The sequence below is a fragment of the Enhydra lutris genome, unplaced genomic scaffold (genome assembly GCF_002288905.1).
Source record: "Enhydra lutris kenyoni isolate GAN:26980312 unplaced genomic scaffold, ASM228890v2 scaffoldscaffold18, whole genome shotgun sequence".
Lineage (NCBI taxonomy): Eukaryota > Metazoa > Chordata > Mammalia > Carnivora > Mustelidae > Enhydra > Enhydra lutris.
Window position 1 is genome coordinate 33907925 of NW_019154102.1, and position 135690 is coordinate 34043614.

The 135690-nt window shown below is 50.7% G+C and overlaps 2 protein-coding genes across 2 annotated transcripts; both read left to right on the forward strand.

The window, feature by feature from the left end:
- Positions 1-16074: 16074 nt before the first annotated feature.
- On the forward strand, positions 16075-19620 carry LOC111147942 (granulysin). Its single transcript, XM_022504200.1, has 5 exons — positions 16075-16126; positions 16733-16836; positions 17301-17384; positions 18462-18639; positions 19538-19620. The coding sequence occupies exons 1-5, from the start codon at positions 16075-16077 to the stop codon at positions 19618-19620; spliced, it is 501 nt and encodes a 166-aa protein (XP_022359908.1).
- A 48649-nt stretch (positions 19621-68269) lies between these two features.
- Positions 68270-99096, forward strand: LOC111148104 (atonal bHLH transcription factor 8). The gene is made up of 3 exons (XM_022504509.1): positions 68270-69070; positions 77459-77650; positions 97467-99096. The coding sequence occupies exons 1-3, from the start codon at positions 68297-68299 to the stop codon at positions 97470-97472; spliced, it is 972 nt and encodes a 323-aa protein (XP_022360217.1). The 5' UTR covers positions 68270-68296; the 3' UTR covers positions 97473-99096.
- The last annotated feature ends 36594 nt before the right edge of the window (positions 99097-135690 follow it).

The window sequence follows — 135690 nt, forward strand, 5'->3', positions numbered from 1 at the left end:
GCCAGTTTACTCTTCCTGAGCCTATTCTGTTCTGCTTATACAATTTCTAGTCAGATATTTTCTTGTGTGCAGCCCACATCATCTTAACCAAAGACAGAAGGAAGGGAAGAGAGACCTAGGGAGGAAGCAAGGGACAAAGAAAGTCAGGGGATTCTTTCCATTCTTTCCATGCAGATTAAATTCCATCTCCTCCAAGGATGTCTCCCAGTTTGCCCCCACTGGAGTCCATCTCCCTTCTTCTTGCCCCCCGGGCCCTCTGTCCTTCGTGACATCTCTCAGCACTGGTAGACTTGCATGAACTCTGGCTCGGAGGCCACAGCTGGAGCCTCAAAGTGACCCCTTCTGGGGTCCACACACAGTGTGTTCTGCCCGTGTCCTGGAATGGTAGCCCTGGGATGGACAGAAGCAGGGGGTACTGGGGGAGCCTCTCGGGAGAACTCTCTCCCTAAGGGACACAGGAGTCATCTGGCCAGACTTATCCCTCTGACAAAGTCTCAGACACCTGAAGAGAGGCAGGGACCTGAGCTTCTCATGGCTTCAGTCACTCTCCAGCCCAAGCCCTGCCCACTCAACTAAGGCCTGGGTTCTAGGAGAGGAGAGAGTAGAGACATGTCACACTAACACCTTTGGGAGAGGCTAAGATGTAAGGCAGTTAGGTAAAGCATAGCCCCAAGAAAAGCAGAAACAGGAATTTCCCAGAATATTGATGCCAGGATGGTCCCTGCGATGCCCAGAAATGCTTGGGAACGGAGGAAACAGTAGGAGATGGGATTCTTGCCATGGCTGGAAGGGAGGGACCCTACAAGTTCCAGTTTTTACTTTGGCAATGACTCCATTAAAAAAAAACAAACAAACTTATTTATTTATTTGGGGTGGGGGAGAAGGAGAGGGAGAGAATCCCTAAGCAGACTTCCCGCTGAGCACAGAGACTGAAGCAAAGCTCGATTTTAAGAAACTTCGGATCCTGACCTGAACCCAAACCAAGAGTCAATTGCTTAATGACTAAGTCACCCAGGCGCCCCACACTGAATCCGTTTTTAAGCTCACATCTAAGCTTGTGTTCCCTGCAGATACAGTGAACCAACCTGCTAATACCCTGGCCCTCCGGGGGCTTCCCTCCCACTGGGTGCTGTTATAGGGGTGGATGTCCTCTCCTCCACTCTGTGGGCCCCAGGGTCAGGCATCGGTTTAATTACTATGTGTGGCTTTCAAGCCACCCTGATGGTGCAGTACCTGGTGGCTGTGCAAACCTATTTCCTGACTGGAGTGGTGCTGCTGGATTAACCCCGCTCAGGGCGGTGTAGCTCTCCCTGCACAGCCCCTTTGTGTTATATCCAGGACGTAGAAATACCGGGTCAGAGGATGAACTAAAGTCAACATTCAGGCTTTCTTAACGTTAGCAGGAGAAAGTTTGACTTTGTGGACCATTTCTGTGATTTTTGCATTCATCAATGAATTTCTGTTTTCAAAAATATGTGTATCGGGAACTTCTTTGTTACAAACAAGAGTGAAATTGATTCAAACGACTTCTACCAGAAAGGAAAGTCCAGACATAGATCTAGTGGTTGTAGGCAAAGCTTGGTCTGTAGGCTCCCATGCTGTCACCAAGACCTGGCTTCTCTGTGCCTGTCCTCTGCTTTCTGCGGGGTTGTCCTGCAGCTTTCTCTCTCTCCCCTCATGGAATGAAATGTGGTGGCCATTGCAGATGTCCCAGCTTCCCCCCAGCCCCGCCCTGAGCTGTTGGGGCAGGAGGGGTGCCCCTCTGGTAGTCCCGCCAATGGTCAGAGGGAACCTTTCTTTCCTGAAGCCACAGTACATAGCTCGCATCTCGCTGGTCAGATTGGGGCGTGGACCCAACCCTGAGCCCTTGTTTGTGCCATGATGGTGGGGAGTGGGGAGCAGGAGGAAAGGGGCAGGGAAGGGGGAATGGGGAGCGGGAGGAAACACAAGAACTGTGTGCTGTGGCCACTGCGGGATATCTGTGAGCAGTGGGCAAGCGAGCAAGAAGGGGAAAGCCCGCTGGGACCCGAATTTCAGAGCGGCTCTGCTAACTTGGGAGTGGCTTCTGCTCAGCCTCTGGAGGAGAGTCCAGGCTGGCCCACACCTTGATTTTTGGCCTTGTGAACCACCCAGGCTTCTGGCCTCTGGAACCCTGAGGTCCTAATGTGGTGTTGTTTCCAGCCAGTGAGGGTGTGATCTGGTTCGCAGCACTGGCATGCTAATGAAATCGGGTGCTGTTCTTTTCCTAAAAAGAATGTCCTGTGCCTGCTGTTAACTGGTTCCCCAGTTCATTCATCTTGAACATCTTAAAGTTCAAGAACGGAGCTTTCTCTCTTTTCCCTGCCCACATAGTGTTTCATTTTATGAACTCTGCCATAGCCTATGTACTCATTCTCCCAGGGATAGATTATTTTCAGGGGTTGGGGATTAGGGACAATGTCTCAAAGACTCCCCTTCACAAGTGTGTTTGTGGGCTTGTTGGAGAGTTTTCAGCTTGGCTGAATCTAAGACTGGCTAGAAGGCCGGCATCTTCACACTTTACTGAGCTTCGCCTGAGCTTCGCCAATAGCCCTTCAAAGATGTCCCGTTGACCTTTGCCCCCATGGGGTAGGAGGTGACTTTCTTCTCCCTCTAACTGTGTATCTTTATTTCCGAATTGTAAAATGCACCCAAGAGAGCTCCCATCGTGACCATTCCTAAGCGCATAGTTCAGGGGTATTAAGTGCAATCACACTGTTGTGCAATCAGGTTGTTGGTCTTGCGAAATGAAGTCTGTACTCAAGAAAAATAAATACCTCCCTTGAAACCAATTTTACCATATAAGTTGGCTAAGTAGCATTTAAGTGAAAACTTCTATTCATTAAAAAAAAAAGAAAAAAAAAATAACAACAACCAAATAACTCCCTACTGTCCCAGCCCTAGGCAACTATCTTTGCACATGCCGTCTCTATGACGCTTCTCCATGCCTCCTGTGAGTGGAGTCACGTGGTATTTGTTGCTTTGTGTCTGGAGGAGTTCATGGGCATCGTGTGTCCTCAAGGTTCATCCGTGCTGTAGCATGTGCCAGGATTTCCTCATTCTCAAGTAATAAAGGAATCATGTTCCATTGTCTAGAGATACCACATTTTTAGAAATGGGATTACGAATCTTTTAAATGTCCCCAAGATGGCACCTGTATGGTGTGGCTGCCATTGGTTTGGAGGGAACTTCTGTCCTCGGTTGGTGAGGTTCTTTTCTGCTTTTGTGGCCCAGCCTCCAGTTGCTCATGTGTAAGGAGGGAAGAGTCCTGAGAGGCCTCTCAGAAGTGTCTGGGTCTCCTTTGTGGAGGCAGGGGTGTCCCAGGGGTGCCAGGATGGCTATGCCTGGAACCTGTGCGAAGTAGCGTAGGAAAATGTGGAGGCTGAGGTTGGAATCTTGAGGAAGGAGGCAAGTCTGGGGAAGTAGCCGATGAAGCAGCTGGAGGAGGAGAGAAGGCCCAGGGAGCCTTGCTGTTTGAATGGCCTCAGGACAGGGCAAGGGTGGTGGCAGCTTCAGCAGAGGGAAGAGAAGCTGATTCTTACTGGAAGGGTGCCAGCTGCCATTTCTTTTTTTTTTTTTTAAAGACTTTATTTATTTATTTGACAGACAGAGATCACAAGCAGGCAGAGAGAGAGGAGGAAGCAGGCTCCTTGCTGAGCAGAGATCCCGATGCGGGGCTCGATCCCAGGACCCTGAGATCATGACCTGAGCCGAAGGCAGTGGCTTAACCCACTGAGCCACCCAGGCGCCCCCCAGCTGCCATTTCTATGGGACAGGTGGCTTTCTTGAAAAGCTCAGGTCAAGGCACTGTAGCAGGGCAGTGGGTGAGGCAAGGGTCAGGTATCAGGGTACCCAGTGGCAAATGCCAACGTCTAAGTGAGGCCACAGGGGAAGTGGGACTCATTGGGGGTGATTCTGGGATGCAGCTGGCGGGGAGGTGGACAGGGAGCAGGACAGGGCTCAGAGGGGGTGTAAAAAGCCCTAATTTTAAAGGTCTTTGGATCCAAGGTCTCATCAACCCTAGAAGCCAGAGATGGAAGTTGCCTGTGACTTTGGGGCTTCTCAAAAGGACCCATGTAGGGATGAGTCTGGGATGGAAGATTATGACAAGTTTGTGAAGTTATGAGCAGAAGGTGGACACAAGGGACAAAAGGTGATGTAAAAGCATTAGTCTCTGAGAGCAGAAGCCTGGCTGGAGCTAGGCTCCTCTTGTGGCCTGGGAACTTGAGAAACTGGTCTAGGGTGGTTTTGATGAAGTTTGTTATCTCTGTGAGAAACTCCTGATCTCCTCAGAGTCACACTCTGAGGTGTCACTCAGATGGTGTTGGCCTGTGGTCTGGAGTGTAACCTCAGCTTTGATCAGGAAAACTAATGCGAGATTGGTGAGTCAGCCCTCCGCACCTGATCTGTCTGGCTGGCCAGAGTGCTGCATCCGGTAGCTTCTGTCCAAAACACAAAGGAGATGTGCCTGTCCTTTTTCAACCACCGGTCAGGCTTCCTGGGTCAGCAGGCTGCCCAGGCACTGGGATGGTCCCTTAGAGTCCACTGATTCATAAAGTGTGTCTGTAACATGTAGTTTATTTCCATTTGTTTACTTTAAAAAAAGATTTTATTTATTTGACAGAGAGTGAGAGAGGGAACACAAGCAGCGGGAGTGGAAGAGGAAGAAGCAGTCTCCCCACTGAGCAGGGAGCCCAATGCAGGGCTCAATCCCAGGACCCCGGGATCATGACCTGAGCTAAAGGCGGACACTTAACGACTGAGCCACCCAGGTGCCCCTGTAACATGCAGTTTAGAAGGTATCCAGGGAAGTGCATCCAAATGTGAGAGGAAACTACGCCATATGGAACTCTTCCGGCATTCATCCATCCATGCATTCAACCCATGTGTCATTCAGATCTCCTTCCTTCACTTCTTCATTCCAGACCAACTTCATCCATCCATCCATCCATCCAACTGCTATCAATCCATCCATCCATTTCTCTATCTATCCATCCATCATCTGTCCGTCCATCCACCTCCATCCATCCACCATCCATCCACCATTTACCATCCATCCATCTACACGTCCATTCATTTATCCAAAAAGATAAGAAAGGAGGTGATGGACATGTTCACTGTCTTGGCTGCTATGATAGTTTCATAGGTGTAGACATGTCAAAACAGACAAGATTGTATACTATAAATGCATGCAGGTGAGTGTACTTTAACTATATCTCAGTAAAACTGGAAAAAAAGGAAGGTAATTAGTGTGTATCAGAAGATCAAAATGGATACCAATCAAAATATCCATTAGCAGGAGAATGGGTAAATTCTGGAATATTTCCACAATGGCATAGTACCCAGCAACAGAAAGGAGCCAATGCCTCCTGCCCACAACAACGTGCATGAATCTCACACGTGAATGCTAATCACAATAAGCCAGACACGACAGAATGCATTATGTATCATTCCATTTACATACACTTCACTACTAGAGGAAATGGGACTCTGCTGTTTAAGAGCATGTGCTCAGATGATTACTATAGAGACCAGCAAGGACATGAGTATCATTAAGGTCAGGGTAGTGTACTTTAGGGGAGGAGAGACGGAGGTAAGAGGGGGCTTCTGGGGTGCTGGCAGTGTTCTTGGTCGGGGTGGTGGTTCCACGGATGGTTCCTTCATAGGGACCGGTTGAGCTGTCCATTTTGTTTTGTGCACATTCCTGAATATGTTTTACATTTTATAATTAGGAATGGAGCAATCCATATATACTATGCTTGTATAGAAAGATAAAAAAGAAAGTTTTAACAATAGTTTTCCCTGAGGAGAGAAATTATGGAATAGTGGGGAATTGGGGGGGGGGCACAAGGGGACAATTATATTTGTTTCCCTTACGCTTTTTGTAAGTAAAACAATTTGAAGAACGTCCTCCTGCTATTCATAAATAGAAGTCAAAATCTAAATCATAAATAGGAGGTGAAGTAGGGATCCAAGCAGAGTAGAAGAAAGAACAAGAAGGATGGCTTGTGGATAGTTATGAGTATGGGTGTGTGGAATGGGACATACGAAGAGGGGGCAGAGGGACTTCAGAGAGATGCAAATCAAAGAGAGACTTGATCTGCTATTGCTGGCTTTGAAGACGGAGGGGGTCATGAGCCAGGAAATGCCAGCAGCCTCTCAAAGCTGAGAATGACCCTCAGCTAGCAGCCAGTAAGCCAAGGAGCCAGTCCTACAAGCACGTGACACTGAATTCTGCCAACAACCTGAGTGACCTTGGAAGTAGAGTCTTCCCAGATAAGAGCTTGAGCAGCCACCACCTTGGTTTGGCTTCGTGAGACCCAGAGCAGAGGAGCAGGTGGAGCCCAGCCAGACTTTGGACCTACAGAGCTGTCACGCACTGAATGGGTATTGTGTCAAGCCTCTATGTTTATGGTCATTGCTAGAGCAACAAGAGAAAATTACTGTAGCCATGGGCTGACGTGGGCAGTAGAAGCGGCTTCTCACCCTACTGCTTAGGGGGGTCCTTGGAGATAACACTCCATGGGTCAGGGGCTTCTGGGAATAAAATTGAGAGAAATTCATAAGGGACACTGAGAGGCTGCATTATCGATGCAACTCCTGTTGGATATGGGGAGTGGTGGGAAAGATGGACATATGGCCTCCCAGGATACTCTGAGTCACCTTGAACACTCATCTACTCTTCTAAGGTACAGCCACATCTTGCTGACCACAGCCCTGGCCGTTGCAGCCATCGGGTTAACAGAAAGAACAAATTGTGCGGGCACAGGGGTGCGCGTGCATGCGTGTGCGTGCATGCGTGTGCATGTTCACTGGACTTCAAATGTACCCCAAAGATACAGAGGCCACAGTGCAAGGACAGAGATGATTGTCTTTGGTTGAGTGAATTAGATGCCCTCCACCTCCCCACTTCCGGCTTTTACAGTAGGAAAACAGGGTTCATGAAGGCTGTCTCAGTCAGCGCTCACTGCAGAAAACAAGAAACTCCAGGAAATTCAAGAGCAAGGGACTTAAAAGAAGGAACTAAGTCCTCAAAAACTCTAAGTAGGACTGAAGGAGTTTGTTCTGATTGGGTCTCAAGGAACAGTCCTAGAGCAATTAGAACTTGCCCACATGATTGTCTCTGAAGGTCCGAGTTCAAGGACACATATGCAAAGCTCCCGTGTGGGGTTTGGAAAAACCAGCTTAAGAAGTCTTTTGACCCTGGAAGCCCTCCTGCCCCCAGACCTCACATTTCCAGGACCTTGCTTACCAGCCCAAACAGGGAGAAGGGCTAGAGAGATCGCCTTGGGGTCAGCCTACCAACCCCATTGCGTTGCCTCTGTTGTAGAGCCTGATATCCTCCAGACCCAAGTTGCAATGAATTCTGGGAAGTGTGAGTGCAGCTTTTCAACCTCTCCAGCTAGGAGGAGGAAACATGAAGGGTGAGTGAAGTCTAACCACATTAGTCACATGAAGGTTTTTGTGTTTTGCTTTCTTCTCTCTCATATTTTAGGTGATAAGCTGCGGTTGAAAGTTCTTGTTTTTTGTTTTTGTTTTTTTGGTAAAAGTGCTTATTTAAGTTTGTGCCTTTGAGTTCACAGCGAATCTCATATTTACATAAAGCTGGCATGGAGTAGTTTTTTGGGTAACACAAACATCAGTATGGCCAAATGTTAACTCATTTCACTGATGTGTTAATATCAAATTAACACTGGTAATATGTAGTGTTCCCAACCAGGTCTAAACACTTTTCCTGGAATTATTTTGTTTGTAAAAGAAAACACTATTTTATTTATTTATTTATTTTTAAAGAAAACACTATTTTAATAAACAGTATTGTAGCCCCAAAGGATACATTATGAAAAAGTATAAAATTTAGGGGAGGGATGGAAACCTTCAGTTCAGTTTGTTTCTTTTTTTATTTTATTTTTCTTTTTTTAAGATTATTTATTTATTTATTTATTTGAGAGATCACAAGTAGGCAGAGAGGTAGACAGATAGAAATGGGGAAGCAGGCTCCCCGCTGAGCAGAGAGCCCAACATGGGGCTCTATCCCAGGACCCTGAGATCATGACCTGAGCTGAAGGTAAAGGCTTAACCCTCTGAGCCACCCAGGTGCCCCCAGTTTGTTTTTTTATATATCCCAAATCATCATTCTTTCCCAATTTTGAAATAGATTCTTATTGTAGTTGTAAGTTTTGATCAGTGTTAAGGTTAAAACTAATTTGTGAAACCATTCACAAGTTATTATTGATATGGACTTTTCAGTTTCCTCAAGATCATGCACTGTAGGTGGAACAAAGCAGCATTTAAAGTTAACCAATGGACCCTCAAGTATTCTGATGTGTCTTAACACTGTTGCAATGAGGAAATTGTTGACAAAGTAACAACCAGGGATTGGTCTCCCCAAAACACACTGGGAGTGGACTTTAACTAAAAGTAAGATGATGATCGCTGGAAGTGGTATAGATGGTGATGAGGTAGCCAGAAAGCCCACAGTCCTGTTTGGACGGGAGTGTTTCCTGGAGCTCACATTATAATTGGATGGGATGAAAAGGGAAAATATAGGATAGTCTCATTCATAGAGGAAGTTACCCCAACAGTCTCTATGAAGGTCCTAACTTCTGGCCAGAGTTTACAAAAGCCAGAAAGAGAATCATCACCATGGAAACTGGTGGCAGGAATCCTGAATGCTCACACAGAAGGGAGGATGGGAAGAAGCAACGTTCTGTGCCTCAGGCTTTGATCAGGAGCTGCATCTCTCAAAGCATCAGCAAGGACTGAAATCCAAATTAAAATTACTGCAGAGAAAATAAGTTTGACACCTAAGCGGGAACTTGGTGATTTTTAAGCCATCCAGGGGGTAATAATGTGCACCAGTCGCTGGGACAACCGGATGATGCAAACATCGGGGGGCCAGGAGATGATTGGAGTCAATAGGCAGGTGTGGTGCTTAGTAAGCTGCTGCCCGGAAGTCCCAGATCCCAGAAACAGGGCACAGTGAGTGTCACCCAAGGGCAAAGTGGATGAATGCTCGAGACATGTTGACATGTCCCATCAAGCTGTGATAGGCATTTCTATTCTCATTCTGGGTGTGAGGATATTGGATTTTCCCAGGTAGAGTCAAGAACAACAGACAGTTAACAAGGAGGATCTGGTTGGGTTCATGGGGCTGAACAGCACAGTTCTGGGCAGAAACAGCAGAGTCTGTTCAGAGAAGTTTGGGGCGGCTGGCTGAGACACCTCATGCTTGAAGCCAGCGTCCCCTTCTTTTCCATCCTCTGCTTTCTCTGCTGCATCTTTCTGGTGACCATCTTCCGATTTTATGTCCTTTTTACTGCCTTTAATGATCTCACTTCTGGTTCCCTGCCTTGGTTTTGTTAGAAGAACCTGTCCCTTGAGTAAGCTCAGATGCGGGGTCCCCTCGTGGGAGGAGCCGGAGTCCCAGCAGCTCCTGCTTCCTTGGAAGGCAGCTCTGCCCCGTGGCCTCCCCTGGGAGAGGCTGAGGGCAGGTCCTGGGGTCACTCCCTGCCCCCACACTGCTTGAGCTTGGCGCCTGTGCTTGAGAGTTCTTCCTGTAACATTTCTGAGTGATACGAAAGAGGACTTGGAAAAACAGAAGGTCATGCTGTGCTCATGGTTGGAAAAGTGACTGTAAAGACATAAACTTTCCTATTAATTCTTTGTTCTGATGAAATTTAAAATGAAAATTACAATGTGATATTTGTTTACTGAAATAATTTCATAGGTGTAAGTATTATCTTAAGCCATTAGGCTATATTTAGTGTATAAGGTATGCTTTATATGTACTTTTGATATATAAGTTATTACACTATATAGAATATCTGAAGTGTAATGTTTTATTTATTTATTTATTTTTCTTGAGTATAGTTGGCACAGAATGTTACACTGGTTTCAGGTGTACGAAATTTGATTTGGTAAGTCTGTATTTTATGCCAGGCTGCCTACAGGTACAGCTACCATCTGTTACCATGCAACACTGGTATGACACCACTGACCATGTCCCTTTTATTCCTGTGACTTTTTCATCCCGTAACTGGAAGCCTGTACCTCCCACTCCCCTTTTTCCATTTTGCCCATCTCCCCACAACTTTCTAAATGGAAAAAAGGATCTCATGAAGAGAGACACACGTTTGACTTACGTTTAGAAAATTTTTAATTTTCTAAACATTTTTTCTAAACATAAGAAAAAATTTTCTAAACATAAGAAAAACCATAGTTTGAAGGTCAACCAAGAAGTGACAAAATATTTGAAGCAAATATGTCATACCATTAATATATTTATTCCATAAGGAATTTCTACCTATTGAAGAAAATAGTAGAGCCTGGTTTTGGGTAAAGGACACAAAAAGACAATTCCCCCAAAATAAACTTAATAGTAAACATATGGGAAGATATTAAACTTAATTTGCAGTTGTAAGTTGCAGTTTGCAGTTGCTGTTTTCTCTCATTACATTTGCAAGATAAAGGCTGATAATATTTAATGCTGGTGAGAGCCCAGGGAACTGGTATTGGTGGGGGTGTGAGCTGATACCATCCATTTGGGAAGTATTTGATTATGTTCATTAGGAGCCATGATTATTCAGAACTGGAGGATTTGTCAGATAATCCTACTGGGTATGGCTTCCATAGAGGGAAATGCGTAAGTCCTACCTGTAAAGCTGGAGGAGATTAGCTAGGTGCACACCCGCAGGCAATTTCCAGCCCACAACATATAAACATTGTCATCACCAGGGAGTGGGCCCCTGTTCCCCAGGATGCCCGTCCCCTCCTCTAGCCTCCTTCGTTTGTTCTGCTTGTCGGTGCCATAGATGAATTTTGCCTGTTCTAGAACTTTATACAAACGGTGTCATACAGAATGTAGTCATTATGCTCAGTGTTTCAGATACGACTGTTTTTTTGCACATATTGTATGGCTATACCTTAATTTGTTCATCCATTTGCCTGCTGATGTGCATTTGGGTCACTTACAGTTTTTAGCTTCACGGAAGTTTCTGTGAACAAACTCCTTTTTTGAAATTTTTTATCGTGGTAAAATATATATAACAAAATTAGCCATTTTAACCATTTTTCAAGTTTTAAAAAAAGATTTTATTTATTCACTTGTCATAAAGAGAGAGAGAGGGAGAGCATAAGCAGGAGGAATGGCAGGCAGAGGGAGAAGCAGGCTCCCCACTCAGCAACGAGCCGCATGCGGGACTCAATCCCAGGACCCTGGGATCACAACCCGAACTGAAGGCAGATGCTTAACCGACTGAGTCACCCAGACGTCCCCCATTTTAAACCATTTTAAATGTACAATTCATTGGTGTTGATCACACTTAAAATATGGTACAACCATTACCACTATATATTCCCCCAAATTTTTCATCACCCCAAATAGAAACTGTGTAATCATTAAGCAATAATTCCCTCATAGCCCCTCCCCCCAACCCCTGGTAACCCTAATCTTTCTATCCCTATGAATTTGTCTATTCTAGATAGTCATGTAAGTGACATCACACAATATTTACCTTTTTGTGTCTGGCTTATTTCACTTAAAATGAGGCTTTCTAGTTTCATCCATGTTATAGCACGTGTCCAAACTTTGCTTCTTTTATGGCTGCATAATCCATTGTACGTATACACTGCATTTCCTTACTCCATTCTTCTGTCGACAGACACATGGGTTGTTTCCAATTTTGTCTGTTGTGAATAATGCTGTTAGGAACATTGATATGCAAACATCTCTTTGAATCCCTGTTTTCAATTCTTTTGAGTATACATCCAGCAGTATCATTGTTAGGTCACATATGTGTGTCATTCTTGTGTAATCTTTGTATGTACAGATGTTTTCATTTAGTGGGGGTAAAAATGCAGATGGCGGCATCACTGGGTCATAGGGCAGGTGAGGCTTAACTGCATGAAAGCCGTCATTCCAAGTTTCAGGGTGATTGACCCTTTTCTACTCCTGCCAACAATGTCAGAAGTAGCAGTTGCTACACATCCTCCCCAAATCTTTGGTGTTTGCCTTCATACAACCCTCCAACCCTGTTGTGCTAAAGCAATTCAATGGAAAAAGGAAAATCTTCAACAAATTGATCTGAAACTGGGGAAACTCAACCTAGCTCACTTGAGATGAATCACAGGCCAGATGTCAAAATTTAAAACCATAAAACCTGGCAGAAAACAAGAGGATACCTTCATGGCCTTGGAGAAAGCCAAGATTCCTTGAAGAAGATACACAAAGCAGTAAGCTTCACACAGGAAATCCTGGAGGGCCTGGGCTTGACTTGCATCCGTGAGACCCCCACGAGCAGAAAGAAGGTAGGAGCTGCCCAGGTGCTCGTTGGTGGGACCCCAGACACCTGCGTGGAGTCTCGTGACATGAACCTTGCGCTATTCCCCTCAACTCCCCAGGCAAGAACTTACTGGAATATCTGGCCTTACCACAGAACCACAACAAACATGAGTCACCCTCCAGAGGCTCTTCTGCTTCATTAATGTGGTCTTTGCACATTAGACCAAAGTCTTTCCATGGGGTTAGAGCATAGAGAGCAGGGGGAGCTGGGGGAGTCAATGCTGGGGTGGGCTGGGAGAGGGGTAGTAGCTCCTTTCTGGACACCTAGGTAGAGGGGCAGCGTGGGATGGGGGATGGGGGAAAACCCAAACTTTGGCGAAAGCCAAGCCCAGATTCAGCGGAGGCAACCCTGCCCTGGAGCGTTCCACGTCTAGTGGCACACACCGCAACACCTCAACGTGACTTGTCACAGACAAGCTCCTTCTCTTACTTTTCCTGCTTCGCAACCAGTCCTTCAGCTTCCCAGGCTCAAAATATGGTAAAGCTTTGGCCTCCTCTCTCCTCAATTTTCGGTGTCCAATTAGATACCAAGTCTTATCAGTCTTCCTTCCAAAGGCCTTTCAGCAAGAAGTCCTCCTGTACCCCATACTGCTTTAACTTACCTGATTCCCATTCTCGTCCTTCCTGGCAGAAGCCCAATTTTGTTCAAAGTGACAACAAAATTCCAGCAGACAGCTTTCTTCCTTGTAGCCCTTGGCAGCTGGGGGGTGGGACTGAGATCTATACATGAGATGGAAGCAGAAGGTTTCTGGGAAAGATTTGCTCTTCTTAAATAGGTGTCACCTCTTCCTGCTTCACTCTTCCCATTTTTCTACCTGGGATGAGGCCCTGAGCTCTGGATGAGCTACAGCAGCCATCTTGAGGTCATGAGGTGCTCTATCTAAAGACGACATTTCTCTTACTCACATAGACCATTGCAGGAGACATCACAGGGCTTTCCCAGCTTCTGCTGTGCCTGTGAAAAGGTGGACACATGAGCCCCAGAATCAAGTTATAGCTCATCCCTAGAGTAGAACATTAAGCCACCAGTGGAAATGATGAAGGAAATCTGCATAGATGGACCTGGAAGGAGGTTCATATTTTGTTGAGTTTAAAAAGGTGTTTAAAGATAGTTTTTTATGGTATATAATTACACATAAACATATACTTACTTTGAAATATATTTATTTAAAAGTGTAAGTGGATGGTCCTGTATATCTTCAACAGGCTTACTGTATTTACGCGATTAACTTGTAGGCAGTTGCATTTGAACTTTCGTAACTGATTAAAACATATTTTTTAAATTTTTTAAGACTTTATTTATTTGAGAGAGGTGGAGAGAGAGCGCAATTAGGCAGAGCAGCAGGCAGAGGGAGAATGAGAAGCAGGCTCCCTGCTAAGCAGGGAGCACGATGTGAGGCTCGATCCCAGGACCCTGAGATCATGACCTGAGCTGAAGGCAGACGCTTAACCGACTGAGCCACCCAGGCGCCCCTAAAATATTTTTTAATAAAAAATAGAAATAGGAGATGAAAGTACTTAAAATGCTGAAATTCCATGCTCCTCAGTCTGGCATTGGTGGCATCCACAATGGGCAGGAATAAAGATGGGGTGTATGTGTCTGTGCACGCACATGTGCAATGTGTGTGAGTGTGTGGTCTGACACTTAGTGTGTGAGTACTTTGCAGAGTGTATGAGTGTGCGTCATTATGAGTGTGATGTGAGTGAGTGTATGTGTAGTGAGTGTGTGGGTGTGTCTGCCCTCCTCGGGCTGGGGAGAAGAGCCAGAAAAGACTTGGGGGCCCCCATGCTTCTCGGCTCAGTCTGGCCCACCCTGGGGTGTAGTGAACCTGCTTAGCCCACTCTCCGCACTGCCCACCTTGAAGCAGGAAAGGAAGTGAGAATGAGGAGGACCTCAGTCTGACCGTCTGGGGAGGAGCCTGGCTGTCCGTCCTTCTGTTTTGAGTCCCTAGGACAGCTGCCCCTCACGCTGTAGTGGCTGCTAGGGTGGCAGTGCTCCTGAAGACACATCCTGAGACGGGTACCAGGTCAGCTAGTGTCCCTCGATCCCATAATAGCTCCTGGACCAGAAGGTTCTGTGGCCAATGATGTTAGGAGAGACTGATAAGCTGGGGACCCACCAGCAATGCTGGCATGTCAAGGCTACAGAGGAGTCCCATGGGGACAATACCTGTGGCACCTTCCCAGCAGGGCATTTCCCCCCTGAGGACAGGAACCCCCTCCCAGTCCCCTCCCACAGGAGCAGTGCTCACAGAAACCACCCAGGACATTAGCCCACCTCGGCCGGCACAGTGCAGGCTGAAAAGCTTCCTCATGCGCAAAGACAGGCCACATGGGAGCCCCATGTGCAAGCAACACTACGCCCATTTCATAGATAAGGGAACTGAGACTCCAAGAGATGGGGAATGTTGCTCAGGTGCCCCCGGCTTGTCCGGGTCTGCTGGCCTAGAGCTCTACCCGCTTTCCTTCTCCGCAGAGGCGGGCAGGCTCTGAATGAGCTCAGGGAAGATACAAGAATTTAGAGAATTTAGGCTGACCCTTGGTCCTCAGCCTGTGAAGGGATTCCCAGGCAGTGGGAGAGGGTGGAGTAGTGAGAGCGAATGCTGAGGGGGGCTGGAGGGCTGGGAGGTGCTGAGGGGACCGTGCCAGCTGGTCCTGGCTGGGCGGCTCTGCCGTCTCAGCAGCTGGGGTGAAAGACCCCAAAGGAGGTAGGAAGCGAGTTCCAGCCCCGGCAGTGCCACCAGCAGCCCGTGTGGCTGAGGTCAGGGCCCCTGCTCTCTGCACCCAGTCTCCTCCTCTGAGCCATTAAGGAGGACGGTGAAGGGTGCCGGACAAAAGATGGGACACCCTGGGTCATGTGAGTGTCAGGTGAACAGGGCACACAGAACGAGTAAATTCCATGCCATGTTTGGAATCATACATGTGAAATAATTATTTGTGATTTATCTGGTCCCGGATACGACTGGGCAGCCTATGTCTATTGCAGGGGAAGGCCAGTGACATTCATGCACAGACAAGGACTCAGAGCCCCGGGGAGCTGGGACTAGATCCCTGGCCAGGGCTCACTTTCTTCCCGCAGGTTGTCTCTCCCTGTGGACCACGTCACTGCCAGGTTGGGCTCTGAGGGAAAAGCCTGCCTCCATGGTGATGGCCAGAAGGCTGGTGAGGAGCTGGGGACCAGGGATTCTGCAGTCCTCATGCTTGGGGTTCACCACCCCGAGGAAGTTGGGCTGGGAGGACCCATCAGCATCTACACGGAGGGACCTGTCTCTAAATCAGGCAGAATCTGGTAGCTCTCGGTGGGCTGCTGTGGCTGGGGGAGAGCAGGAATACGGGAGACGGCTGGTGGAGGGAGCCCCCAGAAGGAGGGGGGAGAGAAGGGGAGGGGGCAGGATGCTCCATGGCCAAGGGCCCCACCTGACCCCTCAGGTGCAGGGATTTCTCTTCCATTAGCACATCCCAGGCAGGGTTGGGGCAGCTGCTGCCCTCCAGCCAACCCCCCACTCAGCTCAGAAAGGGAGGTGGAAGATAGTGTGTAACCTCAGAAGAACCCATCCTCCCCCTCTTCTGCAGAAGCTGGTATCTGTGTTTGCGGTAAACCAAGTGACCTGGAGAGGTGGCCTACATGAGAAGCAGGACCCGTCAAGGTCATGTTGTCAGGTGGCCAGCCTGCATAAAGGGGGTGTGGAGGCTGTGTCAGCAGCTGCCCCACCATGACCTTCTGGGCCCTCCTGCTCCTCGCATCAGTGCTCCTGGCCACCCCAGGTAAGGACATTCCCCATTCCACTTGCAGCGCCTCCTTAGCTGAGGGTAGGGACAGTTCTGGAGAGTGGGCTGGGCCAGGCCACCTGATTTGAATTCTTTGGGGAAGGCAAGAGAAGAAGAAAGACCTCAGAGAGGAGATGAGGGAAGTTTCCTTTAGGTCAGATCTGTGTGTGTGTGTTTTTATGTGTGTACTTTTAAAAAAATTTTTTTTTATAAACATATAATGTATTATTAGCCCCAGGGGTACAGGTCTGTGAATCGCCAGTGTGCATTTACTTTTGAGAGGGAGAGAGAGAATAGAGACACACAGAGACACACAGAGACAGAGACAGAGACAGAGACAGAAGAGGGGTTCATGGATGATGGTAGGGGAGATATAATCTTTTCCTCCTGTTTTCCAGAAAGAACTAGAGAGCATGGCTTTGGCACAGAGACTGGGTCAGAGCAACCCCAGGGCAGAATTTGAGGACAGCGTTCCTGGACTCCTCATAAAGCCCCACCACTGTCCTGGGCTCTGGCCACCTCCTGGGTTCCCTGGAAGCCAGGAGATCTGACTTTCCCTCCCCTTCCACATGTGGAGAGATGCTGATGTTGTTTCTTCTGCAGGTCTGACATTTTCTGGTCTGACCCATGAGGACAATGACCTGTCCGTGGCTGACATGTATGAGGAGGAGCAGTTCTTCAAGATCCTGGCCGAGGAGGACCCCAAGGTTGGCAGCTGGCTCCCTACTCAGCTCCCAGAGCAACCCCCCCACCCCGCCCTTGTCACCTCTCCGCCATTGTCTCCTCCCTGGGAGTGCCAGGCGGGGCAGCACTTCTCTGCGGGGGGAGGGAGGGGGGCTGTGGGCTGAAGATGCTGATTTTGTGCACACCCCTGCCTGGGTGGGGGGGCCATGATGGTGTCCTCCAGGGTCTGACCAGACACCAGAAGAGGGGGAGATGCTGAGCTGGCTAAGGTGCTATGGGTGTGGAGCAGGGTCTGGGGTGTCAGTCCCAGGAAGACTAGCAGGAACGAGGGCAGGGGGCTACCAGCCCACTTTAGGCCCTAAAGGACAGAAAGAACATAGACGATCCTGCTGGCTTAGGAGGCACCCCAGAGCCTCATCCTGGGGCCCTGACAAGGGCTGTTGGGGGTGTCTGAGAGATCACCTCAGGGGGTATCATTTTCTGACAGGGTGACCAGATAATCACCCCCTGTAAGACGTGTATGGCTATAATCAAGCAGCTGGGAAGAATCCTGAGACACAATCACACGCAGGTAAGGTCTTGCAGTTTGGGGAACCATCTACAGGGTGGTCAAGGGCATTAGTGGGGATTCAGGGGTTGGGAGCAGCGCTGAGGCAGGGCCAGAGCTTGTCAGCAGGGAATCTGTGGGCTCCCTTCCTGTGTCTGGGAACTGACTTCAGAGAATCCCCTGAAATGGCACAGCTCTGGGCGCATGAATGTAGGAAGCAGAGTGCGCGTGATTTCCATTCCCCTGTTAAAGGAAACTTGTACCCAGAGAAGGTAGGAACTTTCCCCTGTAGCCCCACTGCGTGTGTCCATGGAGGAGCTTTGCGAGGCTGGTTCCAGGGGGGCCTGGGTCGGGACAGATCAACTCCAGCTCTGCCACTCCCTGGCTGCCTGGCTGAGCCCAGCCCTCAGGCTTTCTGAGCCTGGTTTCCTACCTGAAGAATGAGATGGAAAATAATCCCCGTCCTGCAAGTCGCCTAAGCCTTTTAAAGGAGCTGGCGGGGTGGGACATGCTTGGCTCCCTGTCAGGCCCCGAGTCAGGGCTGACCGTACCAAGAAGACTTGTTTAACCCTCCCTCCCTCCCCTTTGCTCCCTGATTTGGCTCAGCCTCTTGGCGCTGCCCGGCCTTCCCTCAGCCCAAGCCCTGGGTTTTCAGCTTTATCCTTCCCGACTTCGATGGTAGCAAAACATACTTCAATATTGAACGTGCCAAGGCTCCACGCTCTCTCTTCTCCCAACCTTCCTGCCTCAGCCCTGAGCATGAGCCCCAGGCCTGGGACCCAGGCAGCTTGGCAGCAGAACCTTCCATGTGGGTCTAGCGGCCGAGGGCGCCGCTCCCCACACAGAGGGCCAAGGGCTGGGGTGATGATGTGCAGGGCACTGAGACACGACAGGGCCAACTGTCCTCTCAACAGCCGGTGCGGGCCAGGCTTGGGCTGGAGCCTGGGCACGAGAGTCAATCCCAAGCTCTCCGGCCCCTGCTTCCATGACCACCTGGCACCGTCCCACTCCCGGCGTGCCGCGGTCAGTGGGGCCCACAGGGGGCTGACCCGGGCAGAGCTCCCCTGACTCCTCCATCTTTCTGTGGTGCTGTTACTGCAGGAAGCCATCAAGTGGGCTGTGTCCGTGGTATGCCGGAAGATACACATACCCAAGTGTCTATGTGACAAAACAGTTAAAACAGTTACTAAATACCTTAGTGCCGTCACCAAGGCTCTCGAGAATGACAACTCCCCCCAGAAAATCTGTGTGAAAATCAGGATGTGCAGACCAGAAATAGGTGAGTGCGGAGGGGAGAGCAGGGACTCCTGGCTGGAGCCCCGCAAGTGCTGCTTTTCTCACAGGCAATCTTGGGGTGACAGCAGGTCTCCGTCGATGGTCAGCCGGGCACCTGAGCAAGTGGCTCCACCTTGGTGAGCCTGAGTGTCCTTACCTGTGAAGGGGATAATAATCTCTATTTCTTTTCTTTTCTTTTTTTTTTTTTGAATCATTTTTCCTTTTTAAAAAAATTTAAATTCAATTAATTCACGTATAATGTATTATTTGTTTCAGGGTACAGGTCTGTGATTTATCAGCCTTATTGTAACACCCAGTGTTCATAACAATCCCTATTTCCTATTTCAAATAAGGATTAAATGAGATGATTATGCATAAGGAGGTTGATACCAGGGAAGTGGTCTCAGATAGGGATACTCCTACACATCAGAGCCCTGGTTGATCTCCCTTCCCCCGCCCAGCACTGGTCTTGGGGGATGGGAGCCAGGCACCAACTTTGCCCAGCACCCTGGGGGCCTAAGCACTGGGCTCAGGAAGCCCGATGGCACGGAGGGCCCTGCAGTCCCTTCCTCCAGGGCTGTTCAGGCTGTGTCCATGCACATGCCAGGGCTGCGGGACGTGGGGCAGGGAAGGGTCCCCTGAGTGGCTCTGGCAGCACGTTTAACCTTGACTGAGGCTTTGGACTTGCAGATCTGGGGTCACCCTGTACAGTGAGCTCCCCACCATTTCCCTTCATGGAGCTTGTGATTTTTATCTCCAAAGCCCCACAGTCTGCTCAGGCTCCTGACTGGGTTTCAGGATGTAACTCTGGGTGTGTTCAGTAGGGGCAGGTGGCTCTGGGTCCCCGTTTCCCCCGGAGACCCCACACACCTGCCCACAGCAGGCTCCTCTCACCACTTCAGGTCTTGGAGCCTCTGGGGCCTTACCGGACCCTCAGGAGAAGCACGGAATCTTCAACAACTGTCGCCAGCTCCTGCCTTCCTAAATCCAGGGTGGACCCTCCAGTTTCCCTCACCAAACTCTTTGTAGCGCCCTCCCCTGGTAGAGAATAAAATGTCATGCAAGCTTGTAGCCACAGCTTCCATTCCTTTGGTGGGTATGAGGGGAGGGGCTGGGAGGCATGCCTGGGGGACCCAGACACTCATTCAGTCCACGTTTACTGTATGTGTTCCGCTCTGTTCTAGAGGCTAGGGATTTCGCGGTGAACCAGACAGGGCCATAAAATATGTATAAAGCCTCTAAGAGCTGGGGTACCCCGTGAATATACCCCCAGAAGCTCTCAGACTAGCAGGGGAGAGCAGTAGGCTTGTAGCCGAGATGGCTTTCGGTCATCAGGAACAGAAACCTGTCCTTTGCTTTTCTCTGCAGGAAGCCCCTTTTTTTCTGTTTTGGGGGAGTGTATTGTTTAGGATTCTTTTGCTTGCGAGCAACAGAAATCTTAGCTCATTCTGGCTTAAATGCATAAAGCAATTTATTGGGTGAAATCATTAAACAGTCCATGGATAGCTTCAGGCACAAAATGATCCAGAAATTTGTGGGGTCACCAGAGCTCCGGTCCTGTGAGTCGGCCGTTCTCTCAGTTCCTCCCACCGCTGTGTACTGAGATTGCTCTCAGGCTAGCTTCCTTCTGGGCAGCAGCCATCGGCACATCAGGTCCAAACTTGACATTATAGACCATGTCATGAAGAGGGAAGGAGAGTTCTTTGCTATCCCGTCTTTCAGAAGCTCCCTTGGAAGAGAATGGCAGCGTCTTTTCCAGAAGCCCCATCAGACATCTCTGTTCTCACTGGCCAGAATGGGCCTGGCACCCATTTGGAACCCATCCCTCTGTTCCGAGGGCATGGGCTACACTGATTAGTGTGAGCAGAGTCAGGACACACTGCTGGGGCTGATGCAGGGTTTACACCCACCCCCCAATCATATGGGTGAGAACGGACATGCAAATCTTTAAGAGAGTGTCACTGGAGGTGGGGCAAAGGGTTGCTGGCCATCACAAGGAGGATTGGCGCATTCAATCATAAAAGCAGGTCGAGACTTCACCAGTGGTGAAATCTTGGGCCATTTTAATACAAAACATGGCAAAAGCAGATTATAACCCATTAGGTAAATTAGAATCCATGAATTTATATAAATAATAAATTAATACATAATGGAAAAAGGAAAATGTTTTCTTATTGCAGAATGCCAAATAATCATGTAGACTTATTGCCAAGTATACTCCTAAGACGTACTTACTAATTTGATATTAATTAACAAATTGCATTATTAGTTAAGTTGACAGTGGAGAAAACTGGCAGACAGGTGATGAATGTTTTCTGCCCCTCCTGCCCCAAAATGCATACATCCTGAGGAAACCTCAGACAAACCCAAACTGACTTTTTACACAGGAGCTGGCCTTCACTATGCCAAGGTCAGGAAAGACAAGAGAAGGTGGAGGACCTGTTATGGATCAAAGGAAACTAAGGAGACACTAGGCATAGTTCTAACTGATGAACCTGCCATTAGGGACATGACTGGCAGTCTGCGATGATAATATTGTGCTAGTGTCAACGTCCTGATGTGGTTGGTGGTGCCAGTTTGTGGATGACAGTGTCCTTCTTGTAAGGAAACATGCACTAAAGCATTAAAGGGGTCGTGGGGCACCGAGTCTGCAATGGACTGCCAATGATTTAGAAGAAATGGTAATATGTCCACACAGAAACACTACGATGAAACGCACACCACATACATGTAGTAAAATGTTACAGGGTGGGGGGAAATCTGGTGAAGGTGAAAAGGAGCTCTTTGTTCTAGTCTTACACGTTTTTTCTAAATTTGACATGATTTAAAAATAAAAATAAATGACTGGTAATAATCTGACCTTAGCCCATGGATGGATGGTGGTGACATGTACTGAGGGGAAGACATTTGGATGGGTGGACTTGAAGAGAATAAGGAAGGGTTCTACTTTGACCCTAAGAAGTGTGTCTATTCCACAGGCAGGTAGAAATGTCAACAGGCAGGTGAATGGGGGGGCGGGGTCAGGGCCAAGTCCACATTTGAAGTCCCTGAACTGAATGTGAAGGACAGGGAGAAAGTGCAGAAGGAGAGCATTCCTGTCTTAGGACAGAAGGGACTAGTCAGCCTGTGGAGGCGGGGGGGGGGGATGCGGTGAGGAGCCAGCAAGGGGACTGTGGAGGGGGAGCCTGTGGGATCCCCAGGGGGAATCCAGACATGGGGCCCAAGAGCCAAGAGAACAAAATGTTTCGGGAACTAGAGAATGGCTGACCATGTCCAGGGCTGCTGGGAAGTTAAGAAAGGATAGAGGAATGGTCATTGGCTTCGGGTGCTTTTGGGCCTTGGTGACCTTAGTCAGACATTCAGTGTTAGGAGAGGACAACACCCATGTGGTGTGGGAGTGAAGGATGTGAAATCAGTAGGTGTGGACAGCTTTATGAAGGGGTTCGTGTCAAGACTTGGAGAGAAGTGGGGCGAAGCTGGAGGCCATGTGAAGTTAGAGGTGGGGGTCTATGTTTCAGGTGTGTACATGCGGATGGGAATGGTCCCAGCAGGGGAGAGGGGTTAATGGTGCAGGACAGAACCGAGCGACAGCCTCAGGGGAGGCCTCGAGAAGAGAGAGGTTGGGTCCAGGACACAATGGAGGGTTAGCATAAGGTGGGAGCATAAGAAAGTGGCCTCAGCCTTAGGGGTAGAAGCTGGCAAAGGACAGAGGCCAAGCCAGCTCTGGTCACCTGTCAGGAGTCAGTGTGAGGTCACTGGTGTCATGACATAGACTTTGGGAGCACCTGTTCTCTTTCACAGACAGTTCTGTTTTCTGTTCTTTCTTTCCCCTTCTAATGGGTCATTCTTTCTTATTCATTCGTATCTTGCAATTTTTTTTTGTTGAAAATATTTTTGATATTATCGTGGGAAATCTGGCTACGGGTCACCCACCCCCAACTTTGTCATTGCTATTCACTAGTTTTACTTGCTTAGTGACTGCAGAATTAATCTGAGGGGCCGCCCATCACTGGCTCTCAGGGGAGGTCTCTGACGGTGCCCATCGGGGGAGTGGCCTTGAGCTTGCCCACAACTACCCTGTGCTGACAGGTGTTCAGGCAGGACTCTCTGTCTCTTTCTCTCACGATACCCGACACCCGCTGCTTACTTTATTGTTTTCCACATGCCTCAGGGAATGAATTCTTCATGGTGGAATTCAATCAAATCAAAATGTCTTTGTAAGATGAGTGCCTGAGGTCAGTGTTAGAGATTCATTTTGACCCTAGGAGGCCCCTTCCCCGTTGCCTCTTCCTGCATTTTCCTCGAGCAAATTAGCCTGCCTCCAGTTTAGCCTATATTTTTTAATGAAGCTATCAATCTCCTAACAAGTGTCTCTCACCATGACCTTTACTGTTTTTGAGAGCTCCAGCTCGCAGCTTGCTACAATTTGTTGCAAACGGAGTCCATTCTTTTAGGGAGGAGTTGGAGCTCTCTCTGGTCTGCTTCTCCCTCCTGGGGGAAATCTTAGAGTCAAGGCTCTGTGCCGGTAGTGGGGGCAACGGGGTAGTGGGGACAACGGTGGCTGGGTCCGAGGACCCCGAGAAGGTCCAGCAGGACCAGCCAAGAGAGTCCTTGGCTTCAGCCAGGGTGGAAATCAATCTCCAGCTAAGAGGAAGTTAGCACAGGGTTTATTGAAGACAGAGCATCTTGGAGACTCCAAAAGAAAGAAACATGAGTCTTGTCTTTGCTTGTGGTCTTGGGTTTTTATTGAGAACGGTGGTCCGGAAGTGGTCAAAACGAAGAGGAGTGTTTAGGTGTTCTCCATAAGTCTCTTATGCCCTGAACATGGTGACCTCCACCCCCGCCTCCCCCCCCGCCCCCCCGCCACCGTCACTCCTTAGATGTTAGCTATTGTGCTGGAAGACTCTATAAAGAAATTGTTAAGTCCTTGACCTTGACAAGGAGGGCATGCGTTACTTTTACCATAAGGCATGTATAGGGCTGCGGTTTTGGTCCTAGCAAGAACAGAAGCAGCAAGAGAGTCTTTCACGGGGTCCCTTTAGTTTCCCTGTCTCACAATGATGTAATTCTCTCTGAGTGACACCCCCACTCCAGTAGCTGAGTACTCAGTGGGTTGGCTTGCCAGTCCTGGTGGGAATTCCTTGCCCATGAGCTTTCTAAGGGACAGGGGTGGGTCTTGTATTCTGGGCCCTGCCACACTCCATGCAGAGCGCCAGTCCCACCAGTAGAGTCTGAGCAGAAGACAGCCCCTGCGTCTTAAGTGTCCTTGCCTGAGACTTGGTCTTAGCAACAGGTCAGTTGGGGATAGCCTGATGGCTGGGATCTGGGAGGAGAGAGAGCCCTGGGTTCTTGTTTGTACCAGACAGGAGGGGAGTTTCCATCTCTCTGAGCTGCGAGGGGAGGGACAAGGTGCGTCTTGGTTCAAATACCACAGACTCCATGTAGTTCTTTCTGAGTTTTAGTAGATTTTCTGGAATAAATCTTTCTTCATTTGCTCTGTGCACTTAGATGCCAGAGAATTTAGATGGTTATTTTAAAAGCAATTTTCCTCGGTTCCACTGGGTCATGGATCCACAGAGCATCTCACACTGTTGTGCAGGACATGGAACTGCCTGGATGTTTTCTTTTGACAAGTGTGACCGCAGAGAAACCGGAGATGACAGCCCATACAATGTCAGTCAGTTGCTCAGTGTTTAGTGGCCTGATGCTATCGAAACCACTCAAAAGCCTAAAGTTGAACAAAAATCAAAATGGCTGCACTAATGCTTCAGGGAAGCTGGATTTTAAACCATGTCACCTTTCTCGTCTCTTCTGCAAACCTCCCCTCCAGCCTTCCTAGCCTTTTGTTTCAGGAGCCCGGTACCACCCTGAAGACAGGATGAACCAGGCTGACGTCACAGACGTGATTCCTGTCAAAACAAGCTTGATCCTGTATTTCCCTAGTAACCTCCCATTCCACCCTCAGACCCTTTCCTCCAGATGGGCTTGCAGGGTTGAAGGTCATGGTCTACTGCAGCCTCCTTTGCCTGGCAAAGCCATAGAGCTATATTATTTTCTTTATACCAAACCGTGTCTTTGCTTTGTGCATTTCGGCTCCAGATTATAGAGGTTGGTGTTTGCCATCCAATGGCAGGGTCAGAGTCACAGCAACGTGAGGTGACAAGTTTCCATTTCTAGGTGCCAATTCTTGGTGCTTCCCACATAGTGACCTGGAAGCCAGTTTTACAAACATGGAGGCTGAGGCAGGGAGAGATGAAAGGACATGTGGAAGGTTCCCTGGCCTTGACGGATTTGGGATTTGAGCCTAGGCAGATTTGGGATTTGAGCCTAGCTCCACACAATCCTGCCTTTCTCTGGGGGATAGGGGTTTGCGTTCCATTTGTTAAAAAAGAGACAGCAGGCCCACGTCACCCAAACAAGATTTACTACCTCATTGTATTCCAGTTTCAACCTCTCCCAGGAGTGGAAACTTAAACCAGTCAATCTGGAATTGGCTGGTCAGCACTACTGAGAGGGCGTCTGCCTGAGAGACCCCTGCCGTCGCCCAGAGGAAAGTGGCCTTGCCTAAAATAATCCACTCTTCGCTGGTGACTTTCTTTTATTTCGTCCACATCTCTGGAGCTCCTTTCTGTCTGCCAGATGGGATGCTGTCCAATTCATGAATTGTTGAATAAAACCAAGAAGATCTTTTTTAAAAAAAAATAGTTGTAGAGGTAGAATTTAGTGATTTGTCAGTTGCATATAACACCTAGTGCTCATTATATCATGTGCCCTCCTTTATGCCCACCACCCAGTTACCCCAACCACCTCCCTTCCAGCAAGCCTCAGTTTGTCTCCTAGAGTTAAAGAGTCTCTTATGATTTGTCTCCCTCTCAATTTTCACCTTATCTTATTTTTCCTTCCCTTCCCCTATGTTCATCTGTTTCTTAAATTCCACATATAAATGAGATCGTATGGTATTTGTCTTTCTCAGACTGACTTATTTCACTGAGTATAGTACCACTCTTTTTCCATTCATGTCATTGCAAATAGCAAGATTTTGTTCTTTATGATCGCTGAGTAATATTCCATTGCATATACATACCATATCTTCTTTATCCATTCATCCATCGATGGCCATCTGGGCTCTTTCCATATTTTGGGAAAGCCAGTAAGATCTTTTAGATTTACTTGGTTGAATTTTGTTTTTTAACACCTTATAATTTGGGGTAAATGTCCATCATAGTAAGTAAGGAGGGTGCGTGTCCTTCAGGGACGCAAGACCAGAAGGCTCTGCATACATCTGGAAATGGTTAGGGACTGGAAAACAAAGTGGACCAAGTTGATCATTTCCTCTCTCCTCTGATGCAGTGAGCTTGACCCTGCACTGTAATTTGAGGAACAATACAATAGAGAGTAGGTAATCATTAGGCTTTTCTTGTGAGTTGACTAAACACTTGAAATTCCACCCCCCATCCCTTTCATAACAGGTGGCATAACTTTATCAGGTAAACTCAGTTTTCCATGTTCTCATCAGAAGTTGCCAGCTGGCAGATGGTTAGGTTTAGCTAATTATATAAACGACTTCTCCCCCTCACCCTTCTTCCTCCCCCTTCTCCTCCTCCTCCTCCTTCCTCTTCTCTCTTTGTTAAGAATCTTGGGAAGTTCATTCCCATGGGGTAGAAGGGTCCCATGTGGCCTTGCATCCCACATTGGACTTCCCTAGGGAGGAGAAATGGGGAATTCTTTATGATGAGCTCGTGTATCAACCGAGTTCACTGATGGTAAGCAACTGAAACTGATTCAGGCTAATTTAAGAACAGAGAAGTGATGGGACAACCATGGATGCCATGGGGCAGAGGCAAGGCCTAGAACTGAGCTTGAAGACAGGAGCCAGGCAGCTCAGAGGATTTTGGAAGTAGGAACAGCACAGTGGTCTTGCCCAGATGCAGACACTGGGAGGAGTGAACTTCCATTCCTCTGCCCTTGTGTTTTTTTGCTACAAAGCCAAATTCCTAGGAAAAAGAGTCCAATTGGCCAAGCTTGGATCAGATACCTGCCTTTGGTTGTGCTAAGGTGATGAAGGAGAAGCCAGGAGCAGGAGATCTGAAGGAACGTTTTGGCTAATGAAGTGGGGGAATGGATCCCTGGGTGGATTACTGTCTGCCAAGACTGTACACAGTAGGTGCCAGATAATTCCCCAAAGGAAATTAGTGTTATGTCAGAAAGAGGAGTAGATGCTGTATGGCAGATCACGTCAACTATCCAGCCTACCTTATAATGACAGGTGGGTGCCATCCCTGTGGTATTGCCTAATAGAAAGACATGTCACTAGCAGGAATCAGGTACCACAGATGCTGGTTCTGGGGGGCGTGGCTGTCCTTAAGTAAGATGTGCTTTCCTCCATGCTCTGGCTGAGAACCTTGGAGTTTACTCAACAGACATCCGGAGTGCCTCCTGTGAACCAGCAGGACACGGTTTCTGTCCTGGGGCTGGTGCCCTCAGCCTTGGCTCTTGGGCACAATGCGAGTGAAGGTTTCAGTTGAGGGACTTCATGGATGTGGTACTACGTAGAGTTGAGGTCCCAGAGTTTGTGGGTGATTTATTAGGAAAAAAAAGAGCTTTGGGGTACCTGGCTGGCTCACTGGGTGGAGCACAGGACTCTTGATCTCGGGTTTGTGAGTTCTAGCCCCATGTTAGGCATAGAGATTATTTCTTAAAAAATAAAATAAATTAAAGTTTTTTAAAAGCTTCAAGATTAACTCTAAAATAATGACACTGCATGATACGATGTGTTGAGTGGAAAGAAAGGTGAAGCGTGCTGCCAGAAATGCTGGGAACATCCTCAGAGAGGTGCTGGGCTTGTGAACATCTCAGTTCTGTGGCTGAGTGGGATGGATACTGTTTGCATTTTACAGACTTTCAAACCCTGAACCTACTGACTGTTGTGGAGCCCTCCTCTGTATGTACCAGCTTCATTTGATGAAGGAAGGCATTTTTTTTAGGAAATAAAGATTGTGTCTCTCCAGGATTGACCTCCTCCCCTGAAGACTCCCAGGATAAAGAATGTTCTGCTTACCTGCCTGGAACGACCAGCTGGGAAAAGAAAGGCTCAGGGAGCCCAGTCATATAACCCCTTCAGAGCCAAGGTGCCGAGGACCCTAGTCCAGCATCCTGTCAATCAAGTTTTCCCCCCAGTATTTATTTTTAATTGAGTACACTTTACAGACAATGAAATGTACGGATCCTAAGTGCTCTCTGAGGCGAGTTTGGACACTGTCTGTACCAAGTATCCACCATCCTTATCAAGCACAGAATAATTCTATCACCCCCGAGAGCCACTTCCCTCCTGCCGCTTGATTGCCAGTAACCAAGCCTCAGAGAGAACCTTCTCCCAGCAGCAGAAACACTGCCTGGGGGGCCCATCTTCATCTTCGGCAACACCCCTCAGGGTCCAGTCTCAGCCTGTGGAGGGGTCCGTTGAAATGGCTTGAGCCCCAGCCTGTGGCCCGGAACACAGCTCCAGGCCCCAGACTGGCACGGGTTCTGACAAGATAATTCACATGTGTACCTAGGTTTGTGCTGAGAGGTTGGGGCACCACCTGTAAGGTTCTGGGCAGCCCGTGAAAAATTTTAGGCAGATGCCGAGGTGATCAGAACTGTCATTGTCTCTAGTTCACAGGGCAATTCTCGTCTGCAGCCTGTGCCCCCATCAACTCGCCTTGCTGCAGACTGAGCACCCGTGTTGGCGGCTGGGCTCCTACTCTGTTCCCCCATTCCTGGAACCCCGAGTAGAGAGCGGGGGCTCCTGTCCTGCGGGACAAGACTCATCCCAAATGCTGGCCTTGTTTCTGCCTTAGATGCCATGACTTCTCCTAGTCTCCTCCTGAGGACCAGCTACTCACGGTGTCCCCCGGGATTGTTGGATCCTCTACCGTCAGGTCATTCCCACTCAAGCAGATGCTTTTGTTGAGAATGGAGACGGTGCTCAAGGAGAGCACGTAGAGACGCTCCTAAAAGTCAGAGCACCCGAATGGTGGCTCCCTCTTCAGCTCAACCCAGGCACTGCAGGCTGGGTGCTCAAGGGCAGAGGCCAAGGCTCTGAAGGGGTATGGACCCCAGGCGAGGGGGCAGGGTGGGAGCGCACGCTGGTTCAGGGATCTGAGGCTCACTCAGCTGCTTTGAAAGTGGACTTGAGGGGCGCCTGGGTGGCTCAGTGGGTTAAGCCGCTGCCTTCAGCTCAGGTCATGATCCCAGGTCCTGGGTTCAAGCCCCACATCGGGCTTTCTGCTCAGCGGGGAGCCTGCTTCCTCCTCTCTCTCTGCCTGCCTCTCTGCCTGCTTGTGATTTCTCTCTGTCAAATAAATAAATAAAATCTTAAAAAAAAAAAAAAAAAGAAAGAAAGTGGACTTGAAGCAGCCCAATACGCTACCGGGGGATTGTATCTCAAATTTTTGAAGATGAGGACAATTTTTACAACCAAAGCATTTTATGGAGATCACATTGTAAATTTTACACCTTTAGTTATATGAATTAATTACTTCATATTTATTATAATACTAAATATTAGGTAGACTATTATTAAAATAATATTGTATAAAATAGAAATGATAGTAGTAGTAGTGTTAATAATTAAGAAAGTTACTATGTTCAATAACATCTTTACATGAATTTGTATTTTATTCACAACAGCATGTATGTGTCTTGGAAAAATGTTTCATATGTAGGTTAAGACTTTAGTCTGGGGGGGTCTACTCTTTTTTTTTTTTTTAAGATTTTATTTATTTATTTATTTATTTGTCTGAGAGAGAGAGAGCACAAGCCGGCAGAGAGGCAGGCAGAGGCAAAGAGAGAAGCAGGCTCCCCGCTGAGCAAGGAGCCCAATGTGGGACTCGGTCCCAGAACCCTGGGATCATGACCTGAGCAGAAGGCAGTGGCTTAACCAACTGAGCCACACAGGTGTCCCTGGGGGTCTACTGTTTGGAAGGAGCCCCTTGCCACCATGCTGGTTGCCCTCAATGGCCTTGGGACTTCCATCCCCCTCAGCCAAATCTGACTGGACCAAGGAGGGGGACACAGGGGTGGAGCCTAGCATGTGGCTGGGGCATATTCATGTGCTGGACCCATCAGAGGACTGGCTCTGGAGTTGGACCTAATAGACGCAGAGGGAGGAGACTGCCAAGAGTTAGTCTTGGGGTTGGGGCAGCCATAATGGCTGTAAGCAAGCAGGAGTTGCAGAGGACCAGACACCATAATGACGTGGTTAATGAAAACGTAAATAATAACAATAGTATTTGTGGTAATAAAAATAAAAGCTAACTTTTGTTATGTGTTCTCTCCCTGCTGGGCTCCTTTCTAGATAACTCACAATATTCTCTCACATAGTCCTCACAAAAACCCAAAAGCCCTGTGAGGTTTCTAGATAAGGAAACTGAGGCCCAGAGAGGGTAAACAACTTGGTCAAGTTCCACAGCTAGGAACTGGCAGCTCTGGAGTTAGAGCCCAGGCCATGTCTAGCCCTCTCCTGCCACTCAAGGGAACAGGATTGGTCATGTTAGTGACAGGAGATGGTAACTCCATGGAGCCACTTTGATTTCCTGAGTCCGAATGTCTTCTGTGGTTGGACAGCCCCTGGGTTCCACTGTGAGGCCCCACTATCCTCCTCCAGTTCTTCTTTAGCCAGGTTGAGCAAGTGTCTGTTTCTCACCTCAGATCCAGACTCCTGTTTCTCTAGCCCCAGGCCAAATGAGGGTGCACGCGACGGTTCATGTCCCTTTATGAGTCCCTGGGACCCCAGGCAGGGGCAGGGGCCCGAGATCTGTTCCAGCTTTTCTCCATGCTGTAGGACCTTCATTGAGTCCTGTTCAGTTTGCCTCCCACCCTCAACTTTACCCCAGAGTGGCATTTGGAAGCCTGAAGGACCTGGGTGCCCCCTCCACCCTGGGACAGGGAGGTGCCTGTGGCCCGTAACAGGTTTGGACAAACTTGTTTCAATTCTCTCTTAGCCCTTCACAAGTATGCTTAGATGTGGGGCATTTTTTTTTTTTAAGATTCTTTTTTATTTATTTGTCAGAGAGAGAGAAAGACAGCAAACATGCACAAGTAGGGGGAGCAGCAGGCAGAGGGAGAAGCAGGCTTCCCGAGGGGCAGGGAGCCCGATGCGGGGCTAGATCCCAGGAGCTGGGGATCATGACTTGAGCTGAAGGCAGATGCTTAATGACTGACCCACTCAGGTGCTGTGATGTGGGGCATTTTTAATTTGCTTTTTATTTTTTTTTTTAAAGATTTTATTTATTTGAGAGAGAGTGAGTGAAAGAGAGAGAGCACGGTGCCGGCGGGGAGGAATAGCAGGTAGAGGGAGAAGCAGACTCCCCGCTGAAGAGGGAGCCAGACATGGGGCTCCATCCCAGGACCCTGGGATCAGGACCCGAGCTGAAGGCAGACACTTAACCACCTGAGCCACCTAGGGTCCCATAATTAGCTTTTTATTTTTACTTTTTATTTTTTTTAAAGATTTTATTTATTTATTTATTTGACAGAGAGAGATCACAAGTAGACAGAGAGGCAGGCAGAGAGAGAGGGAAGCAGGCTCCCTGCCGAGCAGAGAGCCCGATGTGGGGCTTGATCTCAGGACCCTGGGATCATGACCTGAGCTGAAGGCAGAGGCTTCAACCCACTGAGCCACCCAGGTGCCCCCATAATTAGCTTTTTAAAAAGTTGTGGATTGTTTTTCACATTTTGTCTGAGGCTGCCAATTCAGAACTTGCTTCCTGTCTTCAGCAGGCTCGGGCGATCTTCAGCAGACTCGGGCGATCTATAGCGATGACTTTTTTTTCTTATAATTTACACATTTAATTTTATTTTTTATTTTTTATTATATTCAGTTAGCCAACATACAGCACATCATTAGTTTTTGATGTAGTGTTCAATGACTGATTAGTTGTGTATAAAAAAACCACAAGAGACTCTGGACTCTGGGAAACAAACTGAGGGCTTCAGAAGGGAGGGGCGTGGGGGATGAGGTAGCCAGGTGATGGGTAATAGGGAGGGCACCTGTTGTGATGAGCACTGCCATGACTTTACCTAGACCTCACTCAAAGACGATGGTCCAAGTGCTACCACCTACTGGAGGAAAATTAACTTTCATCACAACTGTATGAAAAGAACTATTTCAACAAACTGCGAAGTTTCCAACCTCTTTCTTGTTTCCCTCATATCAGTTGGTATTATGGACTCTTTTCAACTTTTTGTAAAAGTTTCAACTTTTCATAAAAACTATTAGATAGTAATAGAAAATTTTCTTTATTTCCTAATTAATAGCTAATAAAAATTACTATTTATCCAGGGCTTTCTAGGTGCTAAGCACTTCACATACATTAACTCTTTTATTCTCAATGCAATCCTGTGAGCTAGATATTGTTCTTATCTCTAGTTTCTACACAAGGTGGGTGAGACTCAGAGAAATAAATAATTGCCTACTTGAGCTGGCTCGATTAAACATTAGGCTGCTTTGCTTCCCCTTTGCCCATATCACTGCATCACGAGCATTTCATGATTTGACTGAAATCACACAAACTCAAAAGAAAAGGCATTACACATCCTGAGAATATTTCAAGTGTATTCCACCATCAGGCAAAAAAGTAAATCTAGGATGGATAGTGAGAGACAGGTTTTTCACTGTTGGAAAAGAGTAACTAAAATAGAAAAGAAGGAGGTCAGTGTGCACCAGGTGTGTTGGATCAGAGGCAGAGGAATCGGTGTGAACTCATGGCTTTATACACACGGAGTCTGACACAGAGTTAGGGCGAGACACAGGTGTATATGTGTGTGTATGCATACAGATGTCTATGTCCTAGCTTTGTCCTGTGAGAGGGACTGGAAATAGTGATGTGGCCATAGCTCTGAGCACACTTACCCCTAGATCTTGGTTTCTAAGTACCATTCTCTGAAACAAGGAAGCAGGGATCCTTGGAGAAAGGGCTAATTCTAGGGCTGGAGCAGAAAAAATATAAAAGAGCTCAGAAGACTTTGCACTGCTAGAAAACATGCCCAGAAACGATGAGGACATTACAAAAGGACATAAGAGCTACATGAAGGGACTCCTGGGGGCCAAATCACTTTAGTGACAAAATAAATAACGAGCGTAGTAGATTACAACTCACAGAATGAAGTAAATATCCATGACCAAAGATCGTGTTGGTAGAAATAAATAATCACATAAATAAGTAAATAAATAAATAAATGAAGAGGAAGGGAAAGCTCTTCCTTAAAGCAAAATTCCAATTAATAAAGGTAGAAGGAATGCTGGAAATAGGAAACTGCTAACATTATGGTAATAAGTGTTTCAGGCAAGAACAATCAAAGACTGCTCAAACGAGTGGGTAAAAGTATGACAAGAAACAAGACATGTTCATAGTGTCAAGCTATCTCCCCACACGGTACTTATTCATTGTCAAAAGAAAAATAGTAATGTTGCCGAGGATAAATCTGATAGGCACCACTGCATCCCAGTGGGCAAAATTCACCAGGAATGTGACCCTGGCATGATTCACAGAGGACGGAAGGACGCAACATCCCTTCAGTGGTGTTCGTGCCCAAAATGCAGAACCTCAGTCTCATCGTGGAAAAACACCAGTTGGACCCAAAATGAAGAACATTCTAAAAGATAAGGGGCCAAAAGTATTGCAGTCATGAAAGACAAAGACTGAGGGACTGTCCCAGACTGGAGGAGACCAAGGAGGCACGATTTACACAGTGTGAAATCCTAGGTTGGACTGTTTTGGAGCAGAAGAAGGCACATTGGTGGGACAGTGGAAAAGTTGGAATGAGGGCTGAAAGGAAGTTAACAGTGTCGTGTCAGTGTTCGTATCCTGGTGTTGATCGTGATACTGTGGTTATATAAGATGCTATTAGGGAAGCTAGGTGAAGAGTATATATGAATTTTTGTACTATTTTTGCAATGTTTTTAAAGTCTAAAATTATCCCAGAATGAAAAATAAGCATGCAATAAAATATATATATAGTTTTTAAAGGGCTTTTTATTTTATTTATTTTTAAAGATTTTATTTATTATTTATTTGACAGAGATCACAAGCAGGCAGAGAGGCAGGCAGAGAGAGAGGAAGGGAAGCAGGCTCCCCGCTGAGCAGAGACCCTGATGCGGGGCTCGATCCCAGGACCCTGGGATCATGACCTGAGCTGAAAGCAGAGGCTTTAACCCACTGAGCACTCAGGTGCCCCTAAAGTGCTTTTTAAAGAGCATTACAAAGTGTATCAGGTTTTTGCTTACCAAAAGTTTGAAACCCCCCAGGCCAGAGCCCAAATTGTCTGGTCTCTGGTCTCTTAGTTTGTGGGATGAACTTCTCTGTTTGGCGTCTACGTTTATCACAGCCCAGAAGTAGAAAGAAGGGAAATATCTGGGCAAATACGGAGGAACACACACGTGAATGTGCATTAGCTGTTTTAGCTAAATTACAGAACACACATCAGGCTGGCCAAGCCCTCCTTTCCAGTTCTGGAATACCCTGAGCACAGCTTCTGGCTTATGTTCCTCCATTTCACAGACATTCCCAGATCTGCACCCAGCGTGATCCTGAGGACCCCAGGGCTTACGCTTCCTGCTTTCACAATGCTGCCCCTTAGGTGTTCCACTTAAGAGGGGAAAGGAAGCAGATCCTATCTGCTGAGGGCTTGAAATAGTTATGATGATGATAATGTAGGTAAGTGATCACGTGCCAGGCGGTGTTCCAAAGGCTTTAATGCTTACACCAACCCTGGGGGGAAGGGTCTGTTGCTACGGACCCAGGCAGACTGCCTCCAGAGTGCATGTCCTGAGGAAGGAGAATGTGCAAGGGGTGAGGGGGCTGAGGTGTGGGGCACTAAATGCAGGGTTCACTGGGGGTTAACCTCCAGTCCCTTTGGGTTTGGTATAAATCCTTCTCACCGAGTCTCAGGACAGAAGATCAGAGCTGGTAAAGCCCCCGCAGGGCCCCTGGGAGGTCATTCTGGACCTGGCTCTCATTTTCCGGGGCTGTAGGTAGAGTTGGAAGGGGCGTGGACTTCCCTTTGATCCCAGCTCTTTTATTATTAGCCATTTTCCCAGCCACGTAGCACTTTCTGCTGTTAAGTGCCACGGTTGGGACACTTGGAGGCTCTGACTCGTGGGGATTCCTGATACGCCCGCTTCTAGGCAAAGCCGTCCTTGAAACCTGGAGTACTTGAGGGTGTTCCTGTTGCCAAATACAGCCCTGTGTTGACCCCTGCAGTGGAAAAGCCGTCCTCCTGGGCGAGTATAGCATGGAAACTTAAATAGAAGCAAATTGAATTAGCCACAGCACCCCCAGATTTTCCTTCTTTGTGCCTCCTGAGAAGTGTGTGCTATGGAAGTAAGGGAGTGGATCAGGAATCCCGACCTTGCTGTATGACCTTGAGCTGGACTCTGTCCCTGGGCTTTGGTGACCCTAGATGTGAACAAGGGAGTGGGACCTGGCGATTTCTAGGGTCTCTTCCGGCTCTTGCGTTTCGTGGCGCCGGGAGCTCGTGACTGGGCAGAAGGAAGCCAGGCCCATTCCGGATGGACTTGAAGGTGTTTGCTTTTCATCCCGTGGAAGAGCTTGGCTGAGGTGTTGGGGAGGGCTTGTCGCTGCTCCGGCTGCACACAATTAGGGCCGAGGTGACTCAGAAGTGAACACGCCATGTGTTAAAATCAGAGTCGGCATTTCTGAGAAGGGAAGTCCAGGAGCCGGCCGGATGGGATTAGCTGTTGATAAGGGGCCCTGCATTGTTCTCGCTCTCCCCTGAGGCCCACACCACATCCGAGAAGAGGAGAAGCCAGGTCCCTGGGACCTCATCGGGACAAAGTCATGGTTGAGCTGAGAATGCGGCCCTGGGCGTCTGACTGGGACCGTGGCAGGAGTGCCGCCAGCGCTAAGGCCCCTCTGCTCTGCCCGGGACGCTGAGTGCCCTGGCCTGTCGCTCAACTTGATTCTCACTCCAGAGTGAGAGTAGGGCTGAGGGGGGCAGCGGAAGCAGACACTGAAAGCCTAGCCCAGCAATCGTGAGCTGCAACCCCCACCTCCTCAAGGTCCTGGTAGAGCTGAGAGCCTGGGAATGCAGTGTGGGGAAGTGGAGGAGCTCTCCAGTTTAAGACTCTTCAGTCTTGGACAACAAAGGCTGACAAGAACATGAGGAAACCACTGTTTACTCTGTTTTCAAGAGTGTTCCACTGAAGGGTGTTCTAAAATGTGTCTAGGTAGAGGACGATGGGGGAGCTGAGGCCTGGACCGTGGGAACTGGAGATGTGAGGCTCTGCAGAAGCCTGGGTGAGAAAGCCTGGATTCGCAAAGAGGCCATCGCTCCTCTAACTCCCAGGGCAAAAGTCTCCACGGGGGAGGTGGGAGCTAGTGGCTTGTGGCGTCGAAAGGGAGCCAGAAAATGGGCTTGGGGGATCTTGTAGGAGCAGGAAAGGCCCAGACTGATGCTTCAAAAAGGTGCCTATGCGGGGTGGTGGACATTAGTGACTCTCCCAGGGCTTGACTGGTGGCAAGTGATAGACATCTATTAATGCTGGTTTAGCTAAAGAGGAAATTAGGGGAAAGATCTCACGGAACCTAAGGGTAGCATGAGAATGAGAACGGGAAGCAGGAAACTTGCGGAACAATGTCAGGCTCCAGGTTGGTGCCTCAGCCCTCCTCTCCTGGGCTGTCTGGCCACTGGGTCTTTGTTGTTTGTCTGCAGACCTGGTCTCCCATTGTGATCATTGCTGCTAGCGGCCTCAAATAATCTTTCCCCATGTGGCAGCCATAGCCCCTGAGGCTCATGACCTTCCAGATGGAGCCCATCATGTCAGCTCCCCAGACACCCTGTGGGTAATCCCCAGATTCTGTACTTGGACAAGGCTGGCCAGAGATGCACAGCCCGTCCACTGGGGTTGGCAGGTTCAGAAGAACGATGTGGAAGTGCTTCACTTCTAGGAGCCATGGCAGGGGAGACAGAAACAAGGGAGACATGGGGGCTGGGAGGTGGGGCAAGACTGGAAGTGGAGGACCAGGGCCAAGGAAAACCCTGGCTGGGGCTCCAGGTGAGTAGAAGCCCAGCACAGAGCCGGGAAGAAATGGGAATCCAGACCAAGCACGCACACCCATGAGCCAGACAATTTCCTCACAGACGATGAAGAGTGGTTTGAATTTTATAAGTGAGAATTTCCCTTGAAGAGAATCTATAATCTGATAGCCATTGATATAGCAAAAAGGTCTGATCTCTCTAGAAGGCATTTTTTGCTCAAGATAACCTCAGAGACAGAATTAGAGAAGTTTAAGAGGAATACATTTTTCTTGGCCAGGGGAGGAATTTCCCGTCCAGAAAGAAACCAGTGGGGAAAGGTCAAGAAATGTGTCTGTGTGTGGGTGAGAACCTGGATGCAACCCCAGATCACCAAAATCAGAATCTCTGGGGGTGGGACATGAACTCCCCAGGTGATTCCCACTTGTGTCCAGAGCCTCAGGACAGACAACAGGTCACCCCCTTTTCTCCATGACAGGCACTCAGGTAATTGAAGCTAGCTAATGGACGTCAATGTGACAGATCTTGCTCCACTACCTAGAACTTGGGCTCTGCAAAGCAATATCTAAGGGCCTTGTGGGGCAGAGCAGTGCTGTTGCCACCCTCGTTCCCATCAGTGAAGCCACCTAGGCTCTGAGCGGGCCAGCTCTGAAGCCATCTCCACCAGGCCATCAGGTTGTTGGTAGGCATTCACCAAGCTGTAAAGCCTTTGGAGCAACCCGTGCATCAGAAGTTTCTGGCAATATTGAAAGGTGGAGGCAGTGTTCATAGGTGCACAGCTCTTGTAAAGTGACCAATTGTCCTGGTTTTCTGGAACTTTCCCAGTTTGAGTACTGAAAGTCGTGTATCCCAGGAAACTCCTCAGTCCTGGGCAAACTGGGACAGGGGGCCGTGCCGCTCAGCAGCTTACATGAGGTGGAGCACGTGTGGGAGAAGACACTAAGTCAAGGATCAGAAGAGCCCCGCTGACTGCTTCTAGCACCTTCCCAAGCCCTGAACTCGCAGCCTTCTAGAGGCGTCTCTTACCAGGGCATTCCAAGTCCTGCTTGTCTCTCAGCGCCGGGCTCTGCCCTGTATTGGAGAATGTTTACTTTTCTCACACCCACACATGCACATACACAAGCAAAAAAAAAAAAAAGAAAAAAGAAAGAAAGAAAGAAAAAGAGGCAGGCATTGTTTAAACTTAGAGCAGGTTATATTCTAGGAAAAGGTGGTGTAAGTAAAAAAAGATAAAAATTGGATCAATTTTCCCACAGAAATAATACCATGATGAGAAACTCTGAGCAAGGGAAACAATTTTATAAAGAGTCCTATCCTGGCCGTGAAAATTCCTCTAAACTTCTCTAATTTTCTAAACTTCTCTAATTATTTCTCTGAAGCGACACAGAGCAAAACAGTCTCTTAGAGAAATCAGACCCCAAAAACAAGTAACTGAGAAGGAAATACCTGTACTCTGGGCTGTGTAAGACCCTCAAACTACATAGAGATCAACAGATTCTGGATGAGTCAAGTGCAGTGTTATTTTATATGTTGAAAAAGATTCTCTATGTGAGGGGCTCTTTGAGTTAGAGCAGAGCTTCCCAAACATGGCTGTGCACGTGGAATCACAGGGGTGCCGGAAAGCCTACCAATGCCTGGCTCCCACCCTACAGATGCAGGTGACCTTGAGGGTGGCTTGGGAGCTGATGGGTGGTGGCTGTATCTGGGACCAGGCACATAGGTGCTGGTTGAAGGGGGTGCAGATGCCTGAGGTCTGGGGTCAAGGTCAGGGTCTTGAGTGCTGGAACACTGAGACACATACTAACTGAAAATGAGACCTTAGTGGTCATTGAGGTCATTCTTCTTGTTTTGCAGTTGGGGAAACAGATCCAGAAAGGTGAAGAGATGTGCCTCAGTCCCTGAGCATTTAAAGGTTTATTTATTTGTGTGTGTGTGTGTGTGTGTGTGTGTGTGTGAGAGAGAGAGAGAGAGAGAGAGAGAGAGAAAGGGAGAGAGAGAAAGGGAGAGAGAGAAAGGGAGAGAGAGAGAAGGAGAGAGAGAAAGAAGGAGCAGAGGGAGAGAATCTCAAACAGGCTCCTGCTGAGCATGGAGCCCAATGCAGGGTTCAATCCCACAACCCTGAGAGATCATGATTTGAGCTGAAACCAAGAGTCAGACGCTTAACCCACCGACCCACCCAGGTGCCTCTAAGTCCCTCAGCATTTATTTATTTATTTATTTAAGACTTTATCTATTTATTTGACAGAGAGATAGAGAGCACAAGTAGGTAGAGCAGCAGGCAGAGGGAGGGGGAGAAGCAGGCTCTCTGCTGAGCAGGGAGCCCAATGTGGGACTCGATCCCAGGACCCTGGGATCAAGTCCCTCAGCATTTAGAAGTAAAATGAGAACATAAGGATTTTGACTCCTCATCTTGTACTCTTTTAACATTTTGGTGGTTTAAATATACATCCACAAATTCCTTGATATTCCTCTCTCTGAAAGGGGGAGCTTTGTTCCTTTCCCCTTGAGTGTGGCCTAGACTTAGTGACTCATCTTTAAAGAGTAGAATAGGAGGGAACTGACAGTTGTGACTTCTAAAACTAGATCATAAATCCTCTGTCTTTTAGATCACTTGCTCGGGGCAAGTTAGGTGACACGTCCATGAGGACACTCAGGCAGCTTTAGGGAAAGGCCATGTGGTGACTCTGAGGCCTGAGTATCCTGCCAGCAGCTTTCTGAGGGTGTCCTCTCAGAAGTAGAGTCTCTAGCTCCAAGCATGCCCTTGGATGACCACAGTCCCTGCCTGCATCTTGACTGCAACCTCATGGGAATCCCTGAGCAAGACCATCCAATGAAGTCACTCCTTAATTCCTGACCCACAGAGACAGTGAGAAGAGAAACATTCATTGTTCCAAGCAGCTAAGTTTGGGGTAATTTGTTACACAGCAATTGATAACAAACACACGCACACACCCTAAAATATTGTTCAGAGCCAGTTATACCCAATTCATGCACCAACTCTAATGGAGTGGGAGAAAAGAAATAAAGATATACAAAGTATACCAGCATTTTCCTTCTAAGAAAGGATGACTCCAGGTTGATGGGGAAACCACTGTCTATAGGATTCCTTTCTATCTATAGAGGCCCATGGAGGATGGAGAAAGGAAAGTGGGAACTTCAAGGTGTGGGGCAGGTCTTTGTTCTGTTGATGCTTACAAGCTAGAGTAGAAAACCTTTGTTTTAGCAGAGATCTCAAAGCAGGCCTGAGACTCAGTAGGGGTGGGGAAAAGGGACAGAGGAACTTTTAAGAGCCACTGTGCCTGACATTTCATCCTGTTTGGTGTCAATGTAATGTGGAACTCCCCTGGTAACCTCTGAGACTCCTGTGAAGTCCACTGCCTTGGCCTTGAGGGGCTCCAGGAAGAGGGCTGAGTTCTCTGTGTGGGTCAGTGTTGAGCTGGGGCTGGAAAGAGAATCAGAGGGATGGAACAGGAGGCTATGGGGAGAGAGGAGGCTGGAGCTCAGAGCCAGACAGCAGAGAGATCCTGAAGGCAGGGTCAGGGCAGGCCAGGAAACAGAAGCCATTCTGCATCTTGAAGACTTTGGCCCGAAGCCCTGGCATGTGAGGGGAGAACCTGACTGGAAGCGGGAATGCTTGGAGGTCTGGGACATGTCTGCATCAGGTGTTGGGAGTTATGTACTGTGCTCGCAGACCCATGTGCATAAGACCTACTGTGCTCGCCATGTTCAGTTGTTTGGGTTCCTCGGGGGTCTGAGGACATTCTACCAGCTTTTACTTGGATCTAGTGAATGTCCTTTAAAGACAAAGCATATTTCTAAAATAAGCATCATCATTATCATGAATTCTTTATGAATTCCTGTATCTCCTCTGCCTGCTGTCATCTGACTAGTAGAAAGCTAACAGGTGTCCATCCTGTCCTGTCCAGGGAATAGGGTCAGAGTCCACAGACAAAGAGCCCTCAAAAGCAAGTAACACACAGATGAGACCAGTCCTTGGACAGAGGCTATGGGGCCCTGTTAAGCACATCCCTTGTGAGGAAAGTTCTGGTGGGCTAAGGCGTGGAGTCTGAGATGGGACTCTGAGATGGAATTTGAATTCCAGCTTATCTGTCAACTCACCATATGACTTTGGAAGAGACTCGTGACTTCTCTGAGTCACAGTATCCTTATCTGTGAGATGGGAGAAGGCCCATCCTCTCCACTTCTGAATTGTGTTGGGAGGACAAGGGGTTGGAGGCCTGGGGGTTTTTGGTGAGCAGTGATGAACACAGGGGTCCGTGGAAGGATAGCTGGAAACTGGGGAGTTCCAGACCAAGATCAGGGATCCCAGTAGCAGGGTGGAGGGAAATCCTGGACGGGAGTCTCCCCAGATTTCTGCATCTGTAGGGACGGAAGCACCCCACCTTGACCTTGGGCTATTTCTAGAGCTGGCCAGGCCACTCTCCATGACGGCAACAGCTGGCTGCCTCCTCACTGGGCCTGGCTGCCTGCTGGTTGGCCCTTGCTGGACCTGCTCCATGCTGGGCTATCACTGGGTGAGCTGTCAGAGCTGAGTGGGACCACAGGGCCCCAGCTGGGTCCTCGAGAGAAGCCCTGGGATCTCAGAGGCACTACAGCTGCTGCAAAGAATAAAAGACCTTGAGAGGAGTTTGAGCCCCTGCCACCTGCAAGAAGCCAGCCCGTTTGGCTAGTCTGAATTGGTCAGTGATATTTACCTTTGCACAGTGTGTTACCCTTTACAGTGGCCTTCTTATTCGGTCATTCCTCCACTCCACAAATAGTTATTGAAGGCTGAGGGCCCCCACAGTGAATAAACACGCAAATAAACGTGAAAAGCAAATACAATTCCAACTTGTGGTTGAGCTAATCAGGAAAGGAGCAGCATGTGCTGGCTGGGGGCCTCCCAGAGGAGGTGTCCTTCAAGCTGAGGCTTGAAGGAGAAGGACCCAGTTCTGTGACGAGTGCAGGAAAACATTCCAGGAAGAAGGAAGAGCATCTGCGAGAGCTCTGAGGCGGGAAAGGCTCGGTGCCTTAGAGATAGCAAGGAGTCAGGGGAACTGGAGGAAGGGAGGGGAGGAGATCGGGCCAGACAGACCGGCAGGGCTCAGATCTTAAGGCCAGAGGCAGGAGTTTGGATTTTATTCCAGGTACAAGGGAATTCCAGGGAAGCTGCCAAAAGGTTTCAAGGAAAGAGTAACAGAGTCTGGTTTCCATGGTAAGAAGGTTACTTTGACTGTGTCGAGGGAGAGAGGAGTGGGAGCAGGGGGCTACAGTAGGGTTTTGGGTGGGACGATGGGACGACTTTAGTGTGTTAGACAGGATGGGCTAGGCTGTGCCGCAGTTACGAACAGCCGCTAATCTTGATGGTTAATATAATAAATATTTTGTTCTCCTTCATGCTCAGTTTTTTTATGGGTCAGCAGAAGGGTCCTGCTCGTCCTAATCCCTTGGAGAGTCAGACTGACAGGGTCCCCATTGCCACATGATTTCTACAATCTCCATGGCAGGAGGAAGGGAACTGTATTGGCTTTTAAAATTCCCCACCAGAAGCCACAGACGTCTCTTCCTCTCTCATGTTATTGGCCAAGGAAGTCACATGGGCGTGCTTACCCTCAGATGGGGCAGGGAAAGCGCCATTCAACCACGTTCCCAGGAGGAGAAAAGCTGGACCACCATCCAGGCTGTGCCAGTGAAGATGGAGAGTACATGGGTTTAAGATAGGTTTTGGAAGTGAAAGTGACAGGTCTTTACTGATGAGTTATATGTGAAGAGTAGGGGAACAGAGAGAAGATTCTAGATGATTCCCAGGTTTGCAGTTTAAGCATCTAGGTGGTTGGCGGTCCTCTTTTGCCAAGTAGGACATGGGAGTGTGAAACAAGTTTTGAGTGGAGGACAGGATGAAGGGTTGAGAGTTGACACACTCAGGTGTGGCAATTCAATGACGGAAATTTTCAGGAGCTCAGAAAAGAGGCTTGGGCTGGGGACAAATTTGGGTGTCATCCAGGATTCGTCATGACTAACACCTTGAGACTGGAAGGGTGCACCTTAGGAAAAGGTGTGGACAAATAAGAGGGTGCAGGGTTGAGCCCCGGGAACTCCCAACAGGGTGAGGCTGGGGAGAGGATGAGAGGAGTGGGGGTGGGGAGGGGAGACGCTGGAGTGGGGAAGCTGGAGGGGAGAAGCTGGAGAGATGAGGGGGAAGCGGGGGACTGTGCCTCACGCACAGCAAGAGAGCGCAGGGTTTCCAACAGAAGGAGAGGTGGCTAAGAGGTGCTTCCTGATGAGGCAGAAAATGCCCCCCACCCCCCAGCTTGAACATGAGCAGGTCTATGGGTTGAGAAACATGTGCAGGGAAGCCTGGAAGTGGATGGGGGCATGTGTGGACAATGGAGCGGAGAACTGCAGCCTGCTCTAGGCCCAAAGCGATATCCCGGGAGATCGTTTTCTTCCCCCTTCCTTGGCTCAGCAGACCGGCGTCCCCGAGGAGGCAAGAGGGCAGCCTCCGCTTCAGCCCCATTTCCCTCTTGGGCCCCAGGAAGGGAGATTCTTAGGGATCTCAGCAGCATTATCATTGCTTGCGTTGGGTCGTGTTTCTCTCTTTGCCTGAACTAACCCTAGAGCCAGGGACTCAGGGACTCTGATTGTCCCAGCCTGGACTGTACTGCCTGTGGTTCCTAAAGCAAAGGGTGGGGTCAGTGACCCCAGACATTTCATGAGGAGGTTGATCCCAGAGGAAAATTAAGGCCCACATTGCAGAAGAATGAGTTGATATTAGATGGCGAGAGTAAGAGATGCTCTCTAAATCAAGTTAGATCTGAATTTCGCATGTCGAAGTTGGTATTTGCTGTACTGTTTACATAGGAACCAAGAGCCACCAGGGGGAGGAATTGCCAACAGTGTGTTGCTTCAGGCCACTCAGCACTTCTGCACAGAATCATTGCCTGTGCAGAGGGGCTGTGGGCCTTCCAGAGCCCGGGAGACCTGTGAGCCCTGGCATGTCCCAGGAAGCAGGTGTCCTGACCCCATGTGGTGCCAACTCGGTGGACACTGAAATACATTCTGACCCTTGTTCCCAGAGGCAGGGACCCCGGGAATGGGTGCACTGCCTAAGTCACAGAGATAACAACTCCCAGAATTTCATTTAAAAACAATTCTGAAAGGTATGAAAGGATAACATGGGGGAAATGTCCTCTCAGTCAGTCCCACTCCAACTGCCATCTGTCATGTCATCTTACCAGAGTCAAACCTTGTCACCTGTCTCTTATGTGTCAGTTCAGAACTTGTCAGTGCAAATGTGAGCATATATGTGTATGTTTCCTGCCTCTCTTTCTGTGTCCTTTTTACAGAAATAGTTGCATCTCATACTTTTCTGTACTTGTTCGTTCCTTCTTTTTTTTTTTTTTTAAGGATTTTATTTATTTGAGAGAAAGAGGGAGAGAGAGAGCATGAGCTGAGGGAGAGGCAGAAGAAGAGTGAGAAGTGAGAGGCAGACTCCTTGCTGAACAGGGAACCCAATGTGGAGCTTGATCCCAGGACCCCAGGATCATGGTCTGAGCCGAAGGCAGAGGCTATCCAACTGAGTCACCCAGACACCGCTTGTTTGTTCCTTCTTAATATTATTTGGCAATCGGTCATCTCAATACAAATCTAGTTGCCTTATTCTGTTTAATGACTGCATGATATTTTTTGTATGAATGTACCATAATTTATTTAGTCCATTCCCTGTTACACTGGTTGCTTTCAAACTTGTGCCAGTAAAACAATGCTGTAACGATTACTTTAGATCCATATGCCTTTGTGCGAGTGTATATTTAGGATGGATTCTTTAAAAAGAAAAAGTCAGAGTATGTGCATTTACGATTTTCCCATAGCTCCCAGTATTCCCCCTCAAGAAAATTTTTTTAACCAGTTTACATTTTCATCAGCGATATTTAGGACTCCCGCTTCTCCACCCCTCACCAGTACTGAAAGTATCTGAATCCTTGTGGCTCTTCTAGACCTTCAGTGCAGCAGTGGGAAAGGCAGGGCAATCGGTTCACGGGACGTGTGGTGGAAAGGGTTCACAGCAACGGGTTCGTGGACTTTCCCTGCAGAGCGGGAGAGTTCAAACTCTCTGTGGTTGAAGGATCAGGCTTCTAAAAATTCCAAACATCATATTCCAGTGTCTTTGAAAATGCAATAAAAGCAAATTACTAGAGAAACGAAATTAAAGAAGACATTCGTGATACAAACGTCATTTGTAATTATTGGGCCAGACTTGGTGCCTTCACTTGTCTTGAGATTTTAATTTTGCTGATGTCAAGGCCACCATGGGCATCATAATTATTTCCTTGGGCACAGCTTCTTTGCCAGCACTGGGAGGTGGTGGTGGGCAGTGGATACGGGTGGGGGAGACAGGCTTATGGAGAGAGGGTCTCACAGGGGGAAAAGGGATGGCAGAGAGGGGAGGAGCAGCAAGGTGAAGGGTCACCAAGATTCTGTTATAATAATAACTGTTACTTCTGTGCATCTTACTATGTGCCAGGTGCCGTGCTAAGCGATTTTCATGTATTAGCTCTTGTAATTGGCACAAAACCCGTAGGAGGTCGGATCTGTATTATTATCCCCATCTTACAGATAAAGAAACTGGGGCTTAGGTTGGTGAAGGTCCCTGAAGTTTATATTGTGGGTGAAACTGCACAGCTCTCAGTTGACAAACATCCAGGGCCCTGTTCTTCAGGGTTCCTGGTGCTATGTTACAAAGCGGCATTCCCCAGACAGCTCTCAAGTGTGCCTCCAATGGGTGGGGGTGCCCTCTTCGTTCAGGTTTGGTGGGGGGTTGGTGTTCAGAAATTTCCCAGAGAGCAGAAGCGGGAGGAGTCCTTAGGAACGCTGGGGCCCAGGAGGCCACCAGGGGGCAGCAGAGGCCTGAGCTGGCCCTGCTGCCCTGTCCCCAGCTGACTGCCACCTCCAAGCAGCTGCCCCAGTCAAAACCTGAACCGCTAGGGGCCAAGAATAGCAAGGGGCTGTAATTCACATGGGTACTCCTTCCCAGGGTTTCGAAAGTCCCTCACGTCATCCCTATCATTTCACAGTCCTGCTCACAGAACACTTTTTCCAAGTTCCTCAAACGGGTCCAGTCTTCAGGGACACACACTTCCTGCAGATGGCATGTTTGATGCTGGGCTGTGTGCTGGGATTAAGGAAAAAAAAAAAACCAAAACCGAAACCCCAAAACAGGTCTTGCCCCCAAGGCAGACTGTCATGTAAATAAATAACCAGGGTACACTGTGTACAGTGCCATAATAGGTATGCCTGTGAAATCTGGTGGCAGCACAAAGTAGGGGAAAGAGAAGTGGAATTAGAACGTAGTCATTTAGTTCGGAGGGAGCCCAAGGGAGCGTGCCTGCCTGTAGGAGTCATCTTTCCCTGTGAGCTGAAGCAGAGAAAGAGGCTGACGGCTCTGGTCTAGAAGGATGTTGGGTTTCTTGGATGCTAAGAGAATATCAAATATTCCACCAATCATAATATTGGCATCTCTTAAGTCCTTGGTCAGGATGTGGGTTGGGATATTTGAAGCAGGAACTAACCTGGGCTCAGGAAGATGGCGAGAGAGGGTAGAGGAGTGTGGTTAGGAGGTTACTATGTAGTCCGCTGACAAGGTCAGTGGGCTCCAAGACCCAGCAAAGCCAGTGGAGAAGAGACCCAGCCTAGCCTACCACCTCTTACTTCTGACGGCAGCCGTGGTCCTTCATCCGCAAGGATGACAAGGAAGCTGGGGCCAGCCCAGATGCCCCCTACCCTAAACCAACGGTGCGGGCTCTCAGGCTTATGGGGGGGGGCGGTTTCCAGGTCTCCATCCAGCCCATATCCCTTCTCCCAAAAGAGTTTGAAATGGGACTTGACTGGGTCTTTGACAATCTGGACTCATTCTCGGTTGATAAGTTCTGTGTGGTCGCTGAAGATCTGTGGTCCCCCAAGATTGTCCGAGAAGGAGTAGGGGTGAGAGGGGAGATGCGGGCACTGGAGACGCTCCCCCCACCCCGTTTGCCCCCTGCAGCCCTGCAGCCCTCAGGCCTGTCCTGCCCCCCTCCATGGACACAGGTGTGCTACCCCATGGCCAAGAGAATGCCATGTCACATGGGACACCCCTGCTTTGCCCATCTTTAATTTTATTCCCAGGCAACTTCCTTCTTGGCAGGCTGACCCCAGGTGGCAGCTTGGGCAGCCATCCTCATCACAGCCCAGGGCCAGGGAAAGGGAAGAGCCCCGGGGCCTGGGGGCTCAGCAGGCAGTGGCCCCACCACAAGCAAAACATTTTGTGATCCTCTCATGCTTTTTCCTTTTTTAAAGTTCACATGCCTTTCGCCTTCTACTTTTTAGTGTGTCTTGGCAAGCTTTAACATAAAAACAATGTTTTAAACGACTTACTGTTCAATACAAAGTGAGCTGAATGGCTGGTTTATTTTTTCAGTTCTAAGATGCTGTCAGTTGCAAGAGGCTCCACAGATTTAAGAACATTTAAAAAAATTTTTTAGGAGCAAGGAACATAGCTGCATTAACAGACACATCAACACATTCAGATTTTTGGAATTGTTTATATGAAAAAAATGCGCAACTTCAAGTTAGGGAAATCCTTGTTGGTAATTTTCAGCCTCGGAAAAAAACTCCAGAGGGCAAATTGGCTCTCCTGGCAGGTGTGTGATGCTTGCCCTTGGCTTCATTTCCCTCTCATGCAGCGGTGGAGGCACAGGGTGACCTCGTGCTTAATCTGAGTTGGCCCCTGGGTTTTTCTAGAGAGTTTTTTTCTGGTCCCCCAGAATGCTCAGGGACTGGAATTCAGTTAAACCATTCCTGTTCCATAAGGGCCCCCTCAACACATTTCAGACACATTTTTTTTTCCTTTTTAAAAAAATTTCTATTTATTTATTTATTTTTCACATTTCAGAACTTTGACTTCTGAAGTTAGAAATAGTTCTAAAATATCACCCCATCAATGAGCATTAATGAATCCCAATATGGATCTAGCGCTCTATCTTTACGTCGTCCTCTCCGTACCACTAACGGAGTCTCACGCCAACGGCTGATGACTTCCTGGAGGTCCTCGGGGCCTCGTCGCTGACACCAGTTTTCCAGAGCTAGTAATTAAAGACGTGGGAGGGGGGAGGAATGAGAATCTAGGCCATTGGTGTGTCCTAGTTTTTGGCCAACACTTTGTCCCGTGTCATCTTGTGTGGTTCTTACAACAACACCGGGAGAATAATTACCACAAATGTTCTCACAGGACCAGGGAAGAAATGGAGTCTCTGACTGAAGAAGCACCAGGTGGCCAGTGAGTGGCAGAACAGGCCTTCCACTGGGCTCTCTGGTGTTGGGTCCCCAGGCCTCTCTCTTCCTTACGTGGCTTCCGTGGTTGTGGGAAACACCGGGGGTGCTTTTGTTTCATTTGTTTGTTCCAACACCAGCAGAATGCTTTTTTGAAGCATCTTTCCCTGACGCTGAGGGCCAACCCCCAAGTAACTCTAAGACACTGAAGAGAGAGAGAGAGAGAGGTGCTAGAGAGCCCTGAAATGTATGTGGGTATAGGACAAAGGCCTATTTAAATGCATTTAACTGGCAACTATTTGTCTGAGTCCCAACTGTGTGCCCACCATGAGACAGACAAGTCCCTAGAGTGGGCTCCCTATTGCCGTCAGCCGCCTCGGGGAGTCCTGAGGGGCAGGCCTTGGTGACCACAAATCTGTCAGAAGACTGAGTCACTTCTGAGCTCTGCCCAGGGTTCAGCCTGCCCTGGAGACACTGCTTGTCCCTTGCCAGTGGGGGACATGGGCAGGTAGGCCGGGAAGCCCTCTGCTAACATGGCAGGGCGAGCTCAGTGTGGGGAAGGTGCTGCCTGGGCTCAGAGGCGGGCTCGTGAATCTACCAGTGGAGAAGGGCAGAGGGTGGGCTCAGTGTTTGGGGGTGGGGGAGCTTGTATCCTTGAGGAGGTGACATGGGAGCTGCCCTGAGAAGGATGAAAGAGATTCACCAGGCGGTGGAGGGCATTCCTGGCAGGGGAACAGTGTGAGCAAAGCTCAGAGATTTGGGGGTCCATAGCAGAGAGGATGGTGTGGGTATGAAAGTGTGTGTGTGTGTGTGTGTGTGTGTGTGTGTGTGAGAGAGAGAGAGAGAGAGACAGAGACAGAGACAGAGAGAGGCAGGCTTCTATTTGTGTCCACAGGTCTTTCCTTGGCCTCTGGCTCCGGGGACACCCTCCCCAGAGCAGCTGGCCCAGCCCTGAACTCTAGGGGCCTCTCCCCACTGTCCTCTGGGCTCAGAGCTTCTGCACTTCAGCCCCACAAGTGCTTCCCTGTTCCCGCAGCAGCTCCCCGCCTGGACTTTGTTCCTCCAAAGGCTGCCCTGAGCGGGCCTCCAGAGGGACACTTGATCCCATCCCCTGGCCACTGGCGGCGCGCAGCCCTTGCAGCAGCTGCGACGATGGCGTTGACTCCAGATGGAAAGTGTTTCGAGAATTCTGATGTGACACCACACCATCACGACACTGCACTGAGGACAGTAACTGATCTGGGAGGGGCCCAATGAAGCCACTCCCGGCTTTGCCTCTTGTCAAGGGCTGGCTCGGATCAAGGAGCTCAGCGTGGGGGTGGCCATCTAGAACCGAGCGGCAGCAGAGGGAGAGGCCTTCTGGGTGTGCAGACCACTGCCAGGAGCAGTCTGGGGACACACATGTCTCCATCCCCTGTGACTTGAGCCTAGTGAAGGCCACACACTCCAGCCATTGGCTGTGGGCAAGGCCCCACTGGGCATCTCTAGGTTCTCTGACCCCATCCAGGGGCCCAGACTGTCTCTCCTCCTGCAGGCCAGGCCTCCCCTCCCAGAGTGCTGCCCGTGGCGTCTCGAGGCTCAGCCCTCCGGCCCCGCTAAGCCCTGCTTAGCCAGGTGAAGAGCTGGGGCTCCCCAGCCACATGCGGGAGGATGAAAGGGGAGCGCCCTGCCCCAGCTGCCATCCGCGCCCTGGGCCCAGACCCAGGACTTGTCTTCAAGGCACCATCTGTTGCCTGCCAGGGCTGAGCAGGGACAGAAGGCTGGCACCGAGGCTCAGGGGCCAGAGCTGGGAGGGGACGTCACAGGGGCCCGCGCTGCAGGTTTTGAGGGCTCCCTGGTGAGAGAGCCCCTCCTTGCCCCTTCTGCCACCATCAGCCACTGGTGCAAAGTCTGAAGCTGGGGCTGAGGGATAAAGGAGCTCGAAGTGGTCAGTCCCTGTCTCGGGCTGGCTTCAGCGTCCCCAACATCTAAGAGCATTCCCTTCTGGGGAAGCCAGAGGGCACAGCCAGATGGTCTCCAGCCCAGGCAGGCATCCAGTTCCAGGTCTCACAACGGTCACCGTGGAATCATGAGACAGGAGCTGGCGCTGGGCATCGGTCCACGGATGGGCTGCCTGGGGTTGGCGGCCTGGCTGGCTCTCTGCGCCTCCCTGGGAGGAGGCCATCCTCAGAGCACAGAGCAGGACAGGGCGAGAGGCTCCTCTGGGTGGGAAACAAACCCCCACTGGGCAGGGCCGTTGGGACAGGGGCATGTCACAGGGACTGGGGAGAGGGGGGCCGCCTACGCCTGCCACTTTGGAAGGGGCCAGTGGGTTGGAGAGAAGACAGAAAGGGAAGGAGAGTGGATTTAAAGATCGGGAAGGAAAACAAGAGAGAAAAACGTGAGAGAGGAGAGGAGGGAGAAGGAGAGGAAAGGTGAAAGGAAGGGTTGGTTGGGCTCCCGGTAACAGAGACCCCAAGATAACAGTGACTCAAACAAGATGGTGCCTCTCTTACATAAAGCTGTAGGTGATAGTCTAGGGCTAGTGCCGGAACCCAGGCTCCTTCTTCCACAGTTTCCCAAATATAAGCTGCGGTGTAGAGGAAGTGGTGGGCATAGGGCATACCCTCACTTTTGGACTGGAGTGGGAATTGCACACTTGGCTCCCTCTGCCATGTCGCTGATCAAAATGGAGTCACAGGGCTGCCTCTAGCTGTAAGAGAAGCCGAGGAAGGTAGTCTTTGTTCTGAGCATCCTATGTGTCCAGATGAAAAAGCTCCATGAGATGGGGCACCTGAGTGGCTCAGTGGGTTAAGCCTCTGCCTTTGGTTCGGGTCATGATCTCAGGGTCCTGGGTTCTGCTCGGCAGGGAGACTGCTTCCGCCCCCCCCCCCCCGCCTGCCTCTCTGCCTACTTGTGATCTCTCTCTCTGTGAAATAAATAAATAAAATCTTTAAAAAAAAAAGCTCCATAAGAAAGGAGAAAATGGGTATTGGGGCAGAGAGAAATAAAGAGGAAGAGAAGCTCTTGGAGGGAGGAGGGTGGAGGGAGGGAGCAAAAGGGAAAGAAAGACTCTTAGAAGCAACTTGGACCTATGGTGACACCTGACCTCCCATCACACCAGGACCCACCCCCAGGGCTTGGTCATAAGCAGGCTCCGTGGGGGCTGGGAACTCTCCCCCTTCCCCAGAGTTGCATTAACCTGCAGCCTGGGCCCAGACCTGACATGGATTGGGGATACCTTGGCCACAGTCTGTGGAGAGGGGTCTGCATCTAACAAAAGGAAACTAAATGAAGTGCAGGGTTTACTTTCCTACTTAGCCAAGAAAATATTCCAGGAGGCACTCTGGTCACGAAGAAGGATGTGATGTCATACCGAGTAATATTCTTTCTCGTTGTTAAGGAAGGAACTTGACCAGTTTTCTTCAAGACACATGAAAGTACATAAAACTGGGATCATTTCACATATCGCTCAGGTCACTCTGAGCCACAAGTAACAGAAAACCCAACCAAAATGTTGGATAGGAGCATTTATTATCTCTCAAAACAAGAGGTACAGAGGAGGGCTATTCTGGGATTGATTAAGTCCACAGCTCCATGATGTCTGGGCTCTGGTTCCCTTTCCTGGAAATCCTCATAGCTCTTCCTTTTGGTTGTAACAAAGTAGCTAGACCCCCCAAGCATATTGTTCTAAATCTGCTTTCAAAGGGAAGACGTATTCTCCTCACCAGGGCCATCTTATCTATGAGGGAAACCTTTCCCAGAACCTCTTCATCAGAATTGTTTGGAATCAGAGTCCTTTCTTGGCTGGAATAGGTTACATCTCTATCCTTTGACCAACCATTGGCAAGGGTGAATAGGGTCACCCCTTCCCATGGGATGGTTGGTTTTGACCAATCACGAGTTCTCAGCTGGGGCCCCCTTCTCTGAGCATGTCGAAGCTGGATCCTGAACAAAGACAAATTCTGTTATCAGAGAAATAGGGAGCCATGGCTGCTGGTTAGGCTCAGGGTAGGTATTAATAATCAGAGCTCTTTTTCTTGGATGGGCATTACCAATCAAAGTAGGCACAGGAGACAAAGCACATGTATCATCTTGGCCTTAGATGATGCGGAGTAAGGAAGCCATAATTCAGGGCATCTTCAGTTACCCAGTCATCTTGTCATTGCTTCCTGTAGGAAGTAGGAAGGATTTAAATACATCTCAAAATACTTTTACAGTCCACCCTTCAAAGGGTGGCAGGTAATCCCGTCCCTTTGAGTGTAGTCTTGATCTAGTAATTCATTTTCCGTGAACAGAAAATGGCCAAAATGATGGTGTGTGGATTTTGAATGGTGTCATAAAAGGCAGTGTAGCTTTTGCCTTGCTCTCTCTCGGATCACTTGTTCTGGGGAAGACCAACCACCATGCCATGACAATGCTCTGACAGCCGTTCAGAGAAGTCCCTGTGGGAAGGAGCTGAGACCATCTGCCAACAGCCATGTGAGGAAGCCATTTTGGACGTGGATCTTCCAGATCCAGTCAGGTTTTCATATGACTGGCGTCCCTGTCGATATCTACAACCTGAGGAACGCCCCCAAGCCAGTATCCCCCAGCTAAGCCACTTTCAAATTCCTGACTCACAGAAGCTGTGAGATAACAAATGTTGATTGTTTGAAGCCACCAAGTTTTGGGGTGGTCTGTTGTGCAGCCAGGGCTGGGACGAGGGGGAAGCGAGTGAGGAACCCAGGGCACGAATTTCAAGGACCAACTCTGAGAATGAAGCTCCTCCTTAAATTTGTGCCCTAGCTTCCTCACTTGCTTTCCCTTCATCCTGACCCTGTGTCTAGCACTACATAAACTTCCATGCCTCTTCCTGTTTCCCAGCATTCTCCCGCTTGCCCTTGGGGATCCTTGGGGTTCCAAAGAAGCTGGCTCCATCACTGATTCCAAGGGTGGAGTGTGTGACTAAGCCCATCAGCACATTCCAGTGCCCTTAGGTCTCGGCAACTTAATCAGCTGTGGCCTGTGGCCCAGTCCTGTCCAATCAGAGGAGGTATCAAGCCTTTTGCGAGGGATCCCAGGAGGGATAGGATTCCATTCTTGTCATCAAACAAGGTAAGGTTAACTGTGCTGGAGGGCCTCCGGCAGCCTTTTTGGGACCTCTGGGTTGGGGTTGGGGATAAAGCTCCTAGCGAGATCCAGAGGGACTGAGTCCTGGGGACATGGTTCAGTTGCTATGTTGGTGCTCACCTGAAGCCAGGCCCCTCTCCGGACTTTGCAGCCCAGTGAACTAATAATTTCCTTTCAAAAAATGTAAGCCAGTGTGAGTCTGGTTTTCTGTTACAGGCAAAGGAAAGCGCAAATGTGATGTTAAACACACAAAGGAGACCCCACATCAGTTACTCATACAGATGCTGCCAAAGGTCCAGCTGTTTCGTGCGGTGCTGAGTATCCAGATGTCTCGTGAAAGTGGTCTCGCTTCAGCCAGATGTTGAGTATCTTGTAGATGAAAGGTTAACGTGATTTAATGCTTAAAAGCAGACTTCCTTCCCTGCCCATCTCCACCTCCGTGCCTGCCCACTCCAAGTCCCTTCCCGGTGGCGGTGTCCCACATGAATCCTCAGGCAGGCATCCCATTTTGCATCCTGTGATATACCCTCCAGTCCACGTGTCCCCTTCTTCCACAGCTGTTCGGGTTGGGGATTGGTCTAGCCCAAAGAGCCGGTCTAGAGGCTGGCCAACCACCCACGTGTGGCCAGGCACGAAGGGATCAGCCAGGGCGATTGGTCTTTGTGTCTCAGAACTAAGGCGTTCTGAAGAAGGAAGCAGTTACACGCAGAGCTGCGAAGCAGAGACGGGGCCGGGGGAGAATGATGAGTAAGTGGAAGTTATGTGGGAGCGGAAGAGAGGAGCAGGTGAGGCTACAAGGAGAGAGCTGCCCCAGAGTCCAGGGCAAGAATAAGCTGGTTGATAGAAGAGGGCAGGATGGATTCACAGACAGAACAGACGCCCTGAGCGAGGGAGAGTGCCACTGAGGAGACAGAGGGCAGTCAGTCAGGATAGGCCAGACTCAGCTGCGGAAATGAATAGTCCCAGATGCCAGCGGCTGACCCAGCCAGAGTTTGATCTTGACCACGCACAACCTGTCCATCACAGGTCCACAAGGACAGCGCTGCGCAGTCTGGGGCCATGAGGCCTCAGACCTATAGAAGCTCTACCTTGGCAGGTTCTTCCATGGGTGCAGAGGCGGGGAAGGAAATGCAGCCAACTGCTCACCGGCTAGTAAGGCTTCTGCCCAGAGGTGACACATGACCCTTCCACTGACAATTTATGACAGTTCTTTATTTTATTGTATTTTAATTTAATTTAATTTAATTTAGTATTTGACAGAGAGATAGAGAGCACAAGCAGGCAGAGCAGCAGGCAGAGGGAGAGGGAGAAGCAGACTCCCCGCTGAGCAGGGAGCCCGATGCGAGGCTCGACCCCAGGATCCTGGAATCATGACCTGAGCAGAAGGCAGCCACTTAACTGAGTGAGCCACCCAGGCACCCCAACTGTGCTTAGTTTTAAAGGTGGAAGTGTCGTTCCATGTTACTGTGAGTGTGCAAAGACGAGAAACAGGAATGTTGGTGGCCAGCTTTAGTAATGTCCAGAGAAAACACAGCTTTTTGTCCAGAGAGCCACTTCGGCCTGCATAGGTCTGGATCTCACGAGGCCCTGCTGTACTGTGGTCCAGGTTTGCACGCACATGAGATCTTCGTCACCCTGACTGGCCCATGCACGCCTTGCAATGCCCACTGCCCTCCACACACACGTGGGCTTATTTGTTGTCACTTAAGACCTCACTCCAGGGACTTCATATTTCCTTTGAATGGTCCTTTCTCAATGGAGTACTCTGTCTCTCAAAAGCCTGAAGTCAGCACAAAACACCTTTGTGTCTCTATTTTATAACAAGGTGGGGATCCGCAGGCCCGCCTGCCTCAGGAATGTCGGAGGAGACTGCCGGGAACTCTGTTTGCACACACGGAGCCTTAGCAGGTTCCGCTGGCAGGTAGTAACACAAATCCATAAAGTGTCCTAGGGTTTACTGTTAGCCGAGCACTGTGCTAAGGACTTCATCTGAATTCCTTCATTGAAAATACTTTCAACCTCACTTTGAAGGTGAAGAGACTATGGCACAGAGAGGTGAACAACTCCCTTGAGGTCTGATTTTTGTATCTGTGCTTCTCACATTATAGGAAACCCCCAAGAGAGATGTTGAGGAGGGTTTGGGGCCCAGCCCTGGGGGACTGAGTTTGATCTTTGGGGAGGGAAAAAGAAGGGTCAAGGCTGCCCAGGTGGGTAGAGAGCTTACCTCGTAGGAGGAGACAATCTGTGATCTGGGAGAAACACACTTAATGCGACAGGGTGTGGTATCCTTCAGGTGCCCTTAGGCCTCAAGTCCCTCTTGGAGAAGATTAAGAAACTATAAACAAACAAACAAATAAATAAATAAAAATAAGCTGTCTTTGAGCATATATAGTGATCAGATTGTGGTCTTTATAAACATCTTTCCTCACTCAAAGGAACTACGGCTTCTTGGAGAATTAATTGGCTGTTTCCCGGTCTGGAGCAGGAAATTTACAAGAGGAGCCCAGAATGTCTGATACCGGAAGCCAAGAAAGCTATCAAACACTATCGGGGTCGTGTCGAAAGGACGCAGGTGGCAACTTGAAGGAGAACCTACTAGACAGAAGGGGATCATTTGTGCATCAAAATAAAAACTAAACAAGTAAACAAAAACCTTGCAAAGAATTGCAACATATGAAATATTTTAAAGATCCATAAATTCAAAGTGATAATAATTAAAAAAAGACACTTGGAGGATGCTTACAGGAAACTAACTCACTATTCTGAGAACTGAAAAATAAAGGGAAAGAAATTGTTTAAAAGCTAACTTTGGGGCCTCCCAATAATAAAGTGAATTTGAGGCCTGTTGGAAGGCTTCTCATGCACTCCCAAGACTCTCCCTCTGGCTTTCTCCAGGCCTGAATTTCCACCATTAGAGATTAATTTCTTTGGGTTAAGAGATGTTCTGAATCAAAGGCAAAGTACCCTTGGGAAAGGTTTGGTAACTACTTCCCTCACAGATTGTGCTAGAAGAGAAGTGGGAAGTCCTCTCATTCCTGGGTCGACAGATAACGGTACAGCTAGAGCTGGGAGGGTCAAAGAACCTGGCAACATCATCTAGGGGCAAGAATTGTTCAGCTTGAATGCACCCAAGAGCACCCTGAGCTGGATCTCCAAAGTCTAGCTCCTTGGTAGCCCCATCAGATGGCATCTGTTCCAGGAGGTGGGAAGCAGGGTAGAAATGTATATTTTATTATATGTCCCAGGTGATTTGGACCCAGGTGCTTCTGTCCCCATTTTCTGGGAGACACTGGGCCAGGGTTCCTAGATCTTTCCTAGCAGTCTGTGTGGCTTGCTGGTCCAGCAATGGTGAACTGTCACAGCTGAGTGCTCCCAGCTTCTGCAAACTCTCACAGACCCCTCTCCCTGGGACCTCTTCACCACTGCCAGGCCATTCCTTGTGTGGGGAAGCTGGCACCATGGAGAAGGGACCCAGCCACATGGGTCCCAGTGTGAGCTCTGAGCTGCTTACTCTCGCAGACCCCTCTCCCTGGGACCTCTTCACCACTGCCAGGCCATTCCTTGTGTGGGGAAGCTGGCACCATGGAGAAGGGACCCAGCCACATGGGTCCCAGTGTGAGCTCTGAGCTGCTTACTCTCCCCTCTCCTGTGGCTTCCTGAGCTGTCCTGACATGCCCAGCATCTCATGTGACAGCCGACTCACCCCTGGCCCTTGGTGCTTGACGCCACTTGTTGGGCTCCCCTGGGCCTGGGACCGTGCATCTCAACTGAGGGATTCCTCTCTCGTCCCTGGTGCCCTCACAGGACCCTTGTCCCTGGTCAGGAGGTTCTTCATACCCAGCTGATCAGCTCTGTGTCTCAACCCAATTTAGGGTTGTCTGTCCTCACTCCGGCATCTGCTAACCACCTCTCACTGTCCTCTTTCCCACCCGATCACCTCCCCAGCCCCTGCCTAGCCCTTGGACCTCTCCCAGTTCCTCCCTCCTGCTTCACGGCTCTCCCCTGCTGGAAAGCACCTGGATTCCAGGCCTGAGCCCATTCTTCTTCCCCAGGGACCGAGCACCTGATTTGCGGTTGACCTTCCGAGTGCCATCCCCACATGTTCAGCCCTTGATTAACAGTCCCAGGTTTGGAGCTCTTAGCTCTCCTCTTCGGACACCTGGCCTTCACCTGACCCCACGGCCACCAGCTCTGGCCCTCCCTGGCCGGCCTTTTCCCCCTGCCACCCAAGCCTGGGTTATGACATCTTTCCACGGAGTGTCTCTGATTCGAGAAGCAAATACGGTGGTGTCCACAGGCACGTGCGCACACACCCTTCCTCATCCTGACACCCTCTCCCACTGCTGTGAAAGTCTGGCTGGCTGTGTTTATTTTCCTTCTTCTAATTTCCCCTTTAGAACAAACACCCGTCCTGTAACACGGACCACTACCCGCACCGCCCCCCACCCCCAGATTTGTAGCCTCCCCACCCGCGCCCTGTCCTGCTCACAGCTGTGAATGAGAACAGAGTGAGTCTTTTCGCAGGAGGCAGGGGCCTGAATGAATTGATCACAGCCTCCCAGCCAGCAGGGGAGGGGCCGGGAGCCTGTGCGTCTGCTTCTTAGAAACTCTTTGCACATCCGAAGCTCATAGATTTCCATGTGCCTCAGAGCAAACGCCTCCCCACCTCACCGCCTCCTTTCGAATTTTATTTTAATTCATTTTTGGTCCCATGTATTTTGTTTTCTGTTTTCTACAAGGGAGTCTGAATCAGGGCCTCAGAAAAACAAGGCTGAGCTGCCAACTGGAAATGTTTGCTCTGGGGGCGAGTTCGGAGGCTGGCGTCAGGCGGGGCAAGATCCGTGCCAGTGGAATGTGATTTGGGGGGGAAGCTGCAGGTCACTCAATTGCTGGCAGCCCGCCCAGAGCAACTGGATGCTTTCTGGGCTCTGTGTATGTGTGTGTGTGTGTGTATGTGTCGACTTTTTTCCCTCATGCAAACAGAGCCCTGGAGATGTGGAGACAGAAGCATTAGGAAGAAACTAGACAGGGGGTTGGAAAATCAGGGAGCTGGGGAGATTAGGTGGGTGGGGATGGGAGACTGGGGCCAGGAGCTGCACGGCAACTCCATCCAGCACCCACTGTGTTCCCAGCCTGGAGCTGGGGGCCCTCAGGAGCGAGGGGAGATACAGACCACCTTGGCTCCCTGGGGCGGCGGGGAAATAAGGCTCACAGGACAGAACACAGCCAGGCCAGCCTGGAAGTTTCCCAGAGCAGGCTTATGATTGACGGAAGGTGTTCGAAGAAGGCTTCCTGGAGGAGGTTTGGTAGGGTCCAAGCCCCGAAGCATGAAGTAGTGCTTTGAAAGGAAAAGAGAGGTGTTCAAGATAACAGTTTGTGGCTATTATGCGCCAAGCCCTTTACACTGACAATCCCCTTCAGTCCTCCCAGCAACCCTAAGAGGGTCACTGATCTTCCCATCTGACTTTGGAAACAAGAAGACTGAGGCCCAGAGAGATGAGGGAACTTTGCCAAGCTCCCAACTGGTAAATGGTAAGCCAACATTCAACCAAGGGCTGTCCTACTCTAAAGTCCCATTTCTCCTCACCACACTGAGGGTCCTTTTCCACTTAGCCAAGTTCCCCATGTAAGGGCCCATTTTTTTTTTTTATTCTTTCTTCCCATCTATCTATCTATCTATCTATCTATTTATCTATTTATCATCTATCTATCTATCCCTGGATAGAAAACTGTTAAATTCAAAGTGGGGATCTAAGGTGCCAAGGCAGATTCCCAGAGACGGTGTGACAAGTACTTGGAGATCACAGAAGACCCTGTCTAGCTTCACCATTCCCAGGAATTGGGGGCTGGGCCCCTTGGTAGTCCTGCCAGTTTCCGTCCCAAGCCGAGCCTTTCCTGCAACCTGACTCACCTTACCGATGAGCCACGTCCCCTTCCACAATCCCTAGCATACCCCCTTCACATGCCAAGTTCTTTCCTACCCTGGGTGCTCACTCTGGAACCGCCCATTTTGGGGGTCCTCAGAAGCTACGTAGGCTCCTCTGAGCGGTGCACGAAACTCAGGTGAACCAGACAGAATGGATTTCTCCAGGGCAACCAGCAGGACCCTAGAGAGTCAGGAGTAAGGAAGTCGAGGGCTGCCATGACTTCCCAGAGGTATCTAGCAAGTCCTCTCCCTGCTCATGTCTCCGTTTTCTCAGTTTTACAATGAGGAGTGGCCTGGATGGCCTCAGTGAGAGTGGTCTGTGTCTGCTGCCATAGACAGCAGAAGAGAATCTAAGAATGCAGAGTTGGTATGCAGGTGAGAGGAGCTTGTCTCAGGTGGCCAGCGCACTGCACAGATTGTCTGGCACAGGAAGCAGGGGTCATCACAGGCTCAGGAGGAGAGAAGGAAATAAGCCAGCCTTGGTAGGAGAGAAGACAGAATGAGGGAAAGTGGAGTCATGCTCAGGGTGGTTAGACCGAAGCTTGTCAGGCAGAGATCAGATGGACGGTGATCTATTGGATTAGGATGACTCCAATGGCCACGTGGGGACTTTATTGGCCTGAGGTGAAATAGTTGGTTAGTCGCCCCCATTGGTTCTTTTTGACCTAACTGACCACTAGTATTAGTAAGTACTGACTTGGGGTCACCTGGGCCTGCCAGATCACCTATGGTGGTTGAACTGACTCATCAATTCCACAAGACAACTGATTTTACTATTGTTTCCAGGAAACAGGTAATTGACTGAATTCACCAAACCCAATAATTGTTCTGGCTTTTCAGAGACAGTCTTTAGATCCAATCTCTTTGGTCCTCAGACACTTTTAGGCTACCTGCTACTTACCAAAAACAGCCAGACCCTTGAGAAGGCTGGGGGAAAAAACAAAAACAAAAAACCTATGAACAATAAGCTTGGGGACTCAGTCTCTCCAACAATAAAGTGGGAAGGTTGGACTGGATCAAGAGTGGCAAACATATGGTGTGAATACTACCACTGTTCCTCTTTCATCCATGGCAGACATTGCTAATCAATCGCAGCACTCATTCTCATGGGACCAGATGCAGCCTCAGACTCCTTTTCAACACAGGGCTTCGGGCAGCCCTACCAATCAATTAGATTTGGCATGCATGATAAAAAGCATTTGTCTTCTGGGCACTAGCTGGTCTCCAAGCCTCCCTCCAGCTGTGCTGATCTAGGATTGCAACTGATTAGGTATCTGAGGTCTCAGCCTGGAGACCACCAGATCGACAGCTGTCCCTGGGGCTTCCCAGGTCTGTGGAACTGCCCTTGAGCTGGGCCGGGGCTGAGCTGGTGCCTTATTAATTTTCCTCACTGCTAATAAATGTGCATTGCGTCAGCCCCACTCTGCCCCCTCATGTTCTCCGGCTGCCGCCAGAAGCGGGGACTTTTTCAGAGAGCTGTAAAAATAGTTTTTTTAAGGAGCTTGCACAGAAGAAGCAGCCAAGCATTTTTTGTTTCCTTTCTTTTCTGAGGGAATGGGGGAGATGGGTAGGGAATACTTCACAATGAAGGAATGTGCTCCTTGGGGAATTAAAGTTGTTTTCCCTTTTCTTTCTTTCTTTCTTTTTTTTTTTAAGACGTTATCACACTCTGGTTTCACATCTAGCCACAGAGCATGTCTGTGAGGATTGGTAATCGCTCCCCGGAGATCACTGGCTTAAGCCAGGTCTTGTTAGGCTGTTGACAACTTGGTGCTGATGAGCGAGCCCTAATGAGCCACTTGCTCCCCCCGCCGCCCAAACCGCCGCCTGATCCAGCTTCGGTGTTCCAGGGGGCTTGATGGCTCCATGAGACAGCTTTTCTTGCCTGCAATAGAGGCTAGGCAGGCAGGAGAACTTTCCTTCCAACGAGTGAATGTTTTACTTTTCCCCACTGGTGTTCTGGGTTTTGCAGAGGTTGCTGACCAATGCTAAGATGCTAGGGTTGGAGAGGGTCTCAGGAGAGGTAGGCTCCAGCTCCCCCTCACTCTTCCCATTTCGTAGATGAAGAGACTGAAGCTTCAGTGGGTAGGAAGGCAGGGCAGGAGCCCGAGGGAGGGTACTCCGAGTGGATCCTGGGAAGAGAGCGCCTCTCTTGCCTCCCAGACCACCAAGTCAAAGCTACAGAACTCTGATGAGTCTAACCCAGAGCTTCTCGAACCTGAGGAACATGTGCCATTGTCTGAAAAGACAACACATCATCACTGAGTCCTGGGACACAATTGTACTCTTCTGCTTTACGCTTTTAAGTTGTTATATGATTATCAAGCAAAACAAATCAATAAATTAATAAACAAAACTACAAAGGTGGTAAAACATTCATGACATTAAGTTAGTACGAGGACAGGAGATGGGGAGGCCAAGTCGGACACTGCTCAGAGGAAGCTGGGAGCCTGGACACGGAGCTCCTTCAGGCCAGTCCTCTTGTCCTCTGGCCAACTGTTTCTTCCTTGGGCAGGTCTCCTTGAGACATAGATGATCCTGTGGCTTTTTAGCAAATTCTCCAAAGCAGGCAGTACCATGTGACCCTCTCCCCTCTCCTCTGCCATCTCGCCCACCCATGGGAAGAACTCTTGTTGGGCTTTGCAAGGAAGCAAGAAGTGCTGCTCCTTCCTATCTCCTTTGGGTGAGAACAGACCGTGAATATGATGCGTAAGTAGACCATCTAGGATGTTAGCAGCAGGAAAGTGCTGGTGGTTTAGTCATAGAGAGGTGGCCTCAGCAAAGAAGTGACATGACAACAAAGGCTTGGAGGAGGCAAGGGAGTAAGCCATGGGTGTTTGTCAGGGAGGCGGCCTGCTGAGCCGAGTCCCAGTGCTCTCCAGCATGGTTTAAATGTCCCTTCCTCCAGGCAGTCTCCCAGAGTTGTTCCACCACGCTCAGAACTCACATGGCTTTTCCTGAGGCATGGAGCCCTGTGCACCATGTCTTGGAGCTCTTATCAGGCTTGAGTTATCCTTCTACTGGACCAGGAGCCCCTTGAGGTTGGACATCACGCCTTCCCCCTCTGGAATGTCTGCCCTCTGTGGGCAGGGGTGTTTGCTCTCCTCACTGCTGTATCCCCAGCCTCAGTTGGTGACCTATGAATGCAAACTGATTTGTCAGAGGTGGACCAAGTAGGGGATGGGAACAGTCTGTCGTTTGCACTCAGGCTCCCGATTTGGACACTTCATCTCTCTGCCCCGGTCCCATCATGAGACCTGAATGGGTCCAACATTTGTCAGAGGAGTGGACGACTACTGATTAAAACCCATCCTCCTGGGGTGCCTGGATGGCTCAGTGGGTTAAAGCCTCTGCCTTCAGCTCAGGTCATGATCCCAGCGTCCTGGGATGAAGCCCCACATTGGGCTCTCTGCTCAGCAGGGAGCCTGCTTCCTTTCCTTTCTCTCTGCCTGACTCTGCCTACTTGTGATCTCTGTCTGTCAAATAAATAATTAAAATCTTTTGGGGGGAAAAAAAACGCCATCCTCCTCCACTCAATTTATCAGCGGAGAGGCCAAATGTCAGAGAAAAGAGGCAGAATCTGACAGGCACACCTGTTTCCCGTGGTCGGAGCAGCCATCCCTGTATAGAACAGGCTCTGTCTTGGGATCCACTTGCTCTTCTGTGGAAGCAGCTGGTTGGGCAAAAGTTGAGCAAGCCAATATCCCAGCTGTGCAGTGGGCCTTTGTTCATTCAGTCAGTATTTTCTGAGTGCCTACTGTGTGCCAGGGATTTTTCCAGTGGCTGGGATACAGCAGTGGACCAGGCAGGCCAAAACCCCTGCCCTCAGGGTAAGTGTTTGAAAAATGAAAGCAGGGAAAAGGGAGAAGGGGAAGGGGGACACAAACTCTACCTGGGTGCTCAAAGACAGTCTCACTAAGGCAACACAGAAACCCTGGAAGGGGAGAGGGAATGAGCCATGAGGATATCTGGGGGCAGAGCACAGCAAAGGGAAGAGCCAGTGCAAAGATCACCTGGACGGAGGAAGGTAGAGGGAAGAGGGGAAAGTGAGTCCAAAAGAGCTCCCTGCCTGGATGTCTCATCCCCGTCCCCTGGGCCAGTGTCCTGCGGATTAATGGTGGCCATGTGGACCCTGTGACTGGGAGCCAAGGAGGGACTTTGGGGCCCTCAGACTTACTGTATCGTACTTTTTGCTCACTGTCCTGGGTGGCCCTATCTAGGGCTGCTGTGAGGACGACTCTGGGTGCTCTAGTCATATGTACCCCATTTCCTTGCGCCAATCCAATTTCCACTCTTGCCCCTTTCTTTTTTTTTTTAATTTTTAATTTTTTTTAAAGATTTTATTTTTTTATTTGACAGACAGAGACCACAAGTAGGCAGAGAGGCAGGCAGAGAGAGAGGAGGAGGAGGAAGCAGGCTCCCCACCGAGCAGAGAGCCCAATGCAGGGCTCAATCCCAGGATCCTGGGATCATGACCCGAGCCAAAGGCAGAGGCTTTAACCCACTGAGCCACCCAGGCACCCCCCTTTTAAAAAAATATTTTATTTATTTATTTGACAAAGATCACAAGTAGGCAGAGAGGTAGGCAGAGAGGCAGGCAGAGAGAGGGGAGGAAGCAGGCTCTCTGCTGAGCAGAGAGCCCAATGGGGCTCGATCGCAGAACCCTGGGATCATGACCTGGGCCAAAGGCAGAGGCTTTAACCCACTGAGCCACCCAGGCACCCCTCTTCACCCCTTTCTTGATTGGCTGATGGACACACCCACTTTGGAACAATCAGGACAGCCAGCAATGAAGACTCCAGGTTCAGGAATATAGAATTTCATGCAGCAAGTGTCCAAGGTTCCATCCCGTCCAGCTAAGAAGATGGCAATCGCTGGATGTCACCCTGCCAAGCTGTCCTATCCTCACCCATGGGTGTTGCGTGGGCACCAAGAATTTTCTGGGCAGGTTCCACTCAGCAATGCTGGGAGGGCTCCAGTGCTTGGATGCCAAGATCTGAGATGCATAGGCCTGAGACCCTCAAATGTCCAGAAGTGGGGCCCTGGCATCTGATCCTGACTTGGAATGAGCCGGAGCACTGGGCTGGTCCAAAGGCAGGCCAGTGGCTCTGGCTGAGAGGTGGACAGCAAGAAACTCACCCAGGCTGGCAGCACATCAGGGATAAGCGAGGATGCCGAGGAGCCCGGCACTATATGTAGCCCAGCTACTCAGTCCCCCAAATGCAAGTCCCTAAGTTCTCAGGAGACAGCAAAGCATGATGATTCAAAGCTTGGGAGTTTTGGTCAGTTGCCCTGGGCTCAAAGCCCACCTTGGTTATTTCCTTTCTTCTGGCAAGGTTTTCCCTCTGGGAATAGTTTCCTTATCTTTAAAATGGGTTTACCTCCTTGGGTCATCATAAGGATTTCGAGAAACAGAGCCTGTCATCAGCCCATCTGTGGAAGTAATGATTGCTGCCCAGCTGTCTAGTATTTGTTCCCAGGGCCCTAAGACCCAGAGCTCTTGTCTTCCTTTCCCTTTCTAGCTTCATTCTTGTTCTTTGGAACAGCCATCCAGGGGATGTGGACCCTCCCAATGGCACGATCGTGCTAGCCCAGGGTAACATTCAACAGCTGAGTCAGCGGGGGGATGTTTTTAATGTAGGGCATAGGTTTTCTTGGGGTGTCTGTGTAGTGCCATCCCAAGCAGAGGGTGAGACCACCTTGAGCCTCAAGAGCCCTTTTATCCTGGCAACTCTATGAATTCACAAATTCCATATTACTGTCATCGCAGGGCTATCACTGGCGGCTTCAAAACGAGCAAGTTCCTTGCAGGGAGATGTGCGGTACAGGCAGCACATACCACCAGGGGGCGCTGCCTGGCTGCTCTCCCGCGCGCGCTCTCTCCCACACACACACACACACACACACACACACATTTTCCAAGGAGGCTGAGGGAAGGCAGAATCAGGAGCCTTGGGATGCAAGTTTACCCTGAGCCTGGGGGTCTATGGGCAGATAGCCTGGGCCTTGAAGATCTGCCACCTGGTGGGCTGGGAATGACATTAACAGGGACCCTCCGCATCACTTGGGCCCTTTACCTTTTGCCTCCTGTTCCATTCCATCTTATGACGCATTCCATCTTATGACTAAGGGGATAATGCCCAGAAAATGAGCATCATGGGATTCCAGCGATCTTCTCTAGTTTGGGGGACATCCCGTGAGGAGCTCAGACAGCATGAGTGGAGCCCTTGATACTCAGCCAACATAGGTGCTTTCCCTGGAGCACAGCCTGATTTTTCAGTCCTGCCAGTGACTTCCAAGCTGGCCACCCCAACTAGCTATAGAAACCCCAACCCACAACTGTTCCCTGAGTCTGGGGACAGATGCTGGGATGCCAGGAGCCCAGGAGGTCTGCAAACAGGAGGTGCCTAAGGCCACTACTCACTCTACACGGTCACTATGGGCAAAGCTGTACCCGCAGCCTCATGTAAGCCCCGTGACTGCCCTATGAGGCACAATAGCATGATCTCTATTTTGTAGGTGAGGACTCTGAGGCTTAGAGAGCACCCCTGCTGCTCTGGGTGAGGGTGGGGTGCCTGGTTTTGCTCCCATGTCTGCCACCGACTAACTAGATGCGCAAGGAAAGGGCAAGCACGGATCTTAGCCTCTGCTTGAGTTCTGGAGAATGTAAAGGACAGGAGAGCTGGCTGTCCTCCAGCAAAGGTCTCCTGAGCACCAACTCTTGGAGACAGGGAGGAAGGAGACTGTGGGCTTTCAGGAGCTCACAAACTAGGGGGTCAGCCAGGTCCTCAATGGAGGACAGATTGCTGTCAGACTTGTGAGCAAGACTATGCAGAGGCCAGCAAGGGCGACAGGGGGTTGTGGGGGTCGGCCCAAGTTTACAGGAGGAAGGGACACTGCAGCCAGTCATCAAAGGGTGAGGAAGAGTGTGCTCCGCAGAGGGGAGATGTGGGAGACCTGTGAGCAAAAGCCAAGGTGTTAGGGTCCCGGGACTGGGTTGGGGAGACAGCAGATGAACAAGGGCTCCTCTCTGGAGCACACCCTTGGTCTTACAAGAGAGAAGGAAGGTGCGGGAAAATGCTGGGTGTGCATGGAGGGGCGTGCCTCAGGAGGCGCATGCATTATGAAGAGTCCTCTTGGTGGAAAAAATGAGGTTCAGGATTTACTATAGTCAGAAAACTGCTTGCCTCCGTGAGTGTGAACGTGTACACATGAGCGTGCCTTTGAAGCGTTAGGTCAAAGTCATTTTAAATCTCCAATCTCTTTTTACTTTTCCAACTACCCTGAGAGGTTGGCTAGACAGAAATATCCTTAAGGACAGAGGAGAAAACAGAACTGAGTGGGATGAAATGTCTGGCCTATGGTCATGAGGCTCAATGGTTGAAAACCCAAGGTCTATCATGGGCTCCTGGCCCCAGCTCTGTGCTCCTGCCCCAGACTTCATCTGGACTACCATCCTATCTCCCAGGACCCTGCATGCCACAGGCCACCACGCCACCTGCCCCCTCCTGCATTTTCACAGGAGAAGCCCCACCAGGGAGCAGAAGTGAAGGACTGAAACAGAAAGATGAGGTCCCACTGGCTGCACAGGCCAGAGCCCAAGACCAGGGTAGAGGGTCCATCTTCTTCTCCCAAACTGCTCCATGTGCCCGTCATGGTCTTTAGGAGGAACTGCCGCAGAGAAGGGACCCAGGAGGGGTGAGGCCCTGTGCTGGTCCTCCAGGGCAGACTTGGGGAAATGGGCCTTGTGTAAGAGCTCCCTAGTTTGACCTCTTCTTTCCAGAATCTCCAGAGGGCTGGCACTGAGGATCGAAGGTCTGGAAAGTGGACCTCTGCTCCCTGCCCATGCTAGTGGGCATGTGCAAAGCTCTCCCTTAGCACCAGGCCCGGCTCTGAGCGCTGGCACACATACTCTCAATTTCCACCCCCCTCCAGGGGAAGGTTCGATTGTTACCTCCCTTTTACAGCCGAGGAAAGGGAGGCACAGAGAGGTGCAGTGACTTCCCAAGATCACTCAGTTTGTAAGTGGCAGAGCTGGGGTTGAACCTAGGAAATCTGCCTCTAGGAGGTACTCTGTCCCTGTTATTAGTAACATTCAGAAGCAGAGCCATCATTTGACCAGTACCTCCTGTGTGCCCGGGGTTTAGCTGCTCACAGCAGCAAGCCTGGGACTTAGGCCCTATGCTGTGTGCACTTCTCATTTCATAGATGAGCAAATCCGGGTTTAGCAGGCCTCCTGGGGTGAGGTGCCTTCAGAATCTCACGGATGCCAGGTCTACCTGAATCCAAAGTGTCTACCCTCCCCAGCCTCTCTGACTCGCAGTGTGAGTGGGGAAACACATGCCTTTTCTGAGCCTCAGTTTCCCTAGAGCCTAGGCCTTCTACTCCCGGCCTCCCTGCTCCAGCAAGTGACCAGTGGGTGGGGTTGTGGAGCTGTGGCAGTGAGGGTCTGGGCAACTCAGGGCCTTTCCCTTCCCCCAGCAGGCCCCCTCATCTTCCCCCTCGCAAAAGTCCCCGCTCCGTTTTTTTCGTTTTTGTTTTTGTTTTTTCTCAGTTGGTGATTTGGGACGGGGAGGTGCTGGGTGCAGAAGGTCCCTCAGAGGTCAGCTAGGCTGGGTAGAGAAGGCCCAGCTCGGATCTGGGGAAGGGCCGAAGGGCCCAGAAAGCCACGTGCTCGGGGTAGTCCTGAGGGGGAGCGGACGGTCCTCTAGGGAAAAGAGAAGCGCCCCGGACTTGAGGAGGGGCGGGGAGGGAGAGTCAGAGGAGGCAGGTTCTGGACAGAAGGGATGGGGGTGGGGGGAGGTAGAGAGGACGCGGACAAAGGAGGCGGCCGGCAGCCCAGCTGTTTTGAAAAATGCTTCCTGTTTCTTTAAAGGCGCTCGCGGCTCGGGCGGCCGGGGCTGGGGAGGCGGCGGCGGCGGGAGCTGCCTCCTCTCCGGGCGGCGGCGCTGACTGATCTCGCGAACTGGGCTTCTGTGTAAACTGAGGCTAAACAAACACAGATGGAGCGCAGCGGGCGTTCTCCAGAAATGCTGGCAAGGCGGCAGCGACTTCAGATGACACTCTGAGCGCTCCGGGAACGGACAGCCCGGCGGCTTCGCGGAGCCGGCGGCGCAGCTGCCCCGGGCGAGGGGGAGAAAGGGAGGGAGGAGGGCGGCGCGAGCAGGGGGGAGAGCCCGAGACTCCCAGGCGCTGAGCGCGGCGGCCGCCCGGGCAGAGCCGGCGCGCAGCGTGCAGAGCGAGCGCGGCGGGCGCGCGGCCCGGGCAGCCCCACGACCCTGCCTCGCGCGCTGCCCGCGCCATGAAGCACATCCCGGTTCTCGAGGACGGGCCGTGGAAGACCGTGTGCGTGAAGGAGCTGAACGGCCTCAAGAAGCTCAAGCGGAAAGGCAAGGAGCCGGCGAGGCGCGCGAACGGCTATAAAACTTTCCGATTGGACTTGGAAGCGCCGGAGCACGGCGCCACCGCCACCAACGGGCTGCGCGACAGGACCCAGAGGCTGCAGCCGGTCGCGGCCCCGGTGTCAGCCCAGCTGGCGCCGGCTGTTCCTTCAGGTGGGGGCGCGGACCCGGCTGGGGAGCGCAGGGGCGCTCGGGCGCCGGACGTCTCCGACGCGCGGAAGCGCGGCTTCGCCCTGGGCGCAGTGGGGCCGGGACTCCCCACGCCGCCGCCGCCGCTGCCACCGCCACCGCTGCCGCCGCCTCCGGCGCCCCAGGGCCAAGTACCCGGGGGTCCCGAGGCGCAACCTTTCCGGGAGCCCGGCCTTCGTCCCCGTATCTTGCTGTGCGCACCGCCTGCACGCCCCACGCCGTCGGCGCCCCCTGCGCCCCCGGAGTCTTCCGTGCGCCCCGCGCCCCCCACGCGCCCCGGGGAAAGTTCTTACTCGTCAATTTCACACGTAATTTACAATAACCCCCCGGATTCCTCCGCGTCGCCTAGGAAACGGCCGGGCGAAGCGACCACCGCTGCCTCGGAGATCAAAGCCCTGCAGCAGACCCGGAGGCTCCTAGCGAACGCCAGGGAGCGGACGCGGGTGCACACGATTAGTGCAGCCTTCGAGGCGCTCAGGAAGCAGGTACCGGCTCCCAGCCGCACACCCTCACTGAGCCCGGGGACGGTTGCTGGAGTGGGTGGGTGAGTGGCGGGGAGAATTTAGGGAGGATGCGGGTGTGTGCTAGGAGCAAGTTATTCCCGCCCGGTTGGCCCAAGGGTCCAGACGGGTTTGAGCCCTCCTAGGGCAGTAACCTTCGCCACAGCTTTGGTACGGATCTTAGGGTGCAAAGTAGGGGCAAAGGGTCGAGATCTCTGGCCCAGGCACGACCGAGTTCTCCCGCCAACCCCCGGCGCGACCCTTCTGCGCGTCTGACTTTAGCCCTCATAGTTCACTTTTATGGCAACAAGTATTTGTCTTCCCGAGTCCCTTGGGCTAGGTGAAGAGTGGAGAGAGGGAATGTGGGAATCTTGTCTTCAGCGAGGAAGCGGTGGGCCGGAGGGTACACTTCGTCTTCAGGCATTTAGCGTGGTCTGGGTTTTGGGAGGCCTAAGATGCTGCAGAGGGGTGGCCCTGGTTTTGCCAGCCCCCCTTCAGCCTTTACCTCCCAGAAGGGATGCCCCTACACCCAGGCTGCTTTGGGGATCTGCTGCCCATCCCCTGGTATCCTTAAGGATCTGGGTTACAAGCCTACATCCCCTCCCCAGGGTCAGCCTCAGGATCTGGCTGGTGAGGGCCTTCCCAGGGGATTCTCCCCTGCTGCCTTTCACCTTATGGTGAAGCAGCAGGTTCTACTGACAAGACCTGTGGATTGGGGGACCTTCAGAGCCTAGTTTGGTGGTGGGTCAGGGCTTCTCAGTTTGGGGCTGGTGGGTGCCGCCCTCACCAGACAGCGTCCTCTAGGGGGTTGGAGAAGAACATTTATCTGAGAATTACCCGCAATGGGGGGGGCAGTTTTGCAATCACACTTTAAACAAGACTGGGACTGCCCTGGGGTTCTAGACTTCTCATTTTCTTAGAAAGAAGGGAAATCTAAGAAGAAGGTAGTACGTGCCCACTGCCCCCACCCCCAAAGGGAATGGGGAAGGATTGGTGTGGATGTGACAGGTTTGGATGGTCAGGTTTTTGCTTACTCTACAGCTGACTTCCTGTGTGACTCCAGGAAAGTTACTCAACCTCTCTGGCTTTAGCCAACAACAAAGCATTTTAGAAAACTGGATCTTCTTTCTGGATCCCACTTTCTTCTTCCTTCTGTGGGCAGAATGGACAGGTGCATGTGTCCATCCATGGGAAGGGAGTTGAGCTCCTGGGAAGAAAGAGACTCTATGACTTGGGCCAAAGTGTCTTGCTTGGGTTTGGGTAAGATGCTTGGTCAGGGAGGTGGCCAGCCATACCAGTTGGGACCCTGGGCAGTGGGCCAAGTGGAACATTCAGGCTTACTCTTGGGCAACAGCTCTGTGTCTGAATGCTTGGGGAGGGCAGCCTATAGAGCATCAGGCCACCCACGCCCAGGATGGAAGGCTGACAGCCTAGGCAGAAAGATGCCTTTCCACTGGCTTACCTTGCAACTAGGGAAGATTGGGGAGGCCACAAGCCAACGGCATCACAGCTGGTGGGTAGCCGGGTAAGGCTGACACCTAGGTCCTCTGACTGCCAGTTCAGGGCCCCTTTTGTCCCTCTGGCTGCCTCTTTCATTTCCGAGAAAGTGTCCTGGTCTCTGTGTAGTCAGCTCCACTAAACATCTCATTTACCCAGTGGTTTTTGCTTCTTTCAGTCATATTCTACCTTGCTTGATCTTAACATCCCGTCAGGTTGAATTACCCCAGTTAATGGAATGGAAAACTGAGGCCCAGAGAAAGAAGAAAGGAGACTTGTCCAAGATCACCTAGTGGGTTAGGGAAGATGACAGCAGTTTCTGGAATGCCTGTCTGGCCAAATGTGTCCCACAGTGCCCTCTGTATCTGTCATGTTTATTAACAATCGGAAGCTGGTTTACCCATGACTGGATCCGAGAGGAAATTATTTAAATCCTGGTCTCCTTTCACTTCTCCCCTTTCTGTGGGGCAGTTCTACATAAAAAGGACAGATTCGGGGACGTACCTATGCCTGTACACATGGTCATTACCCGTGCCCAAGAGCACACACAACACATGGCCACAGAGGTGCCTGCCCCTGTTTGTTTCCTCATTGCTCATTCTGTTCCTTCCCCGGAAAGCTGCTGGGTCAGAGTGGGCATCTGCCTGCTGTCTGCCACGGAAGGAAATGTAAGTAGGGCACTGGTGATCTCCGAGCTGGGGGCTGAGGCCACACAACCACAGCTCCCATCCATGGAGAAAATCCTCTGACCTGAAGGAGCTCCTTCCTCCTCTGGGCCTCTGTTTCCCGCACGTTTAAGAGGCACATGCGAGTACACTTGTGCACACATACACGCTCACACACCCCAATCCAGACAACCTGTAGCCCTGGATCTAGGCTCAAGTTTGACTGTTTGAAATGGGCCCTTGGCAGAGAATGGAAAAGCAGAAGGACGATTCTGCCTGAAATGAAGGCTTGACCATCATGGCACCAAGATCAGTTCTGGGATTGTGACTCTGGTCCAGGGTTTTTTTTTTTTTTAACCTGAGCAGCTTCCTGATGGGGTTAAAAGAGCACTGGGCAAGTAGTCCAGAGGGCAGGGTCTGAGTCATGGCTCTGTTGCCTCCTTTCTGCCTAACCAGGAAAAGTCACTTTCCCTCTCTGGGGCTTCAGTTGCTAAAGCTGGAAAATGACCATAAGTCGTACCCCGTGCCCCCCCCCCCCCATAGCTTCTTTGCAAAGAGCAAACGAAGAATGGAATTGGGGCTGTAGGAGGAACAAATATTCCTTGAGCATTCGTAGTGTCCGTAGTGCCAGGCAAGGCCTTGAGCGATGTGGAAATAAACATTCTGTAATCATTTTAATAACAATCATAGGAACTACCGTTTATCAGATACTTGCTTTGTGGCGAGCACCGTGTTGGGCGTGTTATGTGTGTTAGTTCATTTAATGAAATGGGTGTAATTATTATCCTCTCCCCATTTCATAGATAGTGAAACTAAGGTTCAGAAAGCTTACCTAAGTTAGTCGAGGTCTCACAGCCTTCGCGGCTAGTGCACGGGGCCTTGTGGGTTCTGTACTGCCTGGCTCCTCATCCCACCATTCGCGGGATGTGGGTGTGCTCTGCCTCCAGGGCCTGGAGCCGTCAGGGCCTGCATAGCTGTGTGTCACTGTCACTGTCCAGCCTGGATTCAAATCAGAGTCAGTGAGTCACTCCAAAGCCCAGGCTTTTAAGAGCTCTGCTTCTCGGCCTCTTGAATGCCCCGCAGCTGTCCACCCTCAGCACCCACCCACCAGGAAGCCTTCTGTTTGGTCCAACCCACTGTGCTCTTAACTGGGAAGGGAAGAGAGGGAGCTGTTTGGCCACGGAAGTGCAGGTGGGGAAGAGGCCCTCTGGTCTGGTGGAGGGGGGAATGTGTGGGGCAGATGGTCAGGCCACAGCACATGCCACCAGCCCAGCTGCGTAGGGCCCTCCCTGCTGCCTCATGTGAAGGCCATGTGTGCACAGCTGGGCCTGGCCCGTGTGCGGGGCTGCTCCAGGGCCGGTGGGAGGGGGTCGAAAGGAAAGTCTGGCCTTGCTGGGGGGACGGGGGGGGATAGGGGAGAGGCCAGCATCCTGGCTTTGGCCTCCGGATGACACATTGGGACATCTGGTGTGTGTGCAGCTTTCCTCCTTCCCCTCAAAACTTGAAGCCCCTCAGCTTTGAAGGAGGAATGGTGGCCTTGCAAGGCTGAGGCCAGAGGAGGCTGTGAGGAGCCCTCAGGACCTGCTGAGGTGACTCTTTAGGAAGTGGGTGCCAAGCAAGTTGGGCCTGGGCCCCCATCTCTGCTGTCCTTGGAGTCTCCTGGGGGATCCTCACAGAGGGAACTCACGATGGACTATGAGGGGGGATGGGGTGGTGCCCCCAACCCTGCCCTTCCCTCAGTCACAGACCTCACAGCCTGCCAGGGGCCCATGACCCCACAGCAGCCAGTGCACGCCTCCCCAGGGAATGGGGACAGGCCTGCTTTGGGGACTCCATCCACATGGTTGAGGGGTGAAAGAGGCGTCCACTCTGCTCCCTCAGGACCACTCACCACAGTGGCTCATTACTGAGCCTCATTGCACTGGGGGAGGTGCCCTACCTGAGCCTGTTGTTACGTGTCTTTATGGTCCCCTTTCCAGGCCTGTGTGGCCCTGGGGCCGTGGCTCACAAATACCAAGACCCAGGTTCTCAAGGTCCAGCCTCATGGCTGTGTGGAAAAGGGATTTTAGAGAAACTATTTCGGTAGAACTCGACAAGGACCTTGAACAGCTCTGCACCAAGGGGTTTCACCCCAGGAAGCCAGCCCTCACGCGGACACGAGAGGTTAGAGAAGACGTTCCGGTAGAATCGGGCGCTCAGCGGTGGGTCGTGCCCACAGTGCTGTGGAGCTCTGCAGACCCAGGAGTCCCGACAGGCTTCCAGGAGGGCATTGTGGCAGGATCTGAAGCAGGGGATGGCTTTGAGCACTTCGCTGCATGGGCTGGTAGCTTTTCGGCGCTGTTTCTCTGTAGCAACTGCCTGGGTTTGCTTCCCCACATCCCCTTCTCAGGTCGTGGGGACTTTGGTCATTTTGTTGGTAAGAAAGCTGAGATCCTTTAAGGTCATAGGGGACCTTGTGACAATCCCTACACCTGGTCCTCTGAAGCTTAAAAATCCTTATGGCACGGGGTGAGCACAAGGCAAGTCCTTTTACTTTCCTAGAAGTTGGGCAGTGTTAGGAATAGAAGACACGTGACCGTGCTACCTCCTTTGCCCTGTGTCCTTTGACTAGTGGAGCAGACCGCTGCTGAGGGGGTCCTCTGCAGGTGGTGGGGCGGCTGGTCATGCCCAAAGGCTAAAGGCCCATGGGATCATCAGTCCAGAACTCTCCAACCCCAGGTCAGAAAGGTGGGCTGCCTATCCCCCGAGGGCTATAAAGGCTTATCCAAATCCACAAGCTGTTGCTTCCAACTAATTGGAAAGAGCCCAGCTAAGGCATCGGATGCTTCTCTGCAGAGTGGAAAAGATCATTTCTACCTCACTGGGCTGTTTAAAGATAAATATAGGCATTGTATTAAAAATACCCTTAGTAGGTCACATAAGCAGCCAGGGGTGGCCTGGGTACCCAGACATTGTTGTTCCCACTCTCCAGATGAGGAAACAAAGGCCCAGAGAACCAAAGGCACCTCCCAAAGTTGCTGGAAGTGCCTGCGCTTCAGACCAGCTCCTTCCACCCTTCTCCACCTCCCAGAACTAGGATCTGCTGCTGGACTCTCACTTTGTGGGGGCTGGGCCAGGACTCTCACTTTGTGGGGGCTGGCCAGGCCAGGGTGCTTCTGAACTGGGCTTCTGGGGGCACAGGACTGCATCCTAGGGAATGGGTACCAGGAGGGTCTGGAGTTAACCAGGTGAGCTGAAGAGTACCTCCCACCCAGGGAAGGAGGATGAGGAGGGGGGTGGAGCCACCCAAAAGTTGCCCTTGGCGTCCTACATGTGGCCACCTGTGCTGGAGGGAGTCTAGGGAGCTCAGTGGCCATGAACCTTCCTGGACTACTAGACAGACAAGCTCCTGGCATAGCTTCAGGTCTTAGTTCAGTGAGCTGGGGCCCAGGATGTCCACCTCTCTTTATCTTCGTGTGCAGATGGGATAACCGTCTTTATTTGGGGGAAGGTTTTAAATGGGACAGAGTGACAAAACTTGGCCCAGACCCTGGACTGGAGCCCCTAGGTTGGTTGGCCACATCTGTTGCTCTGTAATCCTGCAATGACCCTGGCTTCTCATGCTCAGATCCTTCCCAAGATCCCTGGTGCCCACTGGCAGGAAAGCCCATCTGTTCAGGGGCCAAGGGCTCAATGAGCCAGGTAACTCCCAGTGTAGCCCCTGGGAAAACACCAGGAGGGACCTGTGTCACGGAGCTATGCCCAGTCCCCAAGGGCCTCTGGCAGGTAGGCACTCCCTCCTGGGTGCTGGGTTGGCTCTTGAGACACCCCCCTTCCCCTGTGCCAGGACTCCAGGGAACCTTTCTGTCCCACTAACCTTGTTTATTTGTTCATGCTGATAAAGCAGGATCTCTGGACTCTGGTTGGGAACAGGCAAAGTGCATTGTTCTGCCAGCTTTTCTCGGATGGGTTTGGAGCCACAGCCGGGATTGGGGGGTAGGCGGGGGGGGTGGGCACTGCACAGGAGGCGGCATTCTCTCCATCACCAGCCTGCCCCTCCTTCAGTTTCCTAGTCCAGTGAGTGGCAGCTCTGTGGCTGCTGGAAGATTTTAAAAGGGGACAGCAAACCTTGCCTCTGGTGTGGGGGCCATTTCAGGAGCCCAGCTGGTGGGGAAGGGGCGGTGATAAGCAGGCATCTTGTCGTGCTTCTCACCTGCTCCAGAATCCTGCCTCGGGGACCTTCTGCAGCCCCGCTCTTAAGGACTCGCTGACTTACCTCGGGCCTCACTCTCTGCGGTGTGCCTGTGGTGGTGGGTGCGGTCCTGTGAGTAGATGGAGAGGAAGCCAGCCCATGGAAAGACGAGCTCAGTGGCCTGGGGTCTGCTAGCCCTGGACAGCTGGAGTTGGGAGTTGAGCCCAGATGGCCAAAAGGTATGTGGGCTTCAGCTCTACCCCGAAAAGCTAAGTCTCCATTGTCTGGGAGAAGAAAGGGTTTTGAACACTTTTCCAAACATTCCGCAGCCCCCTGGTGAATGTGAAGGTAGACCGGTCATTTGTTCATTCATTCTCTCGTTCAACAAACCCTTTGGAGGGTCTGTTAGGGACAAGATCTGTGCCAGGCCCTGCAGACGTGGGCCTCTGCCCCTCAGCTCTCTGGGAGACTGCCTGTTAAAGGAGTCACAATAATCAGAAGTTGAGGACAGTCGGGGGGCTATTAGTGCACTCTTAAGGGCAGGGCCTGCTCTGGCTCTCCTCCCCTCACCCCCTAGTTCAGGATTAGGAAGTGAAGGTCCGAGAGAGCTCCGGGACAGCGTGAGAACAAAGTGGACCATGCATTTTGGGTCCCCATCTGAGGGGACTCTCTTAGCCACGCTTTCTCAATCTCTGCGTCAGTGACCATTCAGGCCGGGCAGTTCATGGTGGCGGGGAACTTGTAGGACCCTGTGCACTGCAGGGTGTTTAACAGCCTCCCTGGCCTCTGTTCAGCAGGGGCCAGTACCACCTTCCCTCCACCACTCCCCAGTACTGACAATTAAGAATGTCTGCAGATATTGCCTATAGTCCCCGAGGGATAGAATCATCCCCGGTTGAGAAACATTGACCCAGAAGAGGGGCTAGTATATGGGGGACACGCATCAAATACTTGTTGAGTGTTCATGCTGGGGCAGCCCACTCTGCGGGATGGGGGTTACTGGGTCCCAGAGTCGGTGGTAGCGGTGGGTGCTGCGTCTTGATCTGGATGCCAGAGAGAGGAGGAAACTGGAGCCCTGGGGGCTGGGTAAGCACGGCCCAGCCATTCAGGTCAGTGGTACATCAGAGAGGGGATAGGTAGCACCCATCAGATGGACGGTGTGGGAGCATTTCCACGTCTCAGCACAGTCTTCGTTGCTTTTTGCTTACACGGTTCTAGCACTGGCGGACAGTGTTAGAAAATTAGATGCTTTGTCTCTTCACCCCGTACAAACCCCTGTGCAAATTAGTGAGCAGACGTCTGCTTGGCGATGAGTCACTGACAAGCATGTCAAGTCTGGTTGTGGCTGTAAATATTTATTATGCACCTGTTGCCTGCCCAGCAGCACCTGCAAGTCCAGAGGGCATGAAGAAAAAGAGAAAAGAAAAAGGAAGGCCCTCCCGGCTAAGCACGGGTACTTTCCTTCCTGTACGTCCCCAGAGTCCTGGGTCCCTAACTCTGTTATGACGCTAACATCTCTCTCAAGCGTGAGTTCTCTGAAGTCAGGAAGCAAGTTATTATTCAGAGTGGGACCCGCGAGTGTCTAACAAAACAAGGTCCGCTGACTGAGTGAGTGGGTGGATGGAGTATCAGAGCCAAAAAAGAGGAAGCGTGTCAGTTCTGTCAGAGAGACTCCCTCTTAGGGACTGTGGGGGACGGAGCTCTGTCAGCGTGGGACTTCACATGCTTCATTCCTGTTGCCCTGTGGGCGTGAGATGAGCCACTGTTTCTTCCCCTGCAACGGTGGGAACGCGGATGCCTCCCAGAGATTGTGAGTGGACGAGTTGAGATGCGTGCAGGCACACAGTGGGTACTGAGAACAGAAAATAAAAGCCGGGACAAGGGATTCAACAGGCCATCTTCGCTGCCTGGGGGTCCCCTCTCGGGCAGCAGGATGTCATTGTGAGTGGCCCCATCTGCCTGGCCAGGGCCCAGAGCCCCACCCTCCCCCCCCCCCGCCCCCCCGCCAGCAGCCCCTCCTGACACCTTCTCACCCCCCAGGTGCCGTGTTACTCCTACGGGCAGAAGCTGTCCAAACTGGCCATCCTGAGAATCGCCTGTAACTACATCCTGTCCCTGGCGCGGCTGGCAGACCTCGACTACAGCGCCGACCACAGTAACCTCAGCTTCTCCGAGTGCGTGCAGCGCTGCACCCGCACCCTGCAAGCCGAGGGACGCGCCAAGAAGCGCAAGGTACGTGCCAGCAGCCACTCGGCAACCTCCCGAATGGGGCGGGAGAGGTGGCAGCGGAAGTTGGGCATTCTGCTCTCACCCAGGCTTCTGATGGGGCCAGCAAGGTCAGCCTCCTGGAGGTTTGCTGGGGGTCGCTCCCTGGGATTACAGGGGTGACCCTACTCCTGGTCATGGGGCTGTCGGGTACCTTGCACAGTCACCCCGGGCCTCTGGGTCTGGGTGTGCTCCCTTCATGGGGAAGGTGGTAGGTCTGGAGCTCTTTTTTGTTTTTCCGTGCTCTGGTGCCGATGTACCCAGGCGGCCCCTGATAGATGTTGTATCAGAATGAGCCACACTAAGCTCCCCTGAGCCGGGTCACAGGACTGGAGAGCTCTTCAGCACGTTTGGGAGTATGACTTGGCCTGGGGATTGCCTGCGGCCGTGCATTAAGGCGAGTGACGTTTGTAATTCATTCTTTCATTCTGGAGAGATTTGCTGATCCCCAGCCCTGTACCAAGCATGCCAGACAGGACTATAAAGGTGACAAATGTGGTCCCAGGGCCCATGAAGCTCACAGGATGGTCGGAGTCATTCTTCTGTCAGTGGATACAGGTGGCAGAGTATGACAGGATAGTCTCAGAGGTCTGGGCTAAGGGCGGTGGAAGGCCAGGTGGAGGAGGGAGAGCTTACTTCTGCTGCCCAAGGGGGTTTGAAAGTGCATCTTAGGGTAAGAGGTCTTTGATCTGGGCCCAGAAGGACAACCAGGAGGTCACTGGGAAGATGAAGCAGGGCCTAGCATCCGAGACAGAGGAACCAGCCTGCATGAAGCTCGATGTGTTTGGAGAAGGATGTGCGGGAGGAAGGGTGGTGGGCCCAGCTATGGCCCCTGAATGGCCTGTGCTCCCCTGCCTTTCCATTTGGGGGTCCGTGCCAGGCAGTACTGAGCAAGGCTTACGGCAACCCTCTGGATCTCTGTTCCTGCAGGGCCAGGGGAAGAGACACAGAGGGTGGGACCCCGTCTGTGTCCATGAGGTGGATGGAGGCTGGGGGAGATGCCTGCCCCCCTGGCCATCCAGGGCTGGAGAGGGTGGGGGAGCCCAGTGACTGGCATCCTCCATCCTTCCTTCCTGGCCTGCCTCTCCCTCTCATCCCTGACATTCCCCGCCTAGCCCCCACCTTGCCAGCAGGCTCTCTCTGGGTTCCCCAGGTTTCCCAGAGACCTCTGGGCCCAGAGCCAGGAAGGCCTTCCCATGGACTGTCCTGCCTCCGCCAGGGAGGGCCCCACTCTGTCCCCCCTGCCAGCCAGCCACTGCCGCTACTGCAGTAATTGTACGTTGCATTCCTGGGAGTGATTTAACGTGGACCAATTAGATGAAATCCTCATCAAGTGGGTGAGAGAGGAAGCGCCACTGGCTGCTGGCAGGACCGCTTTCCTCTGGAAAGTGACACGGGTAAATTAAGGGCGTGATTGATGGCTCCATGCAGGGCTCTGTGACAAAGGAGGTTTGTAAACTCTGGGTGAACTTCCCGTGGCATTGGGGCAGCCCGGAGGTGTGGATGGGCAGGGTGGGCAGGCGCCCGTTTGCTCCAAATCCACCTCTCATCCCCTTCCCTCCCCCACCCCGTGTGTCCCCCACTCACGCACCAAGACGGGAGGGCCGGCCCTTCCCTTCCCTGTTCCTTGATTGGAGCCCATTGGAGTCCTGGGCTGCGGAGGATGGGAGGGGAGCGGGGTGGAGATGCCAAACGGAGATGAGCTCATGGCTTCCCCTCAAATCCCCTCAGATCTGAGACACGTTAGAGACCATTGTGTCCAACCCCCCATCGCCCTGATTGGGAGAGTGAGGTGGCAGGTTGTGGTTTGTTGCTGATAAGTGGGCACCGTGGGAACCTCATCAGTGATTTCTCAGGCTCTTTCCAGCCTCTGTGTCCAAGTGGAGGTTTTGCCTCACCTCAGAAGAGCAGGGGACCGCTGGTACCCTGCATCCCCTCCTGCTGTGTGGTGGACCCGGGGCTGCTGTCCCCCAGCAGCTGTGTCTGTAGTCAGCACTGCCGGGAGGATGTAGATGGCCAGGGTCCTGGAGGTGCCAGGACATCCAAGGACCTGTCCTGCCCTCGCGTTCTGCCCTGGCTGGTGGGGGGGCAGTTCACAGGGCCACCCCTGTTTCTGTGGCTTGTATTTTCCTGCATGTCTGTCGCCATGCACGTAGGTGAGTCCTGAGGTGTCCTCGGGGAGGGTCTCCAGTGACCTGCCCAGTGGCCCTGAGTGGCTGGGGCAGGCCCCCGTTTTGTTCATCGGAATCAGGGGGGCTGGTGCCCCTGGAGATACCCTGATGATTCGTTCATTCAGTGTTTATTGAGCATGTGGAGTGAGCTCCGAACGGGGACTTCACCCTCCGCAGTCCCTGTAGAGGGATGGTTTAGGGGCTGAGATCAAGTCTCTGTCCCCCTCCCCCATGGCCACTGCGGGTTTGGGGATAGGAGTGAGCCAGGCTTACATCCTAAAGAGAGAGGGAGAAAGAAGGCAAAGAAGGGAAGAAACTAGAGATCGCATGCCAGGGTAAGTGAGTGGCTCAGAGGAGGTCCTCTGTAAATGGCAGCTGTGACGATGGTGACCCTCACCAGCACGACCTATAGCAATTTCAGCCATTCCCCTCAATGGCGCCCTCACAGTGAATGTGAACCCGAGGCTGGGCGACCCTTTCTTGGGATACCTCCATGAGAGACAGCGCACAGTGTCCTCTAAGATCCCTTGTATCTCTAATGAGCTGCCTTGACGCCCCCCACCCTCCCCAAACCTGTGTTAGGAATGGGATATAAAGTGAATTCCCCCCGCCCCCGTCAGGCCCCATCTCAGCCCTTCCCTGGCAGGGCTGGAGACCTGCATCCCTTGACCAGTGGGTCCTCTGTCTCTGGGCCTCCCAGGACACAACTTTGAGGGCTCAGAGCCTCGTTAGGGAGCCAGGTCGTGCAGGGAGGCCCATGTCAGAGGCCGCCCAGCCCAGGGATGGGGGCAGGGGCAGGGGCAGGGGGGGGCGGGGGGAGTGGATGGGCCCTGGAGAGCTCAGTTCTGACTCTGCTGTAGCTGAGATAATGCACGCTAAGCACCTGGCTCTGGGCCATGTTTCTGCAGCTCCTGTTTTTAAAGCAGCAACTCCTGGGAGCTTTGGAGGAGGAGGAGAAAGAGGAAGAACAGCAGGACTGTTTCACACCTGGGCTGGGGGGGCCTTGCCAGACCTGCAGAATAGCAAGGGACCAGTCTCCCACAATCCGGGGTGCTCCTTTCCAGCCACTTTAACCCCTGGAGTACTAACCAGAGGAAAATAACAGCTACTGACATTGACGGCATAGTTTCGACCCTGGTGCTAGATGGCCAGCAGCAAGTCCCTGCCTTTGGGTTGTGTGCAGGCCATTTGGGGACGGGGAGAGAAAAAAAATGTCCTGATACACTGAGTGAAGGGCTCTTCCGGAAGCCTGGATGGTGACTGGGCATCCCCCGGGGCTGTGCCGGCTGGGGGGGTGGGACTGGCTCTGCGAGGCTGGGTGGCTGGGCCTGGTGGTTCCTGCTGTGTATGTGGACCGTGCCCAAGCCCCAGAGCACAGGAGGCAGAGTCTCAAGGGCTCCTGCTCTGGCTGGATCCAATAATCTGTGTGCAGGGCCTTCTGTGTCCCCAGAGTGTCCACTGAGGGGCACTGTCCTGGCTCTGCCCCCACCCACATGACCATGGTCACCCCTGCTGGGGCCTCCGTGTCCACTTCTGTAAGGTGGCTTACAGAACCTTACAGGCCCTTTGGGGTCGGGCTTTTCCTGTTTAATGACTGTCCGAATGACCAAACGTGTCGCTCTTACTTTCCCTGTGCCCTGCCGGGTGTTTCACACAGACCTGAGAGTTGCTCCCAGAGACTGCTGGGACCCCCAAGCAGTGCGTCCCAAGAACACTGATGATACCTGAGTTTCTCAGAGCCTGGATTACATGCTGGGCACGGAGCTTAGGTCTTGTGATGGGTTGCCTGTGCCTTCCCGCCAAGTCTGCGAGGTGGGCACCGGGGCTGTCCCATTGTCCAGATAACAAAGCTGAGGTTCAGAGGCCTGAGGAGCTTGACCAAGGTCCCTTAGCCGGTGAGAGAGGCGTGCGGGGGGCCTGCCCTTCCCTGTCCTGCCTCCCACATGGACGTGGGTGCATGAGAAGAGGTTCTCTTTCCACATCCTCCTGGCGAAGTTACTGTGTTAAATACCATTTGCCTTCAAAGCCTATAGAGTCCATCTATGCTGGGATAAAAGGGGGGTGGGTGGGAAACCACCATCAAATTCCTAGTCATAAAAATGGATGCAATTTATTTTTTCTGGCATTCCAATTACAGAGACGTTTGTCGCCAGCTGTTTGCTCTAACACAGAGTGTTCTCTCAGCTGCCGCTTCTCCTCTCACATTTGACATCATTAGTCCACAAGTCTGGCAGGGACTGGGTTGGAGAGATCATTGGCTGGGGAGCCTCACAGGTGAGCTCAGAGCCAGCTCTCCCCAGAAGGCAGAACTCGGCCCTCTGGAGTTCCCCAGTGGTTCCCGGGTAGGGTAGAGGTGAGGCGCTGCTTTCCTCTCTCCTCTCACACTCTCTTCACCCCGCTCCTGTCCCCTTCTCCAAATTGCGCCCCTCCTGACATGCACTCACAGATCCCTCCCTTCTCCCCACAGCAAGGAAGAACCAGAGCCACAGAGCATGGGAAGCCCCCTCTGATTTGCTAACGTATCACTCTTTGCGATCCAAAGACCCTTCAGAGAACCCTTTCCCTCCAGAGCACCCCTTTGAGCCAGGGTGGTCCTCTGGAAATCCCTGCATAGGCTCGGTGACCCTTAGTCCAGGACACTGGAAAAAGGGTGTCTGTGTAGTTGCGGGTTGAGTTGAACCCTACCATTCCTGCAATTCTCCGTGGTGCTGGCATTTAACTCTAAGGCACATGAAAGCATGCATGACAAGCAAGACTGTGAAGTAGGAGAAGTAGAGAGCTTTGGAGCCAGAGACCTGGGTTTGAGTCCTGACACTGGCACTTTGTAGCTGTGTGACCTTGGGCATGTCACTTAACCTCTCTGATCCCACCCCCCAATCCTCTCTCATCTGTAAAGTGAGAACCCACATGCCTTCCTTGCCACCTTGCTGGAAGGATTAAATGAGGTCCCATGTGAGAAAGGGCTGGCATTTTCTCAGGGAGTGCCAGAGAGGAAATCTCAGGAATTCACAGCAATAAGGTAACAACTTCCCGTGGAACCCCATGAAGGAGTATCTCAGGGATGAGGCCATGCCAGGGGTGCTGAATGACTGATCAACAAAAAGGCAGATAAGGATAAATAGCTCCGAATGGGGAATCCGTCCCTCTCTAGCACTTCAGCCCACAGCCCTGGTCCTGGACCCATAACGGGAGGTGAGCATGCAGCCCACCCAGAAATTCCCAGGCTTTCGAAGTTCGTGGATTCATAACCACAAAACATGCCCAGTGTTCGGTTGCACACACTAATAATGCTGACAAACTGTCGCCAAGAGTCGTGTCAACCACGTGCTTACGTGCCCACTGCTTGCCAGACACCCACGTACGTCATCTGTACCTCACGTTTCACTGACCCTGCAAGTGAGGACCACTTCTCCCGTTGCACAGAGGGGAAACTGAGGCCGGCGGGGGGGCATGTGCCCAGGGCCATGTGGCTAACAAGCAGTGGAGCCGGTTCAAGCCCATGTCTCTTGGGTCCCAAAGCCCCCTGCTCTTCAACCCTGGAGGCCTGCCGGGCCGGGCCCTCGTGCTCGCACGCTGCCCAGCGGGGTGGCCCGCACCCGGAAGCTCCCCGCAAATAGCCCGGAGCAGTGGCTCTTATGTAAGCAGCCTGGACAGCAGCACTTGGAGGCTCCATTTAGCCGCAGGGAGCCAAGAGCCGCTGGCGGTGGCATGGGGGGTGGCGCCGGGTGGGGTGGGCCGGGGGTGTCGTCGGCCCCGAGCGCCCCCAGCGCTGCACTGCCGGCGAGGCCTGACACCGGGTTAAGTCTCCTGGCGGCCTCTGGCTGCAGCTGGGAGCACGCCTGGTTCCCATTCGGGGCGCTGTGGTTTTGATTAGCTGTTCTGCGAGGCAGGCCTGGTGGCGAGTACATGGGAGATCCGCGGGAACAGAGGGTCCCCCGCCCGGCCGCCGCGGCCCCCCCTCCTGGCAGCCCCAGACTCCAGATGTTCCGAGCGCTCGCTGGGAAGGCCTGCTGGCGCCACGGAGGGCAGAGGGCAGGGAAAGCACGCGAGCTGGAAGCCCAAGCACTCAGTCACCGCGGGCCCTGGCCGCCCGCCCAGCCCGCTGCTGGCACATTCCCCAGCTCTCCCCTGGCCATCTGTTCCCAAAAAACCCTTTCAGAGCCTCATCATCACTCAGGATACAACAGCGCGAGCAGCTGGTTTGGAGGCAGAAGGGAAAACCGTGCAAAAGGTCCTTTGTGAGAGAGGAAACTCACTTATGAATAACAGGGCTGGACGCCGTAAAAGTTGGCGGCTGGGATCCTTGTTTCTCAGGCGCCGCTGTTTTCTCTGGACTTTTTATCTCTGGTTTTTATTTTGTTTCCCCTTGTTTTCTTTTTATGCTGTTTCTTCCTCCTCTTACACCCCGTGTGACTTTTCTTCCTCCTCGAAGGTGCCCAAGGACCACCTAATTGGTTCTCCTGGATGCTGCCAGATTCTCTTCCTTCTCGAAACTGTTAAAGTCGGGGATCGTTGGAAGGGACTGTTTTTGTAAAACCTCATCTGGAGGGGACAGACGGGAAGGAAGGTGCCTGGGAGGGCACACTGTGGGCAGGGGCCAGGCCGTCAGGGTTCAGGTCTTGGACAAGAGGTGCAGAGACGCCAATAGCATTGGGGCCAGTGGGGGGAAGACAGAGATGACGCCGAGACCCCTGTCAACTCCTCGGAGAGCAACACGGAGGTGCTTGGGGAACACAGTGACGTTAATAAACACCCTTGTGCTCGGGCCTCTCGGCTGATTGCACTATGACATGAAGCCTTTTTTAAGAACTGGCTGTCTCTGCCAGGAAGCTTCTGGGAGATGTCTGCCTGGAATCTGGGCACCTCCTGGGAACAGTCACCGGGTGGCCTGTCCGGAGCCCGTGGGGTGTTGGGGCAGGGCTGGCAGCTGGGACACCAGCATCAGGGAGGAAGGGAGATGGCAAGGTGTGGCCTGCCTTCCTCACACCCCCTGGAGCCCAGATGAGGAGCTGAGAGTCAGGCAGGGGGATGCCAAGTGGAGGTGGGGAAAGGGATGCCTCCTAAGTGTCAGAGGCTGGTGATTTCGTGGCGGGGGAGATACGTCAAGGCCAGGGGACTGGGGCTCTTCGCTTTCCTTTCTCAATTCCCTGCACCCCTTTTCTACTGCCCCCCATCCCAACAGACCCAGAAGCTCTGGAGCCCCTCACAGCCTCAGTGGGGAAAGCCTGATGTCCCGTGTGGGGGGCTGGCTTCTTACAACCCAAGGCCTCAGGAGTTGGAGGGCGTCTCTGTGTCTCATCTACATTGTACCCAGGCCCCTGTTCTTCCTTCCTTTGCCCTCCTTTCTCCGCTCCTTCCTTCCCCATTTTAGCTGGAGAGAGGCAGCTCCGGAAGGGCCAAATATTTATGTTGATGGCAATTTCAGGGCCATTAATCTCACCGTCTGAAGGGTTCAGAGAGGGCTGAGATCTACCCTCCTGCTTGGTCTCCACGGGCAGGTGTCTGGGTCTGGACTCTGAAGCTCACCTCAGCTCTGCCCTGGGGCTGTGTGACCAGCGGACTTGCTCACGTGTCCTATCTGGAACACACCCAGCCTGCCTCCCGGACCTGCTCAGGGATGGAGGCACAAAGTATGCGAAATTGTTTTGTCAAGTCCCTCCTTCTTCCCCTGTCTTCTGCCTGAGAAATGGGCTTCATGGGGCCAAAGATGAGGAGAGCCTGGGCAAGGAGGAGCAACCACTGGCCCAGGCCCCTGGTTGTACTGTGGAGTCGGCCCAATGACCAGAATTTGTTTTCCAGCCTGAGGCCTCCAGAGGACAAGGGAGGCAGGGGGAGGACAAGCCTTCCCACTGCCTGGCCCTGAGCCCCTGGACCCAGCACAGTGGGAGGCCTGGATGAGAGGGGTGTCAGCAGGCCCCAGTTCTTCCCTTGCCCGGGAGCTCATTATCCCCTTTCCACCTGCCCTAGCAGACCAGAAAGCTGGTTCTAGGGGAAAATATCAATCCCTGCTTTCCTTGAGCTCCTAGTAAAAATATTTCTGGAGAGAGAAGTAGGAAGCCACTCCTTCCTTCAAGACCCTCCTGCTCTCTGCCCAGAATTCACAGCCACCTGGGACCTGGCCCAGCTGCCCAGCCGCTCAGTCGGGCCCCACCTGAGCTCCTCCTAGCCGCTCAGCCACAATCCAGGTCTGACCGCCTCGTTCCCTGCTCAGGACCCCCAGAGGCTCCCCACAGGCCAAGAGTAGAGGCCACACCCCTCCCCCAAGTGACCTGGCTCCAGCCGGTCACTCCCTGTGTCCCAATTTACACTCTAGCAACAAGGAACTCCTCGCCCAAAGGGGTTATTTTTGGCCTCTGTGCTCATGTTGTCCCTTCTGCCTGGAATGCCCTTTTCCCCTGTCTGTCTGACTAACTCCTGCCCATTCTGGAAGGCTCCGTTCCTCCTGGAAGCCCTCCCTGACCCCTACCCAGCCTCCTGCTCAGGGCCTCATAGTGGCCACTCGGCGACCTTTACCACAGGGGTGTGTATAGTCCGCTTCAGGAGCGCGTCCTGTGATATGCTGTGAAGTAATGATATAAATGTTCTGTGATGGGATCTGCCAGAGCTTGTGTTACGTCATTACCTTATACTTTTAGCTGGTACGTTATATGATATATTACATTATATTGTAACCCCCGTGCTACATTACATCATACAGTTTTTGTAGTGCCTGCTTCTCTAGCCAGACTGGGTGCCCTTTCGTTTTTGCGCCCCAGCTTCTGGCACACAGTAGGCCCCCAAATAATGACGCACCATTCCTTCAACTAAAATCTGCACAACGGGGGCTGTATCTTCCTATGCTGAAGGCAGAGACTCTAGGAAAGGATAAACTAGGAGCCTCAGGACACAACAGGGAAATGCCCCCATGTTCCCTTACGTCCTTGTTCCATTGAATCATGGAATAAAGCTTTGCAATGCAGATCATGGAACCCCCCCCCAAGCAGCAGCTTAAACTAAATAGGGGCTCCCGTTTCTCAGGAAAGCTGAAGGGAGACAAATGTTTCCTGGGCTCCAAGGCTTTTTTTGGTGTTTGCCTCCTGGCTGCATAGTGGCTGCCACTGCACCGAGCACTTCATCCTTATGCTGCATCCAAATGCAGGACAGGGACCTTGCTAGAAAGAGCATCTCTCCTCCTCAGTTCAGTTGCCCTGTCCAGACATCCCCTACCTGCCCTGGAAGAAGGGGCACTCCCCCTGAAACAGAAAAACAACGGGATCTCTATGCTGGGAGTGCAGCAGGCTTAAACAGCCACACGGCTCCTCCCTGGAGAATTGACCGTTTTGTGACAGTGGTTTTCTTCTTGGTGGGGCTGACCAGTGTCACCACATTAACCGCAGACTCTTTACCATGGCTCCACGAAATCAGTGCCAGTTCCTCCATTTTCGGCTGCCTGCACTGAGGTTCAAAGGAGCTGGAGGGCCGGGCCAGGCCACTAGTGATCTTGAACTTCTCTGCACGGTGCTTTACAGTTTGCAGAGCCCTCTCATGCCCCTTTTTCACTTGACTCCTACAGCAGCCGCCCAGGATGCATGTTTCTAACCATGGCAGGTAGATGGGGAGGCTGGGACCCTGTGGTGAAGTCCCCCAGCTCACACAGCTGGGCAGGCCGGGCGGGGTAAGGCCGGCTCCTCAGCCCTGGGACACAAGTGCTTCTGAATCTAGACCATCTCTGTCCTCTGCTGCCCCCAGGGTGGGAGTGTGAACTGCACAGGGAGTCCATCCCGGAGGCGGGGACATGTGGGTCTGAGGGTCAGCCCAGTCACGTCTCCCCACCCAGTGATTTAGAGAATGGATACCGGACTGGGCTGCCCACCGAGGACTTGGTTCCATTGCACAGACAGGGGATACCCTGTTTGTCCCTCTTCTGGTGTGTGTGTGTGCACGCGTACATGTGCAAGTGTGCATACATGCATGTGCACGCACGCGCACATGCACGGACATGCACACATGCACACAGGTGTCCTGGTGCATCTGTAGGCACCGTCTCTCAGGGTCGCATGGGGACCTCCCACCTGGTGGGAGGCCCGCATTGCGTCCCCATTCAGGGGGATAGCAGGTGAGGCTGAGAACCACCCGCCTGCTGCTGCTGCGCGACCACCACGCTCCCCTGCCCCCACATCCCCGCCACCACGTGCACAGCCTGTGGCTGGGCGGCCGGTGGGGTTATTCGCAAAAGGTTGACCCACTTTGGCCCACCCACACCCTCTGCAGAGACATAGAGTGATTCTTACTTGTTCTGTGTCTAGTTCCATAAGCAGAAGATGATGAAGGAAGCATCGGGGCCCCGCACATTTACAAGGAACAACATACTTCAGAGTGTTTACTATGTACCAGGCGTTGTTCTGGGTGCCTGGTCACTTTGGAGAACAAAACAAAGGCCCCACCCCTTGGAGTGCAGAGCTGTGGACACAAAGGCCACACATAAAAGCTCATAGGAGAGCCCCAGGGGGGCCTTCTCCAGAGCCCACTGCCCTTCATCTGTGTCCACTTCTTACAAGCTTGATTCCCTGGAGTCTCAGATCGGAGCAGCTGAACAGAAATAACCAATTCAAGTGGGAGGCCAGCTCCTGGAGCAGGTGCAGGGACGGCGCCTGGAGTCACAGCCGGTGGCCTGATGGTGTGGGAAGAAACAGAAAAGCAGAAAGAACAATGCCAGAAACTCTGGAGAGCCAAGAGGCTTGTGCCATGTCGCGCCTGTGGGGGAGGGGGCCCCAGAAGCCTCAAGGACCTGGGGAGGCTCCTGTAGCCTGATGTTTCTGGGCTTGACCTTGGGTTGTCAAGAGGAAGCTAAAGTACATCCAGTAACGTCTGACTGAGAATGCAGGGAAATGCATCAGTTATTGGGAAGGGACCTGTCCAAGTTGTTTGGCACAGAAAATGCGAGGCTTCCTTTCCCTAAGGAAATCTGCTCCTGGGGAAAGGCCAGTTCTAGGATGTCAGCTCGGGGAGGGCAGGGCTCCTGGTCTGTGCTCACTGCTGGATCTCCAGTGCCTCAGAGGGAGCAGGCATGGTCTGAACACGCAGGAGAGAGTTGCTGAATGAGTGGGGGAAATGAAGCAGAGGGAAAGGAAGCAGAGAGAAAGGAAAGGTTTCCAGTTGTTGCCCACAGCATCGGACAGGTGGCTCCTCTGTGCCCAGTACTGAGTGGGACCCTGGCAGTCTGAGGTGGAGACACGGTCCTGCCTCGGGAAGCTAGCAGGCCAATAGCAGGGAGCCACAGACACACACCCGTGTGCCCTGACGTGGGGCTGCCCAGTGCCCAGCGCTTTGCCTTGCCACCATTGTGTTCCTGAATCTTCCCTACAACCTCGGGTAGTAGATCACTGTTACTACCATTTTAAAGGTGAAGAAACAGAGGCACAGAGAGATGAAGTAACTTGCTCAAAGTCACACAGCTGGTAGAATGGGGGAAATCAGGATTCAAACAGAGGCTGTGGGAGGCACTCCTGCTGCAGGGCTGTGTTGCTTGTGAGTAGGTGTGCGTGTGCACATGCGTGTGGGCAAAACACTCGATTCTCTTCCGGTCTTGGGCTGTCCCTGGCGCAGCTGGAAGTTACTTTTGGGTCGTCGATGATGGATTGGGGGGGCAGTGGGTAAGGAGCCCTGATCAGAGATACCACCCTGCCTTGGCCTGGATCCCACGGTGCCTCCAGGATCTAGCTGTGAGGGGCCCAGGGACGGTGAGAAAGGGTAGGGGAGGTGTTTTTCCCACCTTAAAACTGCATTTGCATAGTGTTTGTAGAAGTCATTTGATTTCGGAGTGTGGTCCAGGGACCTTATGACCACCCATTATTTCCCGCACTGGTCCTGGGGATCTCCTGGAGACGCATTGCGGTCTTTGCAAAGGCTTGCTGGCCAGCACTTGGGCGAGACTTGGCTTGTCTGCTCGGTGCCCAGTCACCCCAGCCGTCTGCCAGCTGTGGTAAGGACTGCCGAGGAGGGTACTGAGAATGCAGAGGCGTGGCAGCGGGGAGATCCCCAGCTGGGGAAGAAGCAGGCCTGACAGGGATCTGTCGACACGGCGGTTAGGTGTGAGTGTATGTGTGCAGTGTGTGTGGGAGTGGGGGGTGAGGGTCACGGGTCAGGGCCCACCGGGAAGTTGCCAGAGAGCAGGGCCATCCTCACCGGGCTGGGCCACCTGTCTACCCAGCTGTCTTCTCCCCTCTAGTCTGAGTGCCTCCTCTGGTTGTGGGGGCAAGGTCATGGGCTCCTTGGGCTCCTGGGGTCTGGAAGGGCAGTGTGCAGCCAAGTAGAATTGGCTGGACAGAGTCGCAGAATGGGAAGCAGATGGGAAGCTGCAGCAGCTGGGCCTCAGGCCATCTCTCGGGCCAGCTCGACCCTCACAGTGCCCTGTGCTTTGGGCCGGGTGGGGTGGGGGCCAAGAAAGATAGATAGGCTGACGGACGGGGAGAGATAAACAAAGGAGAGGCCAAGAGAGAGTTGGCACAGAGACACACAGGCGAAACGTAGAGAGAGAAACCGAGAGACTGGCAGCTAGAGAGAGTGGCCTGGAGCCCAAGAAGGCGTCAGCATGGCGGGGGCTGTGGGTCTCGCTGGCGTCCTTTGCAGGCTTAGTGGGGTCCTCATGGGCTCTGGCCCTGGCTCTGGGAGTGCCAGGCCTCCCAGTTCCAGCCACCTTTAGGCTCAAGGGACAAAGACTGAGATTTTCTTAAAACCCAGGAAGGTGGCAGCTAGGGGGATGGCTTGGGGACTTGCCAATCCCGCTTGCCAGCAAAGAAGCTGAGCTCCCCAGAGGTCAAGGGGTCTGTCTGCCTTGCTGCCCTGCATCGTAGCGGGGTGACCTGGGGAAGCCAGAAAACTGTGCCAGACTCGATTTCCTCATCTGCAAAATGGGAGCAGCAACGGCCGACTCCCTGGGAGGGTGTAAAACAGCACACGCAAAGGAGTGGAGTGTGGCACCTGGCACGAGGCCACCCTCGGTAAACAGATAGCAGCCTAGCAGGACAGGGGTGCTGAGGACAACATGACCTCTTCCTTCCCTCAGGAGCTCGTGCTGGGGGTGCTTGGGATGAGTGAGGGGATAATGGCCATCATACCACCAATAATTCGTGGCACAGAGGGATGTAGGGGTCCATATGAGGTGCGTTGGGAACACAGAGGAGAAGCACAACTTTCTCAGCCTGCAGTGGAGGTGGGATGTGGCGGGTTAAGAGACTGGACTCCAGTTAGCTCTGATTATCCCGGATTGGGGAGACAGCAGGGACCCGGCCAGGAAACCCCGCCCTCACTGGAGCTTATGGTCCAGGCGGTAAGCCGTTAGGACAGTGTGGGGTACGCGGACAGCGCCCTCTCAGAGCTTGCCTGCACACCTGGGGCCTGACTGCGCCTCTCACAGCTTAGCCCAGGACAGGCCCCAGGGCTGCCAGCTCTCATCTTGGCATTGTCTGATGCGGTCGGTCATTCTTGCTTACTGGTAGGAAAGTGCTTCTGTATGTCATGGGCTGACTCAGGTTTGAACGGATCCACTGGCCTCAGGAAATGAGAGGCTTAGATTGCCAGACCCACCCGTGCTCCCAGCCTGGGGGGCTGAGGCGTGCCGGACAGGGCAGCCCCTTAGCTGCGTGGACAGCTGTCTGCGCACTGCAGCCTGGAGCCCCTGGTAATCTCAGCCGCTCCTCTGGCGAGTAGCCAACATGACAGCAACCGGGCACCTGACAGCACAGACCAGCCCCAGTGAATTTCAGCCTCACTCTGGAGTCACGGTATCAGCTGCCCCCGAGCTGGGACTCTGACCCCATGCCTGTCACATGGCTGGCACCCAGATGGGACCCAGTGTATCTTTGCTGAGTGAATGAATTCTCCCAATCCACGGTCCCCAGGAGGATTCTCCTGGCTCACCAGGGCCTCTGGCCCTAACTTTGCAACTCTTAGATGGCTGGGACCTCAGAGGGCCCTCCCAGCCCGGACACAGTGGGATCCTTGATTCACACCATGTTCCCGCCCTCAGAAAATAGCAGCCAACTCCAACTGCTCATAAATTTCCTGCCTGTCACCCCTGGCGCCCAGGCCAGGCGGGGTGGGAGGCGCTGGGGTGGGCTGGTCCATACCTGCTTCCAGTTCCCTGGGAAGTTGGGAGGCCAGAAGCCCGGGCCTGTACTTGTGCCCAGAATAACCTCCGCAGCGCCTGGCCCACGGAGAAGATGGGAAAACACATGCGCCAGAGGCAGAGGCGGACAGGCCGGAGCGTTAGAACACAAACCCCAGCTTCCCGTGCAGTTGGCACAGTCCGCTTCCACTTCCATAAAATTCTATGTCGGTGTCAGAGGATATGTAAATAATAAACATTAAAAAAAAAAATAAGCCAGTGAATAAATAAATACCCAAGCAAATACCCCAAAAATACTCTATAGCTGTGTCTAAGCCTGAGAAAAGTAAAGGAACAGTAGTCACCCCATGTTCCCAGTGGGGAGATTGAGGTGACTGAAATTTTTCCTTCTGTTCACTCTTCTGTATTTTTTTCTAACCTTTCTATAATTAACATTATATAACTACCTACGTAATTTTTAAAAACTGCTTGACTGAGATGACGTCAGTTCACCCACTGGAAGTGTACAGCTGAGTGGTTTCTAGTATTTTCACTGTTATGTGCAGTCATCACCGCAGTGTGTTTTAGAACTTTCTTCTCAGGGGAGGAAGACAACCCCTATCCTTTAGTTCTCCCTTCCTACCCCACTGTCCTCCCTGCCCCCCCGGGGGCTGCTAGTCTGTGGGTTTCCCTGCTCTGGACACTTCATGTGAATGGAATCCTAGAACACGTGGCCTTTAGTGACTGGCTTCTTCCACTTAGCACACAGCTTTCCAGGTCCATCCATGTTCTGGCATGTGTTAGTACCTCCATCCTTGTTCTGGCCGAATAATATTCCCTTGTGTGGATACACCACATTTTGGTTACCCATTCATGAGGTGATGGGCATGCCTTGCATAATTTTAAGAAATTGTGTATTTTTTTTTTTAAATCCATCAAAAACAAGGTCAAGATGACAGTTGGTTCAATGTGACTATTTCTGATTACCTGAGACTTTTCAGACTGTGATGCCTTTTTTATTTTATTTTATTTTATTTTTTAAAGATTTTATTTATTTATTTGACAGATCACAAGTAGGCAGAGAGGCAGGCAGAGAGAGAGGAGGAAGCAGGCTTCCTGCTGAGCAGAGAGCCCAATGCAGGGCTCCATCCCAGGACCCTGGGATCATGACCTGAGCCGAAGGCAGAAGCCTTAACCCACTGAGCCACCCAGGCGCCCCAAGTGATGCCTTTTCTAAGTTTTCAAACACCATCAAAGGAAGGACCCAGCTTTTTGCAGGGAGGTGAGCCAGCACTTTCCCATGCCTGCATGGTGTCCGAGGCCCTGCTGGGGGCACGGCTCCATTGTCTCATTGATTCTCCGCAACTGGCCTGGGAGGCAGGTACTATTACTGTGTTCACTTTAAAGATGGGGAAACTGAGGCATGGAGAGATTAAACCCACCTGCCCAGGGTCCCGCGGTCTGCTGACTCTGGGGCCACAGTGGACCCCAGTGTTCTGCATTTAGAACCAAACACAAGCCCCCTTCCCAGCCCACATGTTAGTTACTGAGAAGTGAAAGCTAAAATAATACCTAATAGTGCGGGGGTTGAAAATGCATCTCTCTGTGTACTCCCTGCTTATCTTCCATAGTTTTGTTTTAAAACAACATTTGAAATCTGACTGTTGTTTTTAGGAGAAACAAACAAACAAACAAAGCTGTCAGGATTTCCATTCCATTGGATCCTTTTCTGCATCTGGAAGGCTATCTCCAAACTGCTAAAATATTAAAAAAGGATAATTCTAAAATAGTAAAAAATGGTTAAGGAGGTAGAGTGGACTGAAAATGAATATGCAGATCATAAACTGAAAATGAATTTAAAAGGCAAAACCTTAGAAGGCAGATAGAGGGACGCCTAGGTGGCTCAGTGGGTCAAGCGTCTGACTTCGGCTCAGGTCATAATCTCAGGGTCCTGGGATCAAGCCCCACATCGGGCTCTCTGCTCAGCAGGGAGCCTGCTTTTCCCTCTCCCTCTGCTGCTCCCCCTGTTTGTGCTCTCTCGCTCTCTCTGTCAAATAAATAAAATCTTTAAAAAAAAAAAAAAAGGCAGAGTCATTTTTTAAAAAGGCCCCTAAAATGGTAAAATTGTGCTGTTGTACACAGAAGTGATCGAGAGAGGAAGCCAGTCCTCGTAAAGCCAGAGACAAACTTGGTAAGCGAAGGAGGTATCATTAGAAATAAAAAAATAATAAAAAAATGGGAATTGAACAAAAGTGAAAAAGGTGCAGCGTTGCTCCAGGATTCACAACAATTACCCGAAGTTTCCCTGAAGCACAGGCATATTTACAAAAATGCTAAGTTACATTTGAAACAGGAAACATATTCCGTGGTATATAAAAGCTATAGTAAATAAAATGCCCGTGACTGGAAATATTTATTTCCTGGTTCAACAAATATTTATTGAGGTGCTCCTGTGTGTCTAGACTGTTCTAGGCTCTGGGGCTACATCAGCAAACAAAACAGACGGTGTCCCTGTCCTCATGGAGCTGATGTTCTGACCACAAATGAATGGACAGATCAAAAGACGATTTCAAATTTGATGAACTCAACCACTTTACCACACTGACCAAATCCCCTCCTTCACACTCAGCATGGCAGACCCACAGAAAGAGACCTGAGAGGCCATCTTGTCTAGTCATGATCAAAGTTTATTTTCACATCAGACCCTGTTTAAAGGACATCTTCTATGGTAAGGGGCTAGGGTTTAGGGGGTCCTTCGGGCAGTGAGCCAAGAGCCTTTCCCAGTTGTACCCAGAGCCTTGGCCCAGAGGAAACACCCCCCATAAAAAGCCAGAGCTGGATGGGAGTCAAGAGGTCCTCTCAAGCTGTGTTTCTCACATGGGGTGACACAGGATGTTGCCCCTGGTTCCATGAGAAGGTGTCTGTGGTATGGTTGTCACAATGGGGAATATTTGCCAGCCCTCTCCTCTGTATTTACAATTACCTGCCTGTAATTAAAACATACACACACACACACACACACACACACACACACAGACACACACACACCCTGTCCCTTCTGAAGGGGCATCCATGGGTTTGTCTCCTATCCCTCAAGCATAGCTGGTCTCTGGAAGAACTCTGAGGCTGGACCAACCTGCAGCCCCCACTGGACATTGGGGTTGGGATGCTGAGGTAGGAAAGAAGCAGATACTTGAAGTCCAGGGAAGGGCCACAGATCACCTCAAAGTGCAGTTGTGATCACAGGATCAAATGAATTCAGCAGATAGTGGATAAATAAAGCCAGGCAAATTTCTTTACTGCAAGACTTTTCAGAGCCTTTAATATGCTAATATATGTAGTGACTTTCCAAGATGAGGCCTAGGTTTGTGGTGTTTCCCAGACTCGTGGGATATACCTCACCCGTCTAGTATTCTACAAAGGACCCTTTGCGGGAAAGCACATGCCTATGTCTATGTACTTGTACTTGCTGTATAAGTGAAGGAATTAAAGCACAGAGAGGGATGGTAAGTTCCCCAAGGTCACAAAGCTGTTTAATCTCAGAGGAGGTGCTGACACCGAAGACCTCCTTGTATTCTTCCCACCGTGCCCCATTTGCCATAAGACTTCCTTGGATGGTTGGTGCGTATGCTGGGATTCCTGCGCAGAGGTGGGTGGTGGGAACCCAGGTCCAGCGTAGACACCAGGGAAAGGGTGGAATGGAGTCCTGAAGGTCAGGCTTTGGCGGGAGGAAACTGCTCCATTGCTCTTGGTTGCCCTTGGGCAGTGGTCATGGCTTCCGCAGGGTCCGAGAGCCAACAGAGGGCCTGGGACAGGGTCCCGGCGCCTTGATGGAGTGGCCAGTAAGACAGCTTGGGCGGCTGGCCGGGCCAGCTTTCTGTGCCTTTCCCCAGACCACAGGCAGCCTGGCCCGAAAGGGCCCGCCCAGGCAGTCAGCGCCCGGCTGATGCGGGCTGTAAATCACCCCTGGACCACAGACCCCGTGCCATCCCCATGGGTTTCCTTCCCGCCTCTTAATCCTCCTCCTCAGACATGCGGTAACAGAAAGCAGATTCCTGCCGGGGCCAGCGCTGGACGTGGGTGCACGCAGCAGTGCTCCCTCCTCCCTTCTCCCCCTGCCTTTCTCCTGCCTGGCCTCTGCTAGCTGGGCGACCCCTCCCCTTGGACCCCCTGCCTCCAACCCTGCCCCCGCCTCGCCCCTGGGCCATGGGCCAAGCCCAGCGCCCCAGGCCTGCAAGGCTCCCCGAGGCTCCCCAGAGCCTGCGGTTGGCAGCCCCCCAGCTCCGTGGTTTGGCTGCGACCTGGCTCCCCAGGCCTGCAGTTCAGCCGGAGCAGCTTCTCTGTGCCCGAGTAAACACCATGGGTCCGGATTCAGATCCTGCTGTGGCCAGTTTCCTGCGCCACCTCTGAGAGGGGGACACAAGCAAGGCCCCTGGCGGGGTGGAGGGGCCCCACAGATGTTTTACTTCAAAAACAAGCGTCTTAGCTGTGTTGTCTGGGATGGTTGCATGAGTCCTGCTATCGTAGGAACAGGCCGTGCCAGGGTAAGGCACCCCTGTTTTCCTGACCTGTTCTGGGAGGACGTGTCCTGATGGACCCACCCCCACCGCTCTGACCTCCCCCAAAAACTAAAGTCCCAGTGGTCCCTGTGACCTTTCTCCATCTCCTGCCCCTTCCTGATAGCAAGTCACACCCTGTGGTCCCCGTTCTCAGGAGCAAGAGCAAGGCCAGTGGCCAGAGGGAAGGTTCCAGCGGTCAGCACGGTGACGACCTTACAGATGATCTAACCTAGTGGTTTCCAAACTGTGCTCCTTAGCACCGTGGGTTCTCAGAACTGTCCCAGGCCTCACACTGGAGGGAATGTACCCTGCAACCCTCTCTCCCTGTGTCCCCCCTACCCGGCTGCTGCAGATACACCAGACCAGGTCTCTTGTGTTCTGGGTTAGGCCTCCACAGTTCAGACCACATTTCTATGGCTTGAAAGCAAGCTTGGCAATTACTGAGCTGGTCCAGTGGTGTCATTTTCTAGATGAGGACACTGAGGCCCAGAGAAGTTAAGTGACCTCTCTCAGGTTCCCCCAGCAGGCAGGTCGATGGGCCACACCTCTAGCTGGCCCGGTGACTCAGGAACAGTGCTCTTGTCTGAACAGTGGAGGGAAGAGGAGCTGTGGACGGCCATCCCCATGGGGTGTGAGCTGGAGGGTTGTGCACTCAACACAGGTATCTCCGAGCTCCCTCGAGCCCCTGCAGCCTTTGCCCATTTCCCCAAACCGACAAAATCAGCAAATGGCTCTAAAATGCAGTGTGGGCTGTGGGGGCAGCGGGCCCTGGGTTCAGATGCTGGGTGCGTCCCTTACGGAGCCCGTCAAGATGCAGTCGCTTGCCGGGGCCACAGGAGTCCCTCCTGGGGCAGCAAGGAGTAAATGAGAGGAGGGGCTGACGGTGCCAGACCCTGCGACCAGTTGGCCTTTAAGAAACAGGAGTCAGCAGAGTAGGGTTTCTTCTGACTGTTGGTTGTTTCTTTCAGGAGTGACTGGTCCCAGGCTAGACCAAGGATGCTGCTGTGCGCCTTCTTTCTGGTCAAGCCTGAGGAGAAGGTGAGCTCTCCAAATCCAGCCTTGTCTTCTTCTCCAAGATACCACCAGATGCTCAGACCACTGCCTCTCAGGGTGGGGCAGGGGCACACCTGCCTCCCTCTCACCCTCCTGTCCCCCCTCGGCCACTCTGGTGACTCCGCACTTTGCCCTCTGCCTGGTGGGGAGGGGGAGAGCAAAGCCTCCCCCTTGCCCAGGGCTGCAGTAATTCATTGCCAAAGATTCCACAGAGACACTGAACAAATTGTGAGAACACCCCTCAATGAGAAGCCGCACCATTGCTCTATGACTTGTGCTCCTCCTCTTGCCAAAGCCATCCCAAGCCAAAGACGAGTCAGCAATGATCCCACTGGAAACTCATGGAAGGGATGGATGTTTGGTGACCATTGGAAGGGCTCCACCCTCTGACCTGGAACTCTCTTTCTACACTGGGCCCTGAGCCGGCTGGGTACAAGATAAACTTTCTGGGGGTGGTGAGAGAGGGCTGGGGGCACTTGCATGGAGTGGGATATGAGATCCTGGCCCTCTTCTCGCCCTTGCACTGGCTGCTTAGGCCTCTGACCCTGATTCTCAGTGTTCCCTGGGTCTAGGCTCCTTGGGCCCTGAGCATCAAGGCAAAGGAGAAAGGGAGGAAAGAAGCAATATTGACCACCCTGTATTCCACCCCAGGGACTTGCCCCACCAAGGTCACCTAAAGTGTCTCTGTTGGCCAGCCAGCCACGCCTTGCCTGTAGCTCTCACTCCTGGCTGGGAAAACAAGATGGTGCCCTGCACGAAGGCCAGTAGTCTGTTCCCGGTTATGCAGTGGGGAGGGGGGTGCAGAGGGGAAGAAGGGACCAGGGGAACGGGCCAGTAATTTGGGGAGGGAGGAAGTCATGTTCAAAGCCAAGGCCTGTTCTTCCTTGTGCTCAAAAGGCCAAAGCTGTTCACATCTGTGCTCAACCATCTGCTTCAAATTGAAGTAAAAGCCCCAACATGTAAAGAAAACACTTGCTCGTGTTGAATGGACTCTGTGGGCGACCAGGACTGTGGCTGGTCAGTTGAGGGGCAGTTGTGGGGGAGGGGAGAGGCTGGTCTCGGCCTAGAGGTTGAGAACCCTTCAGGAGGTGGGCAGTGTGTGAGTGTGTATGTCTGTGTGTGTCAGGGGGTAGGGGGCCCGCACCATGACCTCAGCCTGGACTAGTGACCAGGACGCCTGGTCAGAAATGTGGGGACCTCTTTCCACCTCAGACCTCACTCACTTCGTTCAGCCCCAGGACACCTTCTCTTGTCTGTTCCTCAGGCTCCTGGGCCGGGGCTGGAGTGTCTGCAGGCCCAGTGAGCTGACCGGAGCCTCCCTCCCTTGCACAAGTGTTTCCCATGCACAGCCCTTGGGCAAGAACCAGATTGTTGAGCTGTTCTGGATCTGGGACAGAAGCAGGGGACCCAGATGTTCATAGTGCTCCTCAAAGCAAAGGTGCCCTGGAAGCCAGATAGACAGAGTGGGCTTGGGATGGGGGTGACAAGGGGATGGTTCAGAAAAGGGGCACCTGGATGGCTCCGTTGGTGAAACAGCCGGCTCTTGATTTCGGCTCAGGTCATGATCCCAGGACCCTGGCATCGAGTCCCGAGCTGGGAGTCCGTTTGAGGCTTCTCTCTCTCTCTCTCCCTCTCCCCCTGCCCTTCCCCCTGCTCATACACTCTCTCTCTCTAAATAAATTTAAATACATCTCTAAATAAAGAAAGAGAGAGAGAGAGGTTGGTCACCTAGGACTCCAGGCACAGGTCACAACCCCACTCTCTTTTCTCTCTGAATTTCTGAGTAATGCTTGTGGCACTTCCTAAAGAAACAGGAAGTGTGGACCAATCAGCATCAAACCTGTTGACATAAGAGGACCCTTTCTGTTATTAAAATGTAGGGAGGTACCCCCATCCTGCTGCCAGGGGACCAGAGCCGTTGCCTTCCCACCGAGAGAAACCCATGGCCTCCACTCCCCACCCCCTCTTGTTCCTGGCCTTCATTACATACTTCTATTGCATTCTGAAGCTGTCACCAGCTGCGTATCAGACATGGAGCTAGGTGTCGGCAATAGACAGATGGCTCTCGCATAGCACTGTTCTTCACAGAGGTCATGGTTCTGTATAGACAAGCAAATAATTATGACGCAGTCAGATATCTAAGATGGTGTTGGGAACTTCAGGAAAGGAGAAACCAGCTCTCCCTGGGCAGGTGTCAGGAAAAGCTTTCCTCCAAAAGGGCCTTGGGAGTTGGGTCTTGAAGGATGAATAGAAGTTTTCTGTGCAGAGGAATGGGAGAAGGGTTTTCTACGCATAGGAATACTTAGCCCTGGCAGGACATTGGAATCACCTCAGGAGATGATTAAATATTGATATGAAGTATTTATGCCCAAGTCCCATCTCCAGAAATTATAATGTGTTGGTCTGGAGTGCTCCCGGGGCACTGGGATTTTTAAAAATTCCCTACGTGATTCCAGTGTGCCAGCAAGGTGGAGAACTACTGGTTTAAAGCGGGCTTGGGTCTCAGACCTAAAAGCAGTTTATGGGGATGCAGGCTGGGCCGAAAATGCAGATGGATGGATGTGCGTGTGCGTGTAGCTCTTTGTGCACACGCACACACACGTGTGTGGGGAATGATTAAAAGTCCATGCTTTTCTTTCTTCTTCCAGCTTCCCCACCAGCACAGCAGCTTGTGCGTTTTTGCACGCACCCACACAAACATACACTCCTCCTCGTGTTCCCATGCACATCCGTGTACACACTTGCATGTGTTCCCCGGGAAGGGAAATCCGTTTAAGATAGGTTCGGATCTCCTTGACAGTCTTTTAGATGGTTTTACGTAAGCAACCATGCAAAAAGACCCTCGCCCACGTAAAAACGATGAAGAGCCACCCTCTTCATGTGTCTGGGTCCAACTGAGGGTTTTGGTCCCGGAGCCCCTGCCAGCCTGTTTGTGACGCAACCTCCTGCTTTGTTGTTTGCTCTGAGTCCCAGCCCCACAGCCCTGTGACGGCTCATCAGTCACCAGCCACGGGGAACCCAGGGCACCTGCATGAGAGAGCACGCACACATCTGCGCATGTACCTCTGTGTGTGTCCCCTGCAGTACGCATGCTTCCTGCTATCCGCAGGACAAAAACCCAGACAGCCGCTCCAGGATTTGGGGCTTCTGGCTCCACCAAGCTTCACATGATGCTTCAAAAACTCTGTGCACGGAGGCTGCACTGCTTCCTGGTTCCAGCCTCATACTATCCCAAAAGTAAGGCTTAAGTTCTGGGGAGGGTGGTCCGCAAGTCCCCGGGCCCCTCTCTGGGCTCACAGCTTGGCCAGGGCCCCAAGTGGACTCTGTCTCACTGCTCCGTACTCCCTTGGGTCCCTATGCCCCCCCACCACTCTGGCCTGAGACCTCCTCCTACCCTCCCTCCACCACCCCAAGTCCTCCAACTCCCTGGACTGTCCTTTTACCTTTACCCCACCTTCACCCCTTTCCCCTTTCTCATCGTCCAGTGAAGAGGAGGGGTAGGTCCCAGGGGTGGGGAACTGGGTGGCTGTGTGCGGGGACTGTGCTGGGAGCTGGAGGGACAGACAGAACCCCTTCCTGCCCACAATCCCCAGCGGAGGCCAGCGCTGTGTTAGGGTCAGCCATGGGAGGAGGCCCCCTGGGGGCTGGAGCAGGTACTGCACTTGCCTCCCTCTTGCCATGCTGTTTCCTGAGCGACAAAGTCATCGCCAGTGTCCAGGGGCAGAGCAAGACCTGGACATCTTTAAGTGTTTCCTCGAAAGGGTTTTGTACAGCCCTTCTCACTCAGACCTCTTGCTGCCGCCCCACTTGCTCAGCTGTGCTCTGTTTCCAGGATACAGTAGGACAGGGAGGCATGGGGGGGGGCTCTCCTTGGGAGGCACAGAGAGGGGGCAAAGAGAAGGGCAGCTGGCTTCATCCTCCGCTACCTACCCCCATCCTGGTTCTCACCTTGGCACCCGTCTTCCCTCTGAGACCCCAGACCCTGGACAAGCTCTGTCTGCCTTCCTGAAGCCAGGTACCTTCTAGGAACTTAGATTTGTACGTAATGACCTGGTTTTACAGATATTTGGGCACATATCTAATCTCCAGATGGTGCTATGAATTCCTAGAGGGCAAAGATTGGGTCTAATCCATTTCCAAATCCTTGAAAAGGCCTTGCAAAATGTATATATTGGTTTCTCTGTTAAATGAATAAAAAGTGGGAAATACGGTGATTCACGCATTTATTTCTTCCTTTCACAAATAACTACCGAGCAGCTAATTTGTTCAAGACCCCGAGAGAATCGGACACAGGCCTTTTCCAAAACCTTAAAGAGGCTCCGAGGGAGAAGGTTTAGAGCGGAGTGGAGCCTGGCCTGGGGCTTTTTGCTCCCTCTGCAGGTGAGCCTTGGAGAACGGAGCGCCCGCAGAGGACCAGGGCAGAGCACAGGGGCCTGCGAGGAGCAGGTGGACAGCTATGGGCTGTGCGAGGATGAATGAATGGACGCTGCCACACCCCCGGGCTGCCCCCACCGCAGACATCGCCCATCGGTATCAACAGCAGTGGCTCTTCTCGCGGGGCGAGAGGCCACCTGACGGAGTTCCTGACAGCGCTCCGGGCAGTCACTATTAATCATTCAAAGAGATGCGCTCCTTTTGGCCTCCTGGAGCGAGTTTCAGTGGGAACGCCCTTAGGCCAGCCTCCCCGTGCACCCCAAGGAAGAAGTGACTGAGGCTAGGTTGAGAGACAGGCTTCCTTGTTGCCCATGGAGCTGTGTGGCGCCCCCTGGCGGGCCTCTCTGTCCCTGATCTGCTACCGCCGACCTTTCCCCTGCGGTGGCCCATAGAGGTCTCTTTCTGAAGTCCCTTCCCTGGACCCACCTCAGCCAGGTCAAAATCCAGGCTCCCTCGCTGCCCATCGGACCCTCCTCTCCTCCAGAGTCTCCATCGTCTCCCCAGTCTTTGTGATCCGCATCTTGGCGACCCCAGGGTGCTGGCCAAATCCCAGGTTCCTTTTCTCTGGTTGCCCATGAAACAACATTCTTTCTGAACCTTAGTGTTTGCTTCAGTGGAAACAGTTCCTTTTCAATCTAACTTTGCTCTGCTTGGATCCACCCAGCTGCCCCCCTGCCCCCCAGAGCACGAATTCTCTCAGTCCCAGAACTTGGGCAGCCAGAGGGACCCTGCTTTACCCAACACCATGGCCTAGGTGCTTGTCCTCCCATCCTAAGAGCTCCTCTCTCTCGCTCAGATATAAAAACATCTCGACCCCCACCCCAAATTCACAGAAGCCCAGCATGACCCCAAGTCTCCCAGGATTCTTGGGGGGAGGATTGTAGCCCCATGGTTATGTTGGCTTTGATCTCTTGGGTCCATTGAATTCATATTCTCTCTCCCAACTGCCTCCTATGGCTGATCCCATCTCTCTAACCTGCTTCAGCTCAAGAGAACACAGACACTTTTCCTTGATTTCCCCCAAGCATCTTTACATAAGGGAGCTGTATGTAGAGGAATTATTTTTCTCTTTCTTGGTGATTAAAAAAAAAATGTTTATACTCACAAAACCAAACAAGACCTTGCTTTTTTCTTCCCAATTTATTTAGCTGATTTCATGTATTTTTGACAGGTTCATCATGTTTCCGGCAGTTATAAATATTTTCCCCTCTGGCTTCACTCCCTGACACTACATTTCTGGGCCATGACTCACCCTAAGTTTTCCCACAGCTGGGGCTTGAATCCAGCCTTTTTTCTTCAATTGAATATCCCCCTAACCAGCCCTAAGTCCCCACCAAAGCCAGACCAGAAAACGTGAGACTATAAAATACGGTATCCAGTGGAAAGGTCACAGGCAAACAAGGCAGCAGCCTGGGGCTCTCATCCATCCTTAGCTGAGCAGGTATCTAAGGTCTTGCTTCCAGGAGGAGAGACGCATCGCCTGGAGAAGACACATTCCTCCCCTCAGGGCTTCCTGTAACCGAGGCATGTCTAAAGACAGCTGACTGACAACACCATCAGGAGCAGGGAAGAGGACAAAGCCTGCCCCCTCCCCCAAGAGGCAGACAGAGCCCTGAACTTAGCTCCGTGCCAAGCTCACACCCCAAACCACCTTCAAAGCCATCTGGCCCACAGACAACATGCGTTCATCCTCTGGGGTTTCATTTCCAGCTCCATACCAGAAGTTTCTAGAGAATTTTCCTCTTGCACACACATACATGCGTGCAACACACACTTCGTCTTTTTTTTTTAATGAAGAACTCAAAATGCTTCCAAGACCCAAGAAAGAAATCTCCATTTTTGGAGAAGAAAATAAAACAAAAAGGCGTTTTTTGGACACACTTTGGGATAGCTATGTTGACCTTGGTTTTCTAAATAAATATCCAGGTTTGACAAAGATTTTAGTGCCTCTCCCAGGTGTAAGGGGCAGCCTCAGAAGCCAAATTTGTAATTTGGGGAACAACTCTATGATGAATAGGACTGAGCCTTCTAAGAACAAAGGGTTCGATGATCCTCTCCATTGGGGGCCACAGCATAATAAAGGCTCTGAAAAGTCCTGTGTAGGAAAACATTTAACTCTGAAAACAAGTGCTTCTCCAACTTATTTCAGCACTTCTTCTTTTTTTTTTTTTTTTAAGATTTTATTTATTTATTTGATAGATCTCAAGTAGGCAGAGAGGTAGGCAGAGACAGAGAGGGGGAGAAGCAGGCTCCCTGCTGAGCAGAGAGCCCCATGGGGCTAGGTCCCAGGACCCTGGGATCATGACCTGAGCTGAAGGCAGAGGCTTTAACCCACTGAGCCACCAAGGCACCGAGCACTTATTCTTTTAAAATGATTTTTTTTTTTTACTGTTGTAAAATATATGTAACATAATATTTGTCGTTTTGACCATTTTTAAATTCCCAATTCAGTGGCATTAAATAAATACACGTACAATGCCATGTAAGCATCCCCGCTATCTATATCCTAACTTTTGTCATCATCCCCAACGAAAACCCTTCCCATGTCCCCCAGCTCCTGCTAGCCTCAATTCTACTTTCTGTTTCTATGAATGTGCCTATTCTAGGTACCTCATGTAAGTGAAGTATACACTATTTGTCCTTCCCTCTTGGGCATATTTCACTAAGTATACTGTTTTCAAGATTGGTCCACGTTGCAGCATGTATCAGAATTTTATTCCCTTTTATGTCCAAATGATATTCTATCGTTTGTATATACTACATTTTGTTTATTCATTCTTCTATTGATGGAGTGCATTTAATCTTTATTTCATACCCCTATGTCTTATGGGACACTAAGGGGGTTCCCTGGAACACAGTTTGGAGACTGCTGGTGTATGGAGTCACTAGAATGTTTGGATTTGGGATGGGCGAGGACTTTCTTGCCCCAGTCACTGCCAGAGGAGCTCTGGTCAGCTCAGTCTCCAAACTCAAGGTGGGGCTGAGGCCCGAGAGGTGAAGCTGTCTGGGAAGTACCTTGGCCGGGTGGTCCTTGGTTAGTGCTTGGGGAAATGAGGGAGAGCCTTGCCCTCCACCCCTCACCAGACACGTGGCCCTGCTGTGCCGTAGGGACCCACTGGGATGACTGACAGTTCAGTGTCGGTGACATCTGTCAGGGCTGCCTTCCCTGGCTTTGATGATAGGACTGGACAGGAGCCAAGCTGGAGGGGTACTGTTGCCTGAGAGGCCCTGGCCCCCTCTTGGCAGCCTCGCAGGTGCGCCCTGTCCTGTTCCTTCAGGGAGCTGGACGAACTGTCCTGAACCACGGCCCCTCCCTGCCCTTCCCTGTCAGCAGTTTCCACAGAGACCTCTCTCTAGCAGGCAGACATGCTGGGCTCACTCCCCCTTTCAGAGGGTCTCCACGGCAGCTCTCTCCTCCCACGGAAATGGGTCTGGGAAAGGCAAGGGAGGCGGCACCCAGAGTAGAGCCTCCTGGGACTGCAGGGAGAACATGGGCCCTTTCAGGAGCCTGGAGGCCTGGAGTCCGGCTTGGCCTGAGCTTTGACTCCATGAGTCCCCTCTCTTAAATACAAGTAGCTGGTGGCTCTCTCCAAGGTCCCTCATAGCGATGTCCAACCTGAGTCCCAAACTGAATGGGTTTTGCCTGCATGCTGGAGGTCAGGGTTCAGATGACAACTCCCTGCACAGGCTCAGCCTCTACGAGGAGCTGGAAACCCAGCCTTGTTCTTGTCAGCCTTGTTCAGCTGTATTTCTCCTCCTGAAAGATGATCTGTTAAACCAGAAAAATTATTTGAAGGAGCAAAGGCCTGCAAGAACTGTGAAACAGATCACAAAGAATGACAGCATCTTTAGAGAAATCACAAGTGAATGAGCGGCCATCTTTCTAATCCGGGCACTCACCTCCCCAGCCCCCAGCCCCGCCCCTCAACTGAAGGTCCTTCACCCTTGGTCCAAATTCCATATGGCTCTGGCCTCCCAGGACACCTCCTTTCCCCTCATGACACTGTTTCTTGTCTCTCCCTCTATCTTCCTGGCTCGCTCGTGGGCTCGTGAGCTCTGGGAGGTCAGGGAGGGGGTCCAGCTGTCTCCCCAGGGCAGAAGGGCCCTCAGGACCCGAGCCTTGCTGGAAAGCACTGCTGCTCTGGGATGGGAGGGCTCCTCGGGGTTCTCTGCCCTAGTGAGGTTCTGCAGGGGGAACCCGGAGGGTCCTGCCCATCCCACTCCAGCCTGCCGGATGTCCCGCAGGGCCCAGCAGAGATTCAGGTGAGGGAGAAGAGTATCAGGTAAATGAGTGTTCCCCGGTGTGAAATGAGTAAGAAGCACGAGCCACAGGGACCATGCAGTGAGGGGAATCGGTGACTACCGAGCTTCTCTAGCCCAGCCCAGAGCTGTTCAGAGGATTGGAGGGAACTTCCCTCAGCCTCAGGATGAGCCAGGGGTGTGTTTTCATCCTTACCAGGGCCTGTGTGCACCTGCCTCCCGGGTCCTGAGCCCACCTGAGGCCCTGCCTCCTCACAGACTTGCCGTCTCCCTCTCCCACCTGGGCCAGTCTGTTCTCAGGATGTCTTCTCCCCTGCTCCCAGAGCCCAGCCCTGCCAGGAGAGGCCTGCCTCTCTTGGTTCTTCTCTGTCCTCTGGAGGAACTCCTTTTGCCTCTCCTGGCTCCTGCTTGCCCCCCCTTCCCAGCCTGGTTTCCTCTAGGTATGGGTTCCAAGGCAGCTTCAACGCCATGGGTCACCTCTCTTGAGTACAAGTAGCCAGAGGCTCTGTGGTCTCCAAGGTCCCTTGTGTACCCACCCCAGGGACCTCCTGGCATGCAGGTTGTCCCAGGTGCAGGGGCTCTGACTCTGGTGCTCAGCCCTGCTGCTCACTCCTGTGTGACCCGGGGCAAATCACTCCCCTCTCTGAGAGCCTCAGTTTCCATCCACAAAATATGTGGTTGGACATGATGACTGAAGCTCCTTCCAGTTACATAATTCTATTGCCCTAGAAGATCATAGTCAACATCAGGGTGAGTTAAAAATCTACTTATATTAAAAAAAAAAAAAAAGAATCTACTTAAGTTCTATTCCAAATTCAGCATTTTAAGCCTGCCTGCCCCACCAGGCATCACCCACTGTAGGAAGGAAGAGGCATTTCATTCCATCTGCTTTTCTCATTCAGGACTGGCCTCAGCTGGCCTGGCCTGTCCCCTAGCCCTCTGGGCCCCTCCCAGGGCTTCGGCCTTCCTCTGGCCCCGTCCTCAGTCCTCAGTCAGGGGCTCATTTCCTCCCCTGGGCCTGAGTACTTTCCCGAGGAGCCAGTGCCTGCCCCTGCTGCCTGGACACTTTTTCAGAGGCAGGGTGTGGACCAGCTTGGCAGACACAGGCCTGCTCTAGATGAGACTCTGTTAACACAGAGATCTGCTGGGTGAGAGGCAGCCACCAGGCAGTTGCTCAGGGACACAGCAGAGTGGTCCACTGTTGCCTGCAGAAGCCCAGCTACCCTTGGCTGCTGGCAGGGTCTGTCAGCTGCCGTCCTCTTGCTCCTTCTTGCTCTCGTGGGTTCTTTCTGTTTCCCTCCGTGATGGGCTCCTACAAGGAAGCACCCATCCTCAGTGACCGAAGTCCTCCCCTAAAGCCACATCTTCCCATCATTCTCCCTCAGGATGTTCATGATGCTAAGTCCGGAGTCGATACTCAGTATGCACCAGAGCGGACCGGTCCACACAGTCGGTGAGGTCCCTCAGGGCTGCCCCCTACCTCTCTGGCTGCTTCTTCTCAGCCTCTTTTGCTTGTTGGCTGCCCTGGGGTTCGGTGCTCAGGCCTGTCATTCTCTCCCCTCCCTCACTCCAGGGAGCACACCCTTTGCAGGCCACTCATTGACTTCCAAATTCATATGTGCCTCCCAGAGATGGCTACATCCCACCTGGAAGTAAAACCAGGTTCTTACGGTGACCTCCAAAGCCTGTGCCACCTGCCCCGGTTACCAACCTGACCTCACCACCTGCTCCTCTCCTCTCTGTGGTTCTTTGACAAACCAGCCCAGCCCGCCTCGGGGCCTTTGCACCAGCTCTTCCTAGAATGCCCTACTCCAGAATATCCCCATGACCTGTATGCTCACCTTCTTCAGTTCTTTGATCAGATGCCACCTGCTCCATGAGGCCTTCCCTGATTACTCTGTTTTAAACTGCAATGCTCCCTCACTGCACAGCCCCCAGCATTCTCTTTTTCCCTGTTTTATTTTTCTCCCCAGACTCTTCACTGACTGACATGCTATGTCTTATAAATGTATCTGTTTGTTTATTGATTTTTTTCCCCTCCATCTGAAAGGTTAGCTCCATGGGATCAGGGATTTTTGTTTGTTTCATTCAATGTATTTTCATTCAATGTATCCCTAGTGTCTAGAACAGTGCCAGGCACATAGTAGTAGAACAACAAATATTTGTTGAACAAATGACTTGAGAGCTCTAGCCAATATCCTTGCACATATAGCTTCACATTCTGAGCTTTTTACTTCTGCAGAATAAATCCTGGAAGTGAGGTTGTTATGTCAAATGCACACAGTGTAGAGTATTTTTAATTTTAATAAACAACTTTAGATTATTTTCCCAAGGGATTGTAGCAAGTCATGCCCATTTCCCTGCCTGCTCTGGATGTCATATGACACTTGAATTCTTGCCAATGTGTTAATGAGGGGGAAGACATCTTATTGTTTTAATTTCATTTTCCTGATTAATAGAGAAGGCTGTGTTTCTTATTTAATGACTACTTGAATAATTCTTATTTCTTCTGTCTTGCTCATAGCCATTATTCACTTTTTGGTGTTGGTTGGGGGTGGGATGGGAGAACGGCTTACTTTTCTAATGAGTTTTTAGAGGGAATCTTCATTTCTTAAGAACAACAACAACAAATCCCAGATAATTCTGATACTTAGGAAGGTTCTAGAGCTGTTATGCTAGAGTGAGTATCCCCCTGGTTTGCCACAGGGGTGCCCTGGGGGTTTCAGAATTAAAGATGTTTTACAGGGTTTTTTTTTCTGGTTTGTTCTCCATATTTTCTACAATGTACAGTTGTTACTTCAAAAAAGACTAAAAACAATCATAGGAAAGTCCTTGTGCTGTCATGCCAAGTAGAAAAAGCATTTACAATTGGGATGTACTTTAAAAAAAAAAAAGACCTTATTTATTTATTTGACAGAGAGAGAGAGAACATGAGCACAAGCAGGGGTTGCAACAGAGGGATAGGGAAAAGCAGCATCCCTGCTGAGCAGGGACCCTGACAGGGGGCTCCATCCTGGGACCCTGAGATCATGACCTGAGCTGAAGGTAGATGCTTAACCGACTGAACCACCTAGGTGCCCCTAGGATGTACTTTTTGATGACAGTTAAATAAAAAGGCTCTCTCTATGTAGAAACTCTAGCAATGAATTAGCCCAAATGAAAAGGAGAGGGATTATGGGTAATTTTTCCCTACATGGGAGGCAGGAGAGTGAGGCAGGGAAGAGGTGAATGGGGAATCCTCGGTGGAAAAGGATAGGTCGTAATAAAGGCACTCAGCCCACAACACGCTCTGCTGTGCCTTGGTGGACATCACTAATCAGTCCCTTCAGTGGTTTCACTGAGGTCCAGACTCTGTCTTAGAATCTTTCTCAGCCAGGCAAGCCTTGGAGCTTCCAGTCACAAATCAGAGCTGGCAGGCAAGATTAACCCATTCATCCATTCTTGCCCAGGCAGGAGGCAAGCCAGTCAAAACCAGCCCCACAGAGGCCTCTCTTGCTGGGGCAGCGGCACACTTCCCAGGGGCCTCACGGTTGCCCTGGGACCACAGTCCAGTTGGCTGCTCCTGCCGAGAAGGGGACCCTAGGATTTTTCAACCTGCATGGGCTCTCATCACTGATACCTAGCATTGCTTTCCGGAACTGGGAACACTCTCCTCAGCCTGGATGCTAGGACTGTCACTTCATCCAGCCCCAGACACATCCCCTCAGGTACCACACCTTGGTTGCTCCCACTATTGGCCTGACTCTCCAGCCTCTGACTTCTGTTCTTAGGATTTCTGGCCTGCAAACGGCCCCACCCCGTGGTCTCTGCTGTGATTTCATGCCCTGTGTCTCCTGGCACAGCCTGACTATCTAACCAGATCCTCGGTCCTGCCTGACTCTCCCTCCTGTTCTGCACTTGACTTGCCTGGGAGCTGCCAGATTCACGGCAGATTCACAGCTCACAGACTCACGGCGGGACACCCAGAATTCCTCACTGACCTTCCTCCTCCAGACCAGGTAGGTTGATTAGAAAGGACTGGAGGAAATATTTTTTACAGCTTCTTCTGTTTTGGGAAAAACAGTAAGTGATATAGAAAAACTACATAGAAATGTATGGAAAAAGTTGGCAATAATTTAACCACCTGGAGATAACCATGCTTATCAACTAGGCAAACACCTTTCCCAGTCACCTCTCTGCCTCCACACCCGTTGAGATATGTTTGTATAAATCATCTTAAATGGGATCATGCTGTTATTCAACCTGTGATTTTCACTCACCCATATGTCATGAACATCATAAAGGACACCATTGATGAAAAACGTGTAAATTATATGCCACCGGATTCTTTCTTTCACCTGGCACATCTGCATTTTTGCTTCTTTTGAGTCAGAAACGTAATTTGTGTCCCTTTTCTTTCCCATAGTAACAGAGCACCAATTTTTAGTTGTGTGTACCGCCACTACAATAGAGACAACACATCCCAGCTCCCTCTGGACTATGTGTGGTCATGTGACTGAATTCTAGCCAATGGGGTACGAGCAGCAGAAGTATACAGACAACTTTCCGGATGTGTCCTGTGGTGGAGTTTTATATGTGTCCACAAATTCTTTGGCGCTCCTTCTTCCATTAAGGTGAAGCCTAACTTGAAGTGTATGCTGTGCTTTTTGACTGGATTCGATCGAACAGCATGTGGCAGAAGTCATTGTGTGTGACCTTCAAGATTAGGACAGAAGAAGCAGTTGGCTTCCTCCTTGCTCTATCTTGTAATAACCACTCTGGGGAGGCCAACTGCCAGGTCAGGAGGACAATCAGGAAGCCCAATGGAGAGGCCCACATGGCAAGGAACTGAGACTTCCTGCTGACAGCCACATAGGTGAGCCTTTTTGGAAGACCATCTTGAAGCTTCAATCTAGCCCTCAGATGACTGACTGTCCTCCTTGACATCTTGACAGCAACCTCTGAATTACTGACTTATGGAAACTGAGATGATAAATGTTTATTGTTTGAAGCAACTAAGTTTTGGGAGAATATGTTATGCAGCAGTAGACACCCAATATATATTCTTGAGAGGATGAGTGGGTCTTTCCTTCCTCTTTAGCCTCTCTCTGGATGGAAGGTGGACGTGTGGAGTGCCATTTTGGTTCTTGCAAATGAGAACAACAAGCTGGGGATGGAGGAGCAACAACATGGATGGGGTCTGGGTCCTCCATGGCTTCATTAAACAGAGTCAGCATAACAACTCACTTGTCTCTCCGAGAGGGAAATCAATATCTATAGTAATAAAGCCAGAGCTTCCCACTGTTGGGCCTCCTGATGTGTGTAAATGGGTTTCAGGTGTGTGAAGCTACTGACGCCTCCATCCCTGGGCCAGTGGCCTCTGCACACAAGCAACCTTGTTCTTTCGCATCACTGAGCTATATAATTATTATCATTTTCTCTGCCACAGTGGAAATAAAATTTGGGATTCTTTGGATCTCTGTCACAACAGCCAAATTTTATCCTAACAAAGACATTCTGCAAAGTGAGATGTCACTTAGTATGTTTAACATGAGGTCTCTGTAATAAGGCCCCTGGGTTGTCATCCCCTGAAGGGGTCTGTCACACCTTGGCAGGTGAGGCTGGTGGGTGTTGCAGGTGATCAGGCTTTCCCTAGATCCAAGAGGCCCACCGTGCTGGCGGTCGCTCCCCCTGTCTGGGCAGAGGGCCAACTCTGCAAACAACAGCAACGACCTCTCTTCACCAGCCTCAGAGAATCACTTTCCAGCTGCCTTTGATTCTGGCTCTCTTTCCCCTGACTGCATCCATTCCCCAAGATCCCTTTCCTTCTTGGGCTCTGCCCACCTCAGGAACAGGGATGGCGGCAGGCCTGAGGTGGATGCTTTCCTTCTTCTCATGTACTGTGCCATGTCATTGCTCCCTGATGATGGCCATGGGTCACACATCCACAGAGAACCAGCCTCATTTGGACAGAATACTTTTTTTTTTTTTAAGATTTTGTTTATTTAGGGGCACCTGGGTGGCTCAGTGTATTAAGCCTCTGCCTTCGGTTCAGGTCATGATCTCAGGGTCCTGGGATCGAGCCCTGCATCCGGCACTCTGCTCAGTGGGGAGCCTGCTTCCCCCTACCTCTCTGCTTGCCTCTCTGCCTACTTGTGGTCTCTCTCTCTCTCTGTGTCAAATAAATAAATAAAATCTTTAAAAAAAAAAGATTTTGCTTATTTATTTTAGAGAGAGAGTATGCAAGTGCGGGGAGGGGCAGAGGAAGAGGCGGAGAGAGAATCCCAAGCAGACTCTGTTCTGAGCATGGAGCCTGATGCGGGGCTCCATCCCAGGACCCTGAGATCATGACCTGAGCTGTTTTCAAGAGTGAGACACCTAACCAACTGAGCCACAGAGGCGTCCCAATTCGGACAGAATTCTGTTAAGAGAAAGGGGCCTGATTTTCCTGATTTTGCCTACTCAGAACAGCAGAATCTCAATTTTAGTCACTAAGTAAGGTTCACCTGACCCAGGTAACCAGGGTCTTTCCTCTGTTTAAACTAAGGACTATAGGAAGTTGGGAAAAGGATTTGTTTTAGCGTGAATGACCTCACGTTATGACGTGAAAACCATATCCATGTTATGGCGTTGCTTCTGCAAACGTAAACTCAAATCTCCATGACTATGAATATTCTCCAGTAGCATTCGGGGGTCCCTGCTCAGCAGGTCCTCACTCATGACTGGTGGGAATTCTGAGCAATGTGACCAGGAAAGGGTGCTGGTTTGGCCCCAGTGAGCTCCTCTCTGGCCAAGCCCTGCTGCTCCGATAAGCCATTTACACACTCTCTCTCCACTGCTGCTCTTGGGACAGGGTCTTTTTGTTATTTCAGGGTCCTTATTTTCCAGTTAGCTTCAGGACCTGCCAAGGTGATTGCGTAAAATTTGGCTTTAGTCAATAACTTTTTTTTTCCTCCTTCTTTTTTCGGGAGATTGTGTGTGTGTGTGTGTGTGTGTGTGTGTGTGTGTGTGTGTGTGGTAAAATACATGTCACCAAAAAATTTACTATGTCAATCTTTTTTTAAAAGATTTTATTTAAAAAAATTTTTAAAAAATAAAGATTTTATTTATTTATTTGACAGACAGAGATCACAAGTAGGCAGAAAGGCAGGCAGAGAGAGGAGGAAGCAGGCTCCCTGCTGAACAGAGAGCCCAATGTGGGGCTCGATCCCAGGACCCTGGGATCACGACCTGAGTCGAAGGCAGAGGCTTTAACCCACTGAGCCACCCAGGCGCCCCTGTCAATCATTTTTTTCAAAAATATTTTTATTTAGGGACACTTGGGTGGCTCGGTCAGTTAAGCAGCTGCCTTCGGCTCAGGTCAAGATACCAGGGTCCTGGGATCAAGTCTCGCATTGGGCTCCTTGCTCAGCAGGGAGCCTGCTTCTCTCTCTCCCTCTACCTGCTACTCTGCCTGCTTGTGCGCTCTCTCTCTCTGCCAAATAAATAAATAAAATCTTTTTTTTAAAAGGTTTTTATTTATTTGAGAGAGAGAGAGAGAGATAAGCTGGGAGAGGGAGAAGCAGACTCCCCACAGACAAGGGAACCTGAAGCCAGGCTTGATCCCAGGACCTGGGGATCATGACCCGAGTCGAAGGCAGATGCTTAAACAACTGAGCCACCCAGGCACCCCACCCCCATGTCAATCATTTTAACTGTACAATTCAGGGGTATCAAGTACCATCACAGTGTTGTATAGCCATCGCCTCTCTCCATCTGCAGAACTATTTCATCACTTCAGATTGAAACTTGGAAGCCATTCAACACTAACTCCCCCTTTCCCCTTCTTCCATCAGGACCTGGTAACTCTATTCTACTTTCTGCCTCTACGAATTGCCTATTCCATATACCTCAGATAAGTGGAATCATACAGCATTTGTCCTTTTGTGTCTGGCTGATGTCACTCAGCCTAATGACTTCCATGTTGTAGCACGTGTCCAAGTTCCATTCCTGCTTATGGCTGAGGATTAAGTTTTTAATCAACAGGTCTTCACCAGGGTTTGATGTTTCCAATACATTCTGCTAAATTCCCCCGGACATTCATTAAATCTGGAATTGACTTCACTCTTTCCTGCATCTTTGTTCTCTTTATCCTCTACATGGCGTCTGACATCTGGTAGTGTCTGGGCAAGGTGTTTCATTTGGTTCTCTTGGATGAAAAGAGGTGCTCCCAGGTTGGAAGTCAACGCTGGGAATGGACAGCCTGGGGCTCAGCACCAACAGAACACATGAGAAGCCTCTCTCTTGGGTGACGGCTCAGGAACACTTGTCATCACATCCCACACCCATGTCCCGTAAACCTGTGTAGCATGCTTTGGTGTGTTCCATGTGTCTTCATGTTTCTTATTTGATTTAATCCAAACCCCATGATATAGGCTGGGTGTCAGTGACCCCTTTGTACTCCAAGGAGACTAAGGCCCAAGTACGTGATAGTTCTTGCCTCCCCAGGTGGTCGGTGGCTTCCTTGAGACTGGACAACACTCAAGTCCAGGAATTCTATTACCTCACAGGGGAACTCGAAGGCAACAAAGGCTTCAGCCTCCCTTTCTCTTGCATGGTCCTTCCTCTTCCTGCCTTGCGGGGTTCGGACGGAGTGACATGGTTAGGAAAGCATGGAGAAATAAGGAAGACTAAACACTGGCCCTTCCCATTCATTCCTCAGCTCCTGGCAAGCCTAGCTTTCTTTGGCGATTCCCTTAGGGCTGAGTCTGGCGCCCTCAAGAGGCAAGGGCGGGAATGTGGCAAACGGGGCAAACAGCACAGACTTATTCCTGGGGACTCAGGGCTAAAACCATGGGGCTGGGAGCCTTCTCCTTACCTGTGTGGTCTCCTACAGGAAATGCCATTAACTACAGCCAATGTGAGAATAAATGATTCATGCAGTGATTCAAATATGACGAGAAGCAAAGGGAATGCTGTGAAAAATCTCTCTTGTCACCAGCACCCACTTTCTTCCTTAGGGGTATCAGTGTTTTCCACTTTTGTGTATCGTTCCTGAAAAATGTTATATATACATGTGAGTATGTATATACACGTTACACACATATCAATATCTGCTTGGATGTGTGTGCATATGTATACGTATACATATTTTTGCTTGCTTCTTTAACCCCCCACAAATTGTAGCATATTGTACATACTGCTCTGTGCCTTGCTTCCCCCCATTTAATAGAATAGTAATAGCAATAAGCATAGATTGTACTTACCAAGCACTGAGGACTGTTCTAAGAATTTGATACGTATTGATTGTCTTAATTTATTTACTCCTCACTGCAACCTCATGACATAACATTATTTTTTCAACACTGCTCATAATAAAAATCACGCAAATTAAAACAACACTGAGATACTGCTTTTCCTCCATCACACTGTTAAAGGTCAAAAAGCCTGCTAACACACCATGTGGGGAAGGGTGTGGAGAAACTGACAGGCCATAAATTGTTGGCATGCCATTTAGCAATATCTATCAAAATTATAAAGGTACAGGGGCACCTGGGTGGCCCTGTGGGTTAAGCCCCTGCCTTCAGTTCAGGTTCTGGGATCAAGCCCCGCATCTGGCTCTCTGCTCAACAGGGAGCCTGTTTCCTCTTCCCCCTCTGCCTGTCTCTCTGCCTACTTGTGATCTCTCTCTCTCTCTCTCTCTCTCTCTGTCAAATAAATAAATTAATAAAATCTTTAAAAAATATATAGTGCCACCCTGGCTTTTAAAAAAAAAATCATAAAGGTACATAACTTTGAGCAGGCAATTCCATTTCTAGAAATTTTCCCTGGAGATATACTTCACCGGACACTGAATGACTTGGACACAAATTGCTCATGCAACATTGTTTGTGATCGCAGAAGTTTGGGAAAAAACTTAAACGCACATCAGTAGAGACTGGCTAAATAATTATGGTATATTAACATCCATTCATTGGACTATTAGGCACTTATTCTGAAAACAGGACAACTTCTTATGCACAGAAGTGGGACACTCCCAAATGGGGAATGTCTTAGTCCATTTGGGTTGCTATAACAAGATACCATAAGCTGGATAGCTTATAAACAACACAAATGTATTTCTCCCAGTTTCAGAGGCGAGAAGTTCAAGATCAAGATGCTGGCAGATTCACCATCTGATGCGAGACTGCGTACTGGTTCATAGATGGCTGTCTTTTCCCTGTGTTCTCACGTGGCGGAAGGGGTGAGAGATCTGTCTAGAGTCTCATTCAGAAGGTCAGCGATTCCATTCATGAGGATTCCACCGCCATGATTGAATCACCCCACAAAGGCCCTACCTCTGAATACTATCAAGTGGGCAATTAGGTTCCAACATAGGAAGTTTGAGGGGACACAAACATGCAGTCTGGCACAGAGAGGTAGTGCAAGATCACGGTTAAGAATCCAGACTGAAGGGACGCCTGGGTGGCTCAGTTGGTTAAGCAACTGCCTTTGGCTCAGATCATGATCCTGGAGTCCTGGGATTGAGTCCCATATCGGGCTCCCTGCTCGGCAGGGAGTTTGCTTCTCCCTCTGACCCTCCCATTTCTCATGCTCATTCTCTCTCTCACACACTCTCTCTCAAATAAATAAATAAAATCTTAAAAAAAAAGAATCCAGACTGAAGCCAGGCCCACTTGCTTTCTATTCTGGCTCTGCTCCTGTCAATTGTGCAAAATTGTACTGTTATTTAACCTCTGGTTTCCCCATCTGAAAAATGCGGCTTTTAATAACACCCTTGTAATACTCCCCACCAGCCCAAAGACAGGTGAGAAATAAATGCTCATGAGTATATGCCATTGGGATTTTGTGCATATTTGTTACACAGCATATAACTAACTGATACAAGCTCATGGTAAGTACTCAACTACCTTCTTTTTTTTTTTAAGATTTTATTTATTTATTTGACAGACAGAGATCACAAGTAGGCAGAGAGGCAGGCAGAGAGAGTGGAGGAGGCAGGCTCCCTGCTGAGCAGAGAGCCTGATGCAGGACTCAATCCCAGGACCCTAGGACTGTGACTTGAGCCGAAGGCAGAGGCTTTAACCCACTGAGCCACCCAAGCGCCCCTCAACTACCTTCTTAACGACTCTGAGATTCTTTTGGTCTTTTCTTCGTGGCTGGTACAACTCTAGATATCATGGTCACATTCAAGGGAAAAGAGACACAGAGAGATGGTCAGAGAGGGGGACATGCCAATTGAATCTATCTTTTTTTAATCAGGAAAGCAGAAGATTCACTTGATTTGACATGCACACACACACACACAAACACACATGCATGAGGACTGTATCTTCTGGTCCAATCCTGGTTGCAGGGGGACTGGGAATAGAGGAACAGGATTGTCATGCCTGTCTTAGACCAGCCATGAATTATGTTCTTGGGGCTAGTTGCATTTCTTTTCTTTTCCTTTTTTTTTTTTTTAAGATTTTATTTATTTATTTGAGAGACAGAGAGAGAGAGAACAAGTGGGGGGATGGGCAGAGAGAGGGAAAAGCAGGCTCCCCACTGAGCAGGGAGCCCAATATGGGACTTGATTCTGGGACCCCAAGATCATGACCTGAGCCAAAGGCAGATGCTTAACCACCCAAGTGCCCCCAGGTGCATTTCTATCCCCAACAAATTGAGTTTGTTAGTAAGGAAGAAGGAAAAATGGATGTTGGTAAACAAAGGCAGAGTCCACTACAGGGACTCAGGCACATCCTCAAGACATAGCCTAAAATGATGTGTTTTCTTCTGGCTTTCTGTTTTGTTTTGTTTTGTTTTGTTTTGTGAAATGGAGCTTCCAGCAGGTGACAGGGCAAGCATTCAGAACCTCTGCCTTCTGGACTTGGCACTGTGAAGTCCTCTTGGTCCCCGGCTCCCATTCCAGGCCCTCACCTCAGTGGGTCCCAGTTTGCCCTCATCGCCCTTCAAAGCAGATCCAACCCCTGTGTTGGGGGGAGTGACCAGTGCTAAGCTAGTGGGGAGGGCTCCATGGGTCACTTGGAGGACCACTGCTGAATTTCCTGAGGGCCTTTCCAGAGCCAAGCTGGCGCAGGCACTGGAGTCTGATGTTATAGTAGCCGATAGGACTCCTAGAGAGCCATAAATTCTCTTCCTGGTTTCTGCTCATAATAAGAACATAGTGCACTTACCCTGGGTGAGGGGGACCTGGATTCTTCTAAAGTCCAATCTGGTGGCTCTATCGGTCAGGAGAAGCTGAGTTGTGGTGCGATAACCAACAGGCTTAAAAGTGTAATGGCTTAAAGACATAGTTTATTTCTTATTCATTGTAAATATCCGTATGAATCCACTGGAGGCTCCATTCCATTTCTCCCCACTATGGGATGCAGGCTGATGACGTAGCCGCCATTTTGAACTTAGTGGTTGCTGGGACAGAGGGAAAGAAAAGATCTGGAGGGTCTCACAGCAGCATTTCAATGCTCCATTTGGGAGAGACTCCAATAATTTCTACTCACAGCTCCCTGCTGAGGACCAATCACATGACCCCACCCAACCACAGAGGGGCCCAGAGGTATGATGCTGTCATGTGCCTGGAAGAGAGATAGCAGGAAATGTTTAGTGAGCCGCATTCATGATGACTACAGTAATTTTGGGAAAGTTGCCTAATTTCTCCAGGTCTCCTTTATTTCATCTAAAAGTAGTGTTTCTAAGGGGAAAACTGGGTATGGTCAAAGTAGCTCTTATAATCCCTTTAGCCACTGGATATCCATAGGCAAAAAAAAAAAAAAAAAAGAACTTCAACTTAACCTCACACCTTATACAGAAATTAACTAAAAAATGGATCATAGACTTAACTGGGCTTGAACCCAAACTATAAAACTTGAAAAAAAGTAGGATCTAGGCCTGCGCATGATCCAGAAAAGGAAACATTAATAAACTGGACCTCATTAAAATGAAAACCTTTTGCTCTGCAGAAGATCCCACTGACAGTGTCAAAGACAATTTATACAAAGTTACATGTGATAAAATTGCCAAGAGCCACACACACAAATAAATACATGTATATCTGGTACATTTTGAAGATTGTACCACTGTGGGTTTCTTGGGTTTGAGATCCTACTATGGTAACACATGACCTTAACCCTCGGGGAGGCTCAGCACATTTCTTTGCACTTTCCTGAAATTTTATAATAATTTCAAAATAAGACCAAAAAAAGTCAGCCACCCATAAAGAAATGTGCTCTGGGAGCTGTATTATCCATAACATCCTTCTATTTAAGAGCCACTCGTTCATCTATAAGATGCTCCCAATATGGTGGCTTCTGGGATGGGCGTGTCAGTATTGGGAATGGACGACAGAGCCACCAGAATCATTGCGACTACCATTTCTTTTTCCCTGCCTCTTTGTTTTATGGAGTTCACAGGTCTACAGCTTTTTATGGGAAACCCTTGGGGCCAGGAAGTTTGAAGTTTATTTTCAAGGGGGGTTAGAAAAGTAATATGTGCTGCAGCATGTAGCCTGTAACTCATGCTCACCAGCAGGGTGGGGGGCGGCCTCCCTTACCAAGCACTCTAACATTCATAGTCATTGTATTGCAGTGAACATTGTATTGCAGTACAACGCATTGAATGCATTGTATGAACATTCCCAGGAAATGGCATACGCACAGACTAAAATGGTCAAGTGCCAGTTCAAGTCACCAAACGAGCCCATCGGGGTCCACTTCAGCCCCACACATGACATACCCAGAGAGGGCGCACACATTTGGCCAGAACTTTGGGCGTTAAGACTGACAGAGCAGCCATTGTGGAGTGCCACAGGGCGTGGCTGCTGTGACTTCTCCATGTGTGGAGCTCTTTGTGACCTGAAGTGTGTCCACTGACCCGCTGTGCTCAGGGTGTGAGTGACCCCACCCCCGAAGGTCCATGACCAGAGCCCGAGTGGGGGGCCCTCACGTGCCTCTTCCTGGCCCTAAGACATTGCCCTCTCCGTACAGGCCGGTAGTGGGGGTCACAGCCCTGGGAGGAGAGGCACTTTGCCTGCTCCCCAGCCTGCTCACAGTCTCCTCAGGTGGCTGGAGCCGGAGCTGCCACGGGTCTGCGAGGGAGCCCCACCAGTGCCTTCTCACAGATGAATGAATGGAGGCCCAGAGAAGGTGAGTGACTTGTGTAGACTCACACAGCTACCCAGGGAACTGAGATGGGGGGTGGGTGGGGAGGATTCAGACAGGGGCAAAGGTGCTGGGGGCATGTTTAAAAGCTGGGACTAGATAAGCCTCCCACGCCGGCTCAAGACCTCAGAAAACACCCCTAGCAGCCCGCTAGCAAGGGAGTGCCCCCCACCCCTAGAACATCTGAGAGGTCCCCCCACCTTCCAGGCGTGGGGCTGGTGTGTGGGGGGAGAAAGGGTCATTAAGCCGCACCTGGCATCCCCCATTTAGTGCACCCCATCCCCAGGGGTGCTGGTGGGCACTGCTGGCCCAGGCGTGAAGCCTGGCGGGGGGTGTGGGCACCCCTGGCCCCCCCAGGCGGCCCCCGCGGGCGCCCCGTCCCTGTGTGGGCTGCTTTGACTCTGTGCCCGAGCCGAGCTTAGGCAAACCACGCCGCACTGGACGCCATTCAAGCTTTTACAGGCCCTCAAATTGGGGCTGGAGCCGGAGAGGAAATACTAAAATCCTGTGTACACAACTCTGTCTGCGCGTGCCGGGCTCCAGCAGAATCAAGCGCAGGGGGCACGCATTTGTACTGGTCGGGGGCTCCGCTCCTTCCGCCCCTCTGTTTCTAAGGGGATCCCTGAGGTGCCGCCCAAATCCAGGGCTCCTGAGCATGGGCCCGGTGAGGACGGACGGGTATGGGACTGCATTTCTCTCCCACCCCCAGGGCCCCAGCACACAGAGCTGGGCTCAGAATCCCTGTGATCCTTAAGCCACACATGCTGGGTGGCACAGGCCCCTGGCCCCTCGTGCCCAGCAGAGAGAGGCCGCTTAGAGGTCCTCCAAGACTGGCACTCGGAACCAGGCTGACCTGGGTGGGAAGCAGGATCACCCCTGACAATGGGCAGCGGCATCCCTTTCTGTATCTGTAGGATAGGCCCAGTCGTGGTAAGCATCCTCAGGTTTCCTGTGAAGACTCAAGAGATGAGGGCAATAGGGAAACAGCCTAGAGTCTGACCCAACATAGGTGTTCACTAAATGGTAGCCATTGTTATTATTTGTGTGGAGTAATAGTAAGAGCACCATTGAGATCCAGGTAAACTCTAAGTGCTACGTACAGTTTTCATTTTGTGGGGTAGAGACTAGAACCCCAAGGAAGGACTTACCTAAGGTCCCACAGCCAGTGATTGGCTGGGTCAGGCTTTGAACCCAGGCAGTCTCTTTCAGTCTTGGGCGCTTTGCTGCCTCCTTTGAACTGCTAGCCGGCCCTATGTGACTATGGCTTCCTCTGCCTGGCCTGAAGCTCCCACATTTAGCCCCCAGTTCACCCTAACGGTTTCATCCCTGCCAAGCATTCTGAAGCACTTCTCTGCCCCTGGCCAGTCATCCCCCCAGGGCTTCTGAACCAAGGCTCGCCCTTCCAGCTCGCAGCCCAGGCTCAGCCCTTTCTAGTGCAAAGCTCAGTCTGCTGCCCGGGCCTTCGGTCCTCCCGGATCACGCCCTCCAGAGAGATCTGCTCCCTCTCTGAGCCACCCCAACCCTACCCCTACCCCTAACCCTCACCCCCGCACCTTCAGGTCTCCCATCCCCTTGAACCTCCGGCCGCTGGGTGTGTGGATGTGTTTGTTACCCTTGTTTTGGTCCCTCATTAAGATCTCTGCAGGTCTGGCCCAGACTCCTGGGCAGAGTAGGGTCTTCCATTTGGGGAAAGTGAATTTTTTACCGATGGCAACTCTGGGCTGATGGGTGGCAACTCTGGGCTGATGGGTGACATCAGACTGGTGTCCTACATGAGGGAAGGAATAGAGGGACCCAAGTCCACTTGCTTTGGGGAGGTGAGGGACAAGATGGGCATCAGTCCCATGTTCCTGGCATCTGCTACCAGACCAAGAAACATCCAGAACAATGAGAGCATGGTCTGGGCTCCCCTGCCCACGGGTGTTTGTGGGGTCCTGCCCAGCCCTGCCTCTCCCTCCCCTTTAATTGTCCTGTCGTCGGGGCCTCTCAGGAGCCCTGCTCATTCTCAGGTAAGGACAGATGCCTCACAGGGGTCTGAGCTCCTTCTGGCTGGACTCCCCCACACAAGCAGCCCCCAGAGGGCATCTGTTCTCCAGCCTGTCCTCAACTTGAGCCGAGCTGACCTGCACCTGCCTGGGGGGTCTTCCAGATTTCTGCAAGCGCCCCCACCCTGCTTCCCACAAATAGCACAAGCCCCCAGTGCCGACACTCTAGGGCTCTATGGTGCTGTGGAGATCGCATGGCTTTGGAATCTGGAGGCTGGGTTTCAGTTCCGGCGGTGGTTCCATGAAGTCTTGGGCACATCCTTTAGTATCTCCTGAGCCCCAGTTTCCCCGTGGGAGCGATAGCAGTTGTCTCATTTCCTTGATAATAAGCGGCCTGAGAGGATGAGAGGGCCTGGCTGAAGTGTTCGTTGTTTGCGTTGGAGTCACAGCACTGGGGTGACCCGGGAACTCCTGTTGGTCTGGGAGCCAAGCCAGAGGGGATGACCCCATGACCCGGCCCCTGCTGTGAGAAGGCAGGAGTTGCCCCCCTGTGGGACTCACAGCAGAGTGCTCCCTCCTCCCACGGGGGAGCCGAGGGGATGGTTCTTCCTGAATACCTCTCAGCTTTTACCCTTAAGGGTGGTGTCCATGTATGGGGCGAACCTGCTGCAAGTTTGGGGGTGCCACGGGTGCCATGTGGGGACCCCCCCCTAAGGCCTAGCAGAGCTGCAGTGGTGCTCTGTGAGTGCAGACTGGTTCAGGACCACACATGAGCCACCCTGAGGGCTTCCAAACAGGGCACAGGGCTGAGAGGCTGAGGACCTGTGGGTGGGAGAACCTGGATGCCTGTCACCTTCGCCAAAAGGCTGTTGAGACCCTAGGGTCCTGGCGTCTGGACCGCTTGCTTCCCTGAGAGGGGGATGGAGGCTGGATGCCCCATCCTGCTCCATCCAGCCGTGAGAACCCAAGGCCTCCTTGTGCAGGTCCCCAGCGGAGCGCGGTCTGCACAGCACGACAGTGCCCTCTGCTGGCCATGCTGGGCTGCCACGGGCTTCTGGAGGCCCGGGCTGGGGGAACCTCATGCCCACATGTGTAGTGCCTCCATAGCCCCTCAGGTGGGAGGTCTGGGAGAAAGCCCAGTAGGTGAGAGGCTCATTCCCATTTTATAGATGAGGAAACTGAGGGCTGGAGAAGCAAAGTAAGGTGCTTAGGAGGCCACAGCTATTGAATGGCTGAGCCAGACCCATCCTTCCATGCTCTTTCTCCCACTCCAGCGAGACTCCTCTTGTGTGAACGTAACAGCACTCAGGCATGCTGGAAATTCCACTCTTTCTTCATTATTATTTCATTAAAATCAAATTATTTATTATTTGTTTCATTAAAATCAAATTAGATCTGACTCCACCTCTGCCAGGATGGCAGAAACATGCCTTCTTTCTTGCTTTTAGAAATAGAAGAGGGGCTCTTCCTCCCCAGGCCTGTGCAAGGGGCCAGAGCCTGACATGATGCTGGCAATGGGAGGAGGGCAGGGAGGCTCTGTGGCTTCCCTGCCAAGGCTGGCAGCCCTGGGGCCCGGGCCCGTGCTCATTCCCTCCCCTGCTGCCCTACACAGCCAGCTCTGCCATCTGAGGTCCTGTCCCCTCCATGGAGGCAGGGGACTCTGAGATCCTGGCCATGGGGTTCTCCCAAAGCCCCTCTTTCTCCTCTCCCCAACTCCCACCCAATCCTCTTAAATTACTTGAGATCCTGAAAATAAAAGTGGGAAAGACAGGTTGAATAGGGAGAGGAAAATCTATCAAAAAAAAAAAAAAAAAAAAAAAGAATAGCAAATGATAATCTCAGGACAAGGGCCTGCTTCTCTAAAATCAGCTGGGTAGCAACATAGGCCTGTGGGAAAATGCTATGTCCTTGGAGTGACCTTCATCCTCAGACAGTGAGTAGGTTGGTTGAATCCAGGAGAAGAAGCCTGGGGGGAAGGAGTTGGGCATGGGGAATGGAGCATGCCGACTCCTCAAGGAATCCATGAAAGTTAAAAAAGAGGTTATGGGAAAGTGGTGAAGGCATGAACATCGAGGGAGCCTGGGTTCTGGGTTGCAAAGCCACTGCTGTCTGAAAGGAATAAACATGGGGTCCCCTGTTGTCATCTCAAGTATGCAGTGGGCCTGGTAGGTCGAACTGTGGCCCTCGGGATTCTGCCTCACCCAGATACACAATCCTCAGTCTTGACTCTGACCCAGAAACATCCACATCTGGGCCATAAACAGCCAGCTCGGTGTCACCATGTCCCTGAGGGTGGCGGTCTTGACCTTCTGGAGATGCATCTGTGTCTTTGAGGGCCCTTTCCTAACTTGGCAAAGTTCAGGTTTAAACATGGAGATGAGGAAGCCAATGAAGCTTTACAGTCAAACTGTCATGTTAAGTTTAGGAGTAACCTGTGTATAGTTGTTTCTTTAAAATATTGTAATTTATGAGAATCTTGCATAGTAAAAACTGACATATTATCCTGATGCTTCCAGGTTTAGATGTGTGATAAATATAGACTTGTGATTTTAAGTTGGAAGGGAGAAAAAATTTTGACTTTATTTTTTGTGAATACTAATGAGATTTTAAAGAAAATTGGTGTTTCACTATGTTAATACATTCTAATTTTTCCTTCTTTTCTTTCAGTATGTTAAAATATTTTATTTCTTAGGCACATAAGAATTTATTACTTACTTGTTAGAGTCATTAGTTTTCTTTGTTAGGCAACCGCGGTGCTTACAAAGGAAATGTAATATATTAAATTTATAAATGCTGTTCAGAGTGTTTAGAGGAATTTAATTAAGTTTACAGATGATCTCTAAATGGAGCTTAGGGTCTTCAAGTTGAGTTAATAGATCATTAATCAAAGAAAATTGAAGGTCACTGTTCTTATCTTGCCATTTTTATAAACAGGATAACAAGATTTATAAACTGAGGGTAACAGCTTAAGGATAACTAGGTTATTTCTATTTTAATGAAAGGAACATTAATTTAAAACCTAAGTAACTGTAAGTAGTCCTTTCTGGACTGCCCGCCAACATAAAAAAAATAATTCACAGTGACAGCTATTCATGCTAATAGCTAACGTTTATGGAGTGCTTTACCCTGATTATCTCATTTAATCTTCCATTCCAGATGGGAGACACTGGGAGGACAGGAATTTGCTCAAGGCCACGCAGTTAGGAAGTAGTACAAGATGGACGTAGGTTGGCTCTTTGACTCCAGAGACTACGCAATCAACCACAGCTCTGGAAGACCCAGGGGTTTCTAGGTTTCTAGGATGGACCCTGGGGTTTCTAGGATTTGCACTGAGCTCCCTGGAGAATGGTCTCACTTTCCCTAACTTATACCAGTACCAACCCCCACCCCCACTGTGCCCAGCCACTTCAACCCTCACCAGAAATGGGGAGGGGACTTCTGAGTGCCTGGATTTGAACCCCAAAATACCATTTGTAGAACCATTCATTCCTACAACACACATCATCTGATACCAGCCACGCCCTCATGACCAGTTACAGGCGTGAAGTATGGGAGCTCGCATATGTTCTTCCTCATTGTATGCATTTGACATCTTCCCTTGCTGTCTTTCTTCTAACGATTTACATGAAAAGTGTTGGTTCACATTACAATATGGTTTCTAGGCAACAAAGTTCAGGTGGGATGGGGGACTGAATTTTAAAAGGAATTGACTTTGCCCAGAGAAGGAGGCTGTGACTAGTGGGACTTGGTGTCTACTATTTTGCAGACAGAATGTGTGAGCACGTCCTTGTTTGTATGAGTAATGGTTGCATCCTCTAAAGGTTTACCATGAGGATTACAATAATGTTTGCGAAGTGCCTCGCCCAGGACTCGGTAGAGACTTTTATGGCTAGTAGGCACAGTTTCCATGCTATTCTGTCTGTCTGATCTTATAAACCACCAAAATGCCCTGGAAACTGACTGGTTGGCATTTCTTTTAGGTTCCTGGACCCAATTCCAACACTGGGGAGTGGGAGAGGGGTCCCCCCACATGACACGAAGCAATTCTCAGACACCGAGAACACAACTCAATTCCAATATGATCTCCCCGGAGATGCATCTGTTTCCATGGGTTAAGGGCTCAGTCCTGTAAGACTGCCCTCTACCCCCCACTTCAGATGCCAGGCATGACCCCCCCGGCTGTTACCAGTGCTTCTGACCAAAAACCTCCTCCTTGGGTTCACTTAATCTGCTAGTGTGGCTCATAGAACTCAGGGCAACACAATGACCAGTTTATTGAAGGATGTGGTAGGTACATATCAAAGGGTGAGACATAGGCAAAGGGGCAGAGCCTCCAGGTCCTTCCAGGACAGCCAACAGCCCCAGTCTCCAGCTGTTTACCAACCCAGAAGCTCTCTGAACCTTGTGTCTGGCATCTGAATGACCAAATATGTATTTTCTATAAATCACTATGTAGCAGCATCCTACCTGCACATTGAAAATAAGGCGCCCGGAGCCTTCTCATGCTTATGCCCCAGGATCTTCTGAGTTTGTGAACCCTCTTTCAGAATGCCATATGTGAACACCAAGGCTGTTGTCTGTCCCTGGTACTGGGGCCACAGACCCAGGGTCCCTTCAAAAATTCCTTCCTTATTCTCTGTCCCTATTTCTAGCCCATCTTTATTTTCCACACTTCAAGGGCAACCTTTTTGCTCTCCATCATACACGGACGAAGACATTTCATCTACGTGCATTTCCAAGGGCAGCCAGGAGGGGCTGTCTACACTTTCCCACTTTTTAACTCCTTCTGGCTCAGAAAAACACATCTGGGGGACCCCTGTTTCAGCTCCAACATGTAAAGAGCCTGGAAGTTGTCACTCCCATCCCGACACGAAAAAAAGCTAAACAAACTGACAGATGGAGGAGGCAGAAAATCAGTAAATACATAGCCGAACTGAACCGCACTATCCACTTTTCATTGTCTGGGTCTTTGACATTTAGGGAATATTCCATCCAATATGAGCAGAAGGCACAGTCTATTCCAGCTCACATCAAACATTCACCAAGGGTTTGTGTCCTCTCCCCGAGATTCATACGGGGCAGCCCTAATCCCAAGTGTGGCTAAATTTGGAGATGGACCCTCTAAGGAAGTAATTATGGTTAATGAGATAATAATGATGAGGCCCTAATCTGATACACTGGGTGTCCTTATGAGAAGAGATGTCATGTGAGCACGCGGCAAGACGGCAAACCTCGGGAGGCCAAGGGGAGAGCCCACACCGGACCCTGCCCTATGGGTCTCGGACCTCCAGTCTCCATATGTGTGAGGGAAGATTTCTGTTGTTGAAGCCACTTGGTCTATGGTATTGTGTTAGAGCAGCCCAAGCCGACTAAGACACCAAGGTAGATGGCGGTCTGGGCAATAAAACACACATTAGCAAATGATAAAAAATAGAAACCATACAAAGTATGAAACCATACATGGTTTCAGACTACAGTGAAATTAGAAAGAGCCAGTACAAGTGAAGACCCTGGACCCTAAGTTCCACTGACTTAAGGCAAATCTCCTCCGGATGGTGACCCCACTTCAGGCAGGCGAAGTCAGTCTCCCTGTGTATGGCTGTGCTTGGCAAACCTCTCTCTCTCTCTCTCTCTCATTCTCAGTGTGTGTGTGTGTGTGTGTGTGTGTGTGTGTGTGTGTGACACTATGAGGATCTAATGAGGCAGCTAAGCCAGGCTTCAAGGTCCAGCCAGGTCTGCTGCTGGATTTGGTGGTCGGAAAACAGAAATTTCTGTAGCCAGGAAAAAAGAGAAGTGGCAGTTGGCTCGTGGGATGGTCCTGGAGAGACATTAGAATCTTTCCTCTGGCCTCATGCAGACAGGTGCATGCAGACTGGTGCACAGAGTCCTTCCTCGTCTAGGGGACATGATGTGACCTCCACTGACCTACTGCAGGGGAGTGTCCACTCAGTCTCAGCGTGAGCAAGATTCCCAAGGTCTTCCCTTAGCAGTGGGGCTGTGTCCTGCTGTGGCAGCTGCAGGATTAGCTATATGTCATCTTTGAGGCTCCCGAATTCTCTTTAGAAGTGGAACCTGGAGGGGGGTTTTTTGTTGTTGTTGTTTTGGGTTTTTGTTTTTTGTTTTTGTTTTTGTTTTTGTTTTTTTACCAATGAGACATCCCTCTTCCCCTCTGGAGAGCAGAGTCCACACCAAGGGAGGGGGACTGGTGTCAAATAAGGATGATGTTGGAAGGATCTGGCAGTGGGGTTAACACCCTTGACGTTGAACCTGTTGAAGCAATATAGTAAGTTTATGACACTTATGCAATCATTTTTTTTCAACATGAGATGCAAGAAAATCTTGCTTTCAGATTACTTATGTCAGGGTTCATAAAAATTAGTAAAATTTCTAAAGCGTAGCATTTTAAATCTGACATTACTAATTTAAATAAATATGGAGCATCAAACCCTTAAAAAAAAAAAAATGGAGTCTGGTTCAAGCAGCAGAAGGGACAGCTGGACCCATGCTTTGGGTGAGGTGGGGTGTGAGGCTGGGAAATTGGCTACAGCTGGAGGCAACGAGAGCTGAGTATCTCTGATGCTTGACCTTGAGCACCTGAATGGCCACTGAGGGATGTCCTGGTTTCTGAGAAGGCTCCTGAGCCACTAGCTGTAGTGTCTTCAGAAGGATGAAGAAAATATGAAGGGGCGTGTGGGTGGCTCAGTGGGTTAAGCCTTTGCCTTCGGCTCGGGTCATTATCTCAGGGTCCTGGGATTGAGCCCCGAGTTGGGCTCTCTACGGGGCGGGGAGCCTGCTTCCCCCCCTCTCTCTGCCTGCCTCTCTGCCTACTTGTGATCTCTCTCTCTCTCTCTCTCTCTCTCTCTGTTAAATAAATAAATAATATCTTTAAAAAAAAAAGAAAATATGAATAAGACTATTTAATGGCTTTATTGAGGTTTAATTCATAGGCCATATTATATTCATCTATTTGAAGTGTACAATTCAGTAGTGTTTAATATATTCATAGACTTGTGTATTCATTCATTACCATAATTAATTGTAGAACATTTTCATCACTCAAAGCATAAAACCTAGCCCCCCTGAGCCATCACTTCCCAATCCTTCCCTATCGTCCAAACTCCAGGCAACCATTAATCTACTCTTTGTCTCTATCGATTTGCCTAGTCTACACATTTCATATAAATTGAGTCATAGACTATATGGTCCTTTTAGACTGGCTTCTTCTAGTATGTTTTCAAGGTCCACCCATGTTGTATCACTAACTCATTCCTCATTCCTTTTTGTGGCTAAATAATATTCTAGCGTAGCTATGCCACAAGTTATTCATCTGTTCATTAGTTGCTAGAAGTTGGGTTGTTTCCATGTTTTGGCTGACATGAATAATGCTGCTATGAACAGCCACGTAGAGGTTTTTTTGTGTGTGGACCTACGTTTTCATTCCTCTTGCATGTGCACTTGGAATGAAACTGTTGGGTCATATGGTAACTCTTTGTGTAACCATTTGAGGACCTGTCTGACTGTTTTCCAAAATGGCTGCACCATTTTATACTTACAGCAGCCATGAGGGTTCCAATTGATCTCCATCCTTGCCAATACTCATTATTTCTTTGTAATAATAATAATTTTGAATTATTATTATTATTATTGTTATTACAGTCATCCTAGTGGGTGTGAAGAGACATCTCATCCTGGTTTTGATCTGCATTTTTCTGATGGCTGGTGCTATCAAGCATTTCTTCATATGTTTATTGGCCATTTGTATATCCTCTTTAGAGAAAGGTCTATTCAGATCCTTTTGCCCTTTTTAAAATTGGGCTATTTGTCTTTTTATTACTGAGTTGTAATCATTCTTTACATACTCTAGCTGTAAGTCCATTATTGAATATATATTTGTAAAATGTTGAATAAATGTAAATGTATTTACATTCACATAAATGTAAAATATTGCATATATATTTGTAAAAATGTCCTCCTATCCTGTAGGTTGTCTTCTCACTTTCTTGATAGCGTTCTTTGAAACGTAAGTTAATTTATGATCATATCCAGTTTATCCTTTCTTTTTTATTTTGTTGCTATGCATTTGATGTCTTATCTAAGAAGCCAATATCAAATCCAAGGTCAAAAAGATTTATCCTCATGTTTTCTCCTATAGGTTTTGTTGTTTCAGCTCTTATATTTAGGCCATTGATCCATTTTGAGTGGGGTTTGTGTGTAGTGTCAGGTAGGGCTCTAACTTCATTCTGCTGCATATGGAAATCTTCTGCCCAGGTGTTCTATACAAGATCAAAAGTGGGGTCTTGAAGTCTATTATTGTTGAATTGTCGATATCTCCCCTCAATTCTGTCAGCCTGTCATGAAACCTCATCATGGAATGAGTGAGCTGGGGTGAGGATGATTGGGGCCTCAGTACTCTTGGCCTGTCATGTCCAGGGTACAGCCTCCATCATATGGCTAGGGGCTGGGTAGAAGAAAGGAATCCCCAATCCCTTGGCTACACTCACCTCTTTAATCTAGAGTTGAAGCGGACGAGAAATGCTGATAACCTGTCCCTAATGGTGAGATAAAGTAGCTCTTAATCAGCTGCTGAGGGGAGACGAAGCTTGTCTTCTTGGCCACACTACCTGAAATGGAGCGTCCATCAAGAGGAGATGGTTGCGGGTGGGGAAGGAGGAAGAGGGTGGTGGCTCAAATACTCTTGCTGTTCTTACCGAGTTTTAGCAGATTTTCTTGAAAAAATATTCCTTCATTATATGTTCTTAGAATAATTTCCAGATATTTAAGCTTTTTTTCTTTTCTTTCTTTCTTTCTTTTTTTTTTTAAATATTTTATTTATTTATTTGACAGGCAGAGATCACAAGTAGGCAGAGAGTCAGGCAGAAAGAGAGAGGGAGAAGCATGCTTCCTGCTGAGCAGAGAGCCTGATGTCTCCATGGGCTCTATCCCAACACCCTGGGATCATGACCTGAGTCGAAGGCAGAGGTTAAAGCCTGAGCCACCCAGGCGCCCCTCTTTTTCCTTTTCTTCTTCTTCTTTTTTTTTTTTTAACAGTATTAGCATCTCTGTGTCCCTGGGGAGGAGCTCTGTGCTTTCAGCTTGGAAATGGAACCAAACTTTTTTTTAAACATATAAAGAATTCTTGTGAAATTATTAGAAAAAAAGGAACATGCCCCACAGAAAAATGTGCAAAGAGCAACAGGCAATTTACTTTAGAAAAAATACAAATGGCCAATTGACAGAAAAATATGGAGCCTCTGTAGTAGTCAAAGATATTCATTTCAAAATAACATTGTTTTTATCACATTGTCAAAAAAGAGAACAATGCTCAGGATTCTCAAGGCCATGTGTGAATGGACATTTTCCCACATGGTTGAGGGGAGTATAAATTAGTGAGACTCTTTTGGAAAGCAGTTTGACAATGCACACCAGGATTTTTTAAAAATGTGTGTCCCTGGGGCACCTGGGAGGCTCAGTGAGTTAAGCCTCTGCCTTTGGCTCAGATCATGATCTCAGGGTCTTGGGATCAAGCCCCACATCAGGCTCTCTGCTCAATGGGGAGCCTGCTTCCCCTTTCCTCTCTGCCTGCCTCTCTGCCTACTTGTGATCTCTCTCTCTGTCAAATAAATAAATAAAATCTTTAAAAAAAAAAGTGTGTCCCTTTGACTCAGTGATCCTATTACGAAGAACTTATCCCAAGGAAATTACCGAACAAGAATTCAAATATATATTATTAATAATATTAAAATTTAAACAACTTAATTATCCTTTCTGGAGAGGGTGGTTTAATAAATTATGGTGTATTCAAACATGGCCATAAAAAGGATGAGGTAGAGCTATAAGAATGAACATTATTAAAGGTGGGGGGAGGGATGCCTGGTTGGTTCAGTCATTAAGTGCGTGACTTTGGCTCAGGTCATGATCCCAGGGTCCTGCTCTGCGGGAAGCGTGCTTCTCCCTCTCCCACTCCCCCTGCTAGTATCCCCTCCCTCACTGTCTTTCTCTCTCTGTGTCAAATAAATAAAATCTTTTTAAAAAATGGTAGGGGAGGGGTGCCTGGGTGGCTCACTGGGTTAAGCCGCTGCCTTCAGCTCAGGTCATGATCCCAGGTCCTGGGTTCGAGCCCCACATTGGGCTTTCTGCTCAGCAGGGAGCCTGCTTCCTCCTCTCTCTCTGCCTGCCTCTCTGCTTACTTGTGATTTCTCTCTGTCAAATAAATAAATAAAATCTTTAAAAAAAAATGGTAGGGGAGATTATTACAGAGAAGTATGGTTTATATGATTCCGTCCATAAAATCTAATCAATCTGTCATCATTTATGTATGCATATGCGTAGAAAAAAATACCCTGGAGAACATATCTTAAACTCTTAACAGTGCATACCTCTGGATGTGAACATGATCGATTTTAATTTTTAAATTTTTGTCTTTCTGAGACTATGTGTGTTGAAATGGATCTCCAGTGGACATGTGTGATTTGTACCGTAAAGAAAAAACCCGAGGTGGGTTTTTTACTGATGACAGGTGGAGGAGTCAGGGGCCGTGGGTAGGCAGAGACCTGCAGATCAGGAAAGTGTCAAGGCAGTGTGTGGGCTCTGCAGGGTCTGTAGGAGCTTAGTTGCCTCCCAGAACCTCGCTCTTCCAAACCATCCATTTTAGAAGTGACAAAGTTGGATGGAAGAGACACCGCAGAGGGACAGGACTGGACAGGACTTAGTCATGGCACCTGTGAGGTACTGCCCATCAGAAAGGAAGTTGGTCAGTGGGAGAGCTTCAGTGTTAGGACAACATTTTCAGCCCCCCAGAGTGTGAGGTCCAGGCTTAGCCCGGCAGCCAGGGAGGAGGTAACATCCTGAAGGACATCCCGGAGGCTTGAGAGGCAGGTCCCACTGCACACCTGGGAACGGAAGAAAAAGAGGTAGCATCAGATCCATGGGAACGGGGACAGAAGAGAGGATGGAGGGCAGAAGCGTGGGAGGAGGAAGGGGCGTCAGAGAAGTGGTGAGAGAGTGCAGGAAGACGGGAAGCGCCCCCGCAGCTAACCAGGCGGAGAAGCCCCGGGCCAGACTTCTGGGTACTGCGCTCCACCCTTTGCCCCAGAGGCTCGCCTAGAAGCCCAGAGACCAGAGCTGTGCACACACCTCACAGACACTAGGTGGCGCTGTGGTCCACTGTAACGGCCACACCTTCCAGGGTTGGCAGTTTTCGTTAAAGAGAAATTAATGGCGTGCAGGGCCCCCACCAATGCCCTGTTTAACAGATGAGAAACCCAGAGAGGGGCTGTGACTTGTCCCAAGGCATATATGGCTGTTGTAGCAGAGGCAGGCTTACCTCCCAGCCTCTTGGTTCCTGTCCCCCGCTCTCTGCAGTCACACCCCAGAGACAGATCTAGAAAAGGGGCTGGCAGAATCCTGGGTCATGACGCCCACCAGGCCCAGAACTCCAGCACCACCCACTTTTCTGGCTAGTCCATGATGAAGTCACTTCCCTGGGTTTTCCCATCCTTTCTCTGTCTCCAGTCCCCCACCCACGATACCCCTCATCCTCTTTCCCCCTGCAGCCACAATGATGTTTTTCAGCATAACTTGGATCCAGTCACTCCCATTAACATACCTAGTGCCTCCGAAATGCTCTTTATCCTGATGGTCATTTTAGTCTGGCCTCTAGAAGCTGCACCCTGAGCCTCTACTTGCCTTTTGGATTTGGTCTGATAAAGTTGTTGTGTTGGGTCGTCTCCACATCTTGGCAAATCTGTTCACTCTGCCAGGAACTCTCTTCCCTATCTTGTTCTGCCCATCATGGCTTTGGTATCAGGTTGACTTCCCTGACATCCCCTCATCTGGTCCACGGTGCCCTTACCCTTTGCTTTAAAATGTGCCTTTGTCACATTTACTTCTTTAAAAAGTCTTCCTCTCTAGATAGAACTCCAGAGCTGTAGGACAAGGCCCATTTGGTTTGCAGCCTGTCCATCAGGGTCCAGCTGTGGCTCTCAGAAGGCTTATAGACACGCAGGGGACTGTGGTGGCAGAGCGGGCGGGGAACTGGGGCTACGTGGCACAGGGCAGTATCTTTAGGACACCCTTGCTGGGTACTAAGATATAGCTGAGAGTGTCTCTTGGGCATGGTGCACAGAGCAGCCACCGTTCCAGGATCTGAACAAATGGTGTTCAGGACAGAATGGTCAGCCAGAGCTGCAGAACCAAGTGGCCGCCACAAGTGCCATCCGCTGTTAGTTTCACTTCCATATCCTAAGACCTGGTAGATTTCAGTGCATTTGAAAATAAAGCAACCATTGGATTCTATTTCAGTAGCAAGTTTTGGAAAATGTGGGGGTGTATCTGGAGCAGGTAGATCTCAGCATGGCCTCTGTTCTGACCTGGTCCGAGCTCTCCCAGAGTGGGGACAACAGACCCTGGAACCAGATAATGACAGCAACAGAGAGGGACCCACAAAGCTGATGGTAGACAAGAACCCCACGATACCAGACCTGAGGATACACCAACTTGGGGCCGCTTGTTCATAGGATGAACTCTTCAAAATACTTTCCTCTCCTTGCTCTCTTGTAACAAAGTAGGATCCATGGGTCTGAATAGAGATTTTGTATTTTTCTAAGGCATAGGCAGGAGGGCCAAAGGGCTACTTAAATACAAATTTGTGACGTAAAAGAGATCATGTCTCTACTATGTGAAGACTTCAAAAAAGGCTGAAGAAAAGAAAAAATGATCTAAATAAGCTCTTCTTCTATTTCATATTTCAATTTTAAATAATACTTAAAATCTTATTTTAGGAGTGTTCAAAATTAGACAACAAAAACTGGACTGTCTTTTGTTTCTGCAGGAAAATTATGACATCTGACAAGTAGAAATGAGATGGTCGTCTTTGTTCCCTGCCCCTGGCCAGAATCTCTTTGATTGTCAGCTCAATTTTTGTTGTCTTCCTGAAAGGGAAGATTCTTTCTAGTTGGAGGAAAGCCAAATCATTGTTCAATACAGGACATAAGCACGGGGTGGAGACGGACAGAGAGAAGGGAGCAGGGAAGAAAATCAGGATTGGCTTTTTATGGAGAGAGACTTGGGGAAGATTCTGGAAAGACTTTGATGTAGCTGCAGGCTGAGATGAAAGTGGTCAGAAGTCACCCCTTCTAAAAGTGGCTCCTAATGTCCTTCCTGAGATATACACTTTTAAGAAGCACAAAATAGGTCTCTAGGAATAAGTATGTAAAATAATAAGTTTGGTGATTATATTGTCCAAAGTAAGAATCAGGTCATTTGACCTGTTAATTGAACAGGACAGCTGGAACTGAGACCTCCCACCCCTTCTAGATGAGGGGTGCCCAGTCAGTGTGCATAAAGTC

Excerpts from the sequence above, each read along its gene's own strand:
- LOC111148104 (XM_022504509.1), top strand. The coding sequence starts at position 68,297 with ATGAAGCACATCCCGGTTCTCGAGGACGGGCCGTGGAAGACCGTGTGC. Across the intron at positions 69,071-77,458 it reads TCGAGGCGCTCAGGAAGCAG|GTGCCGTGTTACTCCTACGG; the intron begins GTACCGGCTCCC and ends CTCACCCCCCAG.
- LOC111147942 (XM_022504200.1), top strand. The coding sequence starts at position 16,075 with ATGACCTTCTGGGCCCTCCTGCTCCTCGCATCAGTGCTCCTGGCCACC. Across the intron at positions 16,837-17,300 it reads TGGCCGAGGAGGACCCCAAG|GGTGACCAGATAATCACCCC; the intron begins GTTGGCAGCTGG and ends ATTTTCTGACAG. Across the intron at positions 17,385-18,461 it reads TGAGACACAATCACACGCAG|GAAGCCATCAAGTGGGCTGT; the intron begins GTAAGGTCTTGC and ends CTGTTACTGCAG.